Genomic DNA, 144,179 nt, shown 5'->3' on the forward strand with positions numbered 1-144,179 from the left:
TTGAACCCTCTTCTCATAATAATAAAGTTCCAGCAAAGGTACACTGGAACAGAAATGTCATCAACTATTTCTTTACCCACCTTACTACCAGATAGACATGAACAGGCTTGGTACATAAACCTTGCATTGGTAGAAAGCTGAAACGTGCACCAACCCACCAAAACATGCATTGACCAATAACACATTGCTGGCCAAATTCTGCAAGTTCACCACTCTGGGCCTCACAGTTACACCAAGGAGAATGCTGGCCCCACAGAGTCTGTTCATTGTTGTTTTGAAATTTGAAAGAGAGAGAAACTTGATTGTGTCATCATCTTCTTCAAGCCATAAATCTTCCTCCTGCTTCCTTTAGAAAAATATTCAAGATGACAGGAATTCTTGTAAATTCTGTTTCATCATACATCAAAGCATTGGCCATGCTAATCTACTATTTTAAAAGATGCAGACATAGTGAAACTCTCTATGAGAAAATTTCTGGAAAAAAATCTTCCAAGTTCATAAAGAACCTTTTGGGTGAGTATCTTAACTTCAGAATTTTTTACTTTTCTTTTTTTTGTTATTGTTCTAATGGTACAATAAAACTAAAATTGTCTGGAAATACATCTGGCAAACAAGACCTCATAGATAAGAGCAAAATTTGAAATTTTAAATATTTGTCACTCTTCCAGTTATAATCTGCCATTTCTCTTTGACCCAGTTCTTTTCTTTGCTGAGTGGCTCTGATCAATACCTCTAATCTGCCATCAAATGCTTTTCATGTATATATTTCAAATAAGGGAATATGTAATTTGCCCCACTTACAAATAAAAATCAGCCTTGCAGAGCTGAAGTGATTTTACCAAAGTCACACAGAAGAAAAAGTCTCCAGAGCTCCTGCCTGGAAAGTGTCCAGAATCTGCACACTGCAATGCTTTGGGTTTTATCTTATTTTTTTCCCAAAGTTTAGTTACCCTTTATTAGCAGTATAAACATTTCACTATATTTTCATACTTATAGTAGGTTAAATACATGGGCATGGTGGAAACAACGTCCGTGATACAGTTTCATGTAGGATTCAGGGGTTATGAAAGTAATATTTGACCTTGAAGAGTAAGGGGAGGGGACTGTTTTTCTTTCTTTTACTGTCTAGTAAAATTTTCAAGGCCTTGTGTATCAAAAATTGCTGCCAGGGTAACTACAACACAGACACATTTACCATTTACCTTCACCTCTGGTGACCTGTCTCAGTGGTTGAGCAGCACAGCAGCAGACCATAATGTCTCCTATTATGGTCTCCTCATCCCAATAATCTGGCCCTACGCAAACAGTCTCTTTTCAGCATGTGATAAGCATGCAGTCTCAGCCTTCTAGGGTGTAGTTCCCTGGATTTTATCACAATGTTGAGAGTACATTTCCAATAAATAGTAGAAGATGTCAGAGGATGTGACTGAGGCGTACTTGGACCAAGCAAGTCAACTCCACCTATAAATGAAGGCTCAAGAGTTCTGATGAGATTGATAAGACATTACTGTCTTTGCAAATGAGCAATCAGAGCCTGATGAGAATGTAAACAGAAGTTTTGCAGCACAGCCCAAAGCAGACTCCTGATCTTTCCATTCCTATATACATTTCATAATACTCCTTAGTGAGTTTAGTTGAACTTGAAAAGACGTCCACTCCCTTCTGCTGAAAACTGTCCCTGTAAAGGGTCACTGGAGTAGTTCATGTGCTAGATAACTTCAGGTATGCTAATTGAAAAAAGAAAGATCAGACATTCCTTAGGGCGGGGGGGGCTGCAACTATCCTTGCTATCATGATTTCTCAGACTGATGAACCTGTGTATCCAATTCAATATGATTTCCAGCACTGCCAACTAGGACAGAGGAATGACAGCAGCTCTTGGATGTATTTTCTGTTCTCTAGGTGCAGCGTCATGTCTGGGAGATTTCTCTTAGGGCAAACATCCACTGAGGACAGGAAAAGAACACTGGAGCAACTGTGATCTCAGTGAGAAAGCTACAAAGCTTAGTTTCAATATGCTATATTTAAAAATACATTTGGCTTGTCCTCCTCCCATCACCAGTTCTGTATTTTTTTCCAAAATATATATAAAAAAATTGTTTGAATATGAAATGTGTTAAACATTATACAAGTTGGTCTTTTCAGGATGGTTATGTGACTTCCCATGGACAAGGAACAATTCTCAGAGAAGCAGCAAAGCTAGTGATTGGAGACAATAGGGTTTATGTGATTTTGGCTTTCCTATTTACCAGAAACAGCTGACATTAGAAGGAAGAATATAATTCATTTTCTCTGTCTAGTCAATCCTTTTCCTTTGAACATGTAGCACTAAGAAGATGCTAATTATGGAGCTATCCTTTTCTGCAGCCCTTTCTAAGATAAATTCTTATTATTTTAAGTGAGCATAAGGCAATACCCTTTACTAATACAGTGATGCAAATTTGTGCATGCTGCCACCACAGGAAAATTCTCCAGATGAAAAGGGAAGTAACAAGCAACAGGGAGATTTTTGTTTTAGACCTTTTTTTTTTTTTTTTTTTTCTGCATAGAGGCCAAAATTTGAGGTGTGCCAAATATTACTGCTCTAATCCTGTCAAGTGTTAGCTATTTGCTCAGCACTCGATGGAATAGATGGAAGAGAAAGGAAAGATCTTAGTGCCAAAGAACTTGATTTAAGTAATACACTTTGAACTCTTCTGGTAAGTATCTTGGAAAGAATGGTTGTTGACTTGGCAAGAGAGTGATTTTTTTGACTGAATTGGAAGGGAGAAGATGCCTACACAGAAGGGCAGAGAAAGAAAATACCCAGGCCTTAAATGGTGTTATTAGTTACAAAAGTGCGAGCCAGGTTAATGGACCCAAGATGGCAGCAGACTTTGGGGAAAAGCAGCTCAACATGAGCTGCCAAACCCTTTCTAGTCAGTAGTGGCAATTTTTGTTGTTGTCCCTATTGGAAAGATTATAAATGAATTTTTAAAAGAGATGTGATTGGTCTGAAGGAATGACTGCAGGTGTAATTTTTTTAGTTCATGTTTTACCGAGTATGGAAGCAGGCAGAAAGCGTACACCACCGTAGGGTTTAGAGTGAAAAATGGAGACTTGAGATGTTTGAGCAGGGAGGAACAATTAGGACAAGATTTGTAACAAAAAGGTGTTGATGACAATGCATCCAGAAGCAGTCAAAAAAACCCAAAACAAACCAAAACACCCCAATGTCTAACTTTAGTTTTGTCAATGTTCATGAAATTTTTTTAATCAACAAAATTAGAGAAAAATAGGAGTTGCTTTTGAATAAGCATTTTGATGTGGGTTAATCATTTTGGTAAGAACAATACTCTCTTTCAATTTATTTAGTCCAGAGGATAGGAACATTGTTTGATAGGAGCTTTTTCTTGATTTTTATTTTCTTTTTTAATCCCAGGTGTCATCAGAAGGTCATCCCTCTTTTCCATGGCAGAATCTTGGGTTGATAGGAGCTATACAAGCAAATATTTAAACTTCTTCATAGAATTACAAAATAACCTAGGTTGGAAGGGACTCTATGGATGTTATCTAGTCTACTCCCCACTCAGACAAGGGTGAGCTAATGTCATACTCAGGAAAAGAGTGTTCCTTTTCCTCTCTTGTGCTAGAACAAGCTACACTTTCTTTAAGGAATGCCTTACCTGTGTAAAAGAAAGAAATCAATGAAACGCTTTTATCAGCTAGTACTTGTGCATCTGTGTGTTTAACTTATGTGATACCATTGCTTTGCTTGGTAAGTAGTGATGACATACAAAAGTCAACGCTTATTTTCAAGATGTGAAAAAAGATCTCTGCATTTTAGTGTGACCTGTAAATCTTAGTCATTGCCATATCCACACAGTAGTCTAACATCAGCTTTAAAAAGTCTTCAGGTAGTGTCAGTAGTCACCTTGACAATTTTATTGTGTGATTTCATGCATACCTATATCATCTTTTTTTCTTTCTCTCTACTGTCACAAGAGTTAAAACCTGTGGCAATGAAAGGCTGATTTAAGTATTGTTTTGATCTGGAACACGAGACTGTCATGGAACAGATAGGAAGCTGGTCTCACAAAAGCTGTAGTGACAGCTTTTACATAGCACTGCCTATCCACTAATAGAATAAAGCTAGCAATTCTTTTATGACAGTTGGATAATTAGATAGGCTTGGTCATGTCTGGTCTGATATGGATTCGCTGTGATGATGGATTCACATTTAGATTAGATGATCGATGTTCATTATTAATCTTACTGCCTACTGTCTCCAAGATGTAGATTTTGGGCTTCTATTATGCTAAGAGTTGTATAGATATTTAACATGATATACCACAGAAATGTGAAAAGGGATTTGGGGTGAATAAACTGTTATCCTTTTCATCCAAGTAAAGGAACAGAAGAAGTGTAAGGGTAAAAGATTTAGATCCCAAAGTTCCTGAAAACCTACCAGGAATGATTTTTGTTAATTTCAATAAACTATGGAACAGGTCTTAATTAATTTGCACAGGATCAAAAGGGGGAAGTCTGAGGCAGTCTGAAAACTGAACTTAGCCTTGGGGCAGGTCTTTAAGCAGTGAATTGCTATGTAGTCTATTCCTGTCTTGCTGTATAGTTCTGTATTTGAGAAGAAAAATCAATTCAGAAAAGTGCCTCTCAACAGTCTTATGCATTCCCCAGTCTCTGGGAATTTCTGAAAACTTTCTGATTACCAGAGGTCTGCCATTGATACAAATTCACTTCATGTAATTAGAAGAGCTTATTTCCTTCCTGGAACTTGATAGCCACAATAATGACATGTTGAAAACACCACACTTTCTGTGCTTTTTGTGTTCAAAGTTCAGACTGGGTCACAGAAGGGACTGGATCAAATCCATGAAGAACCATGTGTGAGAAATGCATAGCCTTTCTGCCTCCAAGTTGAAACGTGTGCTGCAGCTGTAAATCAAGTGCAGGTGAGAAGATTAAGAGACATCATTTGCAGCTGGAGCTGTTGGTCAGCTGAGTGGCGAGGCCAAGAACATGCATGGTCAAAGTGCATGGAAGCCCCATGATAATGCAGATCTGAGGCTTGCAAACCCCACCTAGCTGGTGTGTTGCTTCTCAGAAATGTATGCATCGGAGACTTTTCTCTGAGATACAGTGCATAGTTGTTTGAAATCTCGTTCTAGTGGCTCAGGGACCGTCAGGGTGCTGTTCCACCCCTTCCTCAGTGACTGGTGGTGTGGGGTGCTCAGCCTCGGCTGTGTTAACACAAGGTGACATCATATAATCTGAGGAAGGTGATGGAGAGGTCAGCAACTAACTTTCCCTGCTGGATCCCCAAATAAGTGCAGAGTGGGACAGAGCCTGAAGGATCTCTGTGTCATCTAAATGGGAAACATACATTTAAACGTGTGGATGGATATAAATGAGCTCTGGACAATATAGGCATTATTTTCTGACTTGAGATCTGGGCTAGACAGGCAGAAAGAACAACTCATGGAATCCGAAGCATATGGCACATTTCCATCTGAAATATAGTGACTGCTTTGGGAACATGAGTACTAAACTACACACTGCTTTTTCCTCCAGGTCACTGAGAAAATACTGTGAGCTGTCAGTGCGTTATGTTGGCTCTGACCTCTGTATTTCATTTAGCCTTCCTACAAGTTAAGCTGAAACTCATTCAACAAATCCCTGTAGCCTCCTTTACCTTAAAGGAGCCATTTCTGTATACTAAGAAAAAGAAACCCCCAAACTCAACAACAAATATTTTAATTCTCAGCATATCAAATCAGAAAGTAAATACTAATATTTTTTCCTTGATGTGATAATTATTGTTCTTTTACTCATCCTTGAATATAGAAAATTGACTAGACAAGTGGTTGGTAACCTCAGACTACCCACATGATCTGTGAGATCACGACATGTTCTGTGCAACCATCTTAATAAAGCATTTTGTTTTGATAAAGGTTTATGCGGGTCCATGGTGTCTGAGAATAAAAGGCCTACTGATCAGAAGTTAACACTAGAGAACTACAGAGTATACTAAATTGTGCATGAGCTCACAAGAGCGGTTGGACTAGCTATTGCACAGATATTTTTTTTAAAACATTTGTGAGAAAGAGCTGTCTTAAGCAGCTGTCTAAATGTGTTCACTGAGCTCACCAATATCTAAAATAAATTGTGGTGGGGATTGTTTTTTGTAAATGTTTTCTAAATGTTTCAATTTAAAACCAAAAACAAATCCACCCCAAAATCACTAACCTTTTGCATCGGCAGCTTTCAGGTTTTTCCTTGAAGAGGATAAAGACATGAAAACAGCCCAGAATTTGGTGGTGAAAACTTTAGGCCAACACATGGGCAAAGCACGGTAGAATATCATGCCTTTTGAGTTACAGATGTGCTCCGTATCTTCTGGATTTCTGTCTGCAGCCATCTCTAAAATCCCAAGATAAACTCAAGGACTACAAAGGTAAACACTATGATCTTTCAATTGCCAGCTCTTTTTTTTCTACTGACATCAGTTTGCAAAAGTTGGAGTGGAGTTGGTAGGTTTTATTGGGAAAATTGTCTGAAACCAGGCTGGTAGTTAACTCTTTGCTTCAGAATGACAACAAACCTTGCCCAGAAGTGAAGACCTGATGGCCTGCTAGCAAAACATGCTACCTCATCCATTTCTTCTTTCTTCCCTGCAGTAATAATTATTTCAAAAGAATCTGAGATTAAACCTCAGATAATAGCTCATTGCTATGTATAAATGTCAGAATGCTTCAGAGAACTTTAATTAGCTTCTTTTCTAGGAATTCTGAAGATCTCTCTCTCCCCTACTTTTCTCCCTCTCTAAAACAACTTCTTGTTATTTCTGATATCATTCTTGAAATGTTTCCTATTGAGTTATAAACTTTGAATGTGGTAACTCCACAGCAGAGAAATACTGTTCTTCAGAGAAAGACCCTAAAGGAAGTTGCAGGCTTTTTGCATTTAATATGGTTATTCCAAATACTGAAAAACAGAGAAAAGAAGCAACTGAACTCTATTGAGGGGAAATACACCCGCTTTCAGAGTGCAAAACTGAGATAATTTAGATCAAAATTGATATAAGCTTCTGTCCCAAATTTGTACTGAGTTGAACGTTTACATGAATGTCGTTGAGATTATATCTGTTCTTAGGAGATATAAGATTTTTGGACACTAGTTTTCAGTGTTCAGTTTTCAGCAAAGGTTTTCTTGCAAAGGTTTTTGTGAGGAACTGCACAACTACAGAAAGCTCTGCAGGGACAAAACCTAAGAACAAAAAAAAACTTGCTTGGATTTTTTTTTAACTATTTTTTTCTTCTTTTCTTTTTCTTTCAAGCAGAAGCTGAATAGAACTGAAAGCTTCAGATTAATTTTCTCGAGTTTTGAAAGCAGAAATCAGTGACTCAGAGGATGTGTTCTATTGCTACCATTTCACAAGCCACTATGATGACTTTTAGACAACAGATTTACCTTTTCTATACCCAATCTCCTCCTCTATTGAAAAGAAAAAAATAGATTGGGGGAGATGAATGATTTTGATGTTTTCTCTGGTTGTTATGAGACCTTGCTCATTACTTACTGCTGCTCTTTGGAGCTGAGAAATGGCTACTGTGAGAGAGTTCTAGGTAGACAACTGATTTTCTTGGACTTTAGATACGGTTCGAAGTTACGCAGTTCTCACTTGCAAAAGTTATGAGAAGCTCAAGCCCAAAAGAATGAAATGAAATCTGCCTGCAAATGTTGATAGAGAATGCCTGATCTGTGTGCGTGCAAGAGATCGCATCTCCCTACAGCCATGAACCCTCTCCACCTAATGAACTTCTCACTGCCATCAAAAACTTAGTTCAAGATTTAAAGTTACATGCTTTTAGTTGTGACAATCCTGAGATCTCGTATTCATTTGAAAGTTTTGGGGGAGATATGGTAGTGGCACTGATCTACAAAGGCTTGCACAGAATCTGGGAGCTTTGTGCTCTGATATGTTCTGGCATTATTTGACATACTCTTTCATCATGTTTCAGTTGTTAATATCGCAGGGAAAATGATGCTTTTGAACTCCTGAGAAAAATGGCATATTCCTCTATTTGTAGCTAATTCTATTTAAGATGAAATACATATAGTATAGCTGGGATAACACAGAGTAAAATTATTGAGAGATACTTATTTCCCATTACTTAAAAACTAACCCTGAAATACTGAACAATTCAGAAACTTTATTACAATCTGGATATTAGAAACCTGGCATTAATTACAAATTCCAACCCTAATGTGTATTGCATAATAATATTTTTATTTCTTTTTGGTCAGATATGCAAAAAGAAACAAACCCAAGTCAAAACTAAAAATATTCAGCTTTCTCGGATTACTTGTTTTGGTCAGATCACCTGTGTTGCAGTGTTAATGTATGAAATCTTGCAATTGCTTTTCAGGAAAATGGGAATTTGACCTTTATTTAGGTTATGTCCCTTTGGGGTTATTTACTGTTGCTTTTATTTCATTTTTTTCCTGTCAAAAGTTCTTTCTGCATGTTCTTGTTATTCCTTGTAGCAATTATAGCTTTGACAGGTGAGGAGAAGCAGGATGGAGATAAACCCTGAAAAAACAGTCTGATAATAAACCATTGATTTTTAATTTACTGATGTATTCTTAGTAACTGGAACTTGCTGGATTTTGAAATAAGGTTCTGTAAATCCCTGATACTCTATAAATACAAATTTAAAAAATGAAAAAAAAAATTAGGTTTGGTCTGCAAGGTATAATTTGAGATCTGTCTACAAACTTATTTTTTTATTATTATTATTATTATTCTGAGTGTTAGTATTTCATGGTAGGACATAGGTGCTCCTAATTATACAGAATGTTTCAGTCTGGTTTAGGACTGTGATACTTAACAAAGGGCACTGTACTTTATTTATGAGATAATCCCTTATTAAAAAAAAAAAATATTTCCAACTCTTCGGAGCACCTGTGGTAGGTGTTAAGAATTTACATCCAAAGGCGTTTGTAGGTACTGCATTCCTGTGAAAGGGACCTTTAAGAAGTGATACAGCCTCTTTGCCCACAAAACATCCCTGGATATTCAGTTATGTTGACAACTGCCATCAAAAAAAAAGAAAAAAGGCAACAACCAAAAAACTACAGACAACTTCTTTTAAAACAATAGCACTAGGGATAGGCAAATGCTGTTTTGGGGAATCAAGTGGATATGAAAGAGACCAATCCAAAAAGGCAGAAAAGCAAACTCTCTGATTTATTAGGTGACAGCCAGTAGTGTAAACTTACCTCCCACTTTCCTACCATTTTACTTCAAACTAAAAGTGAAGGAGAGATCCTTCAAGGAGAGGAGAGAGGTTGGCTATTGGAGTCTTTTCTCCACCTGTTGGCTACCAAGGCTGTGAACCAGGGGCTTGGCCAGCCCTCTGCATACCCCTGGGAGTCAGGGGGGTCCTGCCCTAGGAGCTTTGTCTCTTTCTGCTGCGAGCTGCAGTGATAGCTTTCCTCACATGCAACTGAGTTTACAGAACTGTCTGAACTGGCCTCACACAAGCCATCGTTATCACCTCCTAGAAACCTTGCGAAGCACAGGATGACAAAATGCTTGCTCTGTGTTTTCATAACCCTGCAGTAATTAGTGCCTGGCATCCGTAATGGAAATAAAGTGCATAACATCTCAGTTTCTAAGATGACACTGTTTTCATTACATATTTAATTTTTCAAAGAACATAAAGGCAGATACATCAAAATTCCAAGGAGCCTTTTTTAATTAAAGCCTCTATATTTTTTCTTTTATTCTCAAGATATGCAAATGGATCGAGCCATTAAAGAGAAAGATAAAGGGAACCCCAAACAGTGTTTATGCATAGCCTTTATGACTGTAGCTACTTATTTTGCAGGAGACATTCTTTTGTCTGGAGCAAGTTATAGTGCAGCTTGACGCAACTCAAGGCTGCGTTGCAGTGCTACAGAGGCAGACAGTGACCGGAAGGATGACTTAGAGTCTGGGGAAGTTTCACCTCACAGCATAGATCCCGCACCCAGACATCATGCAGTACTCTGCCAGAGGTGGCATTCTGATACCTGCCCTGCCCTTCAGCTGTTTAGGATCATGCTTTGGGTTAATTTGTTCGTTTGGGTTTGGAGGGGAACAAGGGAGTGGCTTACAGCTGGTTCCTCTCTTCTGCGATGATGCTTCCTCTGCTATAGCTTAATACCCACACTATGTATGATTGTTTACCACTGATATGATGTACCTTCTTTTCAGAACAACTGTGCACTATCCTTGGAAAGCAGGCAGAGCTGGCAGCAGGTGAAAAGTTGTCTCTGTTTAAATTGCTGGCATAGATCTCCCAGATCACTTAGCCCAGGATTTTACCCAAGAACCTTGGGATCGAGATCCGTGTTATTTAGTTGGCAGGACAGAGTCTGGGTGGTGGGTTTCACTGAGGTCGTTTAATAACCCTGGTACTGTAGCTTTTTTGACCAGCCTTGAAATGGTTAGCAAGGACATTTGGTTCTGTGCTTCGCTGTAGATGCTGCCTGACCTCTTGATTCCAGGCCTAGCAGCCAAATAAGTTCAAACAAACTCATCCAAATGCTGAAGTGCTTATTCAGGCAAAATTCACTGTTTGTTTTCCTTAGGTAATGATTAAATGAAAACTGAATCAGGACTTCTGGTATTGGCCCCTTAGATGCTGGAAGACAACACTTTGGAGACAACTAATGGAAGATCAATGCCTAGGAATTCAATACACTATTTTTTTTTAGTTTTTATTAGTTTTATTATATATTATCTACAAGCACAAGCTTTCATATTTTTAATGTAAAAATGCATACAGATCATTATATATATAAAAATCAATGAGCCTTGTAGCAAACTGCCAGGTGCAACTGTCCCCAGGTTTGGGGACAGCTTGTCTGGATCCAGGTGCAAACCCAGTGGCTGATCCTCACTTCCATCATGGTTGCACCGAACTCCCAGATACAAAGATTCTCAAAGTTCTAGGGAAGTCTTGGTTCCTGATCCAGGTCTTGCAGCATGGGCATGACTAACTCTTCATCAATTGAAGATAAATACTTAAAAGCTTCATAAATGACAATCAACTTGTTGCAGGTAACAAGTATGCATTTCACCTTTCCTCTCCCCCTTTTTTTATCATCCTTCCCATCTTCTCTCCGCAGAAATAACAGGCAGAGGAGAGGAATTTAAAGTTAGTGTCATATATATACATTTCAATAGCAGCAGTAGAAGCAGAATTTAAACTCTTGATGTCTGCTGCAGAAAGGCTATGGAATGGGGTTCATGTTGCATTTTAGCTCAATTTGCACATTGTAGGAATATGCCACCTTTATAGCATAGCCAATAATATGTTGCAACATGGTGAGCAACGTAAATCAGATTGCATTTAATGTTATGTAATATGTATCAACAGATTATAATATACTATAACTGGCTTGACAAGCAGCTCATTACACCAACGAGAAAATTAATGAGCAATTAAGTAAATTTGCATTTCTGTGGGAGGAAAGGTCACAAAATAGCATTTTTGACTGAGTGTTTATCATGCTCGACAGTTTCCAAATTCAGTCTTTGCAAAGTAACATTACTATTTTTATTAGCGTTTCTTTATATAACAAGTCATGATTACACAGTGGAACATTTACTTTCACTAGGATTTTATAATTTCTCTATACAGACACTATAAAAGAAGATATAATCTGCTGAGATCCTTCTGAAAAGTATTAGGGCCATAACTTAGCCTCTCCTTCCTTTGAACTCTCCTGATATGAATACGATTAATTTATGTTCTCTTGTCCTTCGTATATTACCTTTCTGTATTTCAAATGCAGCTCAACTCTGAACCCCAAGAAAGGTTTTCAGAGAAAAGAACTGTTGAAGTTGTTTTAAAAAGGGATAAATCAATTGCTTTGCATACTGACATAAAAACTTCCCTCTCAGCTATGTTGCCATGGGATTGCAGGTAAGGGTTCTGTTTACTTCGGATACATGCAATGACAGTGGTTTGAAAGATAACGGGATGAATTAGTGCCTCGACTTGCAAGTGCTCACTGTGGCTCCTACTGTTGTAGCATACACATTTGCACATTCAGGCCTCCAGCTAATGACTACGGGTGTGTGAACGGGCACTAGCCCTTTCTTTCACACTCGTATTGATGCTGCATTACTAATAGGACTAAACACGGTAAAACCTGTATTTTATTTTATTTTTAACAGAAGTTAGATATGAAAAATCGTTCGGGAACAGATGTGCCACGAAGATAGTGGTATCACCTGTTGAAAGAACCGCCTGCCCAGAAGCACATGGTAGAATTTCCATTGCAGTGTGTCTAGCTGATGTATGGCAACATACCTGAATATGAGGACTAAAATATAGACATTGATTCCAGAAGAGTGAAATGTTTTCACTATCTAGAATAGGGAAAAGAGAAAATAAACAACAGCACAAATAAAATATACATCAGAATTTGATGTTCTTTGATGCTGGTTGGGTAAAAGAGAATGCTTTAAAGAAATTTATTTTTATAAAGTATCTTTAAGCCAATCCTTTTGATAAAAGTCCTGACTTGGGACTTTTATCTGTCACAGGGATATACAGGCTTGATTCTCCAGCCTGTTCCACCACAGACATGGTTACCTATAACTGTATAAAGTGCTATCCAACCAGATATCCTCACCCTCCTGCATCTGCAGCAATTTGCATTTGATAATCTTTTGGTGTTACTTCCTCACAGAAGTGAATAACCATATGAGGTACAAAGCAGTGGAGAATCAAGTTGTAAGCACTTGCTACAAGGGGGCTGTTCCTAAAAGAATACTGCAAATATTCCCAATTGTTATCCCAACCTTTGGCTGCAGTTCTATGTGATGACAGTCTGAGCTGCACACCACGCTGCCTAAAAGGATGCTACACAACTGGTGGGAGACCAGCACAATGTGAATGAAAATCTTCCAGTTTGTTGCATCTTTTAACACACAGTTACAAACCAAGTAGACAGGAGGCAAAACTTGACAGCTGGCTTAAATGAGATGTCTGAGGGAGGGGAGAGAGGATTAAAAACTGGACACCTTTTATCCCAGGCACCAAAATCTGATAAAGCACTTTCACTTCAATTTGCCAGATAAGTCATAAAAAATGTGCTGGTTTAAACCACAGAGTGCTTCAAGCAATCTGGAAGTTTAAACAGCTGGAAATTATGGCCTTTTGATATGGCAGTGGTGATTCACATCTGATTTACATTTGGGCTTACTTTGAATGCTTGCCTTCCCATGGATTCAGTTCTTCTTCAGTTATAAGATAGAGTAAGAGGAACAATTTGAATTGAAATAAGACCAAAACAAAAATGTAAAAAAAAAAAGCTAAAAACTACCCATAACTAAATCAATAGTAGTGTGATTATTTTTTTGGTTTTATTTCCCAACTCATACACTCCCATTTCCCCAAGTACAGTACTGCAGTTTGAGGGGGAAATGTTAAAATGCGACTGGACTAGCTGATTATTTCTTGATGAATTCCACAGTTTCAGAGGATCTGGATAAGCAGCTGAACTTCAGCTCTTTCAAAATGTGTGTCTTGTTGGCTAAACACTCCATGAAATAGACCTTTCCTGCATTTTTTGCGTACCTTGCTAAGAACATCAGTACTCATAGATTTGGAAAAAATAACAAGGAAGGACAGTTTGGAGTAAAAGCACACAATGTGCCAATTGAGAGCTGGTGAAAGGTGACAGATGAACTTTCCAATACAATGCAGCAGCCTCTACACGTACTCAGTCCTTGAGAACACTGGTTGTAATGGTTGTTGATGGACTGAGGGCTGAATCTTGCTCTCCAATGGCTTCTGAGCAACTGGCTGGCTGGAAATCATGTTTAGGCACTACTGACTTGCAGGGGACTGGAGCCAGCCTTGTAGAAGCAGAAGATGCTCTGTCAGTGCCAATCCCCACAATCATCTAGTCCTTTGGAGTTTGCTTTTTTTCCCTTTGCTTCCTCCCCTCCCCCGCCCTATGTTAGCCAGAAGCAGTGTGGCTAAATACGTTCTGAAATAGGAAAAAAGTCTGACCCTGTGTTACTCAAAAAGTGGTGGTGTTTGTCTTTTTTATTTTTTTAATTGCAAAGCTTTGACCATTTTTAGTTAAGTGTGCTCTGCCTGCCTCATCCCTACTCCAAGCTAATATGCTATAAAATGCTTCTCTGGCTTAGTTCCACTCTTTTTAGCTGCTGATTTTGGTCAGCATCTTATTAATTGCCTGCTTGACATGGGTGGTGGAGCTTCGTCTCCGAGTCTTGCCCTGGACCATCTTTCGACGCCGTACCTCACGACAGAGCTCATAGAAGGCCTCCATAATGTTGCCTTCTCCTGTGCAAGCAGAGCACTCGTAAAAAGCACATGCCAGTTCTGTGGCCAGCTTTTCACCTTCCTCTGTGCTGACCTGCCTGGAGTGATCCAAGTCTGCTTTGTTCCCCACTAGGATCAGGGTGACATTTTTGGGTTTTTTAACTTCATCCAACAAGTTCTTAAGTGGCAGCACTTCTTCAAAGCTGCCTCTGTCCGTGATGTCGTAAACCAGAACAAAGCCTTCACCCCATCGCACGTGTCCTTCTTTCTGTATAGCATCCTCCTGCTTTGAAAAGACAGACACCAGGCTTAGGAATCTGATTTATGAATAAGACACCAGGCCTTCAGATAGATGTTGATCCTACAAAGCCATGTACATCTGCTTTATTTTATACTTTATGCACATCACTTTTTTTTTATCATGTAGCATAGGTGATCTACTCTACCAAGGTGCCATGGACTACCTGTGGACAGGCTGGTAGCAGGCAATTAGAATAGGTCTCTGTTGAATGATACCCAGCACGTGAGCTGCACAGGACTGTGCAGCATGAGCACCTGCCATGCTGCATGTTTTGAGAGGAAGGGAGACCTGACTATGACAGAAGTTCTCTTCATTTTGGTGGGAATCATGGACTGGGGTTTTCAAGCCTCATAACTTGACTGTAGAAATAGACTGTGACTTTGTGAATAAAAATATGTTGTTGGGTTGGCCCTTAATCAAGGAATGAGAAAAAAATAATTTTAATCCCAGAGTAAACCCTGCTTTGTTTGTTCTTCCAATGTTTGAAAACTTTAAGCAGGATTCCTTGCAGAAGGATCTGAATCCAACATGCTGGGTCGAGAAGCAAGCTGATGGTGATGGAGGAGCAGGGGCTTTGCTCAGAAGCAAATCTCCGTCCCTAGAAGCGGAGCACACCTGCCATACACCGCACTGCTGCCACCACCGCACTCCCCTTCCCTGCTGTCTATTTGAGCCAAGGTATTGGATAACAGTACAAGTACCCACGCACCTGACCAGCTGTATCTAGTATCTCCATGGAAACCACTTCATCATCAATGGTAGCTTGGTGACGATATGTAGACTCTAGAATAAGAACATATTTTGTGAAACATATTAAAAGAAAGTAAGGTGGTTTTTTTGTATCTTCCTTACAGCTACGCCAGCATAAGACCTGAGATATGATGTACGGCTTCACTAAACTTTATTTGTTGGAGCTCTTCCAGCCATTCTGGAACACACTCAAGGCCTCCATTCTACAATGGTGACTCTTCTAGATCTCCCCATATGGCACAACTCTTTCTTTCCCATGAGTTATTGCTGCAAAGGGCTGTGTCTGTGGACACTGCACCCTGCCGAACAAAAGGACCGAGCTTCCTGCAACAAAAAGCTCTGCAAGGCTGCAGCCTGTTTTCCATGTTTGCCCATAGGGAAGGCTGCCACCTGGAAAGCACAAATAATACTACCCTCAAAGCATCCAGCTCAACAGCCGGTCATTGTGTAGCCTGAAGTCTCACAAGATCAAAACCGGTATGGTTGCAGATCAGGCAACCTAACCACTAAGCTCAGGCCTTATACTATGATAAAATTACAGAACAGTTAGCTATTTTAGGAATGTCTCTTTGAAACATGCTGAAATCATCACATTCCCCTCTCCTAGCAAGGTCTCAAGCAGTGATTTCCCTGTGTATGATTTATAAGGATAATGAGTGGGCATTAAGCATTCACACTACGGTATAGGAATAAAAAGGGACCTATTTACTGTGCCCTAGGTTTTAGAACCAGGCAACTAATCAAAAAACTAATGACAAAAGGGCTTGGTTTATCTTAATGAGCTGCTAAGTTAAATTTGATAGTGTTTGACCCAAAACTTGGAAAATTATCTGTGCTAACATTCAGATTTCTTACTGTTGCTAGCTCACAGATGTCCTATATCAAAAGACAAATGCATATGCTGTAAAACTGCAGCCAGGGACTATGAATGCTTTTCTGCTTTGCATTGTCAGAGATGCAATTCGTTTATTTGGTGCAAATCTCCTCAATAGGATGAAGGATATCTTTAAGGAAACACATTTCTTTAATTTGAACTTGTGAAAGGGCTCATGTTTGGTGAATGCCTTTTTTCCGTATGTACTTAAGAATGTCACCTTCATAATCATGAGTGTTTTGATGCTGTTGCTGCTACACACACTCTTCCCAAACCAAAAATGTCACTTCCCTCCTGTGCCACCTTAATTGCTGTAAGTAGCACAGCTGCCTCTAATAGGGACAAATGGTCAACGTAATTAGGCAGATGGCAAGCAATTTTGCTGTAGGGTTTCAGGCAATGAAGGCTAGTTTTTTTAAAAAAAAGCTGTAAATACCCCTTCTGTTTAGTATTGCAAGGCTGCAGAAGGAGTTGGAGTTCTACTGTTGTGATTCTGAGGCTGTACCTACACAGCAAAGTAAGATATACTAAGTCTGTCAGTGGTATGTCTCTGTCCCATTTGTGCACCCTGCTAGCTGCAGCGATTCCCCCGGGGAAATGCAGAAAAGCTAGGAGCTCTAGTTAGGTGTGGAAGCTGCAGTGATGCACCTTCAACAAGTTATTTCAGCAGCTAAAATATTCAGTGCTAGGTTGGGACTCCACGTCCAAGGTCATTTAGGAAATTATGCTTTGTTTCTTTGGGGGAGAGTGCTGTGAAGAAGAGATGGCTCACCGAGTAGGGTGATGTTAGGTCATTACTTGTATAGGCCTTCCAGTGCTTAAATGCCTTCAACCATTTGACCCTGCTTGACAAGTAGATGTTGCGAACTAGTCCATACAACTTGAGAAAGTGCTCATCCAACCACGCTTGCGGCGTATCTGTGAAATGTCCTTCTTAGGAGGCAGAGTGTGGTAGGTCATGTGGCTCTTCCTCGTGAAATGGGACAATAAATCTCAAGTAGACTTGTGCTCGCCACAGAAAAGTGGCATGATTCTTAAATGATACTTGAGTTCTCAAAATAGGACTCTGGCAGCACTTTATGGTGCAAGCTTAACTCACTTTGGCTGCTCACGTTGGGATGGAATTTGATCCTGGATGAGTAGGACTGGTTTGGGTCAGATTAGTGTAAATAAATCTTAGTAAATGTGTGTTTGTTCCTGTGCTTTGGAATGTGTGGTAGCTGGGTGAATTTTAATGAGAAGTGTAAAACAGCTGGATGTTTAAAGCATTTTTTTGATGTAATCACAGACATAGCTTTTTCAAAGGAACAGAAACATCTGAAGAATCTGGCTGTCTTGTAAGTTACGAGCCCTGAAGTTGTGATTTCCAGTCTGTTCATATTGATTCCATGGTACTTCACAAACATATTGCCTTGCTTTGGGATTTATTAATATAATTTTCTCAGTTGTATTTTTTTTTCTTTAGACATACAGCTAGAGAGAAATTAGATGACTTGAGATACCTGCTGGATCCCTAACTGGAACCACTGACAGTGCATGTGTCTGTGTCTCTGCTAAGCACCCTCGACTCCTATTAGAGTTGATGAATTAAAATAGGTGCTGGATATAGCTTGTCTGATCTCTCTTCTCAGATAAATCACGCCTCAAAAGCACTTAGAAGTCTAAAATTCATCAGATGAATCCAGGCTGTAAATGTCTTACGTTTGCATCATCATGGTGAAGTAGAAAGAGCAAAGTGTAACACTGTACCAGTGGCTCCCAAGATGACTACAGGCAGCTTTCTAAGCTTCAGATTGTCATTTGCACCAGGTGATGCCTATATGTTATATCTATAGCAATATGGCTAAAACCTCAGCTAGAAATGAAACTGCAGAGCTGTGTTTTGCTCTTAGTAGACTCAGTGACAAAGCTGCTAGCCTCAATGCTGTCGGGGAGCTGCTGCTGCTGACTGAGCTGTGCTGTGCCTTACGCTGCTAGCGCTGTGGAGAGAGCTGTATTTGGTGTTTGATTATAAGTAAATCTGACCCGTTCATGTTGGTTTGGGGGTGTGCCATGCTTCTAGCCATATTCCAAATAACAAGACCAAAGGTGCTGATGGTTGCGGCTTTGGAAGGTGATGGCAGATTTCAGGGTCCCGCTTGGATATAAAGCTGCCATCCCCCAGGACTCCTGCTGTGCAAAGTACTTTTGGTTCTCACAATCCTATCGTTTGAAAAAATGTAGTTTATTCCAGAAACACTTAGAGCTGTCAAAAGGCCTGAGAAACATTTTGGAAAGTGGTGGCAGTGGGTTTGGTTTTAAGTGTATAATATATTGCCACAATAATTCATTAATAGGAACTGGATAAAATTTTTAAATTACCATAGCTACTGAATAATTGTGGAAATAATGATTGGAGATGGGAATTAAAGATCTCCCCTGGGGCTCTCTGTGTTGATAAGTGTATTACAAATCTCCCTATTCTTCTGAGCAATATGATTTTAAAAAATGTAGGGGAAAAAAATACTAAAATAGAGAAAACTTTGAAGCCCATGATCCACAGACTGTCCATAGATATGATATTCAGTCACAGGTTGACCATATCACATCCTTGTGCAGTGCTTATTGTATATTTATTATATATGTGGGGTTTTTATTAAATATGTGTATATTTAATAGAGTTTGGGCTTATAAGTCTTAAATGGTCATTTGTCAAACCTATTTGTGCAGGACTATCCTGATCTATTGAATATATCTGTTTCAGAAGTTTGTATTTTCTAAAGAAAAACTATTATCTGAGAAGTAATTCCTAGTTCTTGGTTTAGATTTGTAGTGATATAAAAAGCTGTTTTCGGTACTTGTTTATTTTGAACAGGCAGTATATATCGAGGTATGTCACAGCTCTGGAAGGAAATATTTGCATTGGAAGGCTTTATTGCTTTTAGGAAAACACTTGTAATAGTAGGTAAATCAGCTGAGATGGAGCAATGACATACACCGTTTCACATGTAGATTTAAGGAACTGCCTGGTCTCTTTTGTTTGCTCTTAAGTACATAGGGACACAGACTCTGTTTCCATTTAGAATTTTAGTTCATTTTTGTCAAGAAAGGTTAATAAAACAAGGACATATAAAAATGCTCTAAGCAACTTTGGCCGCATGGTGGCTTTTAGCCAACTGCATCTGAGAACAGCAAGAGACCTAGAGAAAGAGCTTGTGTAATAATTACAGCTGATTGTCCAGACCAAAAAGCTTCAGCTAATAGGCATGAACTTCTAAATTCTGGTTAAAGTCTTGTTGGATGGCAATGGAGCAGTATGTTTTAAAAAGACTAAAATTTCCCATAATTATTTCTGATTACGTAATAAAGGTTTTGCTGTTTGGTTTTTGTTTGGGGGGTGTGGATGGTTGGGGATTTTTTGGTGAATTTTTTGGTGGGGTTCTTTTTTATTTTTTTTTAAATTAACTCCCTGCTTGCTTAGACTTCTGCAACTTTTGACATCCGTCAGGATGTAGCTCTCTATCACATCTGAAAATAATGACACCCCACAGGGAAAAAAAAACTTACCTCCACTACTAACCCTGGTGCTGTTTGATATGTTCTCGAGAGCTTTCCTTGAGCCTGCCTTTATGAAATCTGTCCCCCTCTGCATTTCCTTATTGCTTCAGGAACCTTTAACATTTTAGAAAATCCCTGTAAGTTGAATGTACCTTCCTGACTCAGAAAGTTTCTCCAGCCTTCTTCCTTCCCCTACCACAGATCTTCTCAAAACTCAGCTGAATGTATTTTTTTTGATTGCATCTGGCTTTTACTTACTCCATCCATTATTTACCTTACAGGAGGGGTTTTATTTTGCAACCGTCAGTGGTTTTACAGTAAGCACAGTACTGCCCTTGTGTATTTAGAACGTATTTCTAATGCTAATGCATTCTATCCTCACACATCTCTTTATTAACCGATACTACAGACCCAAAAATAAGCATAGTTGGGTGATTTATCAATAACACCATCAAATGACATGCCATGCGTTGTTATTGCAGTCGTTGTTATCACATGTAAAAGAGGAAAATTAGTAAAAAGAAAGTTTCTGACAGAAAACTCTGTGACACTGACAGCTCTGATAATTGGACTTGGACTCTTCAATGCTGTGAGTGTTTCTGCCTGTGTAACCCCGAGAGTCAGGAAATACAGAAGGAAAAGTTTCAAGGGGTTGTACAGTACCTGTGATGTGCTTTATTTGTATGACTGTCATACTACATGAACAATCATGTCAAGCTAGAAATTTAACCCAAAAAGTATATGAAAAAAATAAGGTGTTTGTTTGCAGTGATATTTAATTCAACTCTAGGAACTCTAGCCTACTTCACACGTGGTTTGCCATTATGAGTGCTGCTTTTGGAATTGATACACTGGTGTGCAAATGCAAAGGAGTTTCCTTTCTAACTTCATTTTTGGCTCTATTGGCTGCCTTCTGCAAGGCTCCATTTGCTGTACTCAGAGTCGTGACTACAGTACAGCAGGTATTCACAAACCAGTCAGATTAAAGCTGTGCACAAAAAAAGTCATATGACAGGCACTGCGGGCAGTGTGTCTTAGCTTGCTGATCTGCTTTTAGTTGTTTTCTGTCCAAGGCGAAACTCTCAAATATTTCTGTCCTGTATAAATGCAGGCTGGGCAGAGGGTAGAGACCCTATAAATGCCCCTGCGGAGGCACAGAGCAGAAGAGCCAGCGTATACTGGGCAGGCAGCAGCCATGTGCCTCTGCTGCGGGGCTGTCCCAGGTCCTGTTGCCCTGGAGATGGGCAAAGACTTATTCGTAGAATCTTAGAAGAAGATTCAGGTGCTGTGGGGGCTCATGGGAGACAAAGCATGCCCTGTGGAGCACAAGGATACATGCAAAAAAAATAGCTACCACAGTAGGTAATATGGATAAAAAATTCAGAAGAAATGAGGCTTCATCATGGTTGCTGCTTAGTGAGCAGTTTGGGATTTATCACATTTTCCTACTTAGTCATGCAGAGCCCCACGAGACAATGAAATTCTCATCTTGGTATGAAAGGATCTGTGGCATCTCCAGAATTTGCTTTTTAGGTAGAACACATAGAAGATATAAAACTAATCTACAGAAAAGCATTTTTTTTCTTGATGCGTTGACATTTTCATTGAACAGCATTTTGGCCACCAAATAGAAATGCTAGAATACAGATTTCTTGAAGCTCTAAAAAAAAAGTTATGTCTATTTGTAAGCCTCTGCGGCATATGTTTTTTCTCCTGTGTGCGAAGACTGGGTTTCTTTAAAGGAGAAAGGAGCGGTGTTACTTTTCCTTTCCTATAGGTTCTTTCCTCACCAGCTTTTACTGAGACAGGCAGAGAAAACATGTACAGATAGCTGGGAACTGGGTCTGTCAAAGCATGCTAAAACAAAACCAACAAAACCAAAGCAGTGCTAACTAGTAGGGAGTAAACGTCAAGGCTTTAACTGTTTCTTAATTTTTTCAATTTAACCTTCCACCAACACTAATCAGAGATGTTAGCTCCTGGTAGGAGTTATGCCCATGACAAGTTTAAGACTAAATAAACCATATTTTGCTACACTTTTTTGTTTGATTGTGGCAAGAAGTCTTTGTTAGTGAAGCTGTGAGCTTCATCTTATTTCTGCCAATATAAATGAAAATTAACCAGTGAGACTTTTCTCACACCTAAAACAAAAAAAGCAAAAGCCTGCTCTCCTGAAGGTGCAAAAGCGAGCAGTGGAAACTCTACTCACCTGCAGAAAATTTCAAAGTATGATGAGCAAGAGAAGTAAGGGCAAAATATTTTGTAGCTGTAGCTACAGCAAGAACAGTCACTGCCATTCCTGATTTTTGCTGTCTGTTGAGCTACTGTAAAAAGGCAATATTTTTATTACTGGCATCAGGAATATCTTCATCTTGAGACTCATGTGAAATAAAACAAACCACATTGTCAGGTAACTGCTTCCCATGTTATTTTAAGCATCTTCCTCTGCTGCTCTGAATTACAATTTCATCATTTCAAGTCTTTGTTGAGCATTTTAGAAGCCAGTGTTGGGGTTTAAGGTGCTCTAGGCCATACCGGTCCATTTCCTTACAAACACCTCAGAGGAATCAGGAATACTTTCGCGGCTCATTGCCATAATACATTCAGTATAAATTCCTACTGCTGAGGTATAAAGTAAAAATGATATAACGTATTAAATGTGTATCAAGTGAAGTAATGTTTCTACTGTTTTGAAGTTGGAAAAACAGAAACCCAGGAAGATGCCTAGGAAGGCACAATCTGGGCTGTTGAGGGCTGGATCCCTTAAGCACTGAGGCAGAAGGAATGAGTAATTTTGTTAGTAAAAATTGAGGATACTAATAGCTAGAGTCTGGCTTGAAAATAAGGCTGTTTTCCAGCAGTTTATTAAGCGTCTGCACATTTGTCATGGCACTCCTTGAAACGCAGATTGGCAGCCATTCCTCCTAGCCCCAAATGGTTGGTTACCGTTACACCTCACTTTGGCTGAAAGCCCGCACTGGACCACATATGTTACTCCTAGCTCGTGCTTAGGTAAGTAGTAGTTGTCAACATGAGTCTTCAGACGAAATGTGCAGAAGGCAAAGTTTTGCAAGATGATGGCAGAACTCTCTCCTCTTTTGCTTGCTATGGAAAATGGTTATTTTTAACGGTAAGCGTGTTGATGATCTGGTCTACAGCACTGTGTAGACTGCAGTGTCCCGTTGTGCAGCAGGAGGAAGAGGGCTGGGAGGGAAGGCTTCTCCAGGCTGCCTTCCTCCTGGGGCTGCTGGTCTGCCAACCTTTACACCCTAGGGCTGAAGGGACCATCAGTTGATGATTTATTAACACTTATCTTTAGTATGGGGTCCTTTGTTAAAGGTTCTGTTTGCTGTCTGGGCAGTTTCTCAGCTGCGCTGCTGGGAGTCAGTATTTTTATGGTAGAGGCAGGCAGTAAACCTTTAGGAGTGTTAAGACAAACTTGCTGAGTGAGCCACAAGTAAAGAAAACTAGAAATCTGCAACATACAAAGATGTGTTTCTTCAGCTTGTGATTTGCAGCAGGGAAAGCAATCCTGGGGATGAAGAGTCTGTATTCAGATGGTATTCCAGCTGCCCAGACAATGTGTTAGCTGAATAAACCAGAGAGCAAAGGCAGTCCTTGGGAACAGTATTTGGACTTAAGCTTTTTATCATGGCTGTGTTGGCACAAAATTAACCCAGAAAAATAGTTCTTGCATCTTCTCTTTTTAAAGTAAATTATTCTTAGTGAGGTCTTGGCTCCCACTGCTAAGCTGTTCCTAGTTATTGACCATTTTGATGGAAGCTAGTTTGGATATATTCCCACTCTGCTCTACTGTTTATGTCGTTTGTACAGATCTGTATTTATCAGGTGCAGAAAAGAAACTCAGGTTAGCAATATTTTCTAGTGTTGTAATGTTAAATGCGTTATCTATGGTATCTGCAAGCTTCCCTTGTGACCTCTGATTTATATAATTTTGCTAACGGAACCCCCAACTACAGATGTGGTTATACAGGCAAAACTACCCTTCTAATGTAAAAATAGTCTTCCTTGCAACCAGCTTTGCAATGGGAATAGCTTTCTTGCCAATGTAAACGATACCTTTGCAGGGTGATTTCTGCTGTTCTTGCCACAGCAGAGAAATTTGTAAAGTTTGGAGCCGGTCAATAGGAGATGAAGTTCTCTGCTGTGAGATAATTCAGGGCACTTACAGAGGTGTCTGTCTCCCTCCCTCAAGCACTTGTTTATCTAGTGTATCTTTCTGCAGCCCTTTGGCTGTTTCATGTTATGCTGGAGAAAAACAGTGCTATCATGGGCCTTTCATAATCAAATTAGTGGGAGAGCAAATTGTACTACCTTATCTCCTACCTTTGCTGCTTTACTGATACCTACACATTTTACCACTGTTTGATGGTGTCTTACAGTCTGTCTGTCTCTTGCATTAGATAGGACTTTTTAGAAACACCAACTCAGGTTTTCTCCTCTCCCAGTAGAAAAAGAGTGACAAAACCCTCAGTGACTTAAAATGGAAGAAATGCTCTTTAAAAATGTCACCATTAATCTACTAGTCCTAGCAGACTTATAATTTTTCTTAAGACTCATGTTTCTTTATGGTTACCTCTGCTCCTTCAAAGTAATGAATAGCCTTTTCTCTGTCCCATTCAAATTAAATAAACTCCTATGCTTTCAGTCTCTGCCTTCATAGACAGAGCAGTCTGTTATGCACTGTTCTGCTGAGTATCTGCTCAGAGACATTTTTCCTTACAGAAGATTAGCAAAGTTGTATGAAATATGTGAACAGCTAGAGAAAGGCATTTAGGGGTAGTGTGAGAAAGCCAACTGACTTTTGGAAAGGTCAACGAATATATGATCTCCTTTGGTTGCTATTATTTTATAGGTAGACTTTTGTTTCTGTGTTTCTGTGCAGCTTTGATATGTGATTAACTCTATAAATACCAGTTACTTAAAGGATTTACAACCCTTCTATGAGATGAAGGATTTTGCAGGTGGGAAACAGAGGCAGAGAGACTGAAGGCAACACATCAGTGACAAAATCAAGGAAAGAACTGAGGAACCTGTCTCCTGCACTTCCTTGAGGTTTTATTTGTTTGGGTTTTTTTCCCCTGTATCGCAAAATTGGCTGGTTTAAGTCCCTCACCTCAGAAAGCATCTGATTCCCCCAACTGCACATAAAAATGCTAATTCAGTACAAATGACACAACCCCGTTCATAAGCCCCTCTTTTTTTCTTTTTTTTTTCTTTCTTTTTTTTTTTTTTTAATCTTGGATATCCCAGCTCTGTTTCTAGTTAAGCAAATTGTTCTGGCTATGGTACAACGAATGCATTCTCAGAGAAATACTGCAAAACATTTTTAAAAGCACCCACTTAGCCATAGCTATGATGAATTTTCGTCTTTCATCATTTGATCCATGAGAGTGTCCCTGCATGTCACAGCTTACAGAGGCAGGTAATTTGCTGTTGCCCGTAAAGTATTCTGCAGGCTGTGAGTGCTGTCTATCTACTGCTGTGATAACTCTTTGGGCTTCCACCTCCTTTTTTGCCCGCCAGGAAAAAATAAATTTGCCAATTCCATTGACTTACTCTAGTTCAGCACCTCCAATTTTAAATTCAATTATATATTACTTGTTTGACGACAAACCACAATATCTCTCCATCTTTGAAGACAGGTGAAGGCACCCTAAATTCTGGGCACCGCCACTGGCTCATGGGTGAAATTGCTGAGATACAGACTGTTATTCCGATTTACTGACACTGAGGAGAGCAGCTATTCACAGCAGCCTTGAAAATCATGGTGTGAAGCCCTGGGTTACTGGAGTCCATGGAAGTCCTGCAATTCAGGCTAAGAGTTCACCCACAGAGAGTGCATGGACGAATATAGATCTTTGCGCCTCCACCTTGAAACTCATCCCCATAGAGTATGTCCCTCCCTGAGACGATGCTGGCTGGCTAGTGTTACGCGTTTATAGGCTGCTGGGTTTGTGGCAGCAGTGGGGTGGTCGAGTCCCAGGACCACCTGCATCGGCACTGCTGTGAGGGTGCTGCCTCGGTGAGCGGGACAAATCATCAGCCTGCTGCCACCCTGCTCCTGGCAAGCGCTGCTGCAATGGTACATAGAAATGCTTGTTTTCATGCTTCTACGAATCTCTTCATAGAGCCAAACTGAAATATAACAGAAATTTCCAGTTCTGTGTTCAATCCACCGCAGATATGTTGCTTATGTTTGTGAAGTGCTTTTAGGCTGTGGCTTAAGCGATGCCCTAACCAGGCCAAGTGGTTTTAGACCTTCTAACCTCTCACTGAATCTCCTTATAAATTTGCAAGTTGTGTTCTATTCAGAAATATACAAACCTTAATCCATCTGGTAACACAATCCCCTTTCTTAGTACATATTTAACAAGTAAAGAAGACTAAGTTTAATGCTGAATCCATATATTTAATATTTTAGAAAACTGTATGTATTTGTTTTGAATGTGCAGTTCCAGCCCATTTCTACACAGAGCTCTGTCACTGAACCTTCTAATTCTGTAACCATGTGAGATAGTTGTATGATTTGTTAAAACTAAAGAGTGAAAGTGGAAACCCATTTGCCTTGATAATGCTAGGTAACCACTTAGCCTGAGAGATTTAGCACCTTTTTAAAAAAACAAACAAACAAAAAAACCCCATGCCAAGATGGTGACAGTGACTTGCCAATTAAATAGAAATGATGGAGAAGTCAAGGCTGATGGTTAACACTCTCCAGAAAGTGACCCTTGCTGCAGTTGTTACCCCTTGGCTGAGAATAGCAAAATAAAAAGTAGAGTGATATGTACTTTTGTGAGGATGCAGTTGTCCTACCAACGCTTGCACAGATCCAACATCCTGCACAAAAGTGGCAGAGCTGCAAAGCCCTGACTTCAGCAGCAGCCCATGTGCCAAGGCTTGCAAGGTTCAGTGATGTTCATCCTGCCAGAAAATGTTATTTTGTGGTTTGCAATTTGGCTTCTGGAGATACAGCAGTATATCCACATGCTGCTAAAAATATGGTCCTTCATTTTCTTCTGGCAGGTTAGAGTAGTCAAGAATATTTATAAGGTGTGTTTTTTCCTTTCCAGTTAAAATGCACCACCCTCAAATTAAAAGAGGACAAGGGTTTTTTTTACCCTGATGCTTAGTTTAGGATCATGTTGAACTTCCATCAGGCCTTGTAAAGCTTGGTGAAAGCTTTCCTAAAAATAGGAATTATCTTGGGATTCCTTGCATCAGAGGGCTAATGGGTAGCTGAAAACTTGAATAAGTAATAAACTATAAATATGATATTTTTGTCACTGCCCCAGTGATTTTTGGCAAAACCTCATGTTGTTTAGTAGCTAGATAGTTTGCATCTGTTTTACTCCTGTCCTTTCAAAATTACTTGACAAAGCTGCTTATTCTCCCTGTAGAGCAAAAGGGTCTCTCGACACAACTTAAACTTCTTGTTTTGGTGGAATATGTAGATATCCCTCTTTCCACCCAGCTGCCAGTCCATGATTGCTAGGAAGAAATTAATCTGTTCTGCTAAAACTTCTCAGTAAATTCAGCTCAGTGATGTTTACAGGTAACTGGACACCAAATCACTGCAGGATGATCATGAAAAAGACAGAAATATATTTATTCAAGCATTGATTCATAAAGCTTTTGAAGGTACAGTCCCTTTCTGATTGATCTCTGAAGGCCTGAATATTGGTTAGAATTTCAGGAGATTTTTTTTTCCCCTAACAATTCAGAGCCTCCTTTGAATCCTGTTATGATCCTTAGTTTAAAAAAAAGAGCACTTTAAAAAGCAATCTTTGGTGGTCAGCTTCCACCAGAGATTACTATGATTAAGAAATAACTTATTGACAATAGTTTATTCATTTTTTCAACTTATCAAACATTTTCCTCTGAGCAACTTAAAGCACTTAGCTTCACAATGACTGTAATACCTAATTTAAGCTGCTGTTCTCTAAACTGAACGAGAGTGTAGAATTCAGTAAGTCAGAAGAGATTTAGGTTTTGTTTTATTGAGATAGGACTGTTGCCTGCATGAAAGCTTTCCATGTTGCAAACAGAAGATGATTAGATTCCTAAAGGGCATGGTTAATATGCAGTTGTATTCATTTGTAAAACAGAAACAAATGTCAAGTCTTGCACACCAAAAAGGGTGTGGGGCCTTCATAATGGGGCAAAAAATAATAAACCTTGCAGCTTGCTAATTACTTAGTTTGTGTACTTAAGCAAAGCAACAAGGACAGTTTTGCGTGCAGTTTACCTGTAAGAAATAAATGTACTTGGATTATACTGATACAAAACCCTTTATGTACTACTTCTATTGTCAGCTTCTTAAAATGATGTATTAGTGATGGAGCTGTGAAGTCCTAATACTAATAATATGAATAGAACACTATATTGAACACCCTGTATTGCAGTACAAGGCAGGTGACATGTAATTCACTGATGAGTATATTGGTATTAGCAGATAAAAGAATGTATTTGAGTTCAGGTTTTTCTGTGAATTATTTTCCAAAGATGAGATTTCTGGTATCTGTCATTTGTTCATCTTGCCACACAAAAATACTTAGTATAATACTGGATACTTTGCTTTGTTGGAAGGGCTGCCTAAGTTTTGTGACAAAGCATATTAAACTTTCATCTTTGTTTCTGCTGTGCAAGTTTATAGCATTCTGTATTTCTTTGGTGAAACCAATTAGAGAAAGAACCTTAACAAAGAAATAGGTATTTAACTCTATGGTCTGTATTTGAGCCTCCAAAGAAAGGTTAGGAAGGAGATGGCAGTGGATGGTCAGAGGACAGGAAATTTCCCGTCCCCTTACTTCATGTGTAAATCACTTAGTCCTGAGGTATTGAAGGTGCCTTCTAAGAAGTGAATGCCTTGTCTTGGACTTGTCCTGGACCTTCTCTGGTGCAGAGCACTCAAATATACGCTAACTTAGGAAATACTAAGAAACTGGAGCTTGGCCCAAATTTCCAAGCAAGGCCTCTAATTATTCAGAGCAACTGTTTGACAAGTCTTTTTTGAGATATCTGTGCCAGCTTCTCAAAAGCACCAGACCCAACACAGCTAATTGGGAGTAGTGGGGGAGACGTGGAATCTCTGTTGATGACTGGTGTCCCTATCTGGTGAGCCAAAAAGTGAGACACAATGTACGTTTGAAAGTGAGGACAAAACACTTACCTAAGGGTAGGTAGACTGACTGTAAGTACCCACACTTTTTTTTCCTCTTGAATTTTTGAGATCTGTATCCCAGCCGTTTTATTCTCTAGCAGCTGATGTTCGGATTATCCAAAAGCAGAAAACTGATCGCACACTAAATAATTTTCAGAGGGCAATGCTAATGCAATTGCTTTCAACGGCAAAATCCCCATTGACTTCTGTGTAGGCAGGAATGTGCCTCATACATTAGTTCTCCTTTCGTCTGAGTTCATCACTGTTTCTTTATTCTGCCATCTTAGGTAATCATTTGTTCCAGCTTTAAATGACCATAGAGAAGCTTTTTACAGCAAATTTAAAGGTTGTCTGAGGCTTGGAATTTTAACTCTATGACTTTCCATTACTTCAGCCATGCTATTATATACAGCATACCATGTGTACAGAACAAAATGCAACCTACCTAACGTTGGATCATACTCCCAGATGAACCGTTTGGTCAGGAAGCGTACGACGAGAGCTGGAGGGACAAAAAGAACCCAGGTGAGATGCACAAGCCATCAACTCGTCTGGTTTTTAAAGCTTTCCCAGCAAACTTTTCTGTGTGAATGGGCATGTAGCAGCTCCCCTGACCTGTGAGCAGAATTCAGCATTGCTTATTGTGGCAGCTGGGACCTTTTCACTACTTGTAGCCCAATTCACATTTTTGAAGGGGGAAAACAAAATGAAAAAAACCCCAAAACTCTTTACAGTATTAATCATTTACCATGGAACAATGCTGGAACAAGACTACCAGAATACCAGGAGGTTTTAAATTGTAGTTTCTAACCTTTTTTCACTTTTTTTTTTTTTTTTTGTCACTATAGCTTCTACCATTAAAAAGCCAAACCCACCCCATTTACAGTGTTACAAGGAGATGACCTTTGAAAAAGCACTGTCTTGGATGCTTTAGATTTCCCGTAAACAGTGGAAAAAAGGGTTGGCAGTTTTTGAACCAGGATGCTTTGAAGCTTCAAACCAAAACAATTTAATTCTTGAAAATTTACGGTTCAGATTTGAAACCTTGTAAAGGTCAACATATAACTGGCTAAATAGCTTCCTTCTGTAGTTTGGCATGCCTACCTTGCAACAATTTATCTTCCATGTTTTACCTACTTGTCACTTAAAGTAATCAGCTGTAATATTTTAAACCAATAGTCAACAAATGTTAATGAATTTGTTGAAGTAGAAATAAAGCTTTAGATTTTGGAGCATGGGATAACTAGTTCTCAGTTTCAGTTTATGGTCTAAGATCTTGCTACTTATGTTCTTTTAATTTTTTCTATCCCTCCACCCTCTTTAAAAACAGCCTATATAGGCTTTGTCAGCATGTTGCTTATGTTCTAATTTAAAACTAAGCAGTGCCTTGAATTTCTAGTGGTGTAAACAAAGCATTCACCACCACCAACTATTCAAAATCCTTTCCGCATTTCCAAAATGGAGCTAGAGATACCACTGTGCTAGCTATGATTGTAGTGGTTACAGCTACAGGAAAAGTTTTCCTTGTCAGCTGTACAGGATTGTTCCATCCTTCTTTCAGTTACAGACGGACAGTAAAATGTGACACCTAACCCAGTCCTGAGCCTTTTCAAAATTAAAGCTATGAGAACGTCTCACATCCCAGATTTCTGTGCCCAAGAGTAGGACATGGCAACAGCCTGAAGAATAAGTATAATTAATTAAGCTTTGCTTAATCAGAACATTTGTTTTCAGGAAGATTTAACTATGCCTCACACTTGGAAGGACAATAAGAAGCTGGTTCTAAGGAAATGAGATTACCACACAAGAAGCAATTTTAAATCGGTGTTATTTTAAGTTTTCATTCTCCTTAGGAAATCCTACCTTTTAATTTTTTTTTTTAACCTTTGCAGAAATGCTCTCCTTGGCCCTCGGACTGAATGTGACAATTCTTAGCCACAGTAACTTTTCAAGTCATAGTCCTAACATGGATGTCATTATACTACAAGAAGATCTGTGTGTAGCTTATTTTCCATCCATCATGATGTCTGCATCAGGACTTTTTCCCCCACAATTTATCTCAGCTGGAATAGTTTAAACATCTTGATGTTTCAAAAGTTTAGTCATGGCTCTTCTTTAATTGCTAGCAATAGATTCTGTAATTGCTAGTAAAAAACACAGCATGTTCTTTTTTTCCTTTTCTTTCTTTATTTTTCCTTTCTGTATTTTGACTGGGGAAATGATGCAGAGTAAAAGTTCTCCTGTCACATTTTCAAAAGACTCCTTACCATCTTATTTTTCAAGAAGAGATTTTAAAAATGCTTTCTCCTTTCACAGCTGTACTCTGAAGGACAAACAGTGATGTGCTACCTGTGTGCAGTGCCTGAGACTGTGCCTGGACCTGGAGTAGCTAGTGAAGAGAAAGAAAAGGCAGAAGAGATTGGAGGAACCTGTCCAGCTATTTTCCTATTTAAACATAGTCCACTTTGGTATGAACACCTTGTACTTGTAGATGGAAATTGCTAGAGGAGGGTCAAAGTGATGAAGGGGACTGGAAGACAGTCTGTCAAGCACTAGTGTCTGAGATAGGTGATAGAGAGCAGCAGCTCTGAAGGAAAAGGGAGAAAAGCTGAGTTTGGAGGCAGCCCAAATGAAGGTGTTGAGAAGGTGACAAGTGATAAGACGGCAAAGTAGAACTGGACTGCAGCTGCTGAGATGAGCCTGGGACAAGAGAGGTACAGCTATGTACACAGGATGAAATGGTACAGGCGTTGAGTGCTACAGAGGGGAAGAATTAGAGATCACAGATGTAAGCTCTGGTGAAGAGGGAAAAAGTAGGTGGTATTAGTCTCCAGCAGGGAGGCCTATGTGCAGAGATAACAAATAATCACATATGCAGGAGGGAGCTGAAGAAAAGAAGGGAAGGGTGGGAGGTGGCTGCTATGCATAGGACCAGATGGCATTTGGTGTCCCTCAACTGGCAGGTCTCAGCGGGGAGCACAGCAAGCCCAGCAAGCTGCTCTGTATGCACTGCTGGTGGTAAAGTACTTGTATAAGTCTTGCTTGAGCCCAGTGAAGGGAAGAAAAGCCACCCCTGCACAATGCCAGGTGAGTGGGGAAGTGTCAATTTCAGAGTCACGTGCTCAGTGGCCAATTTTGGGGACGCGCAGCGTGGGGCCGTGCAGAGCTGCTGTTCCTGTGGGGCTGGCTCTGCTCAGCTTCCCTGCTTCTGGTCTGGCCAATTCCCTCCAAACACTGTGCTCTCCTTCATGGCAGTGGTCATAGCCCATCCTATGGAGCTTTTCACTTGCATGCAGTTTTACAAGGCATAAGATTATCAGCTGCATTTCACAGATGTGGAACATGAGATGCTCTCGATCCAATATCTCTCCTGTTTATAACTGTTGCAAACTATGTCGGATGGGAAATGTCTTCACTTTTGCCTCATTAAGGGTGCTTAGCAGATGGGTCCCTGGCATCCAGTGGAGTGTTAAAACAACGTGTATGACTTTACTTTCTGATTTGACTGAAAATAGTCAATGAGAGGAGAGCTGGGAAGGGCACCCAAGTGTTTGGGCTGTCAGTCTGGAGACCAGCTTGATGGCTCACGCCGCCCGCCCTAGTGATGATCTCCCTGGAGCAGGGGTATTACTGTGGAGCCATTTGTTTATGTTGAGCTCACTTACTGCCAGATTACATCACTTTTTAGTAAAATAACTTCTGCCAGCAGAAGAACCAGAAGTGAGGACATTAGGAATTCACTACACTTAGAGCTGTAGTGCTCAGATTTCTGCTGCTGGCATAAATGGCACTTGGGGCAAAGCAATATAACTTCCCTAGTCATTCCTTAGCAATGCTGCATAAAAGGAGTTGAGATGGGCATTACTTCTTCCCTCTTACCTTAGCAAAGGTGTATGCAGCCTGCTTGACCTGTCAGCCTTGCTTAGGCTTGCTTAACTGTAATACTAATAATGAATTAAAAATAACCGAACACACACACAAAAAAAATCCAAATGCTGGGGTTTGATTCAAAATAACATTGAGGTTGAGAATGTCTGAAATGCATTATTTTCTGATTAAATTAGGTGACTAATTCCAATGTTCATATTAATAGGACCATTTCCAGTGCTTATCCTCAAAGAAGATTAAAAACAGTTTGAAGCAGGCAAGATTTGGATTGATGTAGTACCTAATACGAGTGAATTTCATGGTCCTCCACTAAGACTAGTGCAGCCTCTTCCCTGAACACTTACTGTTTGTGAAATACAAGAACTTGCAAGTTTAGAAGGAAAGAATCTCCAACAAACTGCAATTTGGATTCCCGCTGTGTTTTTCGGAGACATGACCTAAGGGAATTGATGTAATGTCCCAGCAAAGGAAGAATAGACTCATGTCTCTTTCTGCCTTTCCTTACACCCTGACTTCCAAGTCAGCTGTTTTGTACAGGGTTTAAATTAGGGTAGAACTTGGCTCAGGACTTTCATTCACTCATGTTTAAACCTTCTGCTTCAGAAGTTATTCTTGGAGAAGAAACATGACTATCTGTCAAATACATTTGCAGTCTAACTCCACCGAAGACAATGAAGTTATATCAGGAATTAACTTGGCATATAAACTGAGATAATCAACCACATGATTAATCAGTTTCTTTGGGACTTGTGTGGTTGGGTCCCTTACTCAGCTTTAAAAATGTCAGTCCATATCTTTTGGAATGGTTTGGATTTTGTTGGGGGTTTTTTTTTTGGGGGGGTGGTTTGGGGGGAGGGATTTGTGTTTGTTGTATTTGTGTTGGGTTTTTTTTTTTATTATGGTGTTTTGTGTCTTACTTTAGATCTTTGTTTGGATTTAGTAACATATAAATGTTCTGGCTAAATTTACAATCTGCCTGAATACATATCTTCATGAATTTGTTATTGTTCCAGCTAATACAAGCTGAGCTTTTGGGGGAAGAATGGAAGCAGGGTTTTATTTGAAAAACATCCCCCTTCCCTGAAAGCTACAGAGTTCAAAGTTATTCTAAGAAAAATAACAGTTCTCCACAGTGAAATAACTGTATGATGACTCTTTTATGCCATGAGAATTTTCAGCTATAAAAATGGTCTGAAAATAGTCCCATTATTTAACTTATCAACAAGTCCATTGCTGGTGCCATGAAGATGTGTTATCAGTAAACCATACTTGGAAGAAGACATCAGGGTGGTTAAAACCAGAGGTTATAATGATCAAAAGGCACTTTCACAAATTAAGTATTTAATTATTTTTTTTTCATTTATGTCTTTGTTAGAGTTTATCCTCCATTCACCCTCTCAGAGGCTCCTCATATATTGGAATTTCAGTCCCCTTGGAGCATGTGGCAAGCTCCAGTCTGCAGGATGGCAATGCCACAGGATTCTGGCATGCGATGCTCTGCCTCCTTAAGCAGCTCTGTGTCCAGCTTTGGGAAGTAATGGTTTATTTTAAAGGGACTGCCACAGAATTTAATTTGCTCCTGAAAGTGCAGGTCATTTGGGGATGTTTGGGGGTGGAGTGAAGTATGAACTTATAATTCAGAGTCCTTTTCTGATCCTGGTATGTCATGGGTGTAAGCATGTAGTCATTACTTCTGGCTCTACGTCCGTGGGCCTGGATTTGACTCAGTTTTGACAGTATCTCAGAAATTCAGTGATGTGGGGATACGAGTGGTGAGTGAGACATCAACAGGAGGATTTCTCTGCCTTCACTCTCTCTTGGTTTGTTCACTGTGGTCACTTCTGATGTTGAGACCTAATGTGTTTGTAGTAAACTAGAAGGTAAATTTAATGGAGGAAAATGAGATCAGCTGGGGGGAAGGGAAAGAAAGAACTGTACCAAGTCTAAAAATGGTCTGTTTTACACTGCCTTGCTGTTTCAAACTCTGCACATTTTATGCATATTCTAATCACTGTCTTAAACAGAGAACTGTTCAGAGAAATTACGGTGTATGCTTGTATGGTTTTTCTGTAAAGCACATTGAGGTCCTCCACTGACTAATGACATAAATATAAAAGTATATGTAATGTTTAATATATATTAAATATAAAAAGTATATATATATAAAAATATATAGTGTATAATAGTATATATATAACAGCGCATGTATATGTATACACTGTGTAATAGTAAATATGGACTAGGATTGAACAGCTACGTGATTAAATGTGTTGCACTTGCCTTTCAGGAGGTTATGCTGCTTCGTGTAATGTAAATCTTTTTTCTTCAGTGGTAATAATTAGAGCTTCAGTTCTGTGAACTCAAATCTGAATATCAAAAATGGTTCAAATGTCTTTTTATTCTGGCAGGGTATAAATTAGGACTGAATACCTGTCTCAGATCTCTATATTAATCCCCACAGAACAGCATCACGGACTAAATCAGCATCCCATGTTCAAGTACTTTGAAAACTAACATACTTTCAAATGTAAAAATTCAATACTGTATGCTGGATTTATCTTTACAGTAAATAGTATTTTACATGTTCAATATGCACATAGCAGGCCTCCAAAGACTGCTTCAGATGCTAGTTCCATATGTGCAATTAGATGTCAGTAACTGACCTTTTGACAAGCTGTTTGGAAGGACTGCGCTACTGTGGAAGAGACAGAGACCACAGTCCTACTCATCTGTATTTTTTAGCAGTCTTTATCAGGATATTCATCCTTTAGCCTGACCAAGTGTCAGTGTAATTAGTGTCATTTTTAAAATCACTGTCACTTTTCAATTTCTACTACAAAGTTTTGGGGCGTACTTCTTTTGCTAGTGGCAATTTCAGTTTACCTCTGACATAACTGCATTTTACTGCTGTGGGAAGTACCTGATTTTAGGAACTTTTGAGTCCAAAGGTTCTGGAGAAAAGTAACTTGTTTCAAGGAGATCATCTGAAACTCTGGCAGTCTGCAGCATGGTGTATTTACTAAGTTAATCTCAACTATCTTAATAGCAAACTGGAAGGAAACACTCCATCAGATTATTTTACAAGCACTTTTTAATTGCAAGACACCAAGTAAACAATAACTTGTGTTTTTATCAGACCATGTTCACTTCTGCTGCAGCTGAAAATTACCATAAACATCATTGACTTCAGTCCAATGAAACTAATGCTTAGGTGCTCATGAAACGGAAAGGTGAGCCATCCACTTCCCAATTTGCACAAGGGTAATTGCTCTGCCTATGTTCACTCTTATTTCCAGGGTGACTGTTTACACAGTGCTCTGTTCCCTGCATGTTTCTACTCGCTTGCTCACCAGCCAGACCATGTGCAGGCATAGGGGTGCCACCCGCCTGCATGTGCCTAGGCACAGGGTCTTGTGGGTGCTCCAGCTCTTCTGCCACATCTAGCTATGCCTGGTCCTACTTTCACAGGCATACAGCTTTCACACAAATTGACTCCGAAGTTAGGGAATTGTCAATGTCTCCGTTTACTGACAGAGATGTCTGGCCCCCAGGTTAGAGAAAAAACTCAGAGACTGGGGAGAAAGCAATCTTGGCACAGGCATGTCAGTGGAATGAAGGCCACATCCCTTAGTACTGAATATAAAAAATACAGGGTCATTTGTCAAAATTTTTTATTAGAACCACATCCTAATGTTAATAGCAGGAAGCATTTCTTAGAATCATAGAACTGTTTAGGTTGGAAAAGACCTTTAAGATCATGTCCAACCGCTAACCCAGCCCTGCCAAGTCCACTACTAAGCCATGTCCCTGAGCATCACATCTACGAGTCTTTTAAATACCTCCAGGGATGGTGACTCAACCACTTCCCTGGGCAGCCTGTTCCAGTGCCTGACAACCCTTTTAGTGAAGAAATTTTTCCTAATATCCAATCTAAACCTCCCCTGGTGCAACTTGAGGCTATTTCCTCATGTCCTATTGATGTTGGGAGAAGAGACCTTGTCTTGCTTCTGGTATGGTAATTTCACAGTAAAAGAACCTCTGTGTATTTTCATATGGAATATTTAACTGTGCATTTCATAAAATACACAGTATAGTAGTCATTCATCCCATTGCCACGGAACATGAGGATTTTGTAGTAATGTTCTACCCGTTGCCTTCAGTGCTGGAGGCATTTTTTTACAACAGTTGCTGCATATGAAATATAAGCAGGAGGTTTATTTTATATTATGCTATCCTGTTCCATAATATATTTTTCTGATATCAAGTGGTTTATTTCACATGTCTCCTCATATAAAAGATAAATGATCAGACTGGGGTGTCTAATGGTTTTGATCATTTTAGGAAAGCAGTGTGTAATGTCCATACTTCTACCGTTTCTACTCTCTTGACTTCATAGTATAACTTGTTATGTTGCCCCTTTGTGAAGACTTTCTGGTGTGATATTGCTAACACATATGGTTTTTCAAAATATTGTTAATGGTAACACCTCCAGAGGATTGTGTGTCTGAGACAGGGTATATTTATGATTGGGCTGTAGAGCAAGCCTTATGAATGAAATCACACAAATAATTGTTGCTTTTCTAGGTGACTGACACAGATAAGTTTTGTATCTGCATGCTGTTTTGAAAGATACTGGGCAAAGTAAAGTAGAATAGGATTCTCAGTATAAACCTTTGACATAACACCCACCTGCCCGACTCAAGGTGAAAAAGAAAAAAAAAATTGATTTATTTCAGTAAAAATTGAAAAAAGAAAAAAAATATTTTCAGAAGAAAGGAAGGGTAGAAAGCCTTTTTGTTTAAAAATCTAGTATTTCATTAAGACAATGGCAAGATGACATTTTCAGGGGCCTTTAACTTTTTTGTATTTTTTTCTCCTTACATTTCTCCCAGTATTGACTTTAGAAAACATTCCACTCTCATCTTTTTGTCAAATTAGTTTGTCATCTTTAAAAAGGAAAGAGAAAGAAAGGAAATAAAAGAGGGAATTCTATAATACTTTAGCTGGCAGGATGATCTGGATATTGTCAAAACATTTTTGTATGAATGATTTTTTGTTGGAAAATGCACTTTGAGCAGAAAGGCCATTTTTTGGAAGGAAGCTAGTTTTTCAGATTGCTCTTTCAAAGGAAATACTTGAACACCTCACCATTTGTTTTCAAAGAACCTGTAACAGAAAATGCAGATTTAAAACAAACAAACCAACCTAATGCCACTAGCCTCCTTTTTATTCACTGCAATGTTGTTTTGTATTGCACTGGAGAAATGTGTGGGACTAAATTATTGGGTTTTTTTTTAACCAGATGTTCACCGTTACAGGAAGAGGGCAAAGATGATCTTTCTTGGTTACAGCATCCACCAGCTACTCAGCTTCAGCTGATCTGAACGTGCCAAAAGTGTTCAGTGCTGATTTCACTCTGCTGGTGCTGAGTCTGGCTCAAGGCGCAGGCAACACGAGTCATTTGAGTGGCACTCCTGAAAGGAAGACCTGGCTAGCCATCTTGGAGATGCCTTAAGCTGCTCCTGGGACAGTGTGGAGCTGCTGCCTCATCCCCTGCTGGTGCAAAGAAGGAAGCCACAGCCAGTGCAGGAGTGGGGATTTTTGTTGCTGTTCTGGTTTTGCTTTTTGGTGGGTTTGTTTTGTTGTGTTTTTTTGTTGTTTGGGTTTTTTTTTTTGTTTTGTGTTGGCCGTTGCTTTTTTGTTGTTGGTGGTTTTGCTTTTTTAAGGCTCTTCTTCAGCCCTTTCTCAGATCCCTGTTCTCTCTCCCTTCCCATGCTCAGAAGGCAGGAGATGAGTAGGAGGAACTAGAAGAAAGGGGAGAGACGTGAAGCTGCCTTGTTAAAGAAGGTCTGCATGTCCTGGGAGAGCTGTGAAGCCCTTTCCCAGGGAGTAGGGGAGGGAGCACGGTCTCATGCCCAAAGAAGATGAAGAATTTTTTCCAACAAGGTGAAAAGCCAGTTCTGTGTGAACCTTTGGTCAGGATAGGGACTGGTCCACAAGGCCCAGCTGCTCTGAGAGAGCATCCTGACTGCCAGCAACCTGGCCATAAATCCTTAACCCCGCCTAAGGGGGAGGCTGCTTGTGCTGGGGTTAGAGCTTGATAGTTTTGGGGGCTCGCTGGTGTTTCGCCATCTACCGAGTGCTCTTCTTGCCAGAAGCAAAAGACATTTTGTTACATGTGGTATGTCCTGGTCTGACAAACCCCTTCTGGAAAGGCACAACATACACTTTGGCTGCTAGGCTGAAGACTCACTCTAAATGCCTAAAAATAGGGTTTTATTAGGCCCTGTTGAGTCAGCCTGAATGAGAGGGCAGTTAGCATACTGTGAACAAGGCCACTGGCACTAATGCTGGATCACCGCCTGTATTTGTAATCTTCACAATGGCAAAAAGTACCTTTGTGAAAGTGCCTTGCTGCGCTACTGTTTCACTAAGTCTGTACAGATCAGCACAAATGGTAACTTGAAAGGGCATAAAGTGTGCCATCTTCTCTCGTTTGCCTTAGAAAATGTAGTTACATTTATGTAAAGGGATGCAGAGCATCCTATTTCATTTTGGTAGACAGCGCTGGCTGTTTCTGTGTGGTCACAGTCTGGACAGACTATCTATCACTCTCGTCTCCTCAGCCTGACTGTAATAATTTTTCATGTCTAATTTTAAGTCCATGTATACTTTATCAGATGAGACTACAGCTTGCATCAAGTGAAAACCAAGCTGTTCCTTGGCTTTTTCTGTGATACATTTAATTTCTTTTAACTGCACAGCCTAGCTCTCTGGTTTTGGCTCTCTGGAAATGCCAGATAACCTGGAAAAACTTTACATTGCAATTACAATCCAGCTGGAGTAGATATATGTGAAAATGTTGAAAGATCCTATGTCCTGTGCAACTTCCAGCTTTCTGTGACAAAGGAGCTTAAGTGAACATTAGGCATTCCGTATCAGCCCTATTTATGAAAAATTTCTTCACCGAAAGCGTTGTCAAGCGCTGGAACAGGCTGCCCAGGGAAGTGGTTGAGTCACGGTCCCTGGAGGTATTTAAAAGATGTGACACTCAGGGACATGGTTTAGTGGTAGACGTGGCAGTGCTGGGTTAGCGGTTGGACTCAATGATCTTAAAGGTCTTTTCCAGCTTAAACTATTCTGTGATTCTGTGATTGATGAGCCAAAAATCAGTCAATACATGCATGTCTGTAAGGTGCCTGTGTCACAGAGAAATAAAGAATTAGGGCCCCAAAATGCATTGAAAACTGACTCATGGATTTTTCATGATCCTCTTTTTTACAAACCTGATGGCAAAAGCATTGATAAATGCTACATCTTTCTAATACAGTGCACAATTCAATATTTATGGGAACCCGTTGTTTTCAAATTGCGCTGTTAGTTGATTTTGCATTGCAGATCCTTGACTACCTGGAATTTTAAAGGCGGAAGATAAGGAACTATTTTCTTTCTGATGGGCTTATTGCCAAGTACCTGAACCAGACACCTGGAGAAGTTCCCAGAAGAATGAATGGAGAAAGGTATGTGAGAACAGTTATATCGGACAGCAAGATAAACCACAATGGTTTTTGGGTTTGTGTGACTAGTTACTAGCATCATAGTGTACAATCTTCCAACTGCCTCTAGCATCTCTCAGAAAGTGGTGGCAAATATCCTGATGGCTGTTCTCATGTTTTATCTATGTGTTTTTTTCTCTCTCCTTTTACCCTCACTCCTTTTCTCTGTGTTGTTAAGACATCTGCTCCTGTTACTTGCTTGACACCTGCGATCATGAACTTTTGTTTGTACCAATTTTTTTTTTTTTTTTTACAGCAAACATCTTTGCCTCAACACATGGAGAATTAAGAGGCACAGCAGCATGAGCAGAGAAGCTCTTAACAATAACGGTACCATTTCCACACTGGGATTTGAGATACTAAAGAACAAGAAAAGTGAATGATAGAAAGGGTGTGATCAATAATTGAAGTAAAATATAAACACTGTGGATGGACCAGATGCTTCTTCCCTCAGTACAAAGAAGTATGTAGCAAAGTGGAGAAATGATTAGCTGAAGAAGAAAGGAAGAAAGCTCAGTCTACATAAATGTTTTCTAACATACTGTAGAGATGCTCATTTCTAGAGGTAAAAACCCAACCCCAAGGGAGATGAACTGGTAGCCACCCAATGGTATCTAACAGCACCATCTGCAGCATCACCTCTTTTCTTTTGCGGAGGAGGCTGGAAGAGCAGGTGTGGCCTCTTCATAAATCACTAGTGACCAAAGCCTGTTAAAATCCAAAGCCTAACTGCTGATCTGCCTGATCTCACATCACTGCTCATCCATACAACTGTTGTCAGTAGGAAGATTAATTCATCCCAGAATGTGGAAGTAATGACTTCCTATCAGAGCTGTGACATGTTATGATGGGCAAAGATAAAGACGGGTAAGTGATCCAGCCAGTGTACTGCAGTGTGGTGTGCTTAGTTCCCAGTACTAGGGACAGCATTAAATGAATTCAAAGTAATTCATTGTTTTAATAAACAACTATCATCTCCTATCTCTGGCTGCAACTACAGTTTTATGAGCACTCATTTAGTGTCTATAATAATGTAGGGGTTATTATTAGCCTTCTGCTTGGAATCTGAACACACAATCCTGGGAAAGTTCAGAGTAAACTTTAAAATTATGTATGTGTGTGGCAGGAGGAAAGCATGATCTAAATTTAAATGGTAAATTTCTGCTTCCATTTTCAATGCTTAAGGGCATTCAGCTAATAACATGTATGACTTTAAAAAAAAAGAAAGACACAGTAGTAGATAATGGATGTTGTAAAACCTCTGACTTATCTGAAGTTTGAAACTTGAAGGATTAACATAACTTAGTTTATGATGTTCATCATAGCTGCCAGGAGACCTGGCCCTGTTTCCCCAGGGTGCAATAGCTACAGGAAGTGTTCTGGTCTCAGCTAGCTAATTAGCTAGGCTTAGTTTAAACTCTGTATTAAGAAGAATTTCTGCTACATTTAATTCATGCTGAATAATGAGTTATACCCCAAAAATCAGAGGTGCTAGCAGTGTGAGATTCTCTCGTTCATAGAAATCATAGATAGGAAAGATAACAAGTCATATATTCAGGACCCCTCCAGTCATTATCTCATTCAGTGGTCTATCCAGTTTGAAGTGACCTTAGTGATGGGATTTTCTTCATTCCTTTTACATGAGGCTACAAACACCAAGTTCCTGTTTGTTCTAGGGGGACTTTAAAGATCCCACGGCAGTTTTGCAAGCAGATTGTGTCATCTTTCCCTGCTAGGACCCTGTCCTCCATCCTGAGGGGCAGTAGGTACATGCCACCACAGTGGATAAATGTCAGGGACTTAGAGATCCTTCAGGACTAAGGAAGTTTGCAATTATGATGATACTAACTTTTATTATTTTCTCAGGCCAGCATGATAAACTTCTCATTGCTGAGTTTTTCTTTTAATGCTTTTTTCTTAAGAACATTTCCTTAGTTTCACCCCATGATCTTTTTAGAGTGAGCAGAGAGAATATAAACAATTCCACTTTCTCTGCCAGCATTTGAATAAAACAATATACGTTTATTTTTCCTGTTACTGCCCTGCAGAGTGTTGTATAGTGACTGCAGCAATCTGTGTTTGCTTAGCCATTCACAATGACATCATATAAGCCGTGAGGAAAACACAGCCCTGGGAATATGCAATTTGACAAGTAAGAAAACCTCCAGTTGCTCATAACAAAGGCTGATGCAGTGGCTAGGGAGTCAGTCCGAGCTTGCTTCACCATCCTTTTTTTTTGGCTTTGCCCAGAATAGCAGGCAGTTACATTTTCAAAGCTGTCAGCGTGCCTGACAGGGCAGAGAGGTAGCCAGTGTGATGCCCAGTAGCACTGGAATGGTGTTTGTCTCTAAGGATGCCCTTCCCCAGCATTCTCCCATCTGTCTCTCCCCACCCTGTCTTGCTGTCACTCCTCAGTCTGTAGCTCTCCAGGCCCACCCAGCCAGCCGTGCTATCTCATGTGTTTGTGGGGATGAGGTCTACATGGCATCAGTGAAATTATTCTAATTCAAAAGATGCTGTCTCCCTAAGACTGAGGGTTTTTTTGTTAACCCTGAGCATTCCACTGATTCTGAGAAAAGCATGGTGCTTCCGACAGCCAACGTGGACAAACTGAGAGCAGAAGATGGTCCTGTGGGAAAAGTGGGGAATGCTTAATTTGGCTTTGCTGCTGGAGAAAACACACCCTACACCTGGTGATTTCACTTACACTAGGGCATTTCTAGAAATTTCTTTTGTGACTTATCTTCCTCTTTCAGTCCCTGAGCAGCTTTTGAAAAATTTGGTCTTCAATTTCTCTTCACATTCCTGAGTTTCATCTGGAACCTGTTGTAATGGTATAGCTGACAGGATAAATGGATTATCACTGCAGATAGGCTGATGCTGACAAAGCAGAAGTGTTTCAGATATATTAACAGTACTTGCTACCTGGATGCTGAAACAATGCTTTCACAGATGTACCTTTAAGGGAAGTATTCATTTTATTTTATTGTTTGTTAGAAGCTGCATTTTCAACAAGCTGTTTACAGACAGCAAGAATAGTTTATAATCATCATTTCCTTACTGCCTTTTTAAAAGGAGGCAAAATTAGCTGGCATTTTTAACTTTTGCACCCTGACACAGCCTCCCCAGGAGATAAAGGTGAGTCTTGTGGTCCCACAGATGACTGCTGCAGGGTGGGATGAACTCTTCAGCTCCAGCTGAGTTCAGCCAAAAATGAGAGCTTTGCTCACCTTTCTTACAGGAACAAGGGATACTATTAAAGTAGTCTGATCCCCTCTTTATTGTTTTGCTTTCATACAGAAGATACGGACTTGAAGCTCCATTTACAGGTATTGTCTTGCCCTGTGGGCTTGCTGTTTAGATAGCAGAGCACCTGGAAAGGCTGTGGCATCTCCTGCTCATCCACCCGGGGCAGATGTGATGGAGCCCCAGGGGGTAATAAAAGCCACAGTGATCCTGCCCCTGCCTCCAGCAGCCTTGCTTTGTCATGCTCCTGCTCCAGGCAGGCTTAGCTACCCTACCTGCTATACACCTTGTCCTGGAGGATGAGCCATCCAGGCAAGGATTCCTGCTCTCCCCACTGTTATCGAGATCAGAGCTGGAGGAGGAATTTTGTTATTCCTCCCCATTCTCTGAATTCCCTCCCATTCTTTAGGGTTTCACCCCCAAAAAAGCATGAGAAGTTGCAAGAAGAGATGAATAATTTGCTACTCTAAAGGCATGAGCACGGTCTGGTTAGAAAAGGGGAAAATGTTATACTCTCATTTTAGTTAGATAAAGTAAAACATTTAAAGGTATGTCACTCATTGATATAGGAGATAAGAAGGCCAGGACAGTGTGTTTGGGAAAGCAAAGAAGCAGCAAGCTCACCGCAAGGTGTTGTCAGATAAGCCACTGTGACAGAAAACATTGGCTGGAAAAAAGAAAAACATTCCTGGAAATAAAGCTGACAATGAAAGGGCAGAAAACTCACATGCCACTGAAATTATTCCTAGAGGAACATTCATCAGCAGGCTATTTTTGATCAGGCTGTTAAAATTGTTCAACAGCTGGGAAGTGCCCTGCCATTGCTCAACATAGCAATATTTCTGGGATGACTTTTGTACTGAATTCTCCTTTCCTCAAACAGACCCTGAGGCACAACCCACTGAAGTCATCAATAGCTTTGCCTTTCTCTCTGTAGGTTGAAGCTCATGCCCCTGGGAAGTTGTTTAGGTGCGATAAGCAATGTACTCAAATTGATAAGCAGCCCCACCCCTATAAGAAAGAAGTTAAGACTGAAATCCCTGTGTCTGCAATAGCTGGAAACAGGGCAGCTTAGGCTAAATTCCTGCATCGTAGAGCGGTCTCCTAAAGAGAGCTTCCCATCTCTCCAATGTCTTCTGTGTAAGGGTTCTTGCAAACTTTTCACTAGGTTTTCAAGTGTTTCCTTTGCTATTCGTGGCTCTGAAAAGCTTGCCTGCACCTGGAAAATCATCTTGCATGTAAATTAAAACACAACTGCTATGTCTCAACAGCTCTTATGTGGATAGGGTTACTCCGGGTCTTTCTCTTACAAAACTTGGTTAAACTAAATCAACTTCAAAAATCGTTGGGTAAAGGATTGTTAAGCAAAATTCTGATGATTTGGTCAGGGAAATCCTCCAAAACCTGCTGGCTACATTTTCTCTCTATTCTGTAATTGCTCACCTACTTGCTTGGGCCTTCCACAACTGCCTAGATGGTGCCAGTGGGGAGCACTGCTGCTACTCACCAGTTACTGCCTGGGGGGGGGTTAGGCTGCAGAGTGTGTTGGCAGGGCTAGTGCCCTGGAAGTATATACTTTACAGGTGTCCAATTTTGGTCCAAGGCATCACTCCAAGTGCTGACCTGCCTCTTCATGCCATCCTCACTAAGCCAAAGACCTATTCTATTTATTCCAGCAGATCTTTTTTCAAGCTACACTAATTACTAAAGAAAACATATAGTGAAACAAAGGAGGAAAACATACCACAAATGTCCATAAACACACCACTAATGAAACATGGACAATTACTGCTGGCAAGGATTAGACTCAGCTGTTGCTTCATTACAGCCATGCTCCACCAGACCTGAGCTAGCTTCCCGCTAGCCATGATGGGAGTGCCTAACGGATGGCAGATGGACGCGCTGCAAACCAACACACGTGGCTAATGAATCCAAAGAGGTATTGCAGGGTTCTGTGCCAAAGGGGTCATGGTAAAAATGCTGGTTTAGTACAGTCATAGGCCTGGGGGGATGGACAAGGTAGGTAAATTTATGTAAGGGGAGTAGAGGAAAATGAGTATCATTATGACTACCACTACCATTGCCCTTGTTGGTAGAGATTTGAATAGAACTTCTTTGATTAAAATGTTGCAATTTAGGCTACTGCTTCTCCAATACCCACTTCCCATTTTCTGAAAGAAAACCTGAAATACTTCAATTTTAGGTAAAATTTCATGGCAAGGTTCCCCACCCTTCTGCTTGATCTCTCCGTCTTTCTTCTCCCGCCCTTTTAGGAAGGATATTATTTTTTTTTTAAGAAAAAAAAAAAGTGATAACTTTTCTGCTAACTATGGTTTGAACTAGTTCTTAGTAATAACGTTCCCACATCCTGTCTTTCCCCTTACTCTTTCAGATAACATCGGCCACATTTCCCACCAGTCTTTAGACTGCAGTATCTGTGTGAGTCTGGATTCTCAGTTATAGGCAAGTGAGTTGTGATCTACTTACACAGAGGACAAATTATGATTTAAGCCAAATTAAAGTCACTTTAATTTCATTTGAAAAGATTATGTAGTAGATAAACTTTCTTATGCTTCTCTCCAATAGGACTTGAATTGCAGCAAGTATGCATTTTTTCCTCTTCTGATCAGGAAAATACCAAGTATATAAAAAGAGGGTTAATGAGTAACTAGTCACTCCATAAGGTTGGTGCATGACTGCACAGCTGATGGCCCATGGGTCTTTTCCACCTAGTCCTGGCAAAATTATTTTTCCGCATCTCTATAAGATCATAAAGCACATTTGTCTCAAAAAGCCCAATCTGAGCAAATTTGTATAATATCAGTTGGTCTATGGTTGTCAAAATTTTGGATGACCCCAATTTAAAAGAATGGGAAATTTTTCAAAGGCATTTGAAAGATTTCCCAGTCACTTCAGTGAAGTTAGTTTTTTTCAAAGGCCCAGATCCAACATCAGCCTCTGTTGAATGTTCTTATTTACCATAAGCATAAGTATATTTAAACTTTTAAGATGCAAATAGAGACCTAATCAGATTTTCCAGAAGCACCAAGTTTCCTGGCACTTGCTTGCAGCTCTAAGGACATACTTACATTAAAAATTTTGGACCTCAGTCCCTGTTCATAACTCACAATTTCTGTCATTTTCAATATTTCCAAGACTTTTGTTATAGATTACATTAGCAATATATCTAATTATTCCTATAGTTTCTATTTTAAAATAATTTGAAGTTTTGTGCATTAATAAGGAACTGGATGAACAACACTGATATATGGGACAGCAAAGTAGCAGCGAAAAAACACAGAGGTGAAAAAAAAATCAGGAGCAAGTACAAAAGTGTTGGATTTTTTTGTTTCCTTAGAGGTAGTCATGTTAACAATGTTTTCCTGCAAGTAAAGAAGCATATTTTTCAGCTGCTAATTCTACCAGCAGTACTGAAATAGAGAAAGACAACTAAGAGTGGCTTTTCAGAGACTTAGCTGAGAAATAATTAGGAAGCTTCAAATGATTTTGGATTAGGTTCTTAAGCCTAAACAAATCCGTGCCCAAGCTCTTGTACCCATCTTACTTAACAGACATGAGATGTATAGTTGCCCACTTGCACAATCAGCTGAGCACAAGAAAAGTTGGAGGCTCAGGCTAAGATCTAAGATGTGTTAGGGATTTATTTGTAACAGCTGGCTTTAGCCTCAGGAGACTAATTTCTCAGTTTTTGTAGTTGATTAGGATCCTGCATTGGATTACAACCTGGTGGAGCCCATCTCTGTCCCTTGGGTAAAGAGTTGCAGGGAGCTAATGCCTACATTTAAGAATATCCTCCCTGCTTTTCCCCATCATATACATTCAGCTTTCAATAACGTTAAGGATATTTGGGTTCTATTCTATCAATGCTTTTATACACTAGGTTTTATAAGGTTAGTACAGAGGCCTCCAGACCAGAGCGTTGACAGTGGAGGATCCCCATTTCTCTGGATACCTTTCCTTACTTTTGCCAGCTGGATGACAGGCTACTGCCAGCAAATCAAGACAAAAATGGCTATGCATTTTTAAATATCATATAAATTATATATATAATTTATATATATATATGTATAATTAGATGCAGTCCAGGAATTCTAGCATGCTTTGCACAGTATCTCTGCTTTGCACTCAATCTTAACAGCCTGCTGAGCAGACCTGCTGCAGTTTAATTAGAGTGTCTGGGTCCGCCTCCTGTTCCTCCCTAATAGCATTAGTCAGAAGTGAACTGTCTGGTTCCTGCCGCTCCCAGGCTAGTGTGAGCTGCTGATGTGGAGCTAGCCACATTAGTTAATTGCACCCCTGACTTTTAAAGGTCAGGTCTTACAGAATCTAATAACATCCTGAAGATTTCCCAAACAAGGTAGAAAGAAGAGCCTGGATTCCTCCCACAAGATGCTGCCTGTTGAGCTGTGGGACAAGCCACCGCATCCCTCAGTGGAGCAGCTGGCTGGCCCAGCCAGCAATGCCACCGCCAGACAGTGAAGGGCAGTTCCCCGTGAGTTTTGAGCAGATGGCATGATGCAGGGTTGCACTAGCTTCTGGTGTGTGCACTTGAGGAGAGGGGACAGAGAAAAGGAAAAGTATCTGAGAGGAAGCTGTACAAATAAGTCACTACTCAGCTGCTTTGCCCTTATGTAAGGGACTGCATCATGTCCTAGAAATTCTTCATCCCTGGCCTATTCTAATAGGAAAGTTGAATTGTTGCTCAAGCAGTATCAGTTAAGGTAGAAAATCTCAGAAACCTGAAAACTGGCTTCAGAAGAATAAGATGTTTCAGTAAAGGATGCACGGCCTCAGCTTCGCACGTGATCTAACTGTCCCAGTGAGGAAGGGAGTGAGTCTGCTGAGGGGACACCTAACTAGGATCTAGAGTTCATATGGATTATTCATCAAAGATAATAATCTTTGTATTTGAAAAGCAAATTCTCCTCTGTTTTAACTTCCTTCGTAGGAGTGAGCCCAGCAATCTCCATTGCAAGCACCACTTTTTTGGCAGGGGAGGGGAGGCAGCTGAGGATGATTGCTGCCTTTTTCCCCTCCCTGAGTTCCCTGGCAGGAAGGAAGGGGATCCTCAGCTGGGGCACTCCTTTCCCTATATAGATCCTTTTCCTCCTCATGCATACACCTGAATGTAAAGGCTGTAAGTCTTAAAAATCTCCAGTCCCCACACTGTTCCTAATTCCCCCTGCTTTGAGCCAGGTGGTCTTCACTGCCATGGCCACAGAAAGGGGGAAGTGCTGAGAGATACCGAAGGGGACCGCTTGCTCTGATGCTTCCAGAGGAAGAGGTGTCAATCTATTTAATTACAGCTGGGACTTCCACTTCTCCTCCTCTTGGCAGACAGATTTGTTTAATATCTTCCATTAGCCAATCCACAACTGAGTTTCTACAAGATGAGTAGATTATTTTTTTTGTCTTTCTGTGGCTGATAGTTTTCTAATGTTGTTTATAAAGTAAAAAGTTGGAATAGTTGCTTTTAATTTTTTGTGCTTTTCCTCATCGTTTTTCACCCCTTCTTATTATACTTTTAAGGGCTTTTCCTTATCATTTTCCACCCCTTCTTATTGTGCTTTTAAGGGCTTTTGCCTTTGAATTTTAGGCTGGGTTTTTTGCATGTGCTTATTTTCAACTGACTTCCATGTAGATGATGTTCAACTATGAATATGCAGTTTGGGTAAGGAGTTGTTTACAGACTGATATTAAAACACTCTGCTTGTTTGTACAAAACAATAATTGAATAAACACTAGTTATTAGTTTACTTGCATATTTGCTTTGCATTCTTTTACTTGGTTTCCACAAACAACGTAGAGGTGTTTGTTGTATAACAGACTTTAGAATATTCTAAAAAAAATAACAAAAATTCTTGGTGTGTCCTCTTTATGAAAATATGTTTTTGCAAGAATAAGACTTAAGGAGTAGCTCTAGGTTTTCACAGTATTGCTGTCTTCCTGATTATTCATATACTTTATTTTTTTTTGGTTACATATTCACCCACTGAGCCCCTGTCTTTTTTCTGTTGCTTATTCTCCCATTTCCTCTACTACACCCATTTAGCCTAGAGCATGCCATAAAATTAATAAAAGAAAGCCTAGCATAGGTGTATTGATGTTTCAGGTACTGAGACAGCTTTTTTACCTAAGATACTTGGTACATTCTTTCTACATCGATACAAGCTCTCATTCACAAAACCCAAGTGCCTGCTGCTGTTCTTTACAATCATGCATGTTACAACTTTTGATTTGTTTGTAATTCAGTGCAGCTTCCATATCCCTTTTGTCATTACTCTTCTCCCAAGTTTTCACCTAGTGCCTGTATTATCTTCCTTCACCTATTACCTTGACTCTGTATGAGCTGCATTTTGGATTCCTAAATCCTGTGCATGTATCTAACAACCTTAAAAATATTTTGCTGGTCCTGCCAATTTATCTCTGATAAACAATTGATGTTTCCTGTTTTCCAGTTAATGCTTCATAATTATGCACTTGCATGTAGTTTATATCCATGTGACATTTTCAGCTATCTAAGCAATTTAATATAAATATTTGGTATCAGCTCTTACACAATTCTGTTTTCACCCACAGTTCTGCAAGATGACTTACTTGCTAGAAGAACATATTTTACCGCTTTATGATAAACACAAGGCACACGGATACGGCATAACTTGCTGACAGCTACCCCACAGTGCTGACGTAAAAAGAAATCTCTGGTTCTGGATTCCATCAGGTAACGAGACTATGTGACATTTTCCTGTGTAGGCTGAAATTTTTCTGTAAAGATTTTATTGCCCATATTTTTTTTCATGAAATATAAAGTATATTACATTCACTAAGTATAATTCTGAGGAAAAACAGCTCTCAGATTTACTTTTAATACCGTCTTGATTTCATCCAAATTAACCTGTTTATTGTTTCTGTTACTTGAAGCTTTCTCTGTATTCTGAAATGGCTCAGCACTTCTTTTAACATTTGCAATAGTTCAGTTAAATTACCTTTTCCATTATTTTTTCATGTGCTTCTTTCTTGTTGTTTTTGAATGAAACCAGGAGAAAAATATTGAACTTCCCTCACAGAAGGTTCTCTTATGATCCTGATATTACTTGTGCAACCAGAGATAAGTTGTTTCTGCACGTGCAGCCTCAGTCCTGAGTTCTGCTGGCACCTATGTGCAGCGCTAAATAACATACAGTGAGTAGGCTCATGAGCAGCAGCTGCACCATGTAGACACAGTAATGTGACAAGCTTTCGTAGCATGGCAGAATTCCAAAGCAAGCACCGATTAGATTAAATATTCCTTCAACTTGCCATCAGATTACCCTCTTTTAGCATTAAGCATTCACTTAAAGCAACAAACAATGCAAGGTATATGAAAGCAAGGGTATAACAAAAATTCAGAGGGCAGGTGGGGATAAAACAGTAGGTTCATAATTCTGTGCCTGCAATGATCTGTCTAGAAGTTGCAAGTATCTTCTTCTGTATTTTTACCTTAACTTAAAATTTACTTACATCTTTCTGATACGCATTTAGTTTTATTTTTAGCAAAATTGGAGTCACAAGCACTGTTCATATTTGTGCATATGGATAGCATAGAATAGGGAGCACATACAATTAATTGGTCACTAAGTCCCAAACTGACTTTTGGCTCTTAGAGCAGTGTCCTTTTGCTACTCATAGCTTAAAGATGCCAGAGAAAATACACATTTAACATAATTGCAGTCCAGGTGGCTGGACTACATGGGAAAGCTGAAGATCTTGGTACAGCTTTACACAACAGAGCTGAAAGAGCTCAGACAACAAGAGAGTTCCTATGCCGAGAAGCTGGGTTCCCTGGTTCATTCCTCATGGCCAACAGTCCTAATCTCATGAGCATCTAAATAAACGTGTAGGATCTGAAAATTTCGTGTAGAAAAATACCAGATATTCAGAGGTAACTGGAGTGGTTTTCTTCCAAACTCTCTCTCAGTTATGAGTCCTAAAGGTGTAGTGACACAATGTGAGAGCACTCTGGGTGCTGCTGCATGCTTCAGCTGTCTGCAAACAGGTGACAAGGAGGGAGTGACTGTTCTGGCTGCTTCCTTCCTGGGTTGTGAAAGCCCTAAGGTCAGAGGTCTCACTGGCTCTAAGTAGAGGCAAAGCAGTCAGTGAATAGTGACCTGCATGAACTACAATGAGCAGCAGGGCAAACCCTCTGTGCAGCTGACAACAGTGTGATGGAAGAGAAGAGATAAGTTTGAGCTACATTGAGGTTCAGTGAAACCAATGGAACCATACTGATTTTTAGCAGCTGAAGATTGGTCCAGTAGCACTGGCTTGACTTGAATGTAAAAAGAAAGCGTCATCAAAAATTAACATCTCTTACTGTTAATATTTTTTAACCAAACAAGAATTTGGGGTGGTGTGGGAGGTGTAGGTATAAGAACTGGTGAGGTTCAAGGTGGCTGTTGTCTCAGCTCGGAAGTAGTCAGTTACTGCTCTATGCAAGTGTGCTGCCATAAGATGCCCACTTTTGTTTCTAGATGAAATATATTCAAAGACCTTTCCAGATTAGGATGCATATACTATCCAATCTTTTTAGGAGTCAGGTTAGGAGTAAATCTTATTTTAATCTGTAAATCTTACATGATCTTGTGAATTCTGGCATGCTTGATTACTGCTTTCCAGTGCTAAACGTTCCCGACTACCCACCAGCATAGATCTTAGGGTTATTTTGTTATGCTGTGGACTCGGATCCTTCTGGTTAGTCATGGATTAGACATTCCTGATAGTGTGCACCCAGCATTTATATCCACAATAAAACAGACCTCAGGCCTGGCAGTGCTCTTCCAAAGGTCTAAATCATAACTCTTTCACAAAGCCCTCTGACACCATACCACCTTTAATTAGAGATATTTACTCAAGACCATAAACTGTTTCAATATTTTGACAATAAAAATGATGTGATTATCTTCTCTGGATGGGCAATGCACAGGTTAAACAGCTGCTGTTTGGAGTATTATTTCTTCTTATTTTGCTCTAAACGATATGTACCAGCTATTAATCTTTCCAGGGTGATGCTCACACATTGTAACATTAAAGAAACAGGAAGAAGCAACTAGATGTCACCTTTCCCTTCATAATTAGATATTCTCTCTTACTTCTTATCTGTACTTAACTTTTATCCCACGCTGTGTAGATTCTGGTATGAACTTTAATTATTTGTAGTGCCGCCCTCTGAATTTTTTAAAGCTCAATTTTTGATTAAGGTACAGCTGAAGCAGTCTAGAGTTCAGTAATTAGGAATTATGATGAGAATGGGTTATTGTGCAATATAATTCTGTTATGGACATTTTTATGTTAGACCTTAGACCTGTCTAATGTACCCATTGAACAACACTCTGGAACTGAAGTACTAAGGCACAGGCAACATATTCTCTTCAAATGTCAGAAGGTTGGAAGAGGGTAAACTCCCTGCCCATCTTGCTGCTTGTTGCTTCTCCTGCTATGGGCTCTAGCTCTCATTAAGCTACATACTCTTGTTAGAAACTGAAGCTTGAAAATTTGTAGCACTGCAGGAAATTCAGCACAAAGAGAAGCTGCCTTGTTGCTTCTAGTGGGAGTGGAGGACTTGCAGCTCCTACAGTAGAGAACTGTATTTTCTTGAGCAGCAGAGCTTGCGTGTTTGCTGGAAAGTTGCTCCTGTTTCTATTGCACCCTCTGGATGTGACTAGGGATCACATGCAACTAATTCTTTGTCTGGGAGTCTCTGTTTCTGAAGATTGGTTCTGGGATCTGAATAGGGCAAGGAAAGAGCAGATCCTGTGGGAAGACAACCCAGTGAAGGCTGTAGTCAAGTGTGAGGCTGCTCAGGAAAATCAATGCAACTGATGAAGTTTGACATTTTAATTGTGGTGTTTGCAGAAGTAAATTAGGTTATGAAGAACAATGATCAGTGGCTGTAATTAAAAGTTTTAAATGTGCCATGTATCCTGAGACTTGTACTTAGAGTGAGCGTACCCTGCAAGCAATAGGTTTGAAGTGGCTGTTAGCAAAAAAGGGGCCAAGAAAACAAGCGAGATCGTCAAAGCCAAATGAAAATGTTTTTCCTCCTCTAGATTGTCCCCTGAAGAGCTATTGTGTTAGAATTTGGTTTCCAAAGTTACAATTAATTCATGAACTAGAAGGATTTTGATGTTGCTTTAAGTGCAGTTGTCAACGTACCTGTAAGGCTGGAGTCCCTAGTGGTGCTTCTGTAATGGTATCTCTATGCTGTATTTGACTTGCACCACAGCAACAAACTGTTCAAGTGGAAATTATATGAATGCAAAGGACCTTCTATGTGTCCTTGAGCTCTTTCTAGCTCTGCTAGGGCTAAGAACCCTGTATTTGTTTTGCTAAAAATCTCTATGATGATGTAGCACTCCACCTGAAAGATGTTTGGTATTTTCCTTCTAAGTTCATTCTCCTCTGCCAGGAAAGAATATGTAACACCCAAGTAACCCTGAGCCCAGATAAACAGCCAAGTGTTATTATAGTGCAAAACCTCCCTGTGGTTTTATTGCCCCTTTGAAACACAATTGCTATAGAAGTGTCTGTGGGAAACTGTACTAAAACTGTCCCTTTGAATGTATTAATTAGAATCTGTCAAGCATATTTTGACTGGAAACAGTTCATGACACAATGAACATATTTTTGGGCCTTAAAAGGCTACTAAGACAGGAAAAACAACAAAACTTAGTTAATACATGTTACATGTTTTTGTTATTAAAGTTAGATAACGTAATTCTCAGCAGGGACTACTCTTGATCTACTGACTACAAGGTCTACCTTGTATTATGAAATTCTACAAAACAGCAAAGCTTTTTATTCTTGGTTGCAGGCTTGGGTTGTTTTGGGCTTGGGTATTTACTATCTAAAGGCTTGCATTCATGAACCACACATGAACATGGCCTTATGTTGAGCACTTAAATATCTGATATTTATGGTCCCACACCATTGTAGAATGAATGAGTCACATATTTACTTGTAAGATTAGACACCAGGGATCTGTTGCACAGCAAAAAACTATGCCTGTAGGTTCTGAAGCACTTGTGGGTTATAAAGCCCTAGAATAATGATGCTGTTCCTCCTGAGAATGTCTTTGCTACTTAAATACAGCCTCCAATGATATCTACAGGAATATCTGAGAAAGGCAAAAAGAACCAAGGGCAGGGATTGAGAGGCAAGTAAATTGACTAATTGTCACGGTTCAGCATCCCAGGATGTTAGTCATCCTTGAGCTGGACTCATTTTTCCCACAGAGAACTTCAAATGTTACTCGTTTGTGTCAGAGAAAATCTAAACATGTAAGAAGACAAGAAAAGAGAAGGCCATAGAGATGCACTGTTTCCACTCTACTCTGGGGCAATTGCAAAGATGCAAGTAATTTCTGGCAGAGAAATTTCTGCCTTGGAAAATGCTTTGATGAAGAGAACCAATGCTCTTCACTCAGTTCTTTGGTGACCAGTGCCATTTACTTTCTGGGCTGCGCTTCCTGCTTGCCTGCCTGCCTAAGGAGCAGTAGAGACACGTAGGGCTCAACAGCTCCTCCACAGGAGAATTTCTATGGGACTTGACACCTAAATTCACATCCACAGGGCGTCAAACGGCTTGGGAGTAACTATGGCTCAATAATAATGCTCAACTGATCCTATGAGGGAGAGCATGTAATGCCAGACCATTGGCAATTTTCCTTTTTTCCTGCTTCCTGCAGATGAATATGAGCTGCCTCCTACTAATACCTTTGATTTACATCTCCAAGGATTTTCCTCCTTACAAAAATGCAAATGGCAAGTGAGTCAGAGCCCACTTAGGAGAATACCTACTTTAGTGTTATAAATTCATAATCCTACTGTATGATCCCAAACCATTTCTGTGGGTACTGCTATGGGAAAGCTCATATACCACCAGATGTGTCAACTGAACAAGGTTATAACGTCAGCTTGGGGCAGTCTCTGAGAGGCTAAAACCCACATTTTATCCAAGATTAAATTGCTTCCACAGAAAAAAATACTAATTTTGCTTTTTAAGCAATCAGTGGATAGCAACTCTGTTGTGTTGTTTTGTCAAGAACATTTGTTATCTCTGACTGGGAGAGAAAGGGCATTTACACTTGGAAAAAGCTTACCAAGTCACAGAATTAGTGCAGAAGAGGGAGAAGGTAAAAGTTAAGTTTATTTAATAAAGAATTTACAAACAGTAGATGAGAAAATTAGATGTTATTGCCCTCTGCTTTGGGGAAATTGTTTCTTGGTTTTGTTTGTTGTTGTTTTTTTTTTACAAAAAAAAAAAAAGAAAAAAGAAAAAGAAAGGCCAAATATAACAAAATTGCCTCTGTCTAACAGGAAATATAGGAACTGCTAAATCTTACTTCTGCACATACAGCTTCCCCCTCCCCACTGCTCAGTTACAATCCTGCTTTGTGCAAAACTAATGATTTAAGTGACTGGAAATGCCCTGATGAAAATAACATACATGCTCTTACACTGGTGAGATCAAACAGAAAACTGTTGCAAGAGATCAATATCAATGTTTGTGACACTACATAAACCACAGTACAGAAAGACAATTCCTACCCCTTAAAGAAGACACTGACATAAAGCAGAGCAGGTTAGACAGGGAACAGGAACAACTGTACAAATACTTCGGAGTTATCCTACCATTAATTGATTCTAGCACTATCCATTCACACTTGCTCACTAACGTAAATATTGGTGGAAGAGGGGAAAAAACTACATAGCATAAAAGCTTTGGTGTTTTGGAACTGATCTGGAATTGATTCCATTTTGGATCATGCGTTGCATAAGAATTGGAGATCTTCACCTCTGTTGCTGCACAAATCAGGGGATTAGACAGTTTTTGTGACCCCTAAGTAGCACTGTGTTCTTGCTTACGCTGCAGCTCTTTATCTTGGAAAACCAAACTTAAAAATTTCCACTCTAACTCAGTACACATTCCTTGTTTGTGTTCAGGGAACACTCCCTACCCCACAGCCCCTCCCGCCCCCCCCCCCCCCCCCCCCAAAAAAAAAAAAAACTAAAAAAAACCAAACCCAAACACACCACAAACCCCACTATTCTGGATTCTCAGAAATTCCAACGCAACAGGGACAAATAAACATATTGTGATCAGTTTCCATAATTTTCATAAATTTTCCTTCTCACTCTGGAGTTTAAGCTTGTTTTCTTTGCTAAAGTAGGAGTGACTGAGGAAGTCTTCAGTCATTGAATGCTTGATGCTATGAGATTACATCTCTTTTGCCATAATTTTATTTGGAGCTGTCCAAGGATGATTCTGGATTTTGTATTCTGGATTTGGGCACACTTCGTGTTTTCAGTCCCTACATGCTCACACAGTAAGTGTGTGCAGCTTCAGAACGCCATCTGTAATTACCTAACCAGTGCTTGCTACTTCATATGATGCCAGGGCTGCTACCTGTACTTACAGCTGCATTTTCATAGCCTGCTCTTTCAGTCAGTGTCTTTGGTTTGAGCCATCTTTCAAATTTCAGGTTCCTTCTTTCTTACCTTGCAACAGTAGTCCTCACCTTTCCAGTATGTACCCAAGCTTAGAGACCGAAAGGGAGTGCTCTCTTTACCCTGAGATTCCCAAACACAGACCTTAAATTGCAGGAAGACAGGCCTTTGAAAAGATTAGGCCAGTGTGGTTGATAAATACAACTAAAGGGACTGCAAAATGAAGCTCCAAACAGGTGAAGTATTTCATTTGTATACGTTTCACTCACTCATGACCTATTTATTAATGAATGACAGTTTTGCAACCAGTCTATCAGTGACACTTGCCTTCCTTTCAAAAATATGTTGAGATCTTTATCACATTGCTGCCACTTGTGATTGCAAAATGGCATGAAGCAAATATCCAGCTCGTGTAATTTGACATAACTCCATGGAAATCGCTGAAGCTATGAATGCTTCTCCAGGGAGAGGATCAAACTCAGAGTATACATGTATCTTTTCTTTTTTTTAGGAACATATTTTCAGTTTTGAACACTCCAAAAGCACTCAAAAATTATTTTGTGACTCAAAAATTATTTTGACTTCCTCCATCTCCCCAAGTGCTCTAAAGGCACTTGCCATTTGGTTGAAAAAACACTCCTGAGCAATTCCAGTCTCAAAGATTATTTAATTTATAAACCATGAAGAACCAAAAATAGCCGTGTAGATAGAAGAGAATGGCCCTTTTATCCAGGCTCTGTGTTTGATAGTTGTGATTTCATGAGCTGTGACCACAACCAGGAAACGGGCAGATCAAATTTCTCATGCTGTTAGTGCAGTTGATATGACCTCAGGGAAGCAATTATTGCCTCCAGAGTTTGTTATAATACAGTGAACACTAACAATTTAAAACCACTGTGTGCTGCATCCTCCTCTGACTCTCACAAACCAGCAAGGGACTTTTCCCTGCTTGAAGGTGCTGGTTGATCTGTTTTCCCATGGGCCTGACATGCCAGGGACAGCAGTGCGCCATATAACCCAACTTGCAGCATGCTGCTGCTACACCACGGAACCGTGGCCATGGTCTTATGTTCACAACAAGCTTAAGCACAGAGTGGTGGACTCAGCACCATCCACATACAATTTTTAAGAACTCAGGTGAGGCTTCAAGCTGAAAGAAAATGACATGGTGCTGGGTTGAAGCTTTATCCTGCAAATGATGGACCTAGGGATGCAGTCAGGACACAGAGACAGCTCTATGGGACACAGTCTCACTGCTAGTCCCATTGCTCTGTATGGCTGCTCTTATTTGAGGTACATTTGCTTAAATGTCCTGATTGCATCAAGCAAACCAGCGGGAATATATCACACTCTGCCCTCAAATCAACTGCACAAATTCCAGTTAGATCAAGTTAAGATGTGATGTAGGTGGCAACTCATCTCTACAAGCTGTAATGAGTCTCCAGTATTCTGGCTTATCTCCAGATGCCTTGGATGGGAAAAGACTTTTGACCAGCAGCCATGTGGAATAGATTTGAACCAAGGATGAAAAGGAACATAATCTTTTTGCTGCTTTCCCACATACCAGTCGTTAGCTCCTAGCATAAACTTTTCAGTTCACTTTTAGCTGAAAGTCTGACAAGGTAGAAAATAGAGCTAGTCATGCCTGCCACCACTAGAAATGCTTCCCCCCAGGAATCAGAAATGCACTTAGCTTCTCATTACAAACATTTTCTTGATTTCCCAGCTAGCAGCAAAATACTCCAAGGATGAATTTTGCTCTGTTCTATGCAGATGATATACCCACAAGCAACTTCCAAGGGCATAGTGAAATATACGGTGGAGATGCATTTCCATGAAGAAGTACTTTCTGTGCTTTCAGATTTCATGGACCTTTTTTTATGATTACTTTCCTCCAATATTAAACTAGTGTATCCCCACTTTGATAATGTGTTTTTCCTCCTCCTGATTCCCTGTTAAAATACTTCCCTGTTCCCACCCCAGTGGACCTCCTTCTTACAATCCTGCAAGCATGAAGATACATTTCACTTTTATTTTGCTCCATTTACCAAGCATTTATTATACAGAATTAGGATAGAATCTGGCCTAGTGTTCAGAAAACATCCATCACAATTTTAAATTCATTTCAGCCAAATCAATTCATTTTTTAAGCTCTATTTTGTGTCAGATTAGGCTATAGATTTTATTTAAGGAATTTTTCTGTAAGAGGAATTCATCCCAGTGTAGAAGTGAGCAATCAAAGAGCATGTACAAGTTAAAACGTACTCTGTTCTCACAGTGATATTCAGGTCTTAGATGATTGCTCTGCATTAGGGTGATCGTTACTCTTTAAGATGCTTCCACAGTGCAAAAGTATGTGTAGTACCAAATGTTTCTGTTAAATTCCTTGGATTCCATATCAGATTGAAGACAGAGCATTTCCCTAGTTTCCCTGTTTTGCCATCACTAGTGTGTAGTAAAATGCAAATGAAAAACATATTTATAGTAATGTTACTACTGCCTTCACTATCACTCATAGTTGGAACATGAGATGAATAAACACTTATGAATAGTAGTAGCACAGTCTAAAGATGAAAAAGAGTGGCTTCTGACCTGAAACATGTTTTATCTTTGCCTCTGCCACACTGTGGGAGGGGACCTGTCTCTCTCTGTGTCTCCATTTCCTCATTTGCAAAGTGCAAGATATTGTGAGATATTTGTTACTTAGTGGTAAAGCACTTGCAGAACTTTAGGCCTTCTGAGATGCATACAGGGATCCATATGGTCTTTAAACATCTGCTGAAAATGTGTCAGAGTGGAATTTGGCCTAATAAGGTTTCCCAGATAACTGAGTGGGAGTGGGTTCTTTTGCCCCAGCTAAATGTCATGGCAAGGGATATATATCTTGAAACTTCTAAAACACTCAACGAAAAGGTGATTGTCTCCTACTATATTTATTATTATATGGTAACTCTCCCTTTCAGCCAGTGGCTCATCTATCTTCCCTGGCTTTGATTCTTAAGGAAAGTCATCCAAATGCAGGGAAGATGGACTTGGTGGGTTTTTTTTAAGCCATGACACACTCTGACCTACAGAATTTGTTTCTCCCCTTTTAATGCTATATATTATTACAAACCTTCCATCTAAGAATGAAATGGACTTGGAAGTTGTGTAGAACCTTTATAAGAGTGAGAGCTAATGCAGAAAGAAATGAGATGTTCTGCATATGCCAACATAGTAGCATAAGGATGAGTTTCTCAGCTAGTCCAACACTGTTTAAGCTAGCAGCTGGTTTATGCTTGGTCTGGATTTGGCCCTGCTTTCTTATGGTGTCCTGTGTGGACTATCAAAAATATGTTTTTAAACTAGAACTTCATTTCCACAGAATTGTTTTGCTTTATTTGCAAAATGTTGGGGAACGATTTGGAGCCTGTTCTGTTTAATATCTTTATCAACAATCTGGATGAGGATATCAAGTGCACCCTCAGTCAGTTTGCAGATGACGTAAAGCTGGGGGGGGGATGGATGCTGATCTGCTGGAGGGCAGGAAGGCTCTGCAGAGGGATCTGGACAGGCTGGACAGATGGGCCGAGGCCAGTTGTAGGAGGTTCAACAAGGCTCAGTGCTGGGTCCTGTACTTGGTTCACAACAACCCCAGGCAGCGCTACAGGCCCGGGAAGAGCAGCTGGAAAGCTGCCTGCTGGAAAAGGACCTGGGGTGGGGGTGGTTGATGGCAGCTGAACATGAGCCAGACGTGTTCCCAGGTGGCCAAGGTGGATTCCTGGCCTGTGTCAGAAATAGCGTGCCCAGCAGGACTAGGGCAGTGATTGTCCCCCTGTACTCAGCACTGGTGAGGCCGCATCTCAAATACTGTGTTCAGGTTTGGGCCCCACTACAAGAGGGACATAGAGGTGATGGAGCATGTCCAGGGAAGGGAGATGAAGCTGATGAAGGGTCTGGAGCACAAGCGTTGTGAGGAGCAGCTGAGGGAACTGGGGTCATTTAGCCTGAAGAAAAGGAGGCTCAGGGCAAACCTTACCGCTCTCTACAGATACCTGAAAGAAGGCTGTAGACACGTAGGGGTAGGTCTCTTCTCCCAAATAACAAGCAATAAGACAAGATGAAATGGCCTCAAGTTGCATCAGGGGAGGTTTAGATTGGATATTAGGAAAAATGCCTTCACCAAAAGGGTTGCCAGGCACTGGAACAGGCTGCCCAGGGAAGTGGTTGAGTCACGATCCCTGGAGGTATTTGAAAGACTTGTAGATGTGACACTCAGGGACATAGCTTAGTGGTGGACTTGGCAGTGCTGGGTTAGCGGTTGGACTTGATCTTAAAGGTCTTTTCCAACCTAAACAGTTCTATGATGCTATGATTTTTGGTTTGTTTCTGCACTAACACAAATGAAAATTGCAGGCCTGTTGGGTTTCAGTTGCTTTTCTTTCACTGACAGTTTTAATTACTTTGGAGAACAGTCCAAAATTTTACTTACTAGAAGTATATTCATTTTCCATTATGAAGTAAAATATTTTCATTTTCCAATACTAACCACCAAAAAATAAAAACCAATCAGCAAAAGAATCAAAAATATGAACATACATGTATTTTCTGAGATTTCTCCCAAGCCCCATTTATTATTTTCTTAAACATGCTCTGTTAATAATACCCTCTAGATATCTTGGAATCTTCCTAATTTCAACAGGAAAAATTACTGCTTTTGACAATATTATTCTCAATTCTTTTCATATTAGCACACACATAAAGCGTATCAGCCTTTTCTAAAATCCCCTTGATTTATTCTCTTACACGCAGCCAAATTAGGATAAAATTGCAGTTAGGAGTCTTTTCTTCTCCTGATGTGAGATCATTGCACATTTTACTGTTGTTAATAAACATTGTCATTACAGATTAATTGTCTTACGTTTGAGATCCCTGTGTGGTCTTTGTTCTGTGCACAGCCACAAGGTGCAGCTTGTCTCTCCAACGCCTGTACTAGTGATGGAGACAGAAGGCACCTGAAATGGCACCTAGTAAGCTGTAACCACCAAAACAATGGTTTGCTGCTGGATGTGAATATATTCACCCTTGGTTTCCCAAAAAGTTAATTTTATTACATTTGGTGCATTGTTGTGAAAAGAGACTGAAATGAATGGCAGCAAAATAGAGTTAAGCCTATTTAAGGAAAAACTGCAGAGATTCATACTACAGCCATTTTAATTACTGATCAGCATACATTTATGCATGATGAGAAATAGCTTATTAAAATAGCTGAACATAATTATCTAATCTCTAATCTAGACAGGTCTGACTGTCCATGTCCAAAAGCCAGCATGTCACCTCTTCTTTGCTATCTGTAATCATAATCTTTTTCCAATCTGCCCAACAAGCCTTTTAGCATGTAGAGACTAAGTCCACACACTTCTTGCAGTTTATCAGTAGAAATAATTGATTCAATAAAATTCTGTTGTAACCTCTTTGTTTGAGCACTCTGATATTTTCTAGACTTCTCAGTCCCCAATATCAATTAGTCCTATGTAAAGCGTTGCTTATTTTTAACAGTAGTTTTATGTAGCCCAGTTGGAGTGTATCTCTGAGAGAGGGCACTGTGTAACCTGCTAACGGCATCTGCCTGGGGAACTGCCCAGACCAATGTTTTTAAGTGGGTCACACTCCTGCCATAGAGGCTTAACCCCACTTAGAATCAACCAGCTGCCTTCACACTGCCCAGCACTTGGCCCTGATCCCCTACAGACCCCATGGCTCTAAGAGACAGTTGTTTTCTTTCTTGCAGTTTTTCAGTTGGAGGTGCCTGAGATCTCATGTAACCTATAGGGCAGCTTGAAAGAGGATGGTGTTTCTACAGCCCAGGAGCATGGGTGGTTATTGCATGCCATGGGGAAGTAACAGGAGAGTGCTTAGGGGTCTTTGAAGGTGCAGAGCTGATGGGGAGGTGCTGGAGAACATGCTTCACTCTTCATCCCTGCTATAGGAACAGTCCACAGAGCAAACTACTCCCAGAATTACACTTACAGGAGTGTGGAGGAAAATGTTTGCTTTACTGCACCCTGTGCAGATGACTGAAGGACCAGAGCTGGGAGCAAAGCATGCAGGTAAGTTATTTGACAGTATGGATGCACTCTGAACAGATTTGTTTGCAGCTTGAGTATGACCTTCTGTAAACAAATATGAGTGTGTATTCTCATCTGGTTGGCTGCCTTTCTCCATTTACATTAGGTAAACACTTCATTCTATTTGTCTACAATTCAACAACTCTGAAGCTTCAGAACCAAACACATAAGTTTAAAAGAGCTTTTTATTGACTTTCTCCCTTACTTATCTCAACAATGTCTTTTTATTTTACAGCTCCTAAGGCACCTTAATATTCACATTTTCAGTGCTGCCTTTACCACTTCTACCCCTTCAGCTAAAAGGTGACTCAGATATTACAGTGCAAGTTGTCATACATTCCTTTCAGGGATATTTAGAGAGATGCTTCAGCTATAAAGATTGTAACCAGATCCGTCCATCTGAAAGGCTGCTTATGTTTGGATCCAATTATTCTGGTTTACATCCATCTCTAGCAATGTCTAGTTATCCTTTAGCTGTAAGTTATGTTATTTATATGCATATTTGCTGTAATTTCTTCTGTTATAAGTGATGTTTAATGTTTTGCTCAAGGAATTAGCACTTAAATCACTTGAGCATACTGGAATATTTCAGCCATTACAAGCTCCAAATGTTAGCCTCTGTCACCAAGCTAACAGTTACTTAGAAAATCCTGTTGACAAATACCTAAACTCACTACAACTGAAAAAAAACCAAACACCAAACATCACTACCTCCCCACTCCCAAAATGTTAGCAGACTACAAATTTCAATCACAAGGACAGGAAATGTAAATAGACTAATTATAATTTCCTTGAAAAAGGCTATTCTTAATGTTAATACTTTAACCTCCTTTTGAAAACAGTTCTGATCCGAATTCTGTTGTTCTCGTGAAGTGATGGCAAGCTCACGGCAGAGGACTCAACTCTGCCTAGAAACCCTGTGCACACAGTGGGAATCCTGAAGCAGGCACTGTGCGATCCCTCCCCTTTCTTCTTCCCTTCTTTTGCCTCTTCCCCTCCAGCCACTGCTCTACGCTGGGGTTGGCTCAGTGCTACAGCTATAGCTGCTCCATGCAGCTCACCCCATTACATTACCAGGATTCTGGAGATATTCTCCAGCTCTGCTCCTTACACAAGTGAGGGCCCTCAAATGGTTTCAGACAGGTTCAACGAAACTGTAAATGTGGAGATCCCGGCATATAAATGTGATCATCACTTTCTGTTCTAACTTATTGTAAGTAGTTTGTCATGATGCTGCTTCCATTCAAAGGGAGCCAAGAGCAGTTCCATCAGATGGATTGCTTCCCAAGAGAGGCTCCAGCATGACTTAGAAAGGATCTGTTAAACAGGACAGAGCAATTGGAAAATCAAATGGAAAATATTTACACGTAACTATAACTACTCTTTAAACTTACATTTATACCTTTAATATTTATACCTTATCAACTTCAGATGGAATTCTTACTTAGGTTTGCTGATACACCATGCAGAAAAAAACCTTTGACAATAGCTTCAGGTGCATTGTAAATAACACCTAATTAAAACCACAATAAGGAAATGTCAGCAGTAGCCTCCAAAGCTTTGATGTAAAAAAAAAATTATGAGTTTAAAAAAAATAATCTCTACAACTGCCTCTTCAGTGAAGGATAGTGAATTAATTCACTAATTTCTGCAAAGTTTAATGCAATAGTTGTATTATTCAGAAGAATGGGCATGTTCAACCACTCTACATATTTGGGAAGAGATCAAACATAGATGAAAGCTCCCACTTGAACCTTTATCGATGCATAATGAGATAATTTACAGAGCTGCTGTATCTTCTCTTATCAGCATCCTCCGAGATCTCCTGGATTGCCAATGGGTTCTGTGAAGCAATTCAGATCAGCAGCATCTGGTGTCTTGCAAAAACAACTGCAGCAACATACGCCAATGCCTGAGCAAAATCTGATTTTGAGGTCTAAATGATACATAAATTGTCCATTCAAACAGCTGCAAATACTTCATTTTACTCTTTCTCTTTTCTCCTCTCATCCATTTAGTTGGAACCCATAGATTCAGAAAACAGAGGGTTTTAATATGTTGCTGTTATATTTTGCCTTCCAGAGGGGCCTGGGGCAAGGAATGTCCTGGGATGTGGCCACAGCAGTTAGCAGCAGGGCTGTTAGCCTTCAGTGCTCCCTCCACCCACCTCTTCTCTTTCCAAGAGGTAAGCAGCCAGGGTGAGACTGTGATAGATGTAACCTCAGCACAGCCAGAGTTCTCTGGAGATCCACCCAACATTCCTTTCAAATCATCTGGCTACCCAGCTCACAGGAACGTGAGAAGACAGCATGTGTCTTCCTGCCCTGTGCAGGCCTACAGTTGAAAAACATTGCTTTAGTGTATTTTTCCTGTCCGTCGGGACACAGTAATCAACTTTATGTCCGTATCCAGACCAGCAAGCTGATTAGCTGCTGCCTTTGATGCTGTAAGCCAGCCACGTTTGCAATGTGCTGGGAATATCATGTGCTGAGCCTTTTGCAGCTCTGTTGAAGGGAAGCAACTTCTAGCTGAGGAGCAGTTGCTGCGGGCTCTATTGCTGTGCTGTACCTGACCACTGGTCATCCTGGAAACCCAGCAGGTATTGAAAAAAACTCCCTTAACTGAAAGGGAAATAAATATTCCTACTTAGGATTTACATGCATAGAGGTTGGAGGGGGAACAATAGGAATCCTCTTCTCACCTCTGGTATCAACTCTGCTAGTTTTTGTTTTCAGCACAATATGGGGAGGAAGTGGAGCTGAGCAGCTTCCCACAGCTGGATGGGGATGGAAGCAGTATGCTACAGTCTCAGTCCAGGGACAGAAGAGGAAGTAGAAAAGGAAGGAGGTTTGTAAACAAAATAAGAATAAAAGCAAAATGCAGCTTTAGGGAGAAGGAAATAATTTGTCAAATCAGCAAGCAGTCTGGTCTGAAAGAAAGGAGAAAATTGTTTCAGAAAAACCAAAGCTATTTGCTTTGGAAACAGCTGCTCTGTTGCTGATTTGATGTCATTCTGTAAAAAGTGTGAATATAAGGCTTTACTAACCTGAAGAAAAGAAATGCAATGTGTCATTCTGAATTGAACAAAACATCCCAGCTGCACTCTTTCTTTCAGCTTGGCCACCCTATCTTCATTTCTGGTGACCCACATCTGAGCTCTTGAGCCCCTAAAGGCATTCAGACTCTCTTCCCTGCTACATCCCGTTCCCACTGCATCAGCATGCCCTCCTGTCACTCCTAACTGAAGGGATCTGCAAAGTACCATGCTCATCTCCTCAAGCACTTACGTTAATAAAATAAAAAATAAATAATAAAAATAAAAGTAAACAGAAATGAAATGCCAGACAACAGCAATCACTAGGCAAAGTGCTGCATTTTCATAGCCATCTTACTAAACCACATACATATGTTTATATCATTACCTGCATGAAATGATACAGATATATCCCGTTATGTAGTACTAGCTTGGTAAAGGAGTGGGAACATTGTTACTGAATTACCTAAAACACCCTGGTCAGTGCAGTTTGTCATTAACTGCCAGCAATACCTCATTTTTACCTATGCTTTCCTTTTAAACCTATGCTTTCTACTAGGATTTAGCATACTGAACTGGAAACTGCAATCTAGGAGTTTAATGTATCAAGGTCAGGGACAGCAATTTTATCTGGGTGAAAAAAATGGTGCAATTGTGAGTCCCCCCTCAAACAACTGCATTTTGGATGGAGAATGTTTTGCATCTATAATTAAATCGACCTATCTGAATCTGGGCTGTGGATGCTGTGTGTGAATATGTATGTGCAGTATGCATGAGGCATATACTTAGGTGCATCAAGGACTGTGTACATAATGTGATGTCTGAATAATTATTATGGTGGACAATTAACCTCCAAAAGGGTGCTTTAGAGCTATTTACTGTGCAGCTGCAAAAGCTACATGACTAAGTGGCAGCCTATGAGCAAAACTGTCTGCTTCTTCTGACAGCATTAATTGCAGTTCACATCATCCGGCGCTACTGTGAAATAGCAGGTTCATGACTTTGCCTTGCAGGTTATCAGAAGAGCAGCTTAGACAGTCTAAAAATCAGGTGCGTGGGTATCATTCTCCTGGTTTTCTGTTGTCATTTTTGAAAGCAGAGCCATTTTCTTGAATTACAGGTAGAAGAGCTAATAAATTAGAGTAAATTAAGGTTAGAGTGGGCATTTTAGTCATTCAGTTATGGGTGAATGTCACACCACCTTTAGCTTATCTACTTGTCAAACTTGTGAAGATAAATGTGTTACGTTAACTTCACTTTGTGAATACCTGACATATGCATGATGGCCATATCCTCACATTCTTTCCTCAGTTCTTTTTCAAGCAAAGCACCCCTTAAAATCCACAAGCATGAGGCTGCATATTGAATATGACTGAGTCAAAGACAGAATACATACCTGCAAAGGCAGCTTGATTCAGTGTCCATCAGACAACTCACAGGTATCCAAGGTAGGACAATACTCGTAATTAAATCAAACCTAAGGTTTTTTAACACTATTACACTTTAAAAGTGCTATGAAAAACACATGGGAAGAGTTGAGGCTATCTTCCTCTTTTTTAACTTAAACCAGGGAATAATCTTTGACTAAAGCATCTTTGCACTTCCTGATGTTTTCCACGTTCCTAATCTTTTTTATTGCCACTCTATCAAAGCAATCTGCTATTGATCTGTAATGTCTTCTTCAAATACCATACATATTTGTTAATCTATAAACAGAAAACAACTTCAGTAAGGTAGGTTTTTTAATACACTATTGATAGAGAAAGCAAATACCTGATAGAGGACAGGACTCATGACATGAAGGATTAGACTCAGTCACCAACCAAACTATCTTCCAATTCTATGTGCCTTTACCTCCACTCCACCATTTACATATAACAGCTTTATTTACATGAAATATAACCTACTTTTTAAGTATGTTATCTGCAAGAAATTAATGGGACATCCATTTTTAATATGAGATGTCGTAGTCACCTGGGGTTTTTTATTTATTAATATACTTGCTAAGCTTGTAAAAAAATCAGGCTTCAAAGTATTTAGCATTTGAGTTGTCTATAATATCTTACTTTAATTATTTTGTGTCTATTATGCAACATGATCATGTATTATTTTTTCAAGACCTCTTTTGTACATTTGATGTACTGAATGGAGGATGGAAAGCAGAGCCTTGGTCATGAATGACGTTGCTGTATATAGGAGATCTGCCTCATTGACTGGTGAAGGTGGACACTGTGCAGTTAAGTTTTGGATCTGATTCTGTAAAGCTCCACCTGAGAAAAATGGCCTTAACACATTTATTGCTACAGTAGTGAATATGTTAGTAAAAGCAAAAGTCTTTACTTCCCACCTAAGAATTTCTTATGGTTATGAACTGCAGCTGGTCGTAAATTTGTCGTCAAAACCATTCTTCACCTATAAATTGACTTATGATTAACTATAATTTTTAAGAAATATTCCTGTATATAACCATGCTCATATAATGAAAGAAAATTATATAGTAAAACTTCAGTTTTTCAGCATGCTGTGCTTCATCTAAGAGAATTAGCTCTCAACGCCCACTGCAGTCAAGACTAGGACATGAACAAGTATGATCGTATGTTTTTTTAATTTTGACTTTATTCCACTTAATCTAATAACCTTCCAAATGACACTTCAATATACAGTTCCCATGTTTCTTTAAGAAAAACACAGTAAAATACAGCCCCAAGAAGACAGTATAATTTTAAATCTCATACAAGTATCCTGTTATCTGCATCTTCTTTGTTTAGCATTACTATTATTAAAAGGTCTTTGGTGATGGTTAATAATGTAGCAGATTTGTTGAGCTGATTAACATTGTGATCTGTGCTTTCAAGCTGTACTGGCTAAATGGTGCTAATAGATGCTTTACTCTGTGGGCTTTTTTTAGGCTCGTGAGCACAGAATTATAATTCCCGGCATTACTGGAATAGCAAAATGTCTTTCAGTTTATCCCTTCAAAGTGCAAAACATGACATTTCAGAAGTCCTACCAAGTCAGATAAATCCTTCAACTAAGATTCTATTGAGTACTAGTTTTGTCTCAAATAAGTAATTTTTCCCCATAATGTTGTGATTTCTCTCTAAAAGATATTAAAAGCTAAATTTAGTTTGCTGAAATCGGATGAACCCAAACATATTAGTATTTTTCTCCTGAGCTTTTTAGGGATGGGGCTGTGGTTCCTTTCATATTTTTATACAGCAAAGAACCAGTTCTGAGCCTTTTATAACATAAATAAAATAATGGTAATAATGCATAATGACTAGAAAGGGAGTTTTAATAGAAAGAATAATTCTAGATTTTATACAATAAAGCACACAAAATACCCAAAGCAAACAGGAAAAGGAATTTGCGTTAAAAAAACAAAAAAAATTGTTACTTATGAACAAAAGAAAACATATAAGAAAGATAATATAAACAGTACAGTAGATCCTGTACTCCTCACTGACGGAGCAATTCCTTTCCAAACCTGTTTCCTCATTGTGCTGGGATGCTTCAAGAGGCAAAATCTAACTTGAACTGATGATACACGTGCCTAGAATCTGTTACTTCCTATTTTAAGAGTGCTCATTTAACACTTATTTGATCAAACACTTATTTGATCTGCTTTCTGTTACACAGATAACAGCAGATTAATTTTATTGATTTTTTTGAAACTACTTTGACCTTACCTCAAATAGAAGCTGCCTATTGTTGTTATTCTAAGTGTATGGAAAAAGTGAGGAGGCGATAAGAACATATGATTTTCTTTTAACTGGATTGGTCTATGATGTGTATTTTGGTATTGGTGTAGCAGGCCTGGAATATATTCATAAACTAAACACTAAAATGACCTCTTTATAAAAAAAACCATCATTGATGTTGTTAAAGCAGGCTAGGGTTTGGGGCTTTTTTGTTGTTCTTTGTTTCTCTTGACACAGGGAGCACTGTATTTGTGCATGATCTTTTGAAAAGTACGAAAATAGTTGTCCTCCTTCAGGTTGTATAACCATTTTGAGCTTGATTTCCTTCTGGTGAGGTATTCCAGGAGAAGCGAAATGTACCATTTTGTTCTGCAATACATTGTGCAATTAATGCCTAGAATGTAAACAAAAACCTTCCTGGCAGACAAATGCCTGTTATGACAAGGCTTCCCTAACTCAAACTTAGAGGTCTAAGGTCTTTGTCATGCTTAGACCCACACTCCTACATTCATTTTTCAAAGGAGGATTTAAATAACCCTATGAATATCAAAGGGATCTAGATTCTTAGAAAAAGGAATTCAGAACAGGCAATCATATTTTATTTTGAGCAATTAGTCATTGCCCTTTCAATGCCAGCAGAGTTTAGTGGGAGTGTCATGTGTACAAAAATGGTCTTCATCTTATTTAAGCACTAAAGATTGCTGACGGTAGTATAAACTACAGCTCTACTGTAATGCTTTAATTTCAAACTTGCCCAGCTTTTCTAAACCCAGACGTAATCTCTGCTCTACTACACCAGGTTTACAGTGAGATAAGCTAGCAAAATCTTAGTGGCACAAAACTGCTGTGGAAGAATAGGCAATCTGATCAGAGACCACCTCTTTTCATCTCTACATCAGTTGCTACTTCAAAGTAACATGAAAAGCCTGCCTCTATGTTCTGGAAGTAATGGAATTATATGCAGGAAAGGCTGCAGGATGGTTGTCCACTTTCGAGGTCTCACAGTTACATATTTAATCAGGGCACATCAGGAACCCTGTGCTAATTCAAACTCAACTATTCTCAAAGCTGTCCCACACCATTCCAAATTTTTGAAGTTTGGCTGCAGTTGAGATATAAGTCTCTGTACTTATTCCCTAGCATTCAATTTCCATGGAAATCATTGAGACTGGAAAAAAAGGAGGGATCAGACTTTCTCACAAGTTTTCACATGCTCCTTGGTTCCTGTCAACTCCAAATTGCCATGGAAGCAGTCTCTCCTGTGGAATTCTACTGCCTCTGTTTCTGTTTGACATCGAGAAGTGTTGAGGTATGTGTAAAAAGTTAACTTCTCCCCCTCCTCTCCGAATCTCAAATAGCATGCAAAGTTCAAATGCAGTCACAATTGGATGTCAGTTAAAAGTTCTCCATGTCCTCACTGCAGATACTTCATTTCTAAAAGCAGCCTGTTAATGTCAAACATTTCCATTCTAGCAGTCAGAGATTATGAGTTTATTGCAGCAGCTGTAATCTTCATGTATTTCAAGGGAAATATATTAGGAGACATTTAAAATGCATTTTCCTCTATTAACATAAATCTTGGCATCTTGTGTAACAGAGTCAAATAACAGGGCATAAATTATACCAAGAGTCCTGAAACAATAAAGTCCTAAAGGAAAAATAAAATTAAGTTAACATTTCAGGTTTAAAATTTTGTGTGGGAACACAAGCCCTCAACACCAGGTAGTCCTTCTGTCATCAGTGTACAAAAGCTGGGGCACTGGTAATGGGACACAAAACTTTTCACCAGAAAGTTAAATCCCTGTACCTCCGCAGTGTGTGGAAAACATGAGTCTCTGCTGTCTGGCTGCTTCTTGGTGGCTTCTGTGGAGTAAGTTCCAGGGAGACATTAGAAACAGGCTGGAAATTCCTTGTATCTATATTTCAAGGGTTTTTTCCCTTTTAGGCTAGCTATAGTCTAGGCTACCCAGGGCTGAACTCAGCCTAAACAGCTCTGGAAAGTTCCCCAGCAAATGGTCTATGATGTAGAAGGAAGAGGGCATGGGCAACGCACCTCCACGTACCGTGGGTTCGAAGCTGCCAGAACAGCCCATGGGGACCCCTGGCAACTTGTACACTTGGCCAGCATGAGCTGGCCACAAAACCAACAGCAATCAACACACAAACTGAAATCCCACTGCAGCCCTCCTGCTCGAGATGAGCTTAGCTGCCGTTCTCTGTAGCGATCTCCTGCAGCCTCAGGCTCTGACTCAGCCAGGCAGCCCCGCCGCCTCTCCAGCATGCTTCCACACCGCCACTGACCAAACACCCTGTGGTGAGCACAAAACACTGAGCATGGGAGGCAGGCCAGGGTTTCCAGGGCAGGGAACAAGCTGTGAAGAGGGACCTTCCTCCACAGACACGTGTTAGCTGTAGCTGTGCATGGCAGCTGGCTGCAAAAGCTCTCGCACCGGGTGTACGCTCTGGGTAGCACATTGCTGCCACTAGCACTAAATGCATCTTGAAGAGAAAAAATCTGGTGCTGTTTTGTCTTCAGACTGTTGATGGCAAGTGAATGTGTTGGATGCCTACTTAGGGTTGTGTCTGCAAGTCAGCAGCATCTTTGCACACGTGTCTAACACTAAGGCTGAAGTGGTGGATCTGCTGGGAGGTTTGAAGGTAAGCATGTGTTCAAGGACCCTTAATGGCATGTTGTTTAAAGTCTGCACAGATGATACTGCAGCTGTTAGGAGGAAACAGAGGTAGTAATTGATGATGATTCAGCTAAATATTTTGGGTAATCCCTTCAATTATAGTCCCCAAATTTGCACTTAATTTATATTTAGTTAGATTATTGTTATGTCTTAATATAATAATACAGGCTTATTAGGGACTTATTTATGGAAACATAATTTCATTGATGTAAGACTAGAAATAATCTGTTGCATACTTGATAATTTCAGATGCTCTTTTTTTCTAGTTGCTTAGCCAAACTGAACAGGGGCTATCTGGGTGGAGATGTGATGGAGGGGATACACACTGGAAATGTGGTTATTGTACACGGTGACAAACTTGAGTTCCCCCAGTATCTGGACTTGGAAGCTCACCCCACAGCTGGATTGAGACCGCAATGCCAGGAAGGACCAACCTTTCTCCATGGCACAGCTCTACAGAGGGCTCCTTCTAAACAGCACCCTAAATACAGGTATATAGAGACTCTCTCCCTCCATGCCTTGTGCAAATAGTTGGCGTTTCTTTTCTCCTTGCTAGACTCTCTGTCTCTGCTAGCTGAATAAACAGAGTTTATCCCAGGAAAATAAGCCCATAGGAAGGCAATGAAAACACAAAAGGCAGCACAGGTGACCAACAATCTGTCTGTCCTGGGTTTCATAGCTTGAAGTTAAGAAAATGCTACGAACATGATTTCAAATAGAAGTTTCTATGCAACCTTAATCTCAATCTTCCCTTTTTTGCCACCACTTTATTCACCCATTCCTATTATTTGACTTGATGCCTATTTCTGTTTAGGAGCCTATGTAATATTTTATTTATTGATTACATAGTTTCAAAATGGAAATAAGACATGGGAACATTTCAGAGGAAAGATATTACTTTGGGAAACAGTGTATGTGCCAAGGTCAATGTAGTAAAGTAGTAGCAAACCCAGTAATACTTTTTCTGCTAACGAAAAAGTCTTTATGTGTATGTCAAAGCACTCACTCTCCCACTCTCCCAGAACTTTCTTGCACTCTTAAACAGAATGCTCAAAGCTAAAACAAAAATAGAGTTTCAGGGGTTGTACACGCTCTGTGCCTCAAAATGATTTATTTTTGGCTTTCATTATCTCTTTCTCTTGGCTTGCTCAAGTGTATATTTAAAATATTTTCTTCCATGCATAACATTTTATAAGGAGCCAAGCTAGGATAAGGTCTGCAGTATGTAAGGGCTGAAGCTCTAGGTAGCCATTTTAGCTTTTACAGCAGGCTCCAGGAGGAAGCAAGGCAGGTGGGGCATTAGATTTCTCTCACAGATGTCAAATAAGAATCCTGCCAGAAGCTCAAACATGGACAAGGTACTTCTCTCCAGCAGTCCTTTATGTCATTCAGGGATAAGTAAAGGGAAGGTGAGGCATGAAGGGGCTTTCATAAATTATCTGGGCCAGACAGCTGCATTCTTGCATGTGCTGTAAAGCCTGAAGGATTTGAGCTATGAATGCTTTTATTTATATGGCCTTATACGGCCCAAGCTGCACCATCAGCAGGTGCTACCATTAGCTCTTTATTGAGCATCCTGTGGCAGCAAGTGACTCTGAAGCTGCAACACACCCTGCAGCTTGGGTCAACATCTTCATCTCACTTCCCCACCAGCCTTTGTACTGCTTCTGCTCCAAGCTGCCTTACGCACTGAATGACTGCTGTTGCCAGCATCAGAATCAGTACCAAAATTGAGGCGCTGTCTCTTGTGCTCATTTTTTCCCAGTGTTAAAGAAATGGTGATGATATTGTATTGAGCTCTTCCTCTTTTGTCTAGGCTTTACTAACAAATCATTGAAATTAAGGACCCTGAAGTCACCAAATCCACCCTATGAAAGTTCAACTATATCTATTCCTGATGGATGTTTATCTTGTGGGTAAAAGCCTTCTGTGATTCTTCAACTTTCCCACAGCAATCTGTTTCAGGGGTCCACCATCCTTGCTGTTAGATGTTTCTCCTTAAAGTCAGACTGAACCCTCCTTACTGCAAATTTAAGGCCATTGCTTTTGTGGTACCCACAACTACACTTTACATATTGAAGAATGCTACTCACTACTCTCTTGGTCTTAAGCAGCTCAAAGTAGAGTGGAGTGATTATTACAGATGATACTCTGGTTTAAACATACCAGTACAGTATTTTCCCTATGTGCCTCAGGTTGATTGGCTCATGATCATAGCTTCAGATTCATTATAACCCTCAAATCCCTGCTGGATAAAGTGATATCCAGCCAGACATCCCCCAGACTGTGTTCACATCACTAATTTCTTCAATCTCTGTGGCACACTTACCACTTCTATTTAGAAAAAGGTTGTAGTACAACATAGAGAAGTGGTCTTTAGAAAGAATGGTCATCTTACACTACTTCTCCAATTTGCCAGGACCATTTTGAATTCTTATTCTGTTCTCTGACACACTTCTTGTGCATCCCAGCTTAGTATCACAAGCATGTTATCCATCCCATCATCAAGATTATCAATTAATAAACTGCAGTGTGCTTGTCAGAGGTCAGGGCTAACAAAGAATATCTGCAAATTGACCCATTGTCTTTCTGCCACTGCCACTCTTCTCTGTTCAGTTCTTTTCCTGAATAATTTTCCAGGCAGATCCTATTTGACACTTCCCTTTGAATGCAGTTTTCTTGTAACTGGTTTCTGGCTGAACTGGGAAGAGCTGTTCGTTATGACTTACTGAAGGCTAAGCTTCTCAATCATTGAAAAACAGTCCTTGATCTCACTGCAAAGCACCAAAGTACTAAAGCTCACTTGTTTCACAATAAAATAGCAAGCTGTTAGAAATTTCTTTGCTATTTCAGATTAAAATCCAATTGTGATTTAAGGTTTAAAGTTCAAATAACTTCTGCTTTTTCATTCTTCTGAGCACCTCGATGAGTGATGCACTCAGTCCTGTCCAGAACCCAGTTTAGCTATGGTTTGTTTGTTTGGGGGTTTTGTTTTTTTTTTCTTTGTTTTTTTCTGTCTGCTGCTTCTGACCACAAACATAAGCCTGGCCAACACAAAGGAAGCCATCAGAACTAGCAAAGACTGGGTCAAGAATGGTTATGGTAAGCAAATCTAATGAAGTTAATGCAAATAAGACTTGGAGAGACTATTACACGAGTACCTTAGTGATTCAAGCTGACATGGACTTCCTTGGAATTTGCACTGAGATGAACCAGAATGGGTTGTCTTTGGAAACCTCTTGCAACTGAAAAGTTAATCTCTAACTTCTTCCATTTTATAATTTCTAGTGAAAATCAGTGTTTTTCTTGGAGCTTTGGCTCTTGGAGTCACACTATGATCTCCATTTTTATTACTAAGCAAGAAATTTATGACTCTTGGTTATAAAGGTGAGATTAAAATGTAGCCAAACACATTACAAAGACTCAAAAATATAAATATGAAATATAAGCAATCCACCCCCCCTTTTCTTTTTATTTTTAATTTACAAACCCAGTTCCACCAGCTTGTGAAGAAATCCCATTATTTGGGGTGAAATCTAGGTCATGATTTTTGAGTCCTTGGGCTTGGCAGCATGATTTTTGGCCCATAGCTCAAAAGGGGCCCTGCCATCTGCGCTTTGGGAATCCATTACCATTGTCAGAATCATACAGCGTAATATAGCAACTGCCCAAAGCAAAACAAAACCAACCCAAAATACTTCAAGATACTATAGTCAATATATCCATCTGCCTAGCTATTTATTAAACTAGTTAGCTAAGGTACTCCACACATTCTGGAGGCAATAACTTGCCATTTGTTTATTTTTGCAGGTGCCCTTGAACCAAGTAAAAAAAGCAAAATGGCACAGGGTTGAGAAGGGGGCAATTTGTTTGCTGCACACAGTGAAACAGTAGACCCTTTTCTCAAAGCCTGAAAAATGATACATGAACTGCAGCAAGAATTTGTGGAGCTGGTTCAAGTCTTTTTGACACTTTAGGGAATACTAATTGAGCATTCAATAGCTTCAACACTGTGGGAGTGGGGTAAGCCAATCCAGGAAAACCATCAGCCATGGGAAAACCAATTTCCTCTCTCAAACTTATTGTTCCTGTATGTCAAAGGTGATCCCAAGAGATTCTACTTGTTGCTGACACATTCCAGAAATCATTCTATTTTCCCAATACTTCTTTTTTCCTTTTCTTTAAAAAAAAAAAAAAAAAATCAGCAGAAGCAGGCGTGAGAGTTACATACCACAAGGGCAAAACAGAAAGCTTAAGCTTATAAAAGAAATATTGAGAAAAGATGCAAGATAGCTAAGAAAAGGCAAAAATGCCAAACCTGCTGGTTTCCTCTGCCCTTGGAGTGCTATGCTCCATGTATATAACTAGTGTATCTGCAAAAGGGTTATTTACTTGACCAGTCTCTCTGCTGATATGAAATAGAGTAACTCTGCTGAACTCATTAGAATTGTGTATTTGTTAGACTGTGGCTGCTTAGCTCACTAAAAACCAAAGAGATAGATGGTCCTTGGAACATGAAGCTTGACATAAATATTGCTAGCCTTCAGCTACAGAGCTCTCAGCTTCTGCTGAAGATGTGACTACCCCCCACAGTGAGGATGTCATAGATCTAGCCTTATTCTTCAGCTGTGTTTAAGGGACTATTAGGGAATAAAAGAACTATGTTAGAAGTAAGACCCTTCCTATTTCTCATTAGAAAAACCTCCCCCAAAGCAGAGTCATATGCCTGTTTCTGTGAGGGTGAGTGAAGACCCTTGACAGGCATTACACCAGTGAACACGCAGAACAAGCAACAGGCAACTCCCAGATGCATTTTTCTGCTTTTTTTTTTTTTCCTTTTATATACAGTAACTGTTAAAAAGAAAAGCACACTATTATCGTATATGTGTAATTCTTTTACAAAACTAGTCTTTCAGCAGTTTCAAAGACATTGCCTCATCTCCCTCCCATTTCCTGCAGGGATATTAGTGTCGTCTGGAAAATCTAAGTCCACCTGACAACAAATACTCTGGTGAAACTAATAGCAACAGACCAACAGCTTTCAAATGCTTTTTGTGTTTCTTGCTTAAGAAGTCAGGATTAAAGATTTACTATGTGTTTCTCCACTTCACTAAAAGCCTGTATTTTAATATTTTAAAACTTCTAAAGTTGGATGCCAATAGTATCACATCTGTCACTGGCAACAGTACCCACTCTACCGATGGCAGAATTTAGCTACAAAAGAACCTACTGTGGTTCTCCTTGTGTTGTGGCAGACCCACAGTAGGTCGTCATTTCTTGGCTACTAGGTATTTTCCCTGAAATTTCAACACATGAAGCTATTCCTCACTTTTTTACAAAGTTTACTAGTCCTGTCATCACTGTTACCCCAGGATCTCACATTAATTAATTTATTCTCACAGCACTACTTTGTTTGATGCCAGATTTTCCAGAGAGCTCAGACTCAAATTTTTGAGTGCTCAACACCTAAATTGGAGCCAGATTTTCAGAAAAGCTGGGTTCTCATTCAGGTTCTTAAAGAAGGAGAGAATTTTCCAAAGTTCCCAACAACCCTCACAGCAGCGCCTGCTGCCCAGATTGCATAAGAAACTGAGGATCCAGTGTGCTAAACTTCTTTTCTACATATGAGTATTACATTTTGATGTCTAAATCAGAGGTGATTTCCTTGTAGTCTGGCTGTCAGAGTGGGAGGCTGAGCTCTTTTGAAAATCTAGATTGCTATTGTAAGGTTATCAATACTTTGCAGAAGATAAACTGACAGATGGAGCAAGATCCCAGTGCAACAAAGCATTTGCAGGACAGGTGGAAATAAAATCAGGATTCAGGCTTTCAAGCCATCCATTTCTGTCCATGTATGTTCTTGCGAATTAGCCTGCAGTATGGTTGGCTTATAATAGCATATGTGTTCAGCCCCAGTGAGAATTGTATGCCAGCGGTGTGCAAGATACGCACAGGCTAAAACGCAAGCTGAAAAGCATCCTCTGTGCTGTGAATAGGAAAAGAGACAGAATAAGCAAGTTCCTTGAAAGCTGCAATACAACATTTTTTCTGCCCTCCTCCTACACAGAGGAGCTAAAAAAACGCAAAGATGTACTGACTGTGCTTGCATTTCAGAATCAAAGCAATCCTAAGAAAAAAATATATGTTTTTTTCTGCGCTAATTACAACCTTTTACTGACTGGTTTATAGCTCGAATACCATGCACCATGATGTAGATTCATCCATTGCAACTCTGTGAGTCCGTAAGGTGCGTGCCAGCCACCAAGGGCTCCTGCTCAGGGCAGCCCCAGAGTGTGAGAAGCCCACAAGGCTGAGTGAACTGGTAAGACTACACAGCACAAGTATACAACACTGAATGACACAGAGGAAAAAGCAAGACCAGGCAGCAGACCCCGTCATTCATGCTGTTCATTCATCACGCTGCCCTGACTTTGGTTTGGGCTGTGCTAACTAGCTCCCTCCAAGACAAATCTGCATCCAGAGGAGTTAGCCCTGAGCTCTTTGGTGCCACCAGCTCTCAGGGCTAAGAACTGGTCTTTCAGTCTATTTTGTGTAGCAAAACAGGCATAGCCACAAAGCCCAAAACAACCAGCCTTGCCAACAGAAAAGTTTCATTACTCCAGGCATGCATACACCTCAGCTAGTTGTTTCACTTCTCTTTCCCGAGTGGTCACATTCAGCGCTCTCTTTGTGAGATCTGAACTTACTGGTTCACACGGACTAGCAACGCCTAACGCTGAAATCCCACCAAAGCCATGCCCAAAGCAATGTTAAAACTCAGCGATTTTGGTGGGGCAGCAGTTCGGCTCAAAGGAAAGGCTGTACAATTGGTTAACTGTTACGAATACTTGGTAAGACACAGGAGAAAAAACTTAACTGTTAAGATATCACAGAATCCTTCCCCTCTCTGAAAACATAGGCAGAGACAATTTTCAAGCATTCCTATTGAAACTCTGGCAATTGAAAGGTCGTGTACTTTTCACTTCTAGTAAAGACAGCTCACTTTCTAAGGAACCAGAGAAAGATGGCAAGGGCCAAGTTGCTCATCGTCCATAAAGGCTGTTGAAGCTTGTTTCCAGGTGGGCCCAAATTCTCAAACCCAAAGTGGCAGTACTTCACGGTCTCCCATTAACTCTACTTCTGCCAGTCAGGTAAGCAGTCCCTTATTTATTCCCTCTCTCCATACGCTATCTTAAATTTTAAAAATACTTCCAATCTGGCTGTGTTAATGTGACAGATGGGAATACTCTGGCAGCTCCCTTCTGGTGAAACATTTATAAGGTGTTGTATGGCTTCAGAAAGCAACATATTAGGAAATGGAGGGTGGGGGGGTAGAGGGAGGAACTCTCTTATTTTAATTTCAAGCAGCAGGAGCCCGAGTAGACTGAGTCATAGCTCTTCAAACATTAATCCAAAGCAAATAATGAAATGGAAAGTGGAGAAATATAGATTAGGCAGCTAAAGCAAACTTAATGCTTATAATCACTGCAGACCTCGATGGTGATTGTTTGCAAAATGCCCAGGGAATGGGATGGGATGCAACACACCAGTGTTTTAGCCACAGAGAGAGGTAAATCATTGCTTAAATTCATTAACAGGGCCTAATTCAGCAAGTGACTTGGGATGTGCTGAACTTTGAGTGTGTGAGGAGCTATACTGCTGGGCTCCAGAACGGTCAAGGAGCTGTGGCTTGTGTTCACAGTCCTGCAAAGAGTGTGTGGCTACCAAGGAAAGCTGTCCCCTTCACAGCCAGCTGGGATGTTTACAAAGTTTGGAAAGCAGGAACAGTAATTACCATTGCACTGAATAAGAAGGGTGGGTGGGAAAGATATTTCACACCCCCTCCTAGGAATATCACTAACACGAGTACTCCCATAATGCGCAATATAATGGTATCCCAGCAACCGTGCTGAAATAATACTATTTTGTACTTTATGTATAGAGCGGTACCTGTGCAAAACTCAAAGCCCTTTACAAAGACGACAACCATAATTATCCTAAGGGCTAATTTTGTAAATTAGGGAGGCACTGGAATACCAGTGATGTTTTTGCCAATCAGAGGAAACAGATGTGTATTTTTCCCTGAAGTAATTATTTATTTATTTTGACCAAGAGCAGGTTCCAGTATGCTCTTCTGGATGGCTTCGTCACAAAATCAGCCTTGATTATCTGCATGACAAAACAGAGTTAAGCTCATAAAGTGGCACTATATTTCTGTGTTTCGTTACATAATGTTTTTTAGAGATCCAGAGCTCTCTTGGTTGCTGTGGTCCAACATACCTTTAATCTAGTCTTTATTTTGCTACTGCCAGATTGCACAGTTAGACACCAGGGTATGCTTTCCTGTTTGCTTAGCTGGAGCCATTGCACTTCAATGTTTACTAGCACTGCTGAGAAAAATTCCAGCAGGGTTGGCTTTTGGGGTTTTTTGTTTGGTTGGGGGTTTTTTTCCTCTTTTTACATTAGCATTTGTTTATTTGTCAAAACTGAAACATTTTGAAGAGATGGTTTGCTTTTGACAGTTTTCCTTCACAACCCAGGTAGATTTGAGATCAGTCAGCAGAAAGGCTAGGTTTCTTAGGGCTCTTGGCATTGCATTGCTCGTGGGGAAGACAGCCAAGATGTCTGCTCCAGAGTCCTAGTCCCATGACTTTTTCTTTTTATAGAGAATTTTGAAATATGTCTCTTGTCAGAACAACACCAAATGTTGAACCATCAAAATTCTCTATTAAGCAGAATCACCTTTCAATGCAGAACTGCGATATTTATGTGCTTAACAGCATTGCCAGAGGCACCAAAGTACAAAGGAGTCCTATTTGTAGTATTATCCAACACTTACTTGTATTACAAATGATAATGCAGTGTCTTTCTAGAGCACATGTGAAATAGAAGGTCTCCTCTCATTGATTCATTGCCACCCATACCACAAAGTCCAACTGGAAACGAACACGCCTTGTTAGATCTTGGATATATCCCATCTGCCTCTCACTGGCTTTTCCGATTCAAATACTCCCAAATTTTAACAGCCATGGTATTTTTAGACCTCTCTAGCATCTTCCATCTTAAAGCTTTGTAACAGGCCTTGGAGGTAGAGGAAACATTGCAAGCCCCCGTTTTGCAAATGAGAAGGCTGGAAGCGGGAGGTTGCCAAAGATCACAGTGCGGTTCCAAGGCGGTGTGGAGAGAGCAGGACAGATGGCCACCCTCACAGGAGAGAAGAGCCGTGTTATTTCTGGCATGCTCAGGCACCTCCATCCTGCCAGCCTCCACTCTGGAAGCTGGGATGGCTATAGGAGCCCTTCATTTTCTGTCCAGAAAAGTCATAGCTACTTTGTGCTATGAAAAAGAATCTGCACTCTTCCCCTAAGAAGGCTGCATTTTGGAGTAAGTGAAATTACTTGCTCTGAGTGGCAAACGTGCCAAAAGGGAAACATTTTCCTGGAAAAATACAAACTTCCCTAACTGTGCTAGCAGTGAGCCAACAATCTTCTGTCCCTCTAAACCCCAGCTTCAATGTCCTTAATGGAGGGGGCATGATAGAAAACAGTGGCTAGTCTGGCTAGCATGAGCCACAAAAAGTAGTTTCTGCCTGGTAGGTTGGCCTTTGTGGGTATGAGCAGCAGCAACGCTAGGAACCAATGCAGAACTACACTGACAGCAGAGCTCCCCATCCCTGTTGTGCTCCAGATGTGCCTTTCAGGGATTTGGAGACTAAATATTTCATTTATTCTGCAGAAAGGACTATCATTTATTCTCAGGAGCTTGATATTGTGCAATGGCATCTTGCAGGGTACAGAGAACTTCAGCATCCTAGGCTGTTACCATTTATAGCATTTTGGGAATCAGTGAAACACACTGTCTGTATATCGTCTGTTACCATGGCCTGGAAGCATTCAATTCCAGATAGAAGAACAGCTGTAGTAAAGTAAAAGTTGTAGTAAATACATGGCATATAGCTTAACACTACATTAGAACTGCTACAAAAGCAAATCAACCACATCCATTTCTTCCAAAACCTCCTTCCATCTGCACGCTAGACAACGGTCTAATTTTGCTGGTGGCCTGGCAGAACTTCTTTCTCTTAAATTAGTGGGGCTGCACCTGCTTACTCGGTGCTGCTGAATCTGACTTACAAGCATAAAATGACTTTTGCATCTCCAGGTCTGCTTTCATTGCAGTTCGTGGACTATGAATAATTAACTACAGTCATCTGCAACAGAGGCATCTGCTTTAGCAGTTTTTTAAGCTGCAATTGAATTCAGCGTTCAAAAATAATTTCAAATGAAGTCCTCTAATTCTCCCTTCAGTTCATTTGGGAATGTAAGAAGTGACAAAGAACTTCATTTAGACTCCTCCCTTATGGCAGGACTCTTCAACATTTCTTCTTGTGTTACCAAAATGAATCAATGTGGGAATAGCCAGCAACACCTCCTCTTGCCCTACTAATTCTTGTGGATGATGTCTGTTTAGCTCAGAAACATTCTTACAAATAATAAGTATTTCCTTCTGCCTTCCCATTTATAGCTTTCTTGTTCTCTTTCATGTGGTCTTTAATGCTCACTGAATGGCATGATGGTTAAGGAGAAAGTGGCTGGTTTTGAGCTGTATGGTTCTGTGCTACAGAAAAGTGAAATCCTCTGCCTGTTCGTCTGCAGCTGCGGAGTGTAAAGCCAGTAGAATAGATACACCATGTGAATCCACAGTAATGTGACATCAAAACCCTAGAGGATATGTGATCATGAACACCAAACGAAAATGGAGAGTGAGTGCAGGGTCAGGTTAGAGCACTCGGAAGGTGTATGTCAGAACAGGGATGGGTCAGAAGTGGTCCATGAGGCCATGGGTAAAGTTCCTTAATGTGCCATTTCTCCTACAGCCAACAGACTGAGCTGCATGGAAGAAGGAACAAGATAACTTGGATTGACAGAAGATTAACCACACAGGAGCCCAGTGAAGTGTCATGGGACCCAATATAATAGTCTCGTGAGTGTCCAGACCAGGATGCTGGCAGAGCTATTTTTTTTCCAGGCTGGTGCTTTGTTTTCCATGTTTGTATGTCTAGATCTATGTATTTTACTCTAGAATGATCTTCTAGGCATTCTTCAGCTCTATGAGTCCTCTCATAACAATCTTTGTTCTTGTGCTCTTCTTGGTCTGTGTTTGGATAACACCTAACACAATCTGGTCTGGTGTTCTGAGAACTGAACTGCTGCAACTACGGAAGTGACTAAATCTGCGAGGAGGAACATTAATGGAGGCCAAGTTTTTTTTCAAGTGTAGGTCCCGGGATTAAGCTCAGATGGCTAAAGAAGAGAGTTTACAACGAACTATTTCTCCAAGTAGGGCTTTACATGCATTATTGGAACATAATATGCTTCAGATTACTATCTATGTGTCAAATTCGGATGGAGTTTGGTCAGCAAATAATTAAGAGACAGATGGTGAAACAGAGCAACATGGTATGACCGGGGGAAAAAAAATTCCTTAGGAAACCAGGTTCACAAAGACAACAGTAAAATGGGACATTTGAATTTATGTGATACATTCTCATTCCACATCTTTCCTTCTGACAGTTCACACTTTTCCAGAAGTACCTACCCTTATTGTTTTTCCCATACCAATTAGTATCATGTTTAATTAAAGTCACACCTCCCAGATTCTTAGAAATAGAATTACAGTGTATAAAATAATGGACTACAGTAAATTAATTTGAGTTTAGAAGAGTAAACACAAAGCACATTTAAGATACTGTCTTAATAATAATAACTATATTGCAATGCCCTTGCACATCCAGAAAATATCTTCTACGCTATGATACTACTAGCTAAGTTCTATGATTTTTTGATTTTTGAGCAACAGCAATTCCAAATTTCCCATAAATCCAAGAATTATCATTGTAAGCAACCCAAGTCCAGTCACGTAGCACCATCTCTAGTATCAATGCACCCCAGCATCCATTCAACAACCTGTGGAATTCAAATCACTGTCTGAAATTATACATTTCTCTGGTCCTTTCTACTCACGAAATACAGTAAGTTGGCTAGGATCAGAGACTTCTACTGTATCTTTGTTCCCACAGGAATATGCTTTTTGCCCAGGACTACTCCATGCAGATTCTCTGAGACTTGCTGGTTACTTCCAAATAATCGTTCTTCAACAGTTTTCTGCTGCTAATAAAGTCATTTGACCATGTAACGGAGCTTTCATTCCTTCATTAAACTTGGAATTTTTAACATCCTGAATCCTCTCCTCTTTAGCACACATTTTCTGAGCCAAATCAATCAGCTTTCTAAAACACACCTTTTTTTTTCTTTTTTTTTTTACTTCTGGAAATGATAGAAGTTCTTGATCTCTCTTTTAACAAGATCACATATTACTACTTGTTTTTCATGAGAAAAGAGTTGTTAGCCATATTGTTCTGGTCAAATTTAGTTTTGCTATTATTTTTTACTCTTCCTACAGATTCAGCTGGATTTGTTTTTTCTCAGCTACAGCTGTGAACTGCTGAAATGGGCTTTTGTATGTTAAGTGATTTCTATGAATCAAAGCCTCTATACCAGTATCAGTCATTATTTACTTTCCAACTTCAGGTGACAATTAGCAAGAGAGATTTGAAATCTTCTCAAATGCAATATATTTTGCTTTGACATTTCTGGAGTTTTAAATCAGATTTACACTTACAAGCTAGCTTCATGGTTCCAGTCCCCAGCCCTGCTGAAACAAGCTTTAAAGAATAACAGTGTTTGTTTAAACAGGTATTCAACAGATGACAGAAGCGATGACCCCTTCATACGAATATGAGTGACATTTATGTAAAAAAAATCAAGTTATTCTAAAAGGCTAAAGATGATAAGTGTCTACTTTTTTTTCCTAGCTCACTTCTGAATACCAGTAGCAGGAAATGTATTGTGGTACGCTGTGATTTATTTTTAAAGAAATATACATCTGACTGTACCAGCTGCTTTGCTAAACATTGTTTAGCTCTTCCTCAGTAATAATCATGTAAAGCCATGTCAAAAGTGTTAATGTTTACAAGATACCCTCAAATAAAATACTGTAACAATATACCCAGGGAAATGGTACCTATGATATACCTGTTATTCTGCGCAGTGAATGTATAGCAGGGACAAACGTTGCTCATAAAATGTGTAAATTAACATGATGATACAGATGAAACAAAACTATATTCCCATCTCAAGCCAAACCTATTTCAGGCTCAGTAAACCCTGCTGGAACTTTGTTGTGCTTTCTCCCCAACCCCCACTCCTTTATGCTCCAGTTTAAGCAGAAGCAGGGTGCCCCATGAATCTCATTAGGGAGTGTATTAGAAAGTGTATTCTTGCAAGACTTCCAAACTACTTTAGGATGTTCTGAAACCTTTGCTAAACACAGTTGAAATATTTTTTTGTGTTCCTTTCTGACCAAGTTATATGAAACAGTTTGAGATATATTTTAACAGCAAAATCTCTTACGCAGGAAAATAGTTTTGTAAGATTAGATACAAAACTTTTATTTCTTTAGTTTTGAAGAAACACTTTCTGAGGTTTATAAGTTATCTCCTTCCTCAACATTTCAAAAGGTGAAATTTGCTTATATGCAGTGGAGCATTTTAAGGCCTCAGTTCACCACAATTCCTAGTGTAATTATATAGGATATAAAAATTGTAGAGGCTATTTGTTACACTTTTGTACAAGGCTGTATGGCCAAATATCAAATCTAATAAAACAAAGGGAAACTGGTGATGGGAAGACTACTGCATCTCCATCTTGGAAATGTTCCACCATTTCTCTTTTTCTTTCTTTTTCCTTTCTCTCTTTTTTTTATTTTTTTTTCTTTAAAACCATGGCCCATATGATACGCGACATCTCTACATAGACTCTCAAGCAGATTTGTTTTCATGTGTGCTGCAGTAGTATCTACCTATACACTGCAAGCCAATGAAGTCTATCTACAAAAATGAAAAATAGAACAGATGAAACCATGAAGATCTATGAAAAACTGAAGCAGAATACTGGCAAGTTTTCAGTATATAATGTGCTTCTCAGATCTGCAGCCCATTGGAAATACTGCCTAATAGGCTGATAGTGCCCACGTCCTGAGATAACTTGCACAGAGTTTCTGCACAAGCAGAAAGGATTCCTCTTTACTCTGTTGAAGAGCAACATTTGATAAACTTTCTCTTAAAAGTCTCCTTCAGCTATTAGCAGCTGAAAGACTGTGGGTTTGGGGGTAACTTATAGGTTATGCAGGCAAAAACATGTCATTAGCAAGGCCAGTATCAAATGTAACTGTAAATAATGAAAATTCAACTTTTACCCATAGAACATTGTTTGTAATTTTGAAAAGACACGTTTAGATAAATAATTTTTCTCCTCAAGAGTGAGAAATTAAATCTCAGCTTTAAGATTGTATTTCAGCACCATATTTCAGCATTTCAAACTGCTTGGCATGCTGTTTTTCACAGGACATAGGAATGCACTCTGGGCTCTGGTTGACCACTCAGGTATATTATGCTCACTTTCAGAAAGAAACTATCTGTTATGCTAACAGTCTGTCCCAAACTGTTCTATACTCAATTTTGCTGGTATTTACTACCTATCTGTTTCAATGGGCTGGGACTGCAAAGTGTGATGCATGCTTATAGCATGGCATCTTCTCTCTCCATCAGCTTCACTCCAGAGTAACCTGCCAAGTAAAAAGAATTGCTAAGGAGCTTGTAGAACCTGTGCTAAAAGCTCTGCCACTGAATCTGCCCTGTCACTTGCACTAGCTGGCTCCAGGGCAACTGTTTCTCCGTCACCATCCCCACCAGGGATATTTGGGAGCAGCCTGGGACAAAGCCCTGATGGAAAATAGTCTGTGGCTGAGGGAAATAAGGGACCAGGTGATGGAGGTCAGCTGATTGCAGCACTCCCTTTAAATTGCAAGCCTTGGGCTGTTTAGCTTAGTCTGAGCTTGGAGGATGTTTTCTGGCAAGTGGTAAAACTGCTCAGAAATTTGTCTGGTGCAGGTCCTAGGAAGTCATTCAGTATCTTGGGATGAAGTAGGAAGCATGATGAAAGAACCTAGAGGACTACAAGGTTGCTGAGGAGCTGTGGCCTCTGTCTAGCGATTCCACTTTTCTAGTTTCTCCTGGGAAAGCTAAATAAATCCCACTGCCACTTTGCTTCCTCAACAAGAGACAAAACTTTTATTTATTAAGGACAAGGAATGAAGTATCGGGTTGTGTGCCTGAAGCAGAAGCAGCTACCTGCCCACGGCAGAGTAAGGAGTGTGCCGCTCTGCTAAGAAGTGGTAGGAGACCTGCATTGTAGCACTTGTCTGGAGCCTGATTCACCCATAAAAGGGTGGGCTTTTGCTTTGGCTGGACATGGATGTACATCGCAATTACCACCACGGGGATGCAGGGTCAGAAAGATGGGGAGGAGTCATGCTACAAAGGTAAGAGCCCTGCACAGAAATCAGTAACTGTGTGGTGATGCGGTACCATGGAAAATGCCAGATCCAAGAGTCTGAGTATTTACGCTAGAAGGATGTGGCTAGTAAATACAACAATGTAAATCAAACTGCTTTCTGACTGGGTATTCATCTATCATACTCTCAAATACTACATTTGCTGCAGCCACCTGATTTATTTGCAGTTTCCTTTATAAATGTGTTAGTATGACTTTTATATATATTTATCTGGGTATATGCATTAAAAAAAATAATCTTGCTATGTGCAGTGTCTGTTGCTGTAGCAACAAAAATTATTTCATAGTGTCTTTCCTGAAGTGAATAATGATTTCATGCCTGGATATGCAATAGGCATTTTCATGTCTTCCCCTCATTTACACATTTACATCAATTCCAGTAATGTAATACATATATACAGTTATGATAGTGTAAAACAACCAAAGAAGCAGTGAGAACTATTTTCCATTCTATAATCCCGCAGGAGAGAATTCAGTGAAGGCTCTATCTTCTGGCCAGAGTTAAAGGAGCAAAGAAGAAGCCTTTAGGGATTTCAAACTGGACTAGCTGGGCCAATTTTTCTGCTTTGCATTTCTTGTGTAGAGAGCTGCTTGAAAAATTTCCAGCTAACTATTTTTTTCTCCTGAAAAATGCCAAATCATGCAAATCAACAAGTTTCATGGGAATATGCTGATTTTTAAAAAAAATATTTTCATTACACAAGAAAGTAAAAAGCAGATGGTGATGACAAGGTCAAGGAATGTTCTGATATTTCATTTCAGGCTTGTCAGTTTTAACATTTCATCTTGCATAAGATTTTAAACAGAGGCAAAAACGAACCATGACTTTCTTAAATAAGAAAATCACTTTATGGTCAGCTTTTGTAATTGCATGGAGCTGGAAAATGAGTGTGCTGAAAATACCAGATCTTTTTTGGAGCTCCAAAATCTGCTGCTGCTGTTTTCTGCTAGGGAATAATTTCCTGGTTGCAGGAGCTTGAAATGGGAGTGGGCAGGGCTGTGAATGCCTGCTGGTTGCCCACTTGAGGAATCGAGGTACTGCTGTTATTGATGGGTTTAAAAGAGGAGTTTGGATCATTTGTGTATTTTGAAGTCTGGAACTGTAGTTTTTTGGTATTACCTTTCATAAAGCTGTGGTATACAAGCCTTGGGAAAAGATGCTTTATGTATGGAAAATCTGAAGCTTTAATTCACTCCTATCCCTTTCAAAGACTAACATCAGATTACTTGCATCCCCCATGTTATCTTGTAAATGTGTGACTTTAATAAGTCCTAAACTGTGGCTGGTGAGGCTCAACTGGTGAACAGTTGTGTATGCATCTATCCTTCTGATGTGATAAAAGTACCGTACCATCAATTTTGTTTTTAATTAGTGGTCTCTGCTCAAGAACATGACTAGGTAAGTTCAGGTGCTTTAGCTGCTGTGGCTTTCCTTTTATTAGTACAAGGATTTCTTGGAGCGGGGTTTATTTGGTGTGGAGCTGGAGTGGGTGGTGTTGCAGAGGTTGAATGTTTTGCTTTTTAAACTTGCATTAAATGTTAAAAGACTTGCTTGTCCTTGAGAACAAAATACATGTGAACATAAAACACTTCTAGAGAATAAAGTACTCCTTTGTTAATTTAAACGCACACAATCAACTTCTGGGCTAAAAGCATTTCTTCTTCTGGAGTTAGTCTAACTGAAGCAAAGGAATCCATTTAACTCTAATGAGAACCTGCTATTGATAATTGGCTCTTACAAAGAAAATATCATTTTTGCATACAGGGAAGTAGTGCATGTATTGTCCTGTTACAAACTGTACCTATATTCAGGCCAGAAATTTTAGATCCAGTAGATGCCTCTTGTCTAGTGATGGAAGAATAGCAACCTAGAGGTACAAGTGCCCTGTGAGATTGTGCATTGAGGCTGGCAGCCAGACCCCACCATCTGATCCTTGATGGGAAACACTTGTAGCAATCTCATATTAATGTAGACAAACCAGATGTGAACCGCACGGGGTCAAACCTTCAGAGACTCTTTGCAATCTCACTTCAAAGGCTCCTCCCACCACGTGAGCCAGTCATTTGCTCTTGGCTATCTAGCTTTGCTCCTAATTTATTTTATCCGCACCCAAGGATCCAAATATCGCCCTTTATCAGTTGTTCCCTAATGCCTTTCCTACATGCTTTGGAGCCCAAGCTGAGAATTGAACCTAGTCAAGTTGCGCCCTCACCACTTAATGGGAGAACTGTGATGTGATCTAACCTACAGCTTCAGCAATCAACTTATGTTAATGCAAATAAGAGCTGATCTCTGCGTGCTGTAGCCAAATAACCCTTGGATGGTGTAGAAAACTTTCCCACATGATTCTAATTCATTGTGGTGTGTGTTAATGAGCACACGTGCCCTCAGCAGCTTCCCTATTTCGTATTGCTTTTAAAAAAAAAAAAACAAACAACTTAGTTTGGCCTAGCTGATGGGAAAGAGGCCTAACTTTGCCTGCAGTGGGTCATTTAAGACCCGTCAAGGGCTGAGCGCAGAACTACCCCCTGTTTGCAGGGAGAGCATAGCATGCTACCATGACAGGAGCTGCAGTGGTAGAAAGATCAGGGAGAAGTTGTCTTTTGCCCTGCAGCATCCTCCTTCCCCTTCTCAGCCTTGCCCTTGACAGCGTGTAAGCCAGGTGCATCTCAAGCTGCTGCCATGGGCAGCACTGAGTGATGAATGTAGGAACGAAAAATGACCACTGAATGCCACCAAGCATGTCAAACGGGCGCCTCCAGGTGCAGGAAAGTTTGAATGCTTCCTTGCTCGACATCCCAGCCTGAAAAAGTTCTCATAACTTTCATCCAGTCCCCAGTCCTGAAAAGACTGTTTCAGCTAAGCTCCTGCCCCATGAGTCAGGACTGTTGCCTGTGATTTCGGGTGCTTTGCTGCTCCATCCCATGCTGTGTCTGCACTACTGACGGAGCATTGGCCTGGCAGGCTTGCTGCCTGCTTGTGCTGTTAAATGCTAGTCTGCTCTTGTGTGTAAGCTCTGGACATCTCCAGAGCACAGCGGATAGAAAAGAGTTCACTCTGTTTCCTAGCCTGGAGATTGCGTGTGCCTCTGCGTGCTATGGGTCCACTGTAGACTCCAAGTGTTTTGTGATAGTGTTTCCCCTGTAGGGTTCCTTGCTTTGAGAAAGGACTTGTCCAGAAATCATCACGTGGCCAAAGCTGTACAGCAAAACACACTTAAATAAGCAGCTCCATCCTAGGATCCACAATGCAAAGAACTAGATTTTTGGCCTACTCTTCACCAGGCATCAGAGATGGAGCACTAACATACCAAGGCAATGCTTTTCTCTTCCCCCTCTCTGGGGCTAACTAGGCTGTGTCATCTGTTACCCTGTGTGCTAGACACAGGGTGGGGAAGTGTCAAGCAGAGCCATGTGGTCTTAAAAGCGAGAGGTGAGCACGGAAGAGGAGTTTACAACCAGGGTAGAGAAAGGGGAGACCAGAAAATTATAAGCAGAAAGTGAAATAAGGGAGTGGGTAAACAGTTGTGTCCTGCCTGTCTTTGTGTTGCCTCTGCCTAGCTTGATGTGACTTTCATTACAGTGTCGGTCGGTGCTAACTCCGGCACTATGGGGAGCTGGGGAAAGGGCTGAAGATAGGAACTAATGAGGAAGCTGAGGAGCAATGACAGTGAGGGAAAGTATGCACAGGGACTCCCAGGTGAAGAGATGCAGCGTTTGCTTACTACAGATAGGGTGCCTTTGCTTCTCTGACCCAAACAACAGGCAGATTGTAGGAAAAAACGCTTTTTAAAGGGACATGAATGATTTGATGCCATGAAAACGGAGGTGGTGCCTGGCTATAGTCAATGGAAAGCACTGAGAATCCTTCCTAGGTAGAAAACATTCTGTACTGAAGGTTTAGTATCTGGGCCTGAAGCAGTCTGGATTTTTTGTTGTTTTTCTAGACTTTTGTCTTGACTCATTTGTGAGTGGCCCTTCTCCAAGAAAAATGTTACACTGTTTCTATGGGATACGCAACAAATCAAAGTTTTTTCAGGATCTGATAATCCTACTTTCCTAGCATGCCAGCATAAACTACTATGTTATCTAGTAACTATATGTTAGCTGCTGGTGCTGTATTTTGATGCAGCAGCCACTAAAAAACACACTCCTAAACAACACATGGTGTCTAGAAAATACAGATAATCTTTTGAGTTTAGCAGCACGTGAATTCCCTAAGGAGACAAAGCCAGTCTCGCTAAAACACTTGGTATGCTGTGTATAGGTTCAGATATACGCTAGAGAAGGGAAGACCCAAAGAATGGTACAAGATGCTAGTTGGTGTCAGAAGGTCTGAAAGATTAATGTCACTTTGCCTTGCTTCTGATACAGTGCTCTCCTCCAACAGCTTCAGCTAAGAATCTGTCTCTTTACAGAGTTTAGTCTCTACAGGCTTCAGTGCTGAGCTTGACAGTCTTGGTGACATTACCTGAAGCAATAATGAAGTGTAATTTCATAGTCCTGAGCTCTAGCTAAAGAAAACTTTGTCTCGTTATCTTGAACCACCCTTGCAAATCTTGATGCAGAACCTGTGAGAAAAATTGCATAAAGCATTGAAGCCCCTCCAAACAGGGAATATGATCATGGTGGCTTATAAACCAGGATGCAAAACTTCGCTTTGACAGTTCCACATGTAGACAAGTCATTTGATACCATACAGGCAATATTGTAAGCCTGTGTTTTATTTCTAGATTCCTGATGTGGGTAATGGAAGATATACAGCCTGAGCTTTTGGAGCTGTACTTTCAGCAAGGACAAATACCTGGAAAGGGTTTCAAGTAAATCATAAAAGGCTAGGTTTGAAATCAGTTGTACAGAGGATTATTCTAGAATAGTCCTTATGCTCCAAGTTAACACTGTCCCTTCTTATTCCAGAGCAATTTCCTCATTTTCTGGGAATGCCAGCACAGTTCTTTGCAGGATGTGTTCGAGTTGGAGCTGCCTATTATTGCAATGTGCTGAAGACTAATTAAGTTTAAAGTACTTCTAAGGTTGTGCTTTCTCATCTTCGTCCATTAGGAGATCAAATTCTGCACATCTTCCCTGGCATACCTATAGCTTCAAAGCCACGATGCAAACAGGCAGTAATACTGGGGGAAGGCCCTTTGGTTTGCACAGGGAACTTAACTATGTCATCAGGCTTAAGCTCTCCTGACTAAATAACTATGTGGAGCAGCATGTATATATATATATTGTTTGGTACTAGTAAATCTTCAGACTTATAGTAAAAGTAGGGATACTTTTTTGCTGAACTCCTTGCTTTGTAGTGACTTCTTACTAGACTTTGGTCTATTGGTTCTTGAAAGGAAGCATTCTTAACTGTCAGTGCACCCTGATGTTCACAGGCAGGCTTAATGTCTCAACCCACTTGTTTGCCATAGGAAAAGGGCATCAAGTATACATCTAAGGGCTACTAAGCACCACTGGGATATGGCACGAAGATGTCCTCTCAACCACATCATTTTCTGGGTCAGAAGCTTCTACAGGGGAGATCTATTTCAGAGGAGTGTTTCAGTGCCAATGGGAAAAACATAGGGAGAGTTTAAAATGGATTGGGAGGAAAAACATTTTCTTTAAACCAGCTTACTGAGACTCCTACATTCCATTATGAAATGTTTTCTAACATCCAGTCTTTTTAAAGCAAGCATGTGTGCCAGCCCCTTGCCACACAGAGCAGAATGTTCTTCTACTTCTATTGGAAGGCAAAAGTGCATCGCACTTTTCAGAAGGGTACCTGGGTCAGGTACCACATGTGTCAACCCCCTGCTCCAAGGTGGTACCAATTAGTGTTACTGGAATTTTTGTCTTGCTAAACCCCAGTGTAAATTACTAATTTAGCAGTGACAAAAACTTGTACTATAGTAGAATGTATAGTAGCCAGACTGTTTGCACAGGGATTCATGGATGCTCATCTGCTTTTTAACACTAACATGCTTAAATTTGGAACACAGATATGCCAGATCCAGATGAGGCTACAAAAATACTCTGTGTGGGAATTACTCATCCAGGGCCCCACTGACAGCACTTTTTCTTCTACAAAGAGGTGGTCTCTGAAAGCACCGAGATCCCATCATCTGAACTGCACAGACTTTCTAGCAACATTAAGTCCCAGGAATTTTTTCAGGTTGTGCTTGTGGTGTTTTACTAGATTGTTCTTAGAATGTGCTGCAGTGAAGCTACTTCAAACCAGCATGTCCTACCCACAGCTAGGGCTTCTGTGCCTAGTGAGTTGGCAGAGGGGTGGGTGCAGGAGCACTGGGGTGCATTCTATAGGACATGGTGAGGGCATCTGAGTAGTGGACTCCAGCTGCCCCAAGCAGCAGCACCCAGAGTTGAAGGCTCTTTGTACCTTAGTGCCTTTAAGATTCATCATGAAGAACGTGACAATTCTGATACTGCAGCAGCATTTATAATTATGTTTCTCAGCCTGTGGTTTCTGAATTGCTAGTGGTTTGTGTGATATCTGGAAGTGGTCAACAAAACACTTGGGGAAAAAAATAAAGGGAAAAAAAGGAGCCCTGTGTGCATGGTGAATAGAATGAGGTGGGGGGAGGCATTTAAAGTGAAGCCTAACTCTTTGGGGAGCACTGCAGGAAGATTCTTCTTTTAATACAAGGAAATTATTGAAACTACATATATTAGGAAAAACTAATCTGGAGGCTAAGGAGGTAGATAGCAGTAAAAGAAATCTGACCTCCTTTTTCTCCCAGTAAATGCATTTCCTCAGCAACCCTAAATATCCTTTCTTCTATATGGTACGTGCTGATACATCTTAATTCCTCAAAATCATTTTTGCACAACTAACCCAAGCTGACATAGTCACATGTGGAGCCTCCCATTGCTGTGATATTCAGCTACTTAAAGGTCTGAAAGCATTTATCCTCCCCAGGCTTTGTTGAAATAAAGATATATTCTAATAATCATGTTAGAGGTGAAGTGACTGACCAAAGGTTGTACAAGAAAACTGTGACAGATGGGAAACTTGAATTCAAGTCGCTAGCTTTCAGAGCAAGACATCTCCTCCGTAACGACAGCTACACGGTAAGACATGGGGAACCCAAACAAATTGGGGCCAGGCAAATTCAGATAAGCGCTACATCATCCCATTTTCCTTGCACCAGCTGCTGTGTGTATGGTCTTTCTAAATAAAGAAGGAAGTTCAACTCCCATTAAGGCTACCTTGCTTCTTCCATGGGACAAGAACATGCAACCATATGGATGTTGCCACACAGCAGCTAATAAACTACAGTGTGAAATTAATGCCTGCCCCACAACTAGTTATTTGTGTAATCCTCACTGAGCATTGTGCTACACTTGCAAAACAAAGTTTCTTGCAGATACAAAGTGGGAAAGCAAAACCATTCTGTTGGGCTGATATCTAAGCCTTCATTTGGTCTTGAAGCCAACTGAGATGGCAAACCTGTCTCCAAAATCGTTGGCTCATAACATTAGTACAAGCAACTGGCTTTCTCCTGACATGTTAAATATAATCTGTAGAAGCATACAAACTATACAAATGGTTTGTAAGAAAGGTGACAAAGGAAACTCCTCACAGAAAGTGCATTCAGGGAAAGCTCTTTAATTTTAAGGACAAACATTCCCCTGAGTCATAACTACGTTTATTTTTCATGTTATGGAAGGAGGGAGAAAGAGGAGGAGGCTGTGGCGTAAATGAAATGGGAGGTTCTTCTAGTAAAAACTTCAGATGAGCAGTTGCTCCTTCAGGCATCTGCTTGTAGGAATATGCCTGACAAAACTTTGAATCCATATGGTGCACTGCAAACAAGGCACTCGTCAGTATACAAACATCAGCTGATTTTTGCACATCTTTTTTGTTTGCCTTATAGAAAAGAAAAAGAGTAGTGTAATCTCTGGTGGGGCTTATTGGCTCTTACCATAATGAAAGAGGAAGCAGGAAATAAAAAGGTATTAAATTCTTCAGGGGCTGGAAGAAGTTGAGGTAGCAAAGGATCAAGTCACTTACTAAGACCACACAAGGAGTGAACTATTATTGATAGCCCTCAGGCTCCTGTTTCCTTGTCTGCAGCACTCAGTAGATGTGGGAACTCTTACATTAAAACTAGGATTGCTCTACATAAAGCATCATAAAACTTGGAAACTGCATCAATATACCCACTGCATGTCCAGATAACCTCCTGACTACCTGTGCTCCCTATCGCACCCAGGAACATAGGTGAATAACCTGTCTTACAGCTCAACTCCTCAAAATAAACCACTCTCTGCTTGGGCACAAGTAGGCTGCACACTTTCTTGCTTTAGTGACTTAACTTTAACTTTAGTGCTTAAGTAGCCCTCTTAACTGCGTGACTTACAATATCAAGGCTGCATGTTCAGGTTGGTAGAGCTCTTCTGAAGAGCACTCTGGTCCTACAGGGAGTTTGATAAGGATGTTTTGAAGTGCAGAGGTATAGCTAAAGTATTCATTCACAGTGAGACAGGTCTAACTTTTCCTCTGCTTGGCTAGTCAGATTAGGCTTTTTTTAAGCTTTAGAAATTGTATCTAGGGATCTGTGACTGTTTAAAAAACAAAACAAACAAAAACCCCAACCCCCTCCAAAAATCCAATGAACAAAAATACTCCAACACTTTTAATAGCTCTAGCTTGAAATTTTATTAGACTTCTGAATAATGTGTGTGTGTGTTATCATCTCTCTTATAAGGGTTGTCTATCCCTGCTTCCAAGTTTACCAAGTGAAAAGAATGCCCTATGGATGGCTAACTACCATAAGCCCAGCAAGCACAGAACTGTGCCTTCCAGATAGAGTGCTCTTGCAAAAGAAAGGGGGTCAAGGCAGAAGCAGAATGAAACACAAGCCAACAACTTAAGAATCATACTAAACTGAAATGCAACTTGGGTCTCTGTTTTGTCAACATCAGTTTGTGTGGTCAACCCCTGTTGCAGAAGTTTCTAGATGATAGACTTTAAGACACAATTCATCTATTCAGCCTCAAGAAAAAACACTCTGTACTGCTGTGACTATGGTGAAAGTGGTCCTCTGCCTGGAAAACAGATTTTTAGTGCCATTATTAGGGGTTTTTTATTACCTGTGCTGGGACTTCAAGTGCCATTTATAATGTTTTTTTTCTTTGATGCAGACCTTTGAAATAGATTAATTTCAGAAGTCTTTTTGATTTGTGGAAGCTGAATGCATTTAAAATAATCTATATGACTGATTATATAGTCATATATATATGACTATAGCTGCAGTCATGTTTAGTCACAAAAGTATTGCTATCTCTCATGACTTTAACTGCAATTTTTTTGACATTTGCTACCTTTAGTGCAGCTTTGACTGATGGCAGTAGGTACTCTGAGAATGTCAGCTTTGTTTGAAACCCCATGGAAATGTGTGCACGGTAACACTGATTATGCAGAAAAGTTTGAAAATTATAAGCATGTGTGTTCTGAAACCTCACACCAGAAAGCAAATAAAATAATCTTAATAGCAGCTAATTGAAAATGTGAATTTAAAAGAAGTGAAACCTCCTTTACTGGGGTGCACAGTAGTAGCATATGTTCAGGGAAGTGGTTAGTCCTGGCATGATGCCATTTAGAAGTCTGGAGGTACTAAGGGTATCTTATAGAACAACATCAGCAGGTAAAGTTACCGCACTGTCTGTGTGATTTGCTTCCTGTAGCATCGGGGTGTATAAAATGCCCTCCTGGGTCAGACCAGCAGTCCATCTTACCCGGGGGCTTACACTCCAACAGTGGCCACAGAAAACCAGTTTGGGGAGAGCGTGCAAGCCTGGCTGCTTTCTATGGTTTGCTCCCTCCTTGAGAACTGTGTATTAAGGATGTGACAGGGCACATCTGTGCCCTCTGTTTTCAAAATCCATTTGTAGATCTGTTATCCATAAATCTGTGCAAATCCTTTTTGAACTTTCTGATGCTGCCTGTGTTTTAAAACTCTAGCGCATGCTTTCAGGATTTCATTACCCATTTTGTAAAGAAATACTTGTTTTTGTTTTAAGCCAGTCTTATACTAGTTTCAGTAAGTGCCTCATACTGTAGTATTATTCAGTGAACGTTGTGTTGATTTTGCCTGCCATTTTAATGATGTGTAAACCCTGATTATATCTAAACCTTGATTAAATCTTCCCTCTACCTTTGGCTTTCTAACAGGGGAGTCCCATTTTTTCCAGTCTCATTGCAAAGCTGCTGTTACATCCCCTTAATTTCTCATTCTCTCCTAACCACCTTGACGCAAAGCAAATTCAGTCACAAATGAGTGTCTCTGACTCTAGCCAGACATCAGAGAGCTACCTGTCCCGCAGAAGCATTTGCAGAATTTAGCATTACAGGAGTGCAGGAGCTTCCCTCCACCTTCCCTTTCTTTTACTCTGTCCTCAGGGAATTTTCTACCATCCACACTTTGCACTTGTATAGCTGCTTCTTTTCAAGGACTTTAAGCGTTCCTCTGAGACTATTAAAGCCTTCTCTGTGTGTATCTCAACATAGGATGGTGAGCAAGGAACACCAAAACAGTGGAAGTTTTCTCAAGGTTATAGAATAAATAGCAGAATTAAGAACATATGCTAGAAAACTAGTACCAAGGTCTCTTGCTGTCAATCACAGCTCACTGTGGTTCATTTCAAGACACAATTTCTGGATAACACTTTAATGTGACATCACTTCAGAGCTTTACACCAATCTGACTTCAGGGTTGAACATTGAAATGTACGTATTTTCTCTGGCTGCTAATTATTAGTGTAGACATGAATTTTAGAACTGTCATCCCTTTGCTATGTGCACATAAACACAACCTTTGTACTTGTATTGTTATTAAAACTGTTCTCTTTAGCAGTTAAAATTCACTGAGAATACCTTTGAACTTTCATGCAAACTTGTATGAATGACACTGCAAATCAGATTATGATTCTCTGGGAGGTGCAAAAAGGCAAGGAGATGGTCTCTTCCTATAGCATTAGAAGAAAATTAATACTCTGAATCCAACTAGTAAAACATTTTTTTTTACTTCCAAATGGATTTTAAGCCCACTGCTCAAAAAGGTTCAAGCTCATCTCAAAATCACCTGTATCTTCTCTTATACAAAAATACAGAAGTATGTTGAGGGAAAACTTCCATAAAAAATAATGTGACATTCTTATCTGCAGACAGCTCCTATATACTTGCTGAACGTTAGACTTTTGTCACTCATTATAGAGGCAAAATTAATGTGCCTCAGGTCAATATAAATACTGGTTTCAAGGCCCTGCAAGCCAGAGTGGAAACTGAATCAACAGAGCTTTCAGAATACTTTAAGCAAAACTTTGAGGAGGAAAAGGCTGACACGAAGGTATCTGGTGTGGAAGGACGTGTTCCCAAGAAAGGCTGCAGAGCTGTAAGACCCCCTTTTTCCACTGTCCTTCAGCAAGGCACATCTTGGAGGGAATGGGAAGAAAAGAGGTGGTACGGGAAGCAGTGCAAATCCATCAAAAAGCTCCTTTATAACAATGTATAGAAAGCCTAGGCAAGAGACAGGGAATTTCAGACCATTAAACTCCTCTGTGGAGGGACAAATGCTGCAGAGGAATTTTGCTTCACCTAGCAGACACACTAGGCAACAGAATGATTTAACACTTGCATAGACTAGACGCTACCCTATAAATAGATCTTAGTTAAGTTTTCAGCTCTACATACTTAGGGGCTTAAGCAAACAAAGGCAGAGTTTAATTAAGATATCATGGTATATGGTATCAAGAACTGCATAGCTTTTTTCTCATTTTCCCTGAGTAATGCACAAACAAAAGTCTAAATCTGGATAAACTCCCAAAATTTTAGGGTTTTGCCTGGAAGTTATTTGAATTTTCAAAATTCTGCACAACTGGCCTCGTTCTCACTGAGACAGCAGATTTGCTTCATGGCAGTTTCAGACAAAGTGAAAAATACAATTCAAACAGCACTAAACAGAATGGGGGGAACTGGGGGAAGGGGAAAGGAAGTCGCTTTAAAAAGAGATTGAGTTAAGCTCACTTTCTGAATGAACATGAAATTGAAGCTGCCCTTGAATTACTCTGCCCACAGCTTGTTTCAGCAGCAGGTGAACGTTCATTCCATTCACTTGTTGCATTTGTGAAAACACTCAGCAGAAAAGATGACCTAGCTAGTTGTGTAGTCAGGCTCTGACTTAAGCTAGTTAATACTGAAAATAAGCTTGTTCCAGTGTTGTGCTGTTCACTGCATGTACCTAATGCTCATCTGTGGTGTGTCCCCACACAGTACAGGTAGTTTTTTACATAAATTTCCTAGCCAAAACCGTACTAATGGTTTTAAATGGTGCCTATGTTGGTGGTAAATCTGAGCTTTGAGGGAGGGATACTTTCCACCCCTAGTCTAAATAAGGCACCAGGAAATCCATCAGATGAGAATTATTTTAAAGATTCATCACATACTGTGGCTCTTGCTGCCGTAATGCAGGCTATAAAATTCTACCAAAGCTAAATAACAGCGTGCTGCTGAGCTGATGTCGGTGGCAATGCATGAAGTGCCCTCCACTCATCACTTGAGGCAGCCTAAACTGGAATATCAGGCTAAACAAAAGCTTCCTCACTGCTGTGCAAATGCTGAATCTTAGAAGGCAGTTGGATTACTGCTATTTTTTCAGAGTCTTATGGGCATTTAGTTAAGACAAACACCTGGAAGTAAGATGAACACTTAGAATTAATTTACGGGACTGACAATGGTGTCTGGGCCTGCTGCTGCATGGTATGTACTCAGGGTGTTAAAACTGCCTCCCAGGCTACTTGCTGGCCTCACTTGAACATGGCATTCCAGCCCTGAGCCAAAAAGCCTCTTTCAAAAAAAAGATAACAAAAAAATAACCAACCACCCCAGAGGCCACAAGGAACTGATCTCCCAGTTTAAATAGATGAAAAAAATAACTGTTCTGGAATGGTTTCTGTCTAGGACACTATCATTTATTTTTCTATTTTGTCTACTCTGATGTCCCCTTAGTGGCCTATGTTTAAGAAGAGGTCTTAGGAAGGCAGGCTTTTCTCTTTTAGCAGCACTTCAGTTTCTTAAATTCATGAATAGCCTGTATATCACTGGTGCTGTTTGAAAACTGCAACTTGTTTTGCAGGGTTGAAGACTCTGCCCACGCTATTCAAAAGACAGTGAATATGAGGCTACAAACTCCAGCTGCCAAAAGATACTTGCAGAGATAAGTATTGGCATGTGTGCATGTATATCCACCTCCCTATGTGTTTATACTTGTATTAAACTTCTCCTGTACCAGTGAGGTAATCCTCAGTCCTGTGCTTTGGTCTATTTTCTGTGCTGCTGAGAGGTGCTGGCTGGGCTGACAGCCCTTGGGATGGGAGACCTTCGCTTATCCATAGCATAACTACCACACAGGCACAGTGGGAGGGAGATCTCCCTTCACCCGCATCTTGTGACCCTGCTCAGTACGGAAGCATCTTTAAGTGGGTGAGACTGATTCATTCTTTATTTCCAGTTGCACTGGATGTAAAAAAGCAATTGAAAAAGAAAGCCTGGAAGAGAGACTGATCACACTGATGTGCAGCCACTTGAATGTTGGATGAGGTAAAGAAACTGAAATTTTGCCACTGATCTCTGAGGCTGAGAGCTACATTTTTAGCTTCCAGAGCTGCTTCCCAAGACAAATCCATTTCAGATAAACTAATGGAAAGGCAATCTTAATCCTAAATTGCTGTTTGTTTTTCATTTTGAGGGACTTTTTTCTCCCATGTACTTTATTACCTCTTCAGAGTGCCTCTGTGCCAGCAAAAAGGAAAAGGCAATAATGTCAACGTGCCCACTTTTTTCTTTAAACAGCTCCTTGAAAAGAAAGATAGTTCTGTATCCAGAGCTGGAATGTTTTCCATAAGGATAAACTCATGAGGAAAGTTTAACTCCCAGCTCCAACACATGAAACACAACTCGGGACTTTCAGAGGCATTGGCTCGCTACCAAACATAAGTATACTTTCAGAAGCATAGCAAAAGCATACCCTTGCTGACATGCTAACACCCCTCTCATGTTTTGAGTTCCTGCTTTGGGGAATGATGATACTAGAATACTTATGTGAAGTGGCTTTAAGAATATTCTTTTTTAACACAGACACAACCCAATTTTTTTCCTGATTTTGTTCTTAGAAATTACTGTATTACTTCTGCAGACACCTTCCAGGAAAAAAAAGCAGCCTGAAGCAGATATCCAGCCTGAATAGTTAAATCTATAGCAATGTACTAAGACACTTAGAAGGGCCCTGGTACCATCCTACTATTATTTAAGGCTACCTTAGTGTCGCTTCCAGCTCCACTTGTCAGACTGAAAACTGAAAGCTTAGCCTGACAGATGATGCTCATCCTTGTCAAGAGAAAGAAATGCAAGAGCCATGTTGGCTTGGCCTACGCAACTCAGCATTTTGAGGCAGCACAGGTAAATAGTTTGTCTTATCGAACCTGTGATGCTGATGCTTTGTGCACTAGTAACTAGCATTGTCTCCTCATTATTTTAATTGCCAAAGCTGTCAACAAACCACTTGTTGTCCACCACTGAGCAGCCTGAGCCAGGCTCCTCTAGAAGCATCGCATCACATCACTGCTGAACAGAAAAACACCACAACTGTGGGCATGTCCTTGCTGTCCTGTGATAAGAAGCGCTCTGCTAGGGGCTTGTATCTAGGAGACAGAGCCAATAGGTTGTGGTAAATCAGTATTTATGTAACTGAAATATCTAACATGCTGATAGTGGCAAGTTAAACCGCACAAACGGCAGGAAGAGAGTCCTTGGTCCCAGAAGTCAGGGTCTAGATTGAACTGGAGAGGTCTGGGATGGAGTGCTGACACAGCTACCACCTTGGTATCAGTTACTTCATGTCTTTGCCCAGTGCCTGTCCTCAGTGTGTGAAATGTGCGCTACTGCAAGTGTATATTAGTGCCGTGCTATTTGCAGTCTATTGCTGTTGCAAGGCAGGGGTGGAAAAATCTGAACTATAACTTTTTTAGATGATAAGCTTTTAGAAACTTTGTAGGAAGTGCTTCAAATTCTGAATGTAAAAAAAAATAAAAAAAAAATGCAGCATCTATGATTGAGGAAATAGCACACCACGCTTCTCCTGGGGTCTATGGTTTTGCCCTTACAATGCTTGCTTTTAAATAGTATTTTGTCTTTCAATTCATTATACTACTTTCTGAGAGAGTCTGCTAGCATGGGGTGTGGGGATACCCCAGGCTCCTGCTTTCCTACCAGGGAAGCACCATGGAGGGACAGTGGGTGCAGTCTGGTCTGTGGCCTGACTGACCCCACTCTCCATGGCCCTGCTCCGAAGCCCACGGAAATAAACACATGCTTTTCCACTGATTTCCACAGGCTTTGGATTGATCTCCAGATGTCTGTCAATACTTCTTAATTGTGGAAATATTGCTATGGAAACTAAGTGATTATGGCAATTCAGAAGAGACCCAAACCAGTATTTTTCTGAATGGGGGGGGGGAAGAAATGTTTCATTTTAAATCACTGAAGATTCTCCTGGATCTGTTCTGTTCAAGTCTCTGGAGTGGCTAAGGCTGAAGAAACTTGCTCTTGAATTGAGAGGTTTTTTTAAAAAAAAAATACCCCAAAAAACATCTGCCTCCTCACCCTTCCCTCAGTGTTTTGAAACCTCTGCTTTTCAAATCTCCCAGAACTGTTCTTGAATAAGGAGAACATCTTTTAAACTGGGACTTCCCTAGCAGATTATCGCCTCTAAAGATACGAAAACAGTGCAGAAGTAGTGGCACCAACAAGCTGCAATTCAGATTGTTTGAAATCAGGTATTACCTATATATCAGCCTCTTTCTGTCTGTGAGGGCCAAAGCTTTTGTTCAGGGCACTGTACAAGGTTTAGTCTTGCATTTTGTGGAGTCTTGACTAAATTTAATAATCTTTAATTTCCCATAACTGATGTTCTTCAGTTATTATTGCAAATAATCCAGTGAAACTTCCATCTAGTTTTGAAGAGTTGCAGCTAAAGCTCACCTTTCTGTGACTTTGCTTTTTCATCTTCCAAGAGTGATTTTTCTTTCTAAAACTGCCAGATTTCCACCCCAATATGGACAGGATCTCCCCTGTGTAGGCTCTTAGTTTCTTTGACAGTGTGTTTTCAAATCTTACACCCTGGTCAGAGGTAAAAATATTCATGTTAATAAGAGTCAGGAGAAAGTTCTTTATTTTTTGTTCTAATCTTCATGTGAGTTTACAGAAGAAATTTCATTTGTATTCTGCTATTCCACATGCTCCTGTTCATCCTTCTTCTTGCAAATAAGCCACTGCCGCACAAATTGTGCTGTTCATTTTAATGGGTTCAAATGCATAAAATTTGCAAGTTCTCATTAGCAACCCTGTAGCACAGTCCAAACACTGACTCAGCTAACACTTTCACCTTAGTGCTGTAAAGTTATATGTATTTGTCTTATTTAACAGAAAGTGATTTTTTTCTTCATACTAAAGAGATTTCATAACTATTGTGGAAATCATTTGTCTTATGAAATGAAGAAGGGGCTCCATGTGGTTAGACAATGTGTAGGCATGATCATATGTATAGAATGTAAACTATACTAAGAAAAAGGAAAGTTCAAGCAGTCCAGAGGAGAGGATCATGGCTACAGAAGCGATGTAGCTCAAGGGAGGAAAAAAAAACCCCAAAACAAAACCAAGGCAACCGAGCACCAGAGAAAATTTTTTTTTAAATATACTCATGGTCAATTTTTCAAGTCAGGAAGGGTCACCAGACATCTACTCTGACCCCTTGCAATGAAGGACATAAAATACTTGTTACTGGCGAAACTATTTACTGAGGAATACATCCCAGAGGGTTCATGAGTTACCTAAAATTGGACAAGTTCTGCACTGCTGAGACTACTGCTAGAGAACCCTGTACTGACTCCTTAAGAGTAGATATCATCCATACATCTGTCTCATGTTCCTGCCATTCAGTTTTTCCAGGATGATTTATGGTAGCAAGCGTGCTATCTGTGTGACGATACTTAGTTGACAGTGTTCTTGCAAATGCATGAGTTGAGGGAGCTGCTGTGACTTGGCTTCTAGAGATACAGATGGCATAACTCCTCCTCCAGTAAGCTGTAAGGCAGTAAATAACACTTGTTTTACTTCATCTGTGCACCAGAAACCTTCAGGATGGTATGGTGGGTTTTTTTAGAAGTAGTGGCTATGATGTTGCGCGGAGGTAACAATTCCTCGATCACATCCCAGTACTTCACCAAAGTTCTTGAGTGGTATGAGGAGCTGACACGTTAGTGTCATTGCCTTTGCTGCCACTCCTGTCCAGTGGTAAAAGGTGTCCCAACCCATAAGGCTTTTTGAGTACTGGCTGTCCCTCGTGTGAGGGGTACAGGGACAAACTGAAAGCAGAAGAGTCTGTAGGCATTATACAAGAGACAGTCCTCATTCCCATAGTGACCTAGTGGCTCCATGCATTCATGCACTTTTCTAGCCTGTTTTTATGGGGTTTTTTTTGAGTATGAGGTTTGGGGTTTGTTTGGCTTGGGTTTTTTTCCAGTTGTGTGGTGGGTTTGTTTTGTTTTGGTTTTTAGAATAGGTAAAAGCTAGCAGCACAGACACTTTGCTTACAGTTATCAAACTTGGATCACGTACCACCACTTTTACTGGGATACTGGCCTTGCTCCTCAGAAAGCTTGCAATCCAGCAGGGAACTAGAGGATGTCACTATGCTCTAAGCCTCAGGCAGATACGTATTTTTCTAGAGGTTAATATTCAGACAAAGAAAAAAACCCCACCCAACCATTAATTCTGTTCTCCAAATACAAAAGCAACATCATTAAGACCATCCCTATGACTCTTCAGAAATTGTAGAGGTGCAGCTGGATTATGCCTTACAGAAGAGGCCCACGTGCAGAACTGCTCTCATAGGTTTAATACTCTGGGAGGCACACCGAGCATACACTGAGTATCGTGTGTTCACCCTGGAAACTTTTTTTCTGAGCAGAACAGTTTGGGATTTGAGAGCACTTTGCAATCAGCAGGTTCAAAGTGTTCTGAAATGTCATATGAAATATGCCTTTAGAATGTCACAGGAGTGTAGAGCCCCAAATTCTTAAGAGTCACCTACGAAAGTGAACAGAGCAGTCCTGGAATTGCACAATGATTTAGTACTTAATGCATTATGTCAGTCTGCCCACGCTTGAAACTAAAGACTCTTTTTTTTTTTTTTTTTTTTTTTTTTTTCCATCTGCTATGTCTTGTTATCCACAAAACACAAAAGCATTTTTAACCTTCACCTGGAGCAACAGTATTAATGGGAATGAACAGAAAATGACAGTGCACAATCGCACTTCAATGTGTTTTAATCATGAACATGTTTCCCTAAGCTCTATTCCAGCTCCTGCTGTTGGTCATTGTATTTTCCCTGCCTTTGTGAACAACATGAACGTCAGCTACCTCCTGTGCAGAAACTAGAAGTAGGATCTAGGATGGCAAGGTACTGTTTTATCTTGGCTGTCATTCTTTTCTGTCAAGTCACCTGCTTCTATTTGCAGCCGGTCTCTGTCCATGCTGCAGCACTGGGAACAAAAAGTATTACTTGCAGCACTCTGACGTAAAACAAAGTTCTTCACACTTACTGGCATTAAAACTTTCACAGGTTACTAGAAAGTACCATTCAGTAAACATTTGGCAATTGAAGAAATGCTATAAAATGAGCCAGGCAAAATTATTTTAGGTGATTCAAAAGTCTTTTATATATAGACCTAATGTAAGGTGAGATGCATGTTACTGAACATGACGTTAGTTTTAATGATACTGAAGCTTCATTCAGCTGCATTGAGACCTCCTGCAGGCAAATTATGATACTCTTCATAACTGTAAGGTGCTAAAACTTAAATTGCTCTAGGGTCATTCTGCGTTTTCCATGGTCTGTCTCTTGCCTCATCTTCAAAGGGATGCCAGGCTAGCCTGCTCCAGAGGTGATGCTTATTGTACCATGCAGATCATGCCCATAATTTTACAGTTCAATATACTTCACAGATGCTATAATCACTTAGGCAATAGGCAAGTTTATTGAGGTTTTGGCATGAAAATAAAATAGGAGAATGAAATATCTATTAGTTTGGTGGTTTATTCTGTGGAGGGGAGACTAGGAAACCAGAACAGGCAAAGCTCCTTTCTTGGCTCAGAATCCAACGTGTCTGCCTTTTCAAGCAGGAAAGAGTGGACATAGTGCATGGTCTTTTCTTTGGAGTCCTAGAAGTCTGCAGAGCTATATATAAGACCTGTCCAAACTATACAAATATTTCTTATAGTACAGGCTCCCAAACTCCTCCCAACATACACTGAGCACTGTGAACTTCTAATGGTTTCCGCCATAGTAGTGTTGAGTCAAAGCTCAGGTGCCTTTTTCACGCTAGATCCTAAATAGAAAATTAATGAAGAAAAGTCATACTGAGTGTGTTTAAACCAGGTGGTTTGTTTTCATGAGAGAGACTCAATCGTTTCAGATGCCAGGTCAGAAACGGCAAACAAAAATCCCCAAGAAATTAAAAAAGTGAGACAGGATGCATGGTAGGGAGTGGTGAGAAATAGGCTGGTTTAATTACACTGAATGTTAATGAAAGAGTATTCTTGCATGAGATGTACTTATTAGATTACCATGGGACACTGAAGATTAATTAAAGCCAAGACCTTGATTTCTTGCCTCAGCCAGTACTTGCTTTTATTTCAGTGAGACAGTATCAGTTATATAAGAAGGGTGATCAGCTGTGATTCCAGGACAGGTCTGCCTCTCCCCCTGAACAGGTCTGAAGTATCTGGTCTGGGCAGTCACTTCTTTTCAAGTAAAAATGAGCCCAGATTGTTTTTTGCACCCTTTACTTTTTTTTCATGTCTTACCAGTACAGCTCATTAATGAATTCTTACTACACTGACACTTAATGGGGCCAACTTTGATTTACATTTTTTCACTTATCAAATCTCAAAAGCACAGGTTTCAGCTCAGTTTGGATTGTTTTCCATCTATGGCCAACCTATGTTCACTAGCCTTTAGCTAGATTATTCACAGCCCTATGCCTAAACCTATATCTTCAGTCACAAGGTCACGAATAGGCCACAGTTTACTATACTTAAATTATCAAATATTCATACACATGTCCTGGATACAGTTGTCTCTCGCCTTCAGCCTTCCTGCTGCTCTTCAGAGGTAGGTGCTGTTCTTTCAGGATTGTGCATCTTTGTGGGAAAATTGCTGTACTCCCTGTTCTTGTCATTTGATCAGCAAGGTAAACATAAATAAACAGAAGGAGTGGATATAAAGGCCACATCTGCAGTTCCACTTGCTAAGATATGAATTACAAGAGTTCCCATTCCTCCTGGCTTTATTGAATTTGACTGTGGTCAGGAAACAAGGCAAATTTTTCTGCTTTCCTTTGCAGCAAGGGGAAGGGTGATTGTATGTACACGGCAGTGGGAGGTGGGTAGCCAGCTCCACACTCCTGGCTTTGTAAATAAGCTCATTTGGCCAGATGCTCAGCTGGTGTAAGCAGGCACCCACTGCCAGAATGGGTACAAGGCCACACACCATGGAAGAACACTTTTCTAAATAAATAAGTAAGGATACTGGTATTCTTCTCCACTCCTCTTTGATAATCTTGTGACCTACCATGCTCCCTGTAGATAAAGCTCAAGTTTTCTTGATCAGAGAGAAACTTCCTGAAACTTTGCCTGGCAATAGATTTAACAGACATGGACCTGTGGGACAAACTCATGCTGTGGATCACTATTAAATTATTTCAAGTTGGAATTCAGCCTAGAGCAGACCCAGCTCCAGCATATGTAACCACAAGAATCCAGTTGGGTTAAGCAGTAGTGCCTGGCATCACGCGTTCTGCCACTGAGGCTGACAAATGCAAGATGTTTGTTTTGGCATTCATGCTCCCATGCCCCGCATTTTGCAGTGTGGGGCTTGGGGTGGTTTTTTTGTTTGTGTTTTTTCCCTGCTCCCTATGGGTCTAATACTGCATTCTTTTGTGGTGACTCTCCAATATATTTCTATTTATTCTGCAGCCCTATTTCTGTGAAGAAATGAATAGCCCACTCTGAATTTTTGGGTTCTATATTCTTTCTTGCATTTTTCTGCTCCAAATGTCAGACTTTAAGTTCTCACTTGTAAAGCTCCTCAAGGGCACAGGTTAATTGCTGGGTAGGTCAGGAAAAGCTCATGGTTGACAGCTCTGTATAACTAGTTTCTGTCATTGTGGGGAGTGGGATTTTTGTTTCCCGTGGCAGGCATCAGAGATAAGCCACCGACAAAAGCAGCCCTCTAGAGCAGGGTTGTGCAAATCTATGATAGATTATGTTATAGTTATACTGAGAGTTGGTTGGCAAATATAGCCGCGTGAAGGGGAGAAAGAAGGGAAAGGCAAGCTCCCTTTATGATTGTGCTCCTGTGGGTCAAAATGAAATTAAGTCCTACTGGGTAAATAGTGAAAGACAGGATTGCCAAATACATTTTTAATGAAAATAAATGTTATTTCAATGCTTTACTTTGCTGTCAGTAATTAATGGCAGTGGGTGAGCCATAAAGGGTCATAAGGATCCCACAGGACCTATGGCGGCTGGGGCTCAGGTGCTGGGTAACTGCTGCCAGCCATTTGCAGACTGGCTTTGGCAGCCCTGGGCCTGAGGAGAAATCAAGGAAAGAAGCTTTGGCAATGCCTGAGTCACAATTCTCTTGGTGACTTGAGACTATCGGGCTCCTCCTTCCTTTGCCTCAGTTTCCATATTGGCCACTTGAGGATAGTGACGGTGGTGTGCCTTGCAGGAGGGTCATGGTGGTGGCCCTTGTTCCCACAGCCCTTTGGAAAGCTAGATTGCTCTTCAAGTGCTAAAGAAATTCCCTTCCTGGGAGAGTATATCTTGTGCACTCTCCAGTTGCATCCTTCCAGCCTGAAAACTTTCCAAGCCGCTTATCTAAACACTTCCCACACGGTAATGTGCTGCTGCCCCAGGCCTCTGCTCTTGCTGCTCCGCAGCTTCCTTTCTGCTGACCCCCCAGCAGCGGCAGTAAAACAACCTGTTAACATCGGGATCTTCATGTGCTTTCAGAACCAGGCTTGATGTTTTCAACATATTCTCTCATCTTCCTGTGCACAGACTACTGTCTAACATTTCTGGAAAGGCATCTGGAGACTCCAGCCAATTTCTATGGTGTTTTAAAGCTGCACATATGTTTAATATATCTACTACTTCCTTCCCCGGGACTTCATGCTTCTCTTACCATTCATCTTTTTATACTGTACGCATAGAATACGAGTTATCTACAGCATTGCTACCATAATATATGGCATTTCCCAACACCTACATGGCAAATCCATTAGAAACTGTAACAGCTGCAGATTAACTCTAGCAGCGTGAATGCTCTACCTGGTGGGAAACAATCATAAAAAAGTACTTTTCCCTTTCAGAATTATGAAAAGGTGATAGAAATAGATGCACCTCCCTTCCTTTCTCCCAGGGGAGAGAGAGAAAAAAAAAAAAAAACAACAAAAAAAACCAAAAAAACACCGAAACCACAACACTGATTTTTCTGACTCTGGGAAGAGGTAGGAGTCAATGAAATTGGGGGAGCTGGTTTAATCTGAAGCAAACAGAAAGAAATACTAGTTCAAACAGCAGGCCAGGCTTGAGAGCTGGGGAGGTGGGTGTCCCATAACCAGTAGAGTGGCAATGGGGAGCATTCATGGTGGCACTGTAAAGGGCATGTGGGAAGGCAAGGAAAGCCAAGGGGTGCCGCCTTCCAAAATTGTAACTGCCTCTGCTGCAGCAGGTATAATAAAGGACTGACAGTAACGCTGAGTAAACATAGCCTTGGAATGAAAGCAGCAAATGGATGAGGATGCGGTAGTTTCCTTGCCCACTGCTATCTTGTAGCAATTTGTCCACTTTCCTGCTCACCACAGCGTTGGGAGCACCCACCGGGCATGGGGTGAGAGGATACAAACACCTTCAGTCAACAGCAGCTAATGACAGCCCTGTAACCACAACTCGGCTGAAGTATTTTGTTGATCGTCTTAGTGGTGTTACGTTTTTTATAGACTTACGTATTTGTTTTTGGGTGCTGTAAATGTAAAAGGCATACGAGTGGCAGAGGTAAATGCAGAAAGTTTGCGTGGAAAATAGAGACATAACTTGTTTTTCCTGCTCAGCTCTGAAGCCAAAATAGGTAAATTTACCCACTTCCATGACCAAGACTAGCTATGTAAAGATATACACCGCTTCCCTTTTTAACCAGCGTGAAGCTGGCTTCACACAATGACTGTCTGAAGCAGTCAAAGCTTGGAGCATCCTCAAAGTCCAGGCCACAGAATGGTTCCCAGGACAGTAGGAAACACTTCAGAGTGGCTGTTCTTTGCCACATCACTGCTGCTGGGTCAGCTTATCTGGATCTTGTGCACTGAGCCTTTAACTGGCAGTGTGGGTGAAGGGTAACAAAGGAACTGGAGATGAGAAGCAGAGATGGGAGGAAGCACTAGGTGAGGAGGCTGAGAAGGCAACTGTAAATACAAAGTTTTCATATAAAGTACAAAGCAGAAGTGATTCCACCGTATGCAGAGTTTAGGGAACATGTACTAACCTGGCAAGGAGAAAGGGAAGGTGACAGCTGAGAAGAAACAAAACCAAGCAAATAAGTATATGCAAGGCAAGAGGTAGGCAGGGATCCCAGATACCAGGGAGGTCTAGAACAAGTGGAAGAATAAAAAAACCAGCATTTCTGAAAGGACTCATTAGGGTCAGCAGCCTGGGAGACACCACTGCGTCCAGTGACCTGGTGGGGAGAAGCAGACCGACCAAAACACTGGAAGGCTTCCTGGTAAACTGGCAAAGGATTCCTGGGATTCCACCGGGAAGCTTTTCCATTGTCTTTCACAAAGACTACAAGAGACAGGAGTGGGTGCGGTGGCTGAGCACAGGCCTAGAGAAAATTCTGTGCTACACACATAAATCTCAAATCCTGGCATTCCTTCCCCAATAACCAAACAGCAGGCTATATTTAGCCCAACCTAAACAGAAACAAAGAACAGCAGGACTAGTCTTAGCTCTAACAGCTGCCACCAGCTGCTCAGAGGGGACGCAGGTAGAGCCGACGACGTCAGATGTAGTTAAATGAGATGGAACAGGGAAGGCAGCTATGCTTGAATGAACAATGCTGGTGTTTGGTTAGAGAAATTCTGCATTTTATTGTTTCATGGCTAGCCAGAAGGAAGATCAAATGTCAAGCTGAGCATGAATGCTTTTTACACCAAGGGCAAGTCTATAGTGAACCATGGACAGGCAAATAAGCAGAGGAAAGGGAGGAGGTAACAGATACAAGCAGACCACCTTGCCACTCAGAGCAAATGCTCGTGTGTCTAGCCCAAGTTCCTGGCATTCCCTCACTTCCATTCTAGCATAACAAAAATCAACAAAAGCAGTTTTGAGAAAGTCCAAGGAGGGCTGGTTGTCACGCTGCTGCTGACTAAAAGTTTGTATCTGTGTAGGAAGGCCAGTGACGCTTTTTCCAAGCAGCGTGCTGAGGGTGCCCAGAGGTACTGCTGATCCTAGTAGGGCCCTGTGCTTGGTTAATGTACAGCCTGCCTGGCCCCAAAGCTGCACATCTTGGGGCCACTACAACAGCAGCCCTTCTCCCTGCTGGCATGGCCACACATTCATGGGTCACAGTGACTTATTTCACTGATCCACGAACCCAGGGCTCACCCCCTGTATAGGCATCACCGTCATCACCTGGACAGGAGTGTGGAAAGGTCACATTAATGCAACTGGTTGCTTGCAAAATTACCTGCTCCAGGAGGGTGTATTTGCATGCTTGTTGGGGGAGAAATCATCACAAAACCTCAACCAGAGTGACCTAATTACTGTTAAGATTTCTACTAGTATGTATACACATACATGCACAGTACCTTTAGTGAAGCTGTACCTGGCTGAAAAGTGTAAAACCAGAGGACGCATAAAGTGAGATTGTTTAATGAGAACTTTACCTTCAAAATATTAGGGGACAATTAATACAGTGGGTGTTAAACTTGATCACTGAATAATCACTTAAGCATCTGGTTATCATTGCCATTCTTAAGAACAAAAAGTCAAAAAAAAGCAACTGACCTACTTCACCAGTGTAAAAAAGACAAAAAAACCCAAAACAACCTCAAAACAAAACAAAACACATGCCACAAAACTAAAAAAACCAACCAAACAAAAAAAAAAAACAACACCAAAAAAACCACCAAAACAACAGAAAATCCACTGTCTCCTTCCATCCACATTTCTGGATTTCAGAGGCACCTTATTACAGCAATTCTCCCTAGATGCATCAGTTGGTATAGCATGGACTTTGAAGATTTTGTGGTAGCTTTCCCTGCCTTACTAGCAGAGCTGTGAGCTTGATGACTAATCACTTCTTAATAACTCATGTTTCCTCCCCAAAAGTCCCTGAAATGAAACTAGAGGAAAACATATGAGCAGGGATTTGTGAAGTAGAAAATCGCTTTGAAATGGGCTTATTTCCCAGTAACTCGTATGGTTTTTCTGGAAGGGGAGGGTAGGGCCAGTGCTGAATTCAGTTCTATTCCCCACATGCCCAGACCTTGCAATTGCAAAGTGATCCCTGGTAGTGTATTCCAGATATATCCTCAAATAATGAAAACAAAACACAGATTAATGTAGACCTCTCTGACTTGACTGTTGCTTGAATTTTTCCTGTAGGAATTTTCAAATCCAGATATCTTTCTCCTGAGTATGTTCTCCCACCCTGGATTAGACAGGGAAAATAGTGTAAACCAACAGATTCACATCTACGTCTACTCAGGACTTTCCCAGCTGTGACACTAAAATAAAGTTGGTGTGATCTTAATTTCTGGAATGGGACAGGCTCTTTGCAGGATGGTATTTACTGATGCCACTTTATTGATCACCCTCTTGCACAATGCAAGTACCTGAGCTATCGCTGGATCAAAAGATGACAACAGCCCTGTGTCCCATGTACTTGATTGCCAAGAAAATTATTTTTGTAGCTGCCTAGAAGCAGACACGTATTTTCTGGGTAGAGCCTGTGGGAGCTTTGGTATCTTCCCTGTTGCTTAAGCATCAGTAGAAAACACACACACTTCCATGTCACATGCCATGGTCGCAGCTGCATGGCCCAGCCAGACAGATGAGAACTGCATCTGCCCATGGCTGGGCACATGACACGTGCTAACGCAGAAACTTGGAGTATTCAGCCTGGCACAAACACAGAAAAAAGGCAAGATGGATAGTACATGCCACAGCTGGACATTGTCTTTTTTTTGGCCAAAACATTAAGGCTCCTAAGAAGAGGTATTTTGAGCATTCATAGTCAACTGAATTATGGGTTGGACAAGCATCAGCCATGCAGTGCTGTCCAGTACATGCCCTTTTTTCTCCTCCTGGTTCATAAATTTTCACTCCTTTTTAGCTTTCTGGGCACGTACTGTACCTTGTGATGACATGGAAGAACAAGGCCTTTAAGTCTTTATTAATTGTTACTACTGTATTTTTAAAAGGAGCTATTTAGGAAATTCTAACTTTTGTTACTATAGGAATGAAGCTGTAGGATTCAGCAAGAGAGCAACTTAAACAGCAGTGTTTAAGTAATTCACTTCAACTTTAATTTTCTGTTCCCTTTAAGCTCCTCTTGGACATAAAGAAAAAGACTGTAAAAGTGCTCTCGTCCTCTCAGCGCCGCTTGAGTCTAGCCCAAATTAGGAGGTGCAGCCCTGTAATCTATAGCAGGGCTTAGCGATGTCCCTTCCCACCCACAGAGCACCTCCTCTTCTTCCCGAGTGAAGCAGCATCAGTGAAGTGCTCCTTAGCTCAGGCAGAGCTCCTCATCTGTTTTTTCCCCAGCTAGTTTAAAGCAATGCTTATGCAACTTTTATGCCATAAGAACTAGGTGAACAGAGGAGCAGCCAGTCCACTGTACAAGAGCACGCTGGGATGCTCATACCCAATGAGCTCGCCCAGATGAGCTGACCAGTGATTTACTACCCAGTGTAATTCTGAACTAAGTGCCTTACTAGAGCACTTTTACATGCACCTTTCTGAGTTTATTTGCTCCTTTTTTCCTGTTTGAAAGGTTTTAGGTCTACATTAAGTAAAAATCAAAACAGGACAGGTGAGTTGATTAATAATTCTGCTAGCCTTCTCCAGCAGGCAGGAGGAGACAAGGCAAGGAAGGACAGTAAAAAGCTGACACCCAGACTTGCTATTCCCCTCCACCTGTTTTTTAATCCTTTTGACCATGGGAACTTGATAAGCAGTAAGAAAGTGGAAAAAAGTTTTGTTTTCCCTGGCTTTGACTCTTTTTTGAGATGTTATCGACTTGTGAATGGTGTTCTGATTTCCCATCTCATGTTTGGGAGAGTCTTGGATTAGTCAGAAGGGACTAAGTAGAACAAGGAATCTTGCACCCCATTGCACAGATGTCTAACATCAATGATGAGACCAGGATGTTCTTCAGCAGTTGTTGATTGTGGCAACAGTTCTATTGATTTTCATGGTGCATGAGGGACAGCTTTAATTCTCCTGAATCACCACACTCCTTTCTTCATTGCTGCTGAAGCCATGATCCAAAGTCCCAGTCAGGAACTGGAGGAGGAGCCTCTCCAGGATATTACAGTATGTGTCTGTAACTTCACAGATGCTGTCAGGTGGTGAAGCCACTTACAGATTAAGAATCTAATGCCTGGCTATTCCTCAGCAAATGAAGAAAAGCCAAGAAAGCAAGCCAGTGACCGTATTTTGGCATGACTTCCTGGCATTACAGTGACCGTATTTATCACCCAACCTCTCCTTTTCCTTGCACATATCTAGCCTGCTCCAGCATTCTGCCTTGCATTCTTGCTTCTAGAGTCTGGTTTATCTTTCAGCTGTCTGGCCAAACCTACTTTAGTAACCTATGGCCACAGGATTCTGCCTCAACAACATATTACAAACTGGTCACAGGGATAGGGAATTACACAGCTATGCTAAAAAAAAAAAAAAAAAAGAAAAAAAAAAGACACTATCAACGCTAATCTAGCAGGGTACTTAACCACCAAACCCAGCTATTTGGAGATTACTTTGCTCTGTTTTAGCAAAGGTGTAACAGCACTTCCACAGCTCCCACTCCTGCTACTGTTGGCTGCAGGCAAATAGGGGTTTTCAGACACCACCCTGCCACACACGCATACCCGTTTCTGTGGACTTGGCCAAGCTGTTGAAGCTGGATCCTTTTATGGGAATGTACAAGAGGGGTTTTCATAAACCAGTTTGAGATTTTGGGAGGCACAGTTGCTGCTCTGTTGAGGTAGCTGATAGCTCTCTAGTCTTTCCACCCCCTCAAATCACCTCGTTGTGCTGCCCACTTATTTGCACCTTCATTTCCACACAGATTCACATGCGTGGTCACAATCAAAAAGAGGACCTTAGTCATATTTTACATAACATTTCCTTCCATCTCAAAGGGGAAAAAAGAGGACACAGAGGAGGAAGACTGTGAAGGACTAGAATGTTTTTATTGACTTTTCATTAAAAATTATTTCCCACCCAGGAATACACGAAAACTTTTTTACCATAAAAACCTAGTATAGCGAAGTCTATAAAAAGGATACAACAGGTAAAAAAGGCTCTTATTTATCATATGCTGATGAGGGATTTTAACAGAGCACTTAACTGGTAGGTTTGTATTTTTTAAATATAAGCTCTCAAATGATTAGGAATATCAGGGTGAGGGGAGTCTTTTAGTGTTTCAACTTTCCTGCGAATACTTCAACATCCTATTGCATTATTTTGAATCCAGCCAAAAGACCAGACAACCACAGAAACAGCCAACTGAATAAAAGACAAACTAAAAGGAGAACCGCTGAAGTTACTCACAAACTTGGACAGGACAGCGAAACACAAAAGAGGGGTGGGGTGAGTGCAGCAGGGAAGAAGGAACAGTTTAAACGTATCCCAGAATATTACCAGCATTCCCTCAGGTATTTTATTCAAAAAGGTACAATTTAATCTGCATTGTCTTTGTATAAACAGCATAATCTCTAAGAACCTCTGCCTCACATACGCCTTTTTTCCTGAAGGCTGACAGAGCTACTTCACTGATAGTGTTCTGGTAAAATACCTTCTGGGTATACATAATATATATATTAAAAAATGTGCTTTTATAAACAACCCATTCTAAAGTTAATGAAACTATAATAGTTTATGGGCCAGAACCTTGGCACTTCTAATTAAAATGTTACTTCAGGGAACCAGAGCTGGTTGACAGCAGCTGAGAGTCTAGCCTAATGCTCTTACCAGTATGTCCTACCTCCTGGCTTCTCTTCTGCAGATTTCTCTAAAATAAACAGTATCTTACAATTCCCAGATTGGCACAGGAGCATGATTACACGCAGGCTACTTATTTCCTCATCCTTATGGTGCAAGGACATGCAAGATAGGTCCTGGAGCCGTCAAGTTAACACAACACCACCAAACTGCCCGAGCAAGCTTGCAACCCTCGTGTTATGCTCCTTGTCTCACCAAAGGAAAGGCTGTCTGTAGAAATGGATTTTTAACATTCACACCTCCCCCTTGTGTTTCTACTATGTGAACTCACCAGACTATGTTTATTTCTCAAAAGACCTCTCTAAACGTGAAATTTACACGTTGTATTTTCTTGGTTTCCTGGTAAATATGTAAATACAAAAGAGTACACTAAGAATAAACGTTCTTTCAGTTGCCAAGGCTAAAATTTCCCACTGAAATCAACCAGTATTACAGCTATTACAGAAGTCATCCAATATTTAACAGAGGATTTGATCTTAGAAGATAGGGAGAATAATAAAAATACCTTCATCTAGCACAAGCTATGAAGAGACAAATACTACTAATTCTGTTCTATGGAAAAGAGAAATCTTGCCACTCACTTCATGAGAAGTGGGACTGAGTTGGGGTGGGAAGTTTGTTATTTTGTTTTCTTGTTGGTTTTTGTTAGGTTTTGTGTTTTTTTCCAAGCAATAAAAGTACTTTTATCCTGGAGATCCTGGAGAAAATAGCATGAAAGGCAAGGAAGAGAGAACTCCTGGCCTGATCCTGACCTCTGTGACAAGAATAAGACCACAGCTGTCCTTTTGTACAATGAGTTTGTACAAAGAGAGGGAGGAAAAAGTTATCTGATGACAAGCAGAAGAAAAAATCAGACAACAAACATACCTGATTTGCCCACACCAGCTCGACCGAAGATCGCCAGCTTCACTTCTGCACTCTTAGCCATGCTGGAAGGGACGGAGTGGTGACAAATTCACTCGATTATCTAAAGTGAAGCAGAAGAACCATTCCCAGCTCCTGTCTTTGGCTTCACCGTGTCATTGTGACGTCAATGCAGAGCCTGGGGAAGAACAACACGAGGATGGAGCTGCAAGGAGGCAGGCTCTTCCTCAGCCCCCCTTTTTTCTTTTTTAAATAGTCATGATAATTGATGCTATGTTCCTGCTTTAAACATCGCAGCAACACCACTGACACGTTTGGCACTGTTAGGGCAAAACCTGCCTTCAGCTTCCTAGCTCTCGCTGTTTGCTCCACAGTGGCACTGTAATACTGCACGAGGTACTAAACAACCCAAAGTACCTGCCTCACAAGGTTTCTTGTTCTTTCTTTCAGCTGTGATTGCTATATTTACTGTATTTGCCTCAGCTCCAATGAATTAGTTTTTGTAGAATGTATGTAAAAGCCACAAGCACTCACTAACCGTGCCTGCAGATAGATGATCTTTCCTCAAGCCCTCCAGTACCAGAAAGGTTTCAGTTACCCAGCTGCAGTTGCCTAAAAACCTCTAAGCACTTGTAACCTGCCAGTTCTGCTAAACAAATCTGTACCCAGTAGTTCTCCATGGCTCCTTGTTTAAACTGCCTCAGCTTGTACATAAACATTCGGCAAAGCATGGGGTTAGAAAAGGATGCCAGAGTTTCTGGTAATACACTTTTAACAGGCCACATGGGAATTATCTATATTCACAGCAGATTTGCTGCATGACCTTGAGCAAGTCACCTGGCACTTCATCTCCTTGATCTCTCTAGCCTGGACAGTAAAAAATATGACAATACCTGTCATTGTAGAGTGCTTTAAGATCTTGGGCGAAAAATGGCAACTCTGACGATGCTGATGATCCTCAAGCCTGACTTAAAACATCACAAACTCAGTCTCCCTGTAAAACAGGGCAGAACTTTACTCGTGAATGCAACCTGTTATGAAGATTTGCTGTTGCGCTGAAGTGTTCGCTTTAGCCATAAATCCTAACAGTGACGTAGGAAGCTCGCTATGTTACTACCCGGTCTACAGCAAAATGCATTTCAGACGGATTTCTTGAAATAAAACCCGAGGCTTTTGCATACAGACAAAAAGAAGTAAAAACGCCTTACACAGAGAAGGGATCCAGCTCATCTCTGACATCCTCATGCTCCTGAATCATTTTGCCTATGAGTGAATTTAGACCTCGATCGCCTTGCACGAAGCGCAAAGTTTTTCGGGAGCTGCACCGCCTGGCGGGGTGGGGGGTGGGTGGCAGGGGGACAGCGCCATCCCCCTCCCGCGAAGGCTCCCGGCCGCCTGCCGGTAGCTCACGCAGCTCCGGGGGCTGCGCGCCCGAGCAGCGCCGCGACCCCGCCGCCGCCTGCGGCACCACGGGCCGGCCCCGCCGCGCCCGCCCCGCCGGCAGGTACCGCCGCGTTTCCCCGCAGGCACCGGCACCCGCCCGCCCCGGCGCCGCGCCGGGCTCCGCTCCCCGGCCGGGTCCCGGCAGGTGCCTGCCGCACGGTGCGGAGCGCAGCAGCTCCCGCGGCTGCGGGCACCGGCCGGGCCGGCTCCGCGGCCCCGCGCGCAGCGTGCGCCGTGCCCCCCGCCCCGCACCTTCCCGCTCGCGCTCCTCCCCGCACCGCCCCCCCCGCACCCGCGGAGGAGACCCGCGGGCGCGCACAGCCCCGCGCCGGCCGCCCGCCGCTCACCTCCTTGCGAGCAGCGCGGGGGGCCGCGCTGGCGGTGCCCGCGCTGCGCCGCGGCGCTCAGCGAGGGAGGCGCGGCCCGGCCCCGGCCCCAGCCCCGGCCCCGGCCCCGGCCCCGGCCCCGGCCGCACCCGCGCTCCCGCCGGCGGCAGCGGCGCGGCCGCACAATGCGGAGAGGCCGCCCGCCCCTCCGCCCGCCCGGCGGCGGCTCCCGCAGCGCCCCCCGCCGCCGCGCGGCACTGCGGCGCCCCCTGCGGGCCGCCGGGAGCAGCACGCCGGGTGCCGTGCGGAGGGTGCCGGGCGCGGGTCCGCGGCGCCCCGGCGGGGCGGGGGGCGGCGGGGGGCGCCAGGCGGGACGGGGAGGGCCACCGTGGTGGCGCCGTCCCCTCGCTGTAGGTGCCGACGAGCGTCACCCCAGCCCGGCGAGCTCAGCCCTGAGGTTCGGCGTGTTTGGCGGTAACGCAGCCTTTAATTGTGCGGGACAGCGGGGTTGCTCACATGCATAAATTCTGACGAAGTGCTTGCTAGCGGGCCCGGCCAAGTCTGCTCCGTAGCTAATTCAACACCTTCGAGCACTGTCTTTCCCTCACTTTTGCTTGGTTAGTGCTGCTCACCGGTACCGCCCGGTGTAACGCTTTGCAGAGCCACGCAGCCTCCCTGCCCTGGCAGGCTAACAGCAAGGTCACTGCTCCGTCAGGTCGCTTCACAGCAGCACCAACTTTTCACACGGTGCTCTTCTCCCTGCATCCCAGCGTGGCTTACGGCAAAGGAAAGCATTGTTACTTCAATTTGCAAATGGGGAAAAAAGAGCCGTGTAATTACATCAGTCCCTCCAAGCAGCAGCGTCAGTGCCAAGGTCCAAGTTCTGAAATGATAGGACCAAATTCACCAGACAGCTCTTACTTCCTTGTTTATTAAACTATCCAGTAATGTAAAGATGCATTAGTAACAGATGTGAACCAGAGCTGGAAAGCACTTAGAGCTCAGTGGGTGTTCCTCTTCTGTTTCTGTTCCAGCCTAGATCTGTATGAGATACAAGGTGAGTAAAAGACAAAGCTCTCCCCTCGCTGTCTTTCTTGATGGAAAATTAAATAAAAGTTGGGTTAGAAAGGATCTTCCATGATCCAAGTGTCTGTACAAAAGCATGATAACCGTTCAGGGAGCAGGGTGGCAGTCCTGAGGAGAAATGAGCACCTACTATTCCCTCCAAGCTGTGCCAGCCGCAGGCACTCAGTAGCAGATCTTAAAATAGTTGTACTGCACATTATTTGAAGGAAAAAGAAAAAAAAAGAATTAGAAGGCAGATGTGAAAGCAGTAGTGTGGTTTATGCTTTACTTGTTAAAAGTAAATGCTGAGGCTTTAAGTCTTCACTCTCTGTTTGGTTTACATAATTTAGAGAGATTAGCTTTTTCCATCCTCCTAAGAGAGCAGCTGGCAAGTGTCTATTTTGCATCTGGGGAAATGTGTGTTGGTCTCGAAGCCTGACATTTGTTTTGTGTGTATGGAATTCACCCTGCATGGGGCTGTCAAATTAAATATGGTAACTGGCTTTTCCAAAGCAGAAGATAATTTATTGGTCATTAAAGTCCTAGTGGCTGTGCAGTCAGCTTGCACTGAAGTCTCTTATTGGTGCCAGGGCATGAGAATTTAGTAAGCACTAATCATGGACATAGGCAAAGGTTTCAGATGGTTGAGACCCACAGGGCTGGTCCAGGACCACTTCAATTGCTGTTTGTTTTCTCTGTACTCACTGTGCTTCTCATATATAAAGTTGATGGTTTGAGGATTTTTTTCCTACCCAAAATAGGTTTTGAAAGCCTTAGATTTTAGTCCTATAGAGCAAGGACCCCTTGCTTTGTTGTAAGCAATTGTTTGCTGGTAGCTGTGGCTGACTGACATGGTGTATTTTCTCAGTGGCTTTGCCACTCATGCTGATCCTAAAATGTGCTCATGGGTAGTATCCTGGCATGGGTAATGAGATCAAGGTTTTCGCTGGGAAGACCATCACGCAACTGACTGCCTGAATGATGGGGCAGCTTCCTTTTCTGCCCTTCCATCTTATGAAAATCTGGGATAAGGGAAACAAAGCTGGAGATACAGAGTCTGATTCCAGGTGGTCTGTGTGCTGCCAGTCTGAATTCAGCTCGATCCAGCAGAAGTCAGGAGCACCCCCTTTCCCACCTCACCAGAGCCACGTGTCTTAGATTTCTCTCTCTTGTCCCTTGCATCTTTGGTGAGTTGTAGCATTTCACAGCCTTAATTCATTTTGAAAAGAGCACTTCCGTATATTTAAAAATTTTCCTGTTTTACTAGGAAAAGGAGCACTCCCGGCACAAGAGGATAGCTGTCTTATGGGAATTATCAGCTGGAGTGGACCTGATGGACACTCACTCCTTTTTGTAGGCTCCTTTTCTAAGATGTCAAAGCAGTGAAGCGTGTCTACCTACAGTTGTCAGTGAGTTTGTCTGTGGCTTTGTGACTCCCAAGGGCAACACTGAGCCTTGTAGCAGGGCAGAGCAGGCAGCCTCCTCTCGGCTGGTGAGCCCAGGCACTGCGGAGACATTGCTGCTGAGGAGCTGGGCCCAGCCACGCTGTGAACACAGATGCTGCAGCTGCAGGTCCATGGCTATGTAGCTACACCAGGGTCTGTAACATGGGCCTGCACTTCACGATGCAAGGAATACAGCTGGCTTAGCTCCCCTGTTATCCACACCTGGTTGCATCCCTTTTTGCTAAGATGCCCACCAGCGGTCCAGAGCAAGAATTTTGGTTCATTTATGGTCTGGTAAATGCCTGCAGTCAGCCAGTGTCTGCAGTCAGAGCTTCAGACTACCCTTGGTCACTAGAAACCCTGATGGCTGAGGAGCAGATAATGAAATAGGAATGTGAACTTGAAATGCACATGAAGCCACAGACTTAAGTGAAAGACAAATGCTGTTTCAGGATGGATTAACAGAGGTGCATCCAAGCAGTTACAGTTGATAGAAGTATTTTAGAAAGGCTCACAAAGTTAAGTACCACTAAATAATACTTTACTGGCTTAATAAGATATCTAAGTGTTGCCAAAGTCCAGAGTGTTCTTTCTGTCTGGTATGCAGGTGCTACCTGTTTATTGTCAAACACTTCTGCTGTTCATCATTTTCATTCTCAGTGCTTATGGTGTATTTTCTGGAGGTGTTTCTGTTGTGAAAGCCAATGGGATTTGCTTCCTGAAAGGCAGGAGAGAGGACTGGTGTGACACTGCAGGCCTGACAGCTAACACATGAAGAGGATGTATGAATAGCAAAGGAATGCTGAAAGTGTAGTATTTTTTTTCTGGAAACTAGAAATCCCATCATAGATGACAATTTTGCAGGTTTCAACAACTTCCAAAACAAGATTTTGTCATGGGGCTTGATGAGATTCATAAGAGAAGAAAGGATGACAGAGATCCAATTTCAGAAAGCCATTTAGGAGTCTCTGGATCCCATGGAAAGTGTGGCTTTTCATCTTCTGAGCACCTTTGTGCAATGGAGTCCAAGTGTCTGTAAACTGTGGACCATGTCATGCCATTGGTGACATGGTTGAGGAAACAGACTCTTTTGGTATGGTTCCTGCAGTAAGGAAGGGGTTACTGAGCTCCATGACTACTGTCTTTGCTGCTGCTGTAGAAGACTAGCCCAGAACTGCAGTGAGGATTGCTCTAGCGCAGAGCATGCCTGGTCAGAGCTGGATCCTTGTCTCAATCAGCAACCCATCAGTGACTTCATTTACTGTTTTTCCCTCCCTTCCAGAACTCTCCCAAGAGCTGAGATGGTACTTGGTAACTAGTAAAAAAACTACCAAGTAAATAGCTTGTTAACACAAATATTTGTAGCTATTACTAAAGATTCATGGGGAAACATTCAAATTGTTTTCTTCATTTCCACAGAATATCTTCCAAATGTTTTTGTGTTGGCTCTCAGCAATGTACATAAATCTGTTCAGTTACGCTAATCTAGCACCATGGGGAAAAAAAATGCAAGTTTGTCATTACATTATGGATGAACTTTGCTGTTAGTTCAGTTTGTAGTCAATGTGAAGTATTGCTGGTTTAAATTAATATTGCATTTTCTCCTATTTTCCCTTGTGGCTCATGAAACACTGAGTTTGTAAGGATGGGTTTTCTTGAGTATACACTGAGGATTTATAACTTCTCTTTCTCTCAACTTTTTCTTCAGTATATAGAAGAGAAATCAGATACATGTTTTTAAGGTGCAGGCTTTATTACTTAATAAGTGTTTATTTCTAATGTAATAAATAAGACCACAATCTTGCAAAGATTTTTTCTGTTAAACCTCACATGGACAGACTTAATTCCCCATTAGTATCACCTGAAGGTGGGCTGCAGAGTTGCCTGTAGAATCCAGGCTTCAACTTCTTGTTCCATTTGGCTTCATGAGGTGCCAAAACAGGGCACTGGAGACGGACACAGGATGTTCTTCACAGCATCTTGTGGATCTCACACATGCAAATGCCTCTGAGCTATGCCCTAGTGCAGGCCACCTGTCTCAGTAGGCATTTGGTGCATTTACAAGGGGACATGTAAATACATAGCTTGGACTTCTTGCAGTAGCAAGATTTTTATCAGGGAAATTTAATAGTGGTACGTGTGCAAAGCTGAGAGGCACAGCTCAGTAGGGACTATTGCTAAATAGAGTAGCGAAGTGTAAACTCATGTTTTATAACACATAGATAACGGATACTCTTCATATTGCCCATCAAAATGCATAAATTCTGCTAATCCATGTTTCTTCTCACCTGTGCTGTTGACTAGGTTGAATCCTGACAGTCTTCCCTTAAAAATGGGCAAGCTGTGACTCCACACTCATGGAAATACAGCAGTGACTGTGCTGACTCCATCACATTTTGGTACATTATTGGTTTTGTTCTTTGTTTAGGGTTTGCTTTTCTGGTATTGTTATTTCTCCCTCCACACTAACTCATATCACACAGAGGTCCTTTAATGGGTTTTTGTTAAGGTAAAATTAATTGCTGTATAACCCCAAGGAAATCAGGGTGGCTATAGCTCTCTCATGCATATTTATAACTATTAAATACCTACTTGCTTTAAAACTGAAGAAGTACAGTTTCTACACCAAAGTTTGGACTAAAAATTAAATCACCTACATAATAGTCTGCAACCTAGCTAGTACTTTTCTGCTAGAGAGATTTGTGTTATGGTTTTAATAAAGTACAGTTATAGAATTAAAAACCACTGGTAATGGTCGCGACCAATTTTGCAACAAATGTGCAATACCAGACTTTATTAATGAATGAGTTACTCTGGTGTGTCATCTTAATTTCTTACAGATGTATTCATGTTCTTTGAAAGGACCAGTGGAAATTGTCATAAATTCATTTGCTGTTCATGTTAATGAATGCTAGCCCTTATACTTCCTCAGTGGTATTATGATTGCAATCTGGATTGCCATAGGGACCCGACTGTAATTCATCATCGCTTCAGTGTTCAAATTCTCTGGTGGAACCAGATATTAGTGTCGACAACATCTGGAGTTTTACGTCTGTCATCTTTTTTCTACCTCCTTCCCTCTGTTTAATCAAGAGAATGGGAAGGGGAAATTGCTGTCATTGCTAATATCTTCCAGAAACTGAATGACTGCTAGGACTTTGGAGGATATTTGGACCTAGGGTGTAGGAGATACAGGTCTGTTCACAGAGGTCAGACTGAGGAACATCTGCATTCAGCACACTGTAATGCCAGTTGTCATGGCATGCCGAGAGAGGCGGGAGGCCACACTTCCATCTCCCATTCTGAAGCCAAGCAGTGGATTTGACAAGGGATGTCCTTTCACAGGAGAGTGTCTTGGTGACCACAGTATATACGTATGTGTGTGAATACATACCCCATTTCTGTCACTGGGGCTGGGGCTGTTCCATGTTGTATAAAACAGTTCTGTACTTGTATCAAGGAGACAGATAGGTTGTCATGGATTTTAAGTAGGAATTTATCCACGCCTGATGAAATCCAGACTTGCTTCCCACCCAAGCCCTTCAGATGCTAGTCCTTTCTCAGGGGCAGAGTTTAAATGAGCTCAGGGATACAATGCAAGGGAAATCTTGAACACAGGCTATTCCTTAGCATAGAACATGTCTGCCTGTCCTTGCAGTGTATGAGAGTATGCTGCTTTGTGGGAATATGACCATGGCTAGCATCAAATAGACACATCAGCCCGTGTCCTTCCTAAAATGGCCCGATGTGCAGCAAAGTACTGTGTGAATACTGGGCACAGCCAGATAGCAGGCTGGGGATACACAATGCTGTCAGAGAGCACCCATAGACATAGATGAAAGGGCTAACCCTGCAGCCCTGTGGCTAGGGTGAAGACAAATGTGGCAGTCCCTGCCACAAAGAATATTTAATTACATTTAGGAAAACATCGATGTGATAAAATTAGAGCATCCTGCCTCAAAACAGTAGCATATTGATGGACAAGGTACAGTATTGTGAGTTTGGAGACGGCTTGATTCAGAACTCTTCAACAAAAGGAAAAATTGGCATCCTATACATAGCGCTAGCTAAAGATGGTGTAAAGCCAGAAGGAGGAAAAGTGAAGAAATTGTCACCACAAGAGTAATTTTCTTACTTTTCTGGCTAAGCTAATCAGAACTGAAATGCTTCATTTTAGGTTAGCCAGACCACTGCATTAACAGAAAATTAAGAAATTTTTTTAAGAGAAACAGACTTTTATCCTTTCATTTGTTTCTCACTGATTTCGATTCCTGTGTGTAAGAGACAGAAATTTTGTTTATAAAATCCATTAATGTTTATAAATTCTCCAGAAATATGCTTTTGTGCTGTCCTCTGTCCTGTCTGCTTGGGAGGAGCTTGAATAAAGATAATTAATCATCCTCCTTCAAATCTAGCCCTTAAAATTCCTCCTTGCCATAATCCCTAAAATCAACTTAACAAATGTTTGTCTACGAATATGGAATGACCACTGCCTATCGTGCTGTTATGTTTCCAACCTTTGTCCTTCTCCATCTATCTACATCCATCAGTTGTCTTCCAGGACTATGAGTGTGCTGTGGTAGGGAACCAACTTTTATGCATCCAAACCCTCCACAACTGGAATGGCCTCTGCACAATTCACATCAATAGGATGGTGACACATCTTGTAAACATTTTGAAGGAAAATCCAATCAAGGACTGGATGATCTGCTATCCATGAGCCTTGCAGACTCAAATCTGACTCATGTATCCAGGGTTGCTGGGGACTGAATGATTTCTTCTGTCCTCCAGTGCGTGCTTGAAGTATGTAACTTTGCCTTGAAGTGTGCTTGTGTATCCCTTCTCTTTGGTGCTGTTTTGGAGAACAATACTCTGGGATTTATATTGCCACTTTTCTGCACAATATTTAGGGACAATATCTGAGGGGAAAAAAACCCAAACCGCCAACTTTTTATATACTTGATGTGTTAGTGTCATCTAAATATTTTTTGGAACTATCTCTGAATTCTTTATGTATAAGGTGATGAGGGAAGTCAAGCAGCCTCAGACTCTCCTCTGTCCAGGGCACAGCTGGTGAAGGAAATGAGGAAATACAGGAGCTAGTTGGAGCTGGTAACACACGCTGAGCATTTCTGTGCCGCTCTGTGACTGTAAGACACGAGGTGATGGCGCTAGTGGATAATCCGTCCTCATCTGGAAACCATTATTTCTAATCAGTCTAGCTTTTGTATGGTAATTACTGTTATCATATTACTTGTCAAATTTTCTGTGAACTAGTTTCTGAGGCTGTGTGTCTGCACTGTGAGTTTCAGGTGGCAACAAAGACCTTTAGGCACCATTTGTAAATTATTAATAAACAAACTTAAAAGTTTGTTAGGACAAAATGCAAGAAGTGGTTGGAGATACCCTCCAACGAAACAGAAGGCAATATTAACAAACAGATATTAAAGAGACAAGTTTCTCAAGGTATTATCCTGTCAGGTAGAGAAACTCTGAAAGGACTTATTTTAGAAAGCAACTAGTAATGCCATAATTTCAGAGGTTTTTAAGCACATGTTAAATTCCCATGGACTCCGTGTTCAAATGAAGGCAAAACTTCAAGGATTCAATAAGACAGCTACAATTGGAACAGCAGAAAGAAATACCTAAGATTAATTCTCTAGTTTTTTACCCAGGCTTCCCATCTTCATGTAAACAGAAATCCCATGGAAAACAGTGTAACATTATTATGGCGATTAACTAACCAAGCAGTAGGTAGTTTATTTAAGGTTCTCATTATTTTGGTATCTGCTGATAGTGGGATAGCAGGAATATAATTAAGAGTACTCCTTAAGGAACACTATCCACTAATGCCTGAACTATACCCTTAATTAGTATGGTATCATCCATAATAATAATGCCTTTTAAAAATCCATTAAATGTTTTGGGCTTCAGTCAGACAAAAGATTAAAAAAATAAATGTTTCATTTTTAAATACTTACAGCTAATGCTTAAAGTTAGTTTAATTTCTTTTTTGTTTTGGCTCTATTCAGAAAAAAAAAAACCAACTACAGGAAACTCTTGATTGAGAGCAATGAACATCGCTGCAATATTCTTGCAAGATTAAAGAACATCCTGTACAACGGTATATTGGTTTTTTCTTGAGTTTTCTGCCTCAGGAATGAAGCAGCACATTTTCTCTAATGTCACACAAAATTGTAGTTCAGCCATTTCATGCATACACACGCACAGCAAATGGGCACTGAGAAAGAACACGTCATGTGAAAGGTTAGTTATAAGAATTTGACAGTATTTTGGCTAGTGTTGGTTAAATTTATTCTAAACTGTGGATCTTTAAACACAAAAAACAGTACTTTTTCCACATTTGAGATGATTTTTGATTACATCTGTTTAAGGACAGAGGTAATCTGAAGTCCTTGTAGCAAAGAAAGATGAAGACTTTTCTGTCATGTCCCATATTCAGACTGAAACACTGAAACAACTGCTCATTGCTATCCTTGCAGCAAAACAAGGAGATATTTGAGTGTCATGCACAAAGCAGAGAATGGCAATGTATCTCTTTTGAGTAAAGTAACTCCGATGAATATAACATAAATGGTTGTAACTAGTAGAACAAAAATGAGGTCATCATTTGCTTACCTAAAGGTTTTGGTAAAAAATCTTAGAAGATAGGTATGTTTTGAATTTTTTGTTGTCCATTTGGGAAATCTATAAGAGGTCATGATATTCATGAAACATTCATAAGTATATTTTCTGAAAATCAGGCACACAGAGTTGTCCATTGCTTTTGAAAACATCCAACTCTTGTCTAAGATTACTGTTAATTGAATCAGTATTCATATTTTGAGTGATTTAATTAGTGGATGCTTAATCTGACATATCTCATACCAGTTTGATGTTCAGAGCACAGTGGTCCAGTATTTTGTAAACACTAATTCCATATCAGATGTTTCCAACTAAGCAGCCAAACTGAGGTAGCCCATAGCATCCAACTTGCATATGATATGATGTGTGTCTGTGATGCTTTGCATTTCCTGTTAGTGATATAAGTATATTGGAACAAGTTTTCCATTGTATTTAGAATTACGGGTTACCTCTCATGTCTCAGTCAGACAACAGGCTGAGAGTCCAGCCTGAATACAACATGATCATGCAGCAAATCAATTAGTGGAACACTTTTTCTGGTCCTGATCCTTCACTCAGACCATGCTGTAAGGATTTCAGTTCTGGACTAAGCTTGGATTGTACTTGGATCTACATCCCTTCATACGGCTTATTTGTAAAAGTAAGTGAAACATACCTCTTAGTAATTATAAACCAAAATTTAATAAAAACCCTCTTCTCCTTTGTAAATTACTTTAAAATATCACATACTAAGAACTTATTCACATTCATCTAATAAAACTATTTGTAAACTAAAAATTCTGGAATGTAGCACCCATAAAAAATAGCTCTTTTTAACTGAGAAAAAAATCTGTCTGACCTAACCTGAACTCATCATAGTCAGGAGCCCTTCTTTCTTGTAAGTGGGCCCTGGGAAAAAGTATTGGTAGCTGTTGACAGTATCTGTAGCTAGTGTCTCCATTCTGGGCATTATTACTAACAGTATCCTCTTAAAAACAGCACGGGTGGGCAGGTTATTTCATCTGTCTTCAGCATTTAATACACATTTGGTCTAAGCTACTATCTGACTTTCTCTGATCCATGCAGTTACCTCTAACGGGCAGTTCATCTCATCTCTCTTTGAAGGCATCTTGGAGGCTCCAGTGTTTCAATACAACCTAAGAATTTACAGCTGATATAATCTACTTACAGCAACCCTTCTCACTAAGCTGGAGACTGGTCACAGGCATCCTACCTCCTCTTATAGTCAAAGTGACCTATTGTGGTGAGATGCATTGAGTCTAGCATGCTCTTTTGCTTGTTTCCATTAACTGTAAAGTGATTTTAGTTGAGTAGCTCAGACAGAGCCATTGTCTAACAGCCAAATTTGTCATTTCCAGCTGAAGTCTTGAACATTTAGCTCTCAGGGTCCATCCTTATAACATGTATTTCCCAAGAAGTGACTGCCCCGCAGCTGGAGGTGCAGGACTTTTATCCAGGAGTTTAAAATTTTGCATTCATATTTGATGTCTGTGCTTTACCGGGCAGGTTTGTGGCTTTCATTCTTGTTTTTACAGAATATGAGAAACCTGTAAAAATGACATATTTATGGTACAATCTTGTTCAGAGTTGTGGTCTATGGATAATGGTTTGTTTTCTGGACCACAAGAGAAGTGTTCTGGGAAGCTTCATACATGTCATTCCTGAGAGCTTTTCACCCAAGACACTTTGTCTCTCTTAACTCCTGGTTTTGTCTGCCTTCAGCTTTTACAATTTAAAAAAAAAAAAAAAAAAAAGAAAAAAACAAGAAAAAAAACCCCATATAACCTAACCACTGTAATTGTGAACTACAGTCTGCCTGGCTTTATTATACAATCTGAGGTAGTCACCATCATCACCTGCAGCTACATAAAAGGCTTGATTGCTCCCTTTCTTAAGCATGAACGGGGGAGACAGCCTGGTTTTCACAAGGTCCACTATTGTCCTCAGTGCTACAACCCGCTATAACTACTGGCAACTGCAAGCCTTTCCGTGAAACAACCACCTCTAGATGCACTAAACAATTTAATGTGGGTTTCAGGGTGGCACCTCTTAAAAGGCACAAACTAGCAGTCTCTATTTAGAAATTTGAATTTCTAGGCTGAATTTCAAATGAAACAAAGATATTTTCCCTTTTAGGTTTTTCTAGGAATGCCATGGTAAGAGGAATGCATCTTTATATCTTTTCTAAAGCAGGCAGTGTGTGCATTCCATGGCCCTGCGCCACCTGCATCATTAAGCCACCTTCTTCCCTGATTTATGTTAAACTTCTAAGCACCAAAACTCTGCTAACTATCCAACCAAACTAAAAATAACTTCTGAAAATAATCCAATGTAAAAATGTTTGCATTCTAAGAGAGAAAGCAATCTACGCTCTACAACCCTTGTACTGTGTTAAAACACTGATACAATTTCTTGTTACTGACAGTACCAAGACATGTAAAGAAACTAATTACTTGCAAGCTGCTTCTGAATGATAATTAAAGAAGCCTGGTGTAGTTGCAGCTTTGAACCATCAAAATGCTGTTAGACTAACACTATGGAAGAAATGTACTAAGCTCTACAGATAACAGTGGTTATGCATGGAAATTTCCCTAATGGAGTGCAAATTTATCCCTCCTTTTACTTGTGCCAAGTGTTAAACACTCATACTATATTTTTAAGAGTGTTCCTGGTTTTGTTCATTTTTCACATGACTAATTGGAAGGTTGTATTGAGTAAGGAAAAATTTGCAGAGCAAAACTAGCACTAACAGTGTGGCTGTTCATTAAATCTTGCTTCCCATGTATAATTCAGTTTGAAAAAACTTAATATTTTAACAAAATTTATACTTCAAAACAAGAAGAAGAAACAAGAAGCTTTGCAATGGTTCTACCCTGTACACCTAAACCAAAACTAGGGATGTAGGTTCATGATTTTGGAGGGCTTTTATTTTACAAAGAGAGACTCATTGTTTTGAGTGATGCTCTGTTGTCAGTGGAGAAAATGAAGGAGTGCTCCCAGCAATTCAGGACACCTGCAGAGCTTGACTTCTGGTTCATATAACTCTTAAGAGCAGCATCTACTGATCAGTGCTTAAAAAGGGAGCAAAGATGTTTAGCCTTCCTATGTAAAATTAGTTTCTTGGAGTTAGTCCCTTTGCCTGTTAGGACTTGTAACTTCCCTCAGTATCTTTCCACTTGTGTGCCAGGTAAGGAGATGGCATGTATGGATACAGATTTCTAGAAATATTTATTCATGGTTATATCAACTACAAACAGTTGTTACATACGAGCTCCAAATTGATTGGAAAAGGATCATCATGTAATGTGTGCAGTGTAAGACTTTGAAATGTGATAGCCAGCCAGCTCCTGGCACGGGAAAGAAATTTCTATGTAGGGGCTTTACCAAAGATCTTTGAATATTTTCAATATAGAGGAAAAAACAAAACAAAAAACCCCACAATATTTTATTTTTTTTTTTAAAGAAGACCAGACCATTAATGTTGTTGAGACTGTAGCAGAACAGTATTGGAGCTCTATGTCCAACAGTTATAACAAGAAATGCTTTCCCTCTGTAATTTAGGACAATAGCAGTGACTGAGTGAGCATTTCCAAAAAGAAGTGGGATGGAGAACCTTCAGATCCTATGTCTGCCTGGTTTAATAGTTGAGTTCCGAAAAGCTTTGTCAATCCAATGCAATGAATTAGGAATATCTGAAAAAAGTATTGGAAACACTTGTTTACAACAAGGTTTCAGTGACTGAGTTTGAATTATATTTACTAAAAGCCTTTCTGCTTGGCATGCTTGGTCTCAGACAACGTTTACATTTAAGCACTACCTTTAAAACCAAGGTTCTACACCTGCCTCTAAGGTTTTTTTTCTGCAATGACTGTAACAATCACTGAAATGCAGAAAGAATTACTTTATTTCTAGACTACCTAGTTAATTGTATGGTAGGATTAACTTATACAATCATTGTTATAGAATGTAATTGTAATTTTCACCCCCTGTATTTGTCATGGACTAAATAAGGCACAATATCTGGGGTCTGTTAGCCCATGGCTGGAGGGTGCGGAGCAGATACGGTGGCTGCTCTGGTTGTAGCTCATTTTAGCATGCATATGCTAAACTTGGAAAAGTATAGAGTTTAGCACAGACCTTGTTGCAAGGATGGCAACAAGATTTAAGTTATTAAGTTATTCCACATCATCTTAGGTGGTCGCACACCCCTGAACACAGTGGAGCTTCTCTGACCTTGAAGTTCAGCAGGGTTAGACCCCAGAAGTCAGTACTTGGATGGGAGACCTCTGGTTTCTAGCTTGACATAAAGGAGAAAAAAATCACCCTGAAGACAATCAGACCTTGGAAAGGGCTGCCCGGAGAGGTCGGGAACTCTGGCCTTGCAAACTTTTAAAACCCAGCTGAAGAAAGCTGTGGGCAGCCAGGTCTGCGCATTCAGTGCTGAGCCTGCTTTTAGCAGAAGGCTGAGCTAGATGACCTGCTCAGGTGGCATATAACCTGAATTATTCTAGGATTCTGTGGTCTGAGGTTGAGTTTTATGTATTTCAATGCATTTCTGTATGTTTTATTGATAAAGTTGCATGCTTATATGAGTTGACTGTAATGGTAATATTTAATAATAATGATAATTGTGTCATAAAAAAGAGGTCATACTTTCTGACATGAGTAGAAAAATATTTTTCATGGATTTCTAAAGATAGCACTAGTTGCTATAAGGCTTACTTTGTTTATGCATAGAAAACATTTCCACCAATTACTAATGCTAGACTGTAAGATGCTCAATAGCCTATACATGAAGTAAATTGCAGAATAGCTTCTTAGGATAAAAATATTTTCTTTATTTTCTTTTTCCTTTTTTCAACAAATGTGAACAACTAAAACCAAGAATATAATTGTAATAGAAGCATAGTGGGCTGGAGTGTTCTCAAATAACAGAAATTACATGATCCAGGTATCAAATAAAAGCTTTCCTTTCCAAGATTCACCCACAGCTAAAAAGTTTGGTCTAGTCATGTTGGGCTTAAAGCTCCTTTTTTTTCTCTAACAGTATACTAGTTCTTCTTTCAGTTGGAAAAATAATTATTAGGTATTTTGAAAGGACATGTTTTTCTTTTTAGTCACTGATCCTTCAAAATAGGTAAATTCTCAAATGTGAACAAAGTTGTCTATTTCTCCATTGATAAATAAAGGACTAATTCATTGTCCCCTTGGTTATTCTGAACACCTGGATGGCAGTGTTGAAGGCATTGAAAATGTGAAAAGTCCAATGTTTTCCAAATATTAGAATATACTTTTGTGCTTTACATAAAGAATTGCCTGTTGCAGTTTTGAAATTCTTCAAGAACAAAGCGGTAATGGGGAACCTTCTTCAGTGACTGAATATAAGTGCGTATTTTTTAAGTCTTTTTAATATTATTGCAAAAACAAATTTTTTATGCATGTTGAAGCTTGAAATAATATATTTATTGAGAGTAAAGGAAAATAGCTGATAAATTCATGACTATAATCTTTCTTTAAAAGTACCTTATGTCAAAGTGGAAAAAAAATGGAAAGCAATTTTATTCAGTGATATAAATTACCTCTCCAATATTTATTGTTTTAAGTTTTACTAAATAAAATCAACTTTAGTCACAAAAATTAATCAACACCGGGTTTTCTTGTATGAAAAATCTCAATTTTCTAAGGATGTTTTTGAAGTTTTTGAAAAGTTAAGGCTTGTCCAAGGGCTGTCTATGGGTTATTATCTGACAAGTTCTGTGTTCCAAAGGGCCAACAGTGGGTGGGCGTGTGCTCCAGCAATCTTGCAGTAGGACATGGGCAATGACCCTTCGTCATTGTATCTTACGCTCATTTCTACCTTAAGTGAAACAGCATAAAACCATTTTCCTTATATAACCTGGTTTGGACAGACTGCAGAAATGTGCTGGAAAGCATTTCTGTGAAGGCAAGTATCATTTCTAACTTTACTTCATGTTGGTGAGTGCAAATGTAAGTACATGGTTTTTTTCTCACTATGGGATTCTCGCATGGGTCTAGGAGTTCTTGCCACATAGAGATTTTTCCCTGTACAAGCTACAAGTCTCACGCAAACAAAAGTGCTGGGGAAAGTGGTTGTCACCAGCCTCCACTATCTCTTCTGCAGCTCGTGGAAAGGGCAGAACTATGTGAGAGGGTGTGAGCATGCAGGCAGGCTGGCTTTGAAGAGAGAGGGGCTGAATTTTGACCTTGATTTAGGTATTTTGCAACTGCACAGTTCCTTAGTGGTGCCTGTCGGTTAGAGCTCACTTTTGCAGGGACTATGAAATCTAGTCCTGAGGTAGTGATCTTTGCTGGTACGCATGTTTTGCTCGTTACTTATAGCATTAATTAGTCTTAATGGCTTCAGGAACATGTTGGGAGGAGTGTGCTGGTTAGGTGGATTATCTGCAACAATGGCAAAGTCCTTCAGGGTGAGGCTTTGTGGAAAAGGCTGGGTTCCAAGGGGAAAATAATGGTTTGCATCACGTAATTAAGAAATGTATCACTGAGTATACACCCAGTGAAGGTGAATTAGGAAGGCTTTTGGCTAGATTAATTCTGACATTTTGTATTGTGCGAGTACTTTTGCATTTTTGTAATATATTCAAACAGCCCACAAAAAACATGTTTGATCTGAATCTGTACATAAAAGGCTAATCATAAAATACCTTCTAGACAGTTTAAATCAATTTGGGAACTGCAGCTGCTGTGAAAAGCAGCAGCTTTCTTTGCAGGAGCAGCACCTGGTAAAGGTGCCACGACAATATTCTGTAACATTTACCTATAAGTAGGGACATTAAGACAATTAGATATTTAATTACTATTCTTTAAAAAAACACAACTAGAAATCTAGATGTCTAAACATCTTTTTGGATCCATTCTTTACTTTCTGCTTAATTTGGGCTACATCCAGACTCCAGAACCTGTGAATAGTTTTTAGGCTTCCAGGCTGAGTATGTGTCCAGATGCATTTTGATGAAAGTCAAGGTGAGACCCCAGCATGCACCAGCAGTCGCAGTCTGCCTTGCTTCCACCAAAAGGCAGCTGGGAATCATCTGGCAGCAACACCAAGTGTATCTTCTAATATTTCGGAAAATAAGTATGTTGCTAATTAAGCTAATAGGCAGCTTTTCTGCATTCAGTAGATATGTAGCCTCCTTGTCCAAGCCTTGTTGGGGACTTGTGCTGACAGTGGGACCAACTGAATTATTCAGAACTGATCTGCAATGAGATGCTCTCAATATATTTCACAGACTCTAAAGATACACCTATTCTGTGGCCAGCTCAGCTTGCTTTTCTTGGTAAAGGTTGTGTTACTGCATGTCTTTTTGTTAAAACACACCCTGAAGGAACAATATACACAAGATTATATTAATACCGACAATAAAGAATTAACATTCATCCTATAACTAACTTCCACCGATGCAGATTTTGTTTGAGGGATCATGTGTGAAAGCCATTAATTATATTGACTTTAGCCAGAAGCATTCCTTCCTCCCAGAAATATGCCTAGATACACTTGCAAATAACCATCTGGTTTTTTGTAGGATAGTCAAGTAATAATCCTTTGAAAAAGAGCAACTAAGTGCCCAACATACTAAAGCAAAGCAAGAATAATGAATTATTTACTACATTAGAAGAAATTTGTATTTATAGTAAAAATACCAAATATTTAAAATTATAGCACTGCTATTGAGATGGGAGTGAGAACAATCTGCTTAGGGTCATCTGTCTTAACGCTAACTGGAGTTGGTTTTGTTGCTTAAAAATTAAGGCAAGATATATTTAAGATGATAAAATGGAGATTTTGCCAGGTGATGCACTTCCCTAAATCATGATTGACTCTGAAAGGTTTTGCTTTGCTTCTTATGTAGTTTATCTATTACACAGCCTGAGACAAGTTGCAATGACATGCAATTACTTTCTACTGCTCTATTTAACTGCAAATATTGCTGTGAGCTGCAAATCCACTCAGATTATGATGTTCAGACTGAGCTGTGAAAAGAAATTCCATGAAAGTTGAGAGGTTGCTCCTTTCTTGTTCTACAACCTTTTAAGAAGGCAGGGAAAGACCAGATTTTGCCCATCAATGTGGAATAAAATGGCATCAAGTATAGTAGCCTATGGAAATTGTAAGATATTACTCAGAAAACTTTGTGAAATAATTTTAAACTGAGAAAATATGATAAAATTGACTTGGAGTTGAATTCCAGAGCAATGTGAAGGGATGACTGATGTATTTTGAATTCAGCTACAGTAAAGGAAAACAGAATTTCCCAACACCTCACACTTGAATGAGAATTTATTCCCTAGCATACCACAGTTTTCTACCCCAGTGATTTTTGCCAGAAATATTGTGAATTTATGTTTTTGAGAGACTTGTTACATCTAAAACTTTAACATCTTCTGTCATCATACAGGTCTCTAAAGGTTATTGGAATATATTAATAGATTTTAATTCCTTTGCCCTGTTTTTTTCTTTAAGCCTTCTTGGTTTATGGTTTTTGTCAGGAAGAGCCTGTACTTATCTTGTTGCCAAAGAACCTGTGCTTTTTTTCTCTTTCATCACAAAGAGGAGAAAAATTATACTTTATTATAGTTTTATGCAACTGTACAGCAGGATCTACAATGGGAAAGACCTTTTTTTTCCTAGTGACCAGCTGTCTGAAACCAGCAGTGCATAAACACATCCATTCACCCAGATAATAATTTTCCCAGATTAGATTTAAGACACTTCATTGAAGTTATTATTCTCATGTAAAAGTGAAACAATATATGAGTGAATAAGTCCTTAGGCTTTGATTTTCATCCAAAAGATAAAAGCAAATGAAGAAATTCAGAGAACAAAACAATGCGTAAAGAAGTGGAACTGAATCACTTCTGGAGGGAGATTTGGGACTTAATCCTGAAAAGAAAAACCTGCTCTGGCCCTGATCCAAAACAGTACTCAAGTCTTAACTCTAACTCCATCAGCAGTTTCACTGAAGCCACAGTAGTTTCACTAAAGCCAAAGGTCTGCCCATATGCTTTGTAGACTGGGGCCAGAATATCAGTAATTTGCAGGACTGAACCCTCAAAGAAACTATCTGGGTCAAATGATAAGGGATGGTAATGAGCTGAACTCGCAAGAGGGGTAGAGGGTGCTGGCTGTGGGCATATCAATGGATTGCTGAAGTTGAGTGAGAATTAGCAGGGAAGCTGTAGCAAAACCTTCTGATAGAAAATAGTCTTACTATTATTTAAACATATTCACCATTTTTTTTCCCCCAATTAAAATAATCTCTGAATAGGTTTTGAAACAACACAATGCTTTTGAGAATTTTTTTGTTGGGGCAAAATTCATTTTTTGCCCCTCAAACTTTCCATCCAAATCTGTCAGGTCGGAAGTTAGAATCTGGACTGAAGCATACGACAATGCCTCTGCATTTGCTTTCTGGATATGGAGGTTATTGCTTGGCTTTCTTCTCAAATAAGTGCCTCTGCTGTTCGCCTAGTTATTTGATGGTGTAGATACCACTCTTCTGTCTACATGGTTTTGAAGATGCAGTCAGTTTAGTAGTACGTGTATATTAATGGTATATGTAATAGAATCTGATTTTCCATCAGCGTACTGGTACAACCTCTATTGTACCTGATTCCTTGCAGATTGCTGTTCCTTGAGCTGAAACTTTGTTGAACCATTTAAAATGATGATTTTCACAGTTAGTGACCTTTTCAGGTAAACGAGAGAGGTATTTTGGCTGTGGGGGAAAAAGGCAGCATCTGAATGGTGGATTTCTTTTAATAAGGCAAGTATGCCTGTGGCAATGTCAGTGGAGAGGGAAATAGGTTGTTGATAACTCTTTGGCACTGAATGTAGGTTAGGTAAGACCATTCAGTGCTAAGCAAGGTGGGAGAATGGGCCAGAGCACTCAGAGCCAGCCTGAAGCCTGCCAGCCTGCCTCAGGGAGTGACACCAAGGACACTGATTTCGGGGAGCCTGGATCTGCAGGTGAGTGGCTGGGTCTGCCTGCAGTCTCCCCCATCTAAGGCCGGGCTGTGTTTCAACAAAGTGATGAGACCTGCTGGCCCTCCCAACCCCGGGGTAGGCAGGCTGGCTGGGGCTGGCTGCTGGGGTGGGGGAGTGGTGGTGCTGCCTCCTCCCCTAGCTGGGCTTTGAGTAGTTTTGTGTCCTGCAGGGCCATTTATGCCTGGTTCTCACTCTGGGACTGCTGCGTTTTGGGTTCTGCATGCTCCTTTCAAAACCAAGTGCGATAAAAATTTGCTTTAGGAGAAGCGAATTGTGCAAATAACCCAGGAATCCAGAGCTCATATGTGGGTCAGAGTTCAGCTTCAAACTTGAGCTCACACTTGCTGGCTCACAATGAGCTGGTTTAGAACTCCTCAGGCTTCTCAGAATTTACATTAGGATCCAATTTTATTTTTCTTTCTTGGATGTTTGGATCTGGGACTGTGGTTTGTACCATTTGAGACAGAATATTTGGTTCCAAACATAGAGTTTAAATCTAGACTTAATCTGAACTGTCTCTAGTTATGAGCACATGTAGAGGAAGAGAAATGGCACAAAGAAGATGACTAAATTCCTCAGTGCCCCAAAAGTGTTCACCTTCAGTTTCACTTGTATTTGGACAGAGATTTGAAATAATTTTCAAATTATTTTAACAGACCACCTCATTATGTCTTAATGTCTAAACTGGACATGTTTCTAAAAAGATGTTTTTAAAAGCACTGCTATAAACTAAATATAAATTACTGGTGTGATGCGGGAATCGCTAATTCAGAATCTATGGCTTATGGTATTTTAGCATTTCCTCTGGATGATATACTGGCTAACCATTAAGATGATTAAGAGGAAGACATGAATGAAAGTAACTGCAGATGGTCCTCAAGCTGTTGGAGTGCTACATCCAGATTTCAGATAGACCTCCAGCTGTTTAGGCTCTCGTTGTGCAAAGCAAAGGTTGCGCCAGAATTAACTTTTACTGCAAGCCCCCCATGAGACTTTGACCACCCAAATACCTTAGAAAATTTCTGCAGTGTACCACTTCATTTTCATTTATGCCCCACTTCATTATATGTGGTAAACAAGCATAGATAGCAAACAACCAACAAGAGCCTTTTTGTATATTACCCCACGTGGGAATCATCTAACCTTAACAGGGAAGATGTGCTTTTGGAGTCCAATCAAGCTGGTAGTAGTCCTTCTACATTTGCTTTTCCTTAAGAAAATGCAGTTCATGCCCTTTCTCACTGAATAAATGTTTCTAATTATCTGAAACATTTCACATTTTTTCCAGTGTTTAATCACTGGCCTCCAAAAAGCCTGAACTTGGAACAGAGTCTTGATGCTCTGCATGACCACAGCCGTTGCTCTTATCTGACTTAATCTCGCCCACCTCAGGGATAATTTACAGCAGTTTATCTATTATATAAAAAGCATCCAGGGTTATTGACCTACAGTATCCCACAGTCCCACTTGCTCACACAGGTTATTCCAGGGTTGTGTTAGCTCAGCTGAGCAATAATATTTTCTAAATGTAGTCCCAGTGAAACTTTTAGGGCTAGCTACTTGTTTAGGAAAGTCATGTTTACTGTGTAGAAGTACCAGAGTCCAATTTGGGATAATTCTGCTTTCTTGATGAAAACACCTGCCAGGGAAATTCTGCAGCTAGTAAAAAAACCCCAACAAAACAACAATGAAAAACAAATAACACCCCTCCCCCCCCAAAAACAAACAAAACCCAACAACCCCCCCCACCCTCCAAAACAAAAACAAAACCCCAAACACATTAGAACCCATATCATTAGCAGCATTCCTAAAGAAGGGAATCCACACTTACCTGAAAATCCGTGGCTTTTTGTAGTGCCAAAGAGGACTGAAGGATTCATTATAAATTTTCCTACATTTTTTACCTGTTACTTGCTCAGGATGGGAGAGGATCCTCAAGTAAGCACTTGGGTACAAATGCTCCAGAACTGGCTGCCTCTCAGTACTCTGATGGCTTCAGGCAAACTGGGGTTAATTATATACTCTGCAGTAAGTGGAAAACTGCCTCTTGGGTGTTTAGGTTTGGAAATACTATTCACTCTGCACAAGGCACAAAAAAGAAAGGTGTGATCTCAGGGAGCAAACCTGCTTTGTTTCTTTCTCCTGTTAGCTGAATGACTTGATATTTTCAGAAAGTTAACTCATATCGACTTACAAAGAAGAAAGTGTAATTAGGTGTATAATCCATCTCGACATCTGAGAAACTGGGTAAAATGAGTGAGAAGGAGCTGTACAGCAACAGTCACATGCACTCCTTAAGCCTGATGCTGATAGTGACTCCTTGGCTGGTACCGTGTATGACCTTTTAAAGGCTTGTAATGGGAAGAGGAAGAAACGTCTCACAACCATCAAAATTTAGCTTACCATTTCAGTCTATGACAAATTAACTGCTTTGTTACAGTGACCATTTATACTGTTTGAATCCCAACAAAAGCAATAAATGTGAGCACGTCTGCCTGGCATAAAGCGTGAAAGTAAGCAACATGCCTCCATTCACCTCTGGCTTACTGTGCCGATGCTAAATTCAAGAAACATAGAATTTGAAATATATGTAAGAATGTATTGGACGCAGCATCAAAGCACTGTCTTGAATACCACCATCCATTCACAGTCTTGCAGAGTGTAGTAATGCATATTTTCTTGCTTATTCTTAGATTTGTAGTTTGACCCATGAGAATTATTTTTATCTCTTGCTGAGATTGGGGGAGTAGACAGGCTACACTAGAGCTTTGATATATTAGCTGATTAGAGCTTCTGGCAGCCTTCAGGATGGAGTTTCTCAGCAGCAAGTTCTCCAGAGGATTTCAGAGGGTGGGATTACTGTAAAGTTTTTTTTTTGTGATCGCAGTTCTGCTGCTAATAGAGTGTGTGAAACAAAAATTAAAATGTTGGCACATTCTACTATGGGATAGCAATATTCACAGTGTATAATTCCCATATCTGAAACAAGCTACCTGATGATATTATTATTTTTTTTCTGGTGTATGATCTGTGGTGTATCCAGAAGAGGTATAGTCTGTTACTAGTCTAGTTATTAGTGCTTCTGCACTGCTTTTCCCAAGATGCCACAAATTAACTAAAAAAAATAAATTATAGAAGCTATGTGATTGCTTTTCTATAAATACAGGGTATCAAGAATTGAGGAAGTGGGAATTCCTGGTACCTCAGATGCCTAATTTAGACGCATAGCCATTGTTTATCTCTGATACAGTCCCTGTAGAAAGTTTAACATCTGAATTTCCTCCAAAAATGTTAGTTCTCTCCATGGACAACAGAAGACTCTTACTGTAACTACGTTCTTAAATTGGATACTTAAATTTGGAAGTGATTAGTTATTCACCTCCCAACTGTTAGCACTTCTGGGTCTTACTTCTGTTCCTCAAAAGCTTTGAAAACTTTGATGGAAATATAACTGATATATCCCCCCTTCCCCCCCAACCCACCCCCACCCCTAGTTTGGAACTTGTTATGGACTTTATAGGGGTATATGGGTAAGGCACTGCAAGAAATAATATCTTTCAGACAGTTTGAAATAGATTCAAAGTAATCAAACTGCAAGAGATGCACTGTATCCTTTTACCAGTCCCACAACATATACATGTTAACTGAGCAATATTTGTAAGCCAATGCTCTTCACTGCGCATGTACTATTAGGTTTAAGAGAATTCAGAATGGTTTACGAGATTTTAAAATAATCTTTTGCTCCCCATGGTAGTTAATCACAAGCTGTGAACGCTGGTTTCTCTCCAGTGCTTCCACTGAAGAAGGTGGAAATTTTCTCCTCTCATCTAGATGAGTAAGAAAGCTGGGGTCCTGAGATCTTTACAGCTTCCAGTGGAGTCTTACGGCCGAGTTTCTGCCTCCCAGCTGTATACTCCTTGTTACAATACACTGCCAAAATTTCTGCAGGAATCGACAATCTTCCTCTGCTGATGTCCTCTGAGTCCCACCTAGGGACTTTTAGAGGAAGAAGCTCTGCCTTTCTACCCTACCACACACCCCTTTAGCAGTCAGGTCCAGCCACGGGCACGGCTGAGGTGCCTCTGCCCGCCTTCCCAGCCCTTTGAGCCACATCAGCGTGCTGTCCCATGCAGCTGCCACCACACCACCCATCCCTGAGCATCAAGCCATAGCAGGGCAGCTGCCTTGTACTTCCCAACTACTCGCAACCGTATTTTTTGTGTGGTTCGGAGGGAGAAGCATGAGCAGTACACCAGCCAAGCTGACCTCAGTGCTTCCTCTGCCCCAGCCTGCAAGGTAGGAAGACTTTGAAGTCCCTGGGTGGGGAGCAGTGGGTATGGTGTGATAAGGTGTGCATACAGACGCCACAGCCACCGGGCTGTGTGCCTCATATCATTTCTATACCTTTGATTGGCATGATGATATAGAAGGCTAAACTCATATGCAGTTCAACAGGGACCAATGCTGCGTTATGGGTCTAGGGAGACTTAATATTCACCAGCTGCACGTTTGTGGAGGAAAAAAAAAAAAAAGTGGCAAAATTATGGATGCTATTTCTTCCTTGTAGCAGTACTTGAAGTATCAAGGCTTTGGGAATAAATCCTTGGCTTGAAGGAGTCTTAAACATTGAACCTGGAGCGGTAATTTACATCTCCTTTGAGCCTGCCAAGGCCAGCCAAGTGTGGGCCACAGACAGCATCAAGCAGAGTATCACGGAATCTAATTCTTCCGTACTCCATAAA

General features: G+C 40.6%; 1 protein-coding gene across 3 annotated transcripts; it reads right to left on the reverse strand.

Moving 5' to 3' along the window:
- Positions 1-10,769: 10,769 nt before the first annotated feature.
- RERG (RAS like estrogen regulated growth inhibitor) lies at positions 10,770-120,349 on the reverse strand. 3 transcript variants are annotated; one of them, XM_037390292.1, is made up of 5 exons: positions 120,277-120,349; positions 118,490-118,664; positions 29,446-29,502; positions 15,365-15,438; positions 10,770-14,637 (listed from the first exon to the last, which is right to left on the reverse strand). In XM_037390292.1, exons 2-5 carry the CDS (start codon positions 118,548-118,550, stop codon positions 14,230-14,232), a joined length of 600 nt encoding a protein of 199 aa, XP_037246189.1. In that variant the 5' UTR covers positions 118,551-118,664; positions 120,277-120,349; the 3' UTR covers positions 10,770-14,229. The 3 variants fall into 3 exon arrangements, with proteins under 3 accessions (XP_037246189.1, XP_037246187.1, XP_037246188.1); XM_037390290.1 differs by having other exon boundaries at positions 10,770-14,640; XM_037390291.1 differs by lacking the exon at positions 120,277-120,349 and adding an exon at positions 119,380-119,482 and having other exon boundaries at positions 10,770-14,640.
- Positions 120,350-144,179: the final 23,830 nt, after the last annotated feature.

Source organism: Falco rusticolus, chromosome 5, assembly GCF_015220075.1.
Source record: "Falco rusticolus isolate bFalRus1 chromosome 5, bFalRus1.pri, whole genome shotgun sequence".
NCBI lineage: Eukaryota > Metazoa > Chordata > Aves > Falconiformes > Falconidae > Falco > Falco rusticolus.

What these genes read in the sequence shown, in the direction of transcription:
- RERG (XM_037390290.1), bottom strand. Translation starts at nt 118,550, where the DNA reads ATGGCTAAGAGTGCAGAAGTGAAGCTGGCGATCTTCGGTCGAGCTGGT. An exon ending in AGCTGGTGTGGGCAAATCAG is followed by an intron (nt 29,503 to 118,489) that starts GTATGTTTGTTG and finishes TTGTCCCTCCAG; the next exon opens with CTCTCGTCGTACGCTTCCTG. An exon ending in GGAGTATGATCCAACGTTAG is followed by an intron (nt 15,439 to 29,445) that starts GTAGGTTGCATT and finishes TTCTTATTCTAG; the next exon opens with AGTCTACATATCGTCACCAA.